Genomic DNA, 110,659 nt, shown 5'->3' with positions numbered 1-110,659 from the left:
CTGCATTAACGATCGCGCACGGCTCCATTATTAATCCACCGCTGAATGAGGGCCTCCAGTCACCGTGAAGGTAGTGGGCAATTGTTTTTTTTTACCATACTTTACCACGCCCGTCAGTGCGGGTTGGTGATGGCGGGGAGCACAGAGGTACAGCCCAAGGAATTTTTCAGCACTGCCCTCTGCTGTCCACCGTACTGCTCCATAAACTGTAAGCTCTGGCAGTGGTGATAAATCCAGCTGTGCCATAAACAGGAGCTCGGAGAGAACTTACAAAACCGTGCTACATGTGCAAAACAACTCAACACATTCATCAATAATACTGCCTTAAAATAAATATATAACAGGCCCTCTTTGGCGAATGTGTTCATTTGTTATTTGTGCTTTGTGCGTCGCTTAGCACTCTGTCGTGTGGGAGGTCTTAATATTTAATAATCTCATTAGTCTCATTGTCTAGGGGTATGTTCTTTTTTCATATCAAATATAGGACCTTTTCACATGCCAAAGGTCACAAGGTCTCGCCAGCAGCATGCAAACCCAGAATTGAGGAGCATACTGCGTTGATGAATAAAACCACACGAGACCGAAGCCGCATTTTAATATTTTAATAACATTTAAATATCAATCGGCACCAGCGGGGAGGCGTGCGCCACCAGGTTCCAGCGACCGACCGCCACGCACCATCGCGAGACCCGCATCCATCGCCGGCGTGAAGCCATGCATCCACAGAGGTGCAAGTGTCACGAGCACTTAAGAGATATGAAGTCTGATAAAAAAAAAACATTAAGGAATATTTTTTTGTAAAATCTCCAGACTAGAACAAACCGATCACTGTTGCCTCCCAGCGTGACATCTCAAGCCGGTTGAATCTGATTTAAATGAAATGTGGTGTGAAGCTGGGGAAGGGGGGGGGGGAGTAGTGGTTTCCAGGCACACTGGGTTAGTGGACTGGAAGTGACACCGCGCTCTCTTACCCACGCGTCGGCCGAGGTTGACGAAGCCCGAGCACACGAGCGCATTAATATCCAGCGCGACTAACCAAAAGCGACGCTTTGTGCACGAGTGTCCATCAGGTGGCATTTAAAGCGCAGCCACAGCGCGCACGTGCAGGGGAAAAATCAGGCCACCCACAAATCCAAACGAGACATGTTTGGGGACGAAAAAATTAATAATGTAGTCGTAGTTACGTAAGGATTGTTATTTTTTTAAAGGTTGTTCGTCGTTTCAACTACATGGGTTTAACGATGTTCATACCTGCCAAGCCCTTATCAGTGCCTCCCTTATTACAGACCAATTCAGACCTTATTGGTCACCCCGTGGCGTTATAAATCTCAACGTTTATCCTACAAAGTCCCATCACAAGGAAAAAAATAGACACACAAAAACATATGCCTGTTTTGAAACGGTTGTACGCCGTATGGACCTGAAAACTTAATTGCCCCGCACAGAAATACGGTGTAAACCCAACGGGTTGACAGCTATGGATTTGTACATGGCGGGCGGTCGGCGTCTGCAACTTATATCGGCGTTTGATAACCATTTCACGTGAGACGACGGACGTCGATAAGTGACGACGAATATCGCGAAGTATTAACGTGAATGCAATTACTATTGTAATGAATGAAACTTAAAAAGAATTGAACCTGTAAACTCTGTGCAAACTGGCTCAGTGGGTGAGTGTGCTGATGACTCTCATATCCGGTTACTCAGTAACTCGTATTGCACGGTAATGATTACATTTGTACACTCACGCGTCAAATCGTGCGCAAAGTGGTACATCGGTTAACGTAAACATAAAGTACTTGCAGGATACATGCTCCAACTAAATTTCGTATGACAATGGAGTGACCAAAACTGTACGAATGAGACGTGTAAATACGAATGAGATAAAACTATTCTAAGTGACTTTACCGAAAGAACCAAAGAGTAGTTTTTTTCAGTTTATTTATTTTGGTATAGCCCTGTGAGCCATTCGGCTCTTGAATCGGGTGCAACCGCAACAAACAAAAAAACAAAAACACGAACAAGAAAAACGTCTTAAAGTGACTATGTGACTGTGCAAACAGAAAATCCCGGAACAAAACATACAAATATTCATGAAATAGCACCGTACACCAACACTGTGTGCAAAAAAATCCCAGTGGAATGCAAGTCAAACAACAACAACAACAACCACAAGAAAACTTAGATTAAGGCCATCAGTCTAACTCCGTACTACAACAAAATAAACATGTCCAAACCAAAAAACGTTTCGAAATCACCAAAAAATAAAGCCATAATTGCAACGTAACAGTGATCATAGGGACTGTGACCGAATTTTTACAATAAACTACATAAATAACATGTAACACCAAATTGTAGAGCCATAGCTGGCTGCATGAGTTACTCCATACCAACAGAAGCATCAGTCGGAGTATCACATTTTTCAATGCACCTTTAAGATCAGCACACTAAATCAAAATACAGATAATAGTTTGCAGCCTCATCCGGTGTGAAACATTTTATTTAATTTTACGCCAATGAATACCAGTGGCAGCTAGGGGTGTACAACACCTCTAGAGCAGTTTTGAGAGAAGATCTCATTGGTAGCGATTCAAGTTGCAGTTTATTGGCAATAGCATTCCAGACCCTGGGGGCATTAATAGCAAAGGCCCTCCCTCCAGTTTTTGTACGGCAATAGGGAATGTGAAGCTGGTAAATGAGCGAAGACCTGAGGTCAAATTTGTTCTTTGAAACAGAGAGGAGATTCAGCAGGTAGTCTGCGGATTTTTTTGTAAGTACATCGTGAATAATTAAGATCTGGTGCACAAGCCGTCGAACATTAAGAGATGTTAAGTTTGACCAAATGTAGAGATCACAGTGGTGAGTCCTATATGGGCAGTTCACTGTAAATCTTAAGGCCGAGTGATAGATGGAATCAAGCTTCTTCAGTACAGTACTTGGGGCTGATTTATACACGATGTCAAAGTTGTCAAGTAGAGGCAGTATGGTCGCTTTTATCAATTCCAAACGGGACATTGGGGGGAAGCAGTGCTTGTGTCGATACAGAAAACCAATTTTTATTTTTGTCTTTTTACCAATAGAATCAATGTGATCTTCAAAATTCAGTTTTGAATCCAGGATGACCCCAAGATACTTATAGATCTAGACTTGCCCTATTTGATAATTATTTAAGGAATGCAATTGGGGGAAAATAACTTCCTGCTTTAGTCCTGGTGAGAAGCATAGCACCTTGGTTTTGGAGGTATTCAGGACTAGTTTAAGAACAACTAGCTGATGTTGTAGTTTGTTTAAATCACCCTGTAGCTTGGCAATTACGTCATCCGGAGAGCGGCCAGCTGTAATCAGTATCGTGTAATCTGCAAAAAGATTTACCCTGGAATGATCCAGGTCAGTGCCCAAGTCATTGACATAAAGACAGAACAAAAGGGGGCCAAGGATGGAACCCTGTGGAACCCCTTTTGTTATCTTAACACTGTTTGACCTCCAACCATCTGTGAATACAGTTTGGGTGCGAGTAAATAGGTAATTTCGTAACCATTTTACTGCGTTTTCGGAAAAAACCGAGGCAACTTAGTTTACTCAGCAGGGTGTTGTGGTCTACTGTATCAAAAGCTTTGGACAGGTCTAGAAAAAGACAGGCACATTTCTGATTATTATCAAGGCTACTGTAAATGTGATTCAGAGAGTCTAATGCAGAGATGTGGTGCTGTATTTATTTCGGAACCCAGATTGTTTTAGATGTAGTAGATTGTTGGTGGACAGGAAACTGCTAATTTGGTAGGTCAATAATTTTTCAAAAAATTTCATCAACGAGGCCAAAATTGAGATAGGTCAGTAGTTATTTGGATCATCTTTAGGGCCCCCTTTGTGAAGTGGACAGACATAGGAATGTTTCCATTCTAGAGGAACTGATGCTTCTTTGATGGACAGGTTGAAAATATGGGCTATAGGTTTGTATATTAGGTGACCAACAGTAGAGCAAAGACGGAAATACTATCTTCTCCGGTAAAGGAGGACCCTTTGAGGTAGGACAGTTGTTTCAGAACATTACTTTCGTGGATTGGCTGGAAACAATTCATTTAATGTTTGGACAGGGGTGTAGGAATTTGCATGAGCAGGAGTGACTCCCAATACATTATCAAAAAGATTACCAGCTTCAGAAAAATGAAGGTTAAAATTGTCAACTATTTTTTGGGGGGATCTGAAAAACTATTCCCCATTTCGGGTAAGCTCAACGGGCAGATTGTCTGTTTTGGATGCCTTTTTCGATACATTTGATTGTTTTCCAGAAAATCCTGGCATTTCCATGTGATCCCAGGAGAGTGGAGGAAAAGTAGGCATTTTTGCATGCCGTATTTTTTTTGACGCATCTATTCCTTAAAATCCTGTATTCTAGCCAGTCAAATGAGATGGTAAAAAAAAGATCCAAAATACGTTTGGCCGACGTGGAGGCGGCGCTTCCGCCAGCGGAACGTTGCAGTGGACTGCACCGTTACGTTTTGCGCGTTCGCTACAGCCACCTTGCGTACGGGAGCGTCATCACAAGAATGTCCGGCTGGAGAAACGCGAGCGGTTCATCGCTGTGCGGCTGCTCACAGTGGGGGTGGCGGGGGGGGGGGCGTCACGGCAATCGTTCCGCGGTGGAGCGCAGCATCGAGCGGCTCCCTCGGGCGACGGCAGCGTCGGTCGGAGAACCCCCGGGGGCTGCGCGGGACAGCGGCCGCACGCGCCGAGCGAGCACACGTCGCAAACTTTTGCCCACTGCGACCCCCTCCACCAAAGCCAACTTCCACCTCGTAGAGTTTGGTGACCCCCTAAATTGTGGAGAAGGTGGAGAGTGGTCGGAGAGGGGGGGGGGGGGTGATACGGTGGTGGGGAGGCAAAGCCACCAGGGCTGGAGATGTTCCATTTACCACTGGTTGAAAATCTGGCATTACTGTCACAATGATTAGATACGAGCTCTTGGTGGCTCAGAGGGCTAAAACTACGACGTCAAAGCAATGAGCTGGTTGCGCTGAGATCCTGGATTTGAATCTCGGAAAGCCACCGATGATGAATCGCGGCTCTCAAGAGTAGAAAGTTAATGGTCTCAGCTATGTCCCCAAAGGCTGCGCAAACAAAAACAACATTCATTTTGGATTTTCACTTTGGCATATTCCGGCTATGAGAATTAAACATTGATTTGACGTGCGACAAAGGCGTATAACAACTCTATACCCTTCGTATGCAGGACAGGCCTATCGGAAGTGCGCTCGAGGTGACTCGTCTCCTGGGGTTTTTCTCCAACACAAGGTGGTGCACTGCTGACTGCAGAAGTTCTGAAATAGAAGTCTGATTCGTCTCGCGATGTAAACGTATTCGTCGAGTGGGAATGCGTATGGCCCAAAAAATAATACACCAAAGAAATTCATAACAGAGGTTTGATTTGTAGTTTTTTGGGTTAGAGCGCGTAAATATATAAATGTGTCGTTAAAACCCGCCACCACCCGACACAGCCAACTAGTACGGGTTGTCACGTAAACAGAACGTGGCCAATTCATCACTAGCACAGCACACCGGTGTGTTGGAGAGCCAAGCCACGACATTTACAATCTGAGTACGACGTTTCACCAGTAATTGCAACTAGCTTCATCATATAGAGGCGGAGATGATATATATATTGAAACGAAACAGGTGGAGTTCTCCACAAATATGGTTGTCGCCTGATGAAGCTATTACTGGCGAAACGTCGTACTCAGATTGTAAATGTTGTGGCTCGGCTCTCCAACACACCGGTGTGCTGTGCTAGTGATGAATCGGCCACGTTCTGTTTACGTTACAACCCTTACTAGTTGGCTGTGTCGGGTGGTGGCGGGTTTTAACGACACATTTATATATTTATGCGATTTAACCACCCCCCCCCCCCCCAAAAAAAAACCTCTATTATGAATGATATTGCTCGCGAAAGCCAACTACGTGTTAAACTGACCAAAGAAATTGTCACGCGGAGGGTTTTTTGTTGTTGTTCCCCACTGCGCGTGCCACTGGCGTGCAGCCGTCAGTCACCAAAGGGGCGTCTGGCACGGCGGCTCGACGGTAGAGCGAGCGGCCTAAACGCGGGTTCCTGCGTCTTACAGCACACGCGCTCCGCCGTCTCGTCTGTTCGGTAAACAGCTATTATACAACGGGAAACCGTCTACGCAAACACCATTTGCTCGTTTATCGCGGCGCAAAAAACAAATAAAAACAGTCATTTCCTGCTTAAATCAAGCATTGAGTGTGGTCCTCGTTTTCTGCTTACAGCTGCTTACAGAGTGGGAACTCTACGTTCCTATCGTGATGGCGAGTTTATCCATAGGACGACTGCTGTTGGCTTCTCTCCACAAACACAATTTTAACTCACAACCTTCCAATTGCGAGCTGCTCGCTCTACTGCTGAGCCACATCGCTGTTTGGTACAAGCTTTCATAATCATGGGGTGTCATCAAAGCAGTTGATAGCCCATAGATGTAGGGCCGAGCCAGATTTGGACGGCGCTAAGCTAGTCTCACAAGACATCTGAATCTGTCTCAGGGCCAAGCAGGGCCAGGGGCAGAGCTAGTGACTCATTCATTGCATGTGACGTCAGCGGGCACGGCTCGGCTTCTGCAGTGGAAATACAACCTGGTGCCTCCCGCGTCGCGGTGGGCTGGCTGGGCACCACTGTTGTGGGCCGGCTACTCCTCGTCGCACGCACAGCCACGTCCACACCTTCGAGACAGCGTCAGCGAGTCGCCGCAAGGAGGGAACACCCCCCCCCACACACCGCTCATCCTGGCCACTCTGCAGGCGTCACACACCGGGCCTCACTCGCCGCATGTAGTCGCCCCTCTCTCCCACTACGAGCCGGGGCTGCAGGCTTGCCAACTCCAAGCAAGAAGTCACCGGATAAAGCTCAAAATGTCGCTAGATTGTCGCTATTTTGACGTTCGAAGGTCGTCGAAATAAAGTCTCCAGAATACTTACGGAGTAATCCAGAGAGTAAATCTCTATAAATTGCTAGACGTCACGATTCGAAGTACTTTAGACGAAGGCGAGTGCAGGCGTTGAAGTGGCATCCGTGACGACTTTGTAACAAGTGCAGTGAGCCCATAAGAGTGCTGGACGGTGGTGAGGTGGTGCTGGAATCGGGTAGGATTGAAGGCAGTGCGTTGGATGGGCACTGATGAAACGCGGAGTAGCTGAGTGTGAGCATGTGGTTTATAATGCGATAAGGGAGGGGGGGGGAGCGTAGTTACGAGGTGGGGACGAGCCCTCGGTGCGTGTCGTCACATCGCCTTCGAACGCAGGAGGGCTTCCATTTAAATCTCAAAATCGGAGCTCCCTGCACAGCAGCGCTCGGCGGTGACCCTCGCAATGAATAGCCATCATGTTGGCGTCTTCGATGTCACTTTATCGCCGCTGTCCGCATTAAAAAGGTCCCCGAGAATTGTCGCTGGTCGCTATCATGCTTCTTTTTGCCTTCTTCCTCGCAAGAAACACGCAAAAGCCGACAGATCTGGCGATAAATTCGTTAAGTGGGCGACACTGCAGGGGGCTAAACCAGTGACGTGGGGCTCTGCTGGCTGGTGGTAGGCATGTGAGCAGGACACGGGTTCCGGAGTAGTTCTGGCAAACGTGTCGATTGTTTAAAAGTAACCGGACTGCCGAAGCCATTCTGTCACCCAAGTGACCGCCGACGATCGCAAAAAAAGGAATAATTTTTAAAAAGCATCAACGACTATGAAAAATCCGGTGCGAGTCTTGTACCGTGTCGACTGGGAGCAGCGTTCTAGCACGTGACCCTGCGAAGGAGCATGCGGTGGCAGTGGTGACAACGTGTGCGTCTCTTTCTGCACGTCTGCCTGTGCTGTTCCCGCGTCTATGTTTTATCATTAATTCTTACCTGATGATGGTTGCTTGTGTTGCAACCGAAACGTCGTATTCTATTATTACGACATATCATTTTCTACGTGACTTTACCGAAAGAACCAAAGAGTTTTACAAACTAGACTTTTTTTTTATCTGCCAGCGCAATCTGACCCAACCGCCACCACTCCCATTTAACAAACGTGTTTGGCAGCGATAGGTTTTGTGAATGACTCATGTTGAGAACAAACGAACGAGTGTCACCCGCAGCTGCACCGGTGCCCCCACTGCTTTGCATTTCAGTTACAATTATTTACACGAGAACATTTCACGGAGCGACTTTTCATTTAACAAAAAAATGCAGCATAAAAGTGCACAGAGGCCGTCCATAAATAACGTCACGCACCTGGGGGGGGGGGGGGTCAGACATTTGTGACGATGTGTGACGAGGGGGAGGGGGGCTTTGAAAAATGTGACGTCACATCAAAATGCGCAAATTTAAATAAATATAGAATTGTTATAACAACACTAATTGTTATAACACTCCTACAACATCAGAGTGCAGCGCCACATTAAATACACACTACAATGACAATACATTTTTATTTAAAGCTTTCGTGACTGCAGTAATTCATATTTTCAGCTCTTTCGGTAAAGTCACGTTGAAGGGAAACAATAAAATAATAAAATATATAAAACAATTAAAAATTCTCACGACGTTTCGACCATAACGCAAACGGTCATCAATGACAATAGTTTAAAGCGATTCGAAGCATGTTTTATTTTCAAAATGGAAATATGGTTTTGGGGGGGGTCAAAAATCGTGTGACGAGGGGGGGGTCAAAAATCGTCCAAAATCGCGTGACATCATTTATGGACGGCCCCACACACCAATTGTAACTTGCATCCCCATTGTTTTGTCAAACCCCACGCCAAGATATCGAACCGATCCAGTGCGCTAACCATTCTCCTGTACCCACGGCAGCATGTGCCGGGCATTGGAGATACAGCAGCGCTTGCAAGGAGCAGCGCCCACAGCGGGCGCGATATCATGGGTACGGCTCCTGCGGCAGCCGCTGGGCTGCTGGGCTACTCCTTGTTGTATTGGTGTTGATGTGTTGCGTTTATGTGTGGTTGTTGGTGTGTTGTTCTTGTGTTGTTTGTGGTTGTGTTGGAGCACACGCGCCGGCTGCATCCTGCATCACAGGATGCAAAAAAAAACCCATCCAGCTCCTTCACACGAGCCGTCCATCACTCCGTCTCAAATATCAACGAAACCATCATTATGGGTCATGGTCCGTCCACTGTTGGATGAAGACCTCCCCTTTCCAGTCGCCATTTTGCATGTGCTCATGATGTCACTATGACCCATGGTGATGTTTTTTTTAGTTGGAGTCAAAAGATAAGTTGTGCAGGTCAGCTTCACAGATCTAAATGGGTTAATTGTATCTACGGTAAAACCCTGGATAGCTGGTTTGGCTATTTGAGGTTTTACTGTAAAATAAAGGATACAGACTCCACATTCCTCCACTTGCTTGTGGAATTCGCCAAACATCCCAACGTAGCAGGACCCTCCTGAAGCAAATAATCGAGTCTCAGCGAGGCTCTCCTGGGTAAATAATTGACATTACAGGTATGCCTTGCTTTACGAAGGTTTGGTTTATAACATTTCGCGTGATCACAATTGACAATTTCCGCGTAGACGGCTGTGATGGCGGGAGGTGTAATCTCCCGACAGCAGTTGAAACAAAACACAATAAAAGACTGTCGGCTTGTCCAAGGAGATGCTATGATCCTCTGGAAAGTAAGACACATCTCCATATATTTTTTTGAAATAGTGGAAAAAAGCATTATTTTAATGTGGAGAATACAGCATAAAATATGTGGCGGTGTTTGCCAACTGCTCGCGAGCACTGATGTAACACAGAAATATAACACGTGGATTCAGTTAGGTATTGGAAAAGCGTTTAATTGCAAGGTCGTAATAAATGCCACAAAACAATCTTCCAAGTATATTAAGTGTAAGCACTTGCAAATAACAATATTTCCAATACAACACAATTTCACTGTATCATTTTTTTGGAATGCAATTTCCAGTTTGATATTTATTACAATAAGCCAATGTGGCACAATACCCGAATCAACTGTGTTTTTTTGTATACAGCATTTAAGTGTCAAATAATACGAATCAATGGCCGTGAAGACCCCCCCCCCCCCTCCAAGCCGTCACCATTCCGCACGACCACCACAATCATTGAGAACACTGCGTCCGATCCGATCTCATTGCTCTGTCTCCTTTGTGGATCTCCTCTCGAGTAAGTTTCCCCTCCTTTGGCAGCTACTCCGCGATCATCCGTGGTCACCTGCCATCATCACCTCTGGCAACGTGTCCCCTGCTCAAGTCAAAACCATGTCTCCAACTGGGCATATGTTCTGTCTGTAAATGTAATTACAAGCATGTGCCCCCTGATGCTGCTTTGCACTCTTCAGATTTTTGCTCCATGTTCTTTGCCAACGTCCACGATTCTGATACAAGTCATAGCAGGAAATTTGCGCTGATTGACAACTTTCTTCTCAAGCCACATTGGTATGCTGCCTTTCAACCTGCTCATGTCCAACTTATGTCCTCACTTTAATCCAGGTCCCTCTTAAATAACTCGCACGGGTATTCATACTCTCGTTGCTCTAAAGGTGCGTCCCTTCGAAATCAGTTTGCTTCACTGTTGAGTTTTAGATAGTTTTTCCAGTTCGTAAAAAGATAAATGTGACTCTCACATGAAGCAATTTCAAACACAGATTCCAATCGTGCGAACGCTCCATGTGCTTGAACACAATATTGTTGCATAAAAAAGGCGTTTCGAAATCATAGTTGTTTCTTAAGACGACCAACATTTGAACATGCCAGCCTTTAAAAAATGTTTGATTATTATGATCAGGACATAGTATAACACATATTAAAAAAAAACCCTTCATAGATATTCAGCATTCAGCCATGAGTGTACATGTTTATAATGTTGTGCACAATGTTCTTGGCTTCCCTGCATATCCAGGCTCTTACTGTTATAGCAAAATATACACATCAATCTCCAGTTAACAAACGTATACCGAGGGATTGCGCAATCAAAGTAAAATAACATACCATAAAGAAACGTCATCTTCAGTCGCGAGTTGTTTTTACAAAAGGGTAACTTAAGAGGTGCACACTTGCCATGTTTAATTCTTCCATTTTATTTGCTGAAAAGAGAAAAAAAAAACAATGTAATGTATTACACCTGATGAGCAATGTTTACATTTCTGGCACATGTATGTATGTAGAACTTCTTTCACACTGCATGTAGCCAACCGTGCTAATCGGAGGTGTGGGGAAAGGACAACACAATAAAAGCAAAAGGCAATTCTAAAGAAATAGTTTTCAATCTAGATTTAAAACCAGAATTCCAAGTCTTGCTCAATGTGATACACTCCAAACCCAAGCTGTAATATAAAGTACATAACCAGTCCCATTGTACATAATATAATTAAACAGATTATCATTATTCATGGTCAATCCACTGCTGGATGAAATGCTCCCCAAGCCACTACCGCCCCTCGCAATCCTTTGATGTAACACGCCGCGTAGCACCTGCACACCAACTGATTTAATCGCTCTATCGCTCCGTGGACTGCTATACCTCATACTTATTACAGATAGTTAACAGCACTTTGCCATGTATTACATTACGATTGCCATGGTTATGATGATGATGATTGAGGTGGGAGTGGCGCCATTGGGGTTTGCGCGCTGTGCTACGAGCCCATAAACCACTTCGATCAGCAGCCACGACTCACGTTATTTAATGTCATGCCTCATGAATGACACCTGGCTATGACGGCGCCATTTACACAAAATAGTAAATATGGCAAAGCGAAAAATAAACATCTCACTGGGTTATGCAGGACTTCAACAATCCTTTGTTCCACCTGGGAGCCAGGCTCCACTTCCTTCTTGTACTGAAGCAGTTGCTGACGATCCCTCATTTGGCACAGCATCTACGGTGCCCGGCAAGAGAGCAGCAGAACGACGACATCACCCGCACCGCTCCGTCAAGCCCCTCTCTCACCGGCGCACAACGTTCACAATGGCGTGACCGTGCATCAATTAAAAGGATTAAATGGAAATAACACAATTTCAGCAAAACACGGCGTGTTCCAAACACCCACGGCGCCACCATCTGTGTGTACTCCAGGTACCCCACGATGCATGCAGATGAATTGGGGGTTGAGATACAAGATGGAAAAAAATCTTCACAACCACCACCATCTTAGTTTTTTCGGTAAAGTCACGTTGGTCGAAACGTCGTGAGAATTTTTTATTGTTTTATATATTTTGTTATTTTGTTGTTTCTCTTCAACGTGACTTTACCGAAAAAACTAAGAATATGAATTACTGCAGTCACGAAAGCTTTAAATCAAAATTTAACCACCACCATCGTCAAACACTGCTTATTGACTAGCTATTACCCTTCTACACTGCTGCCAATGCAGTCTTTGGAAAATGAGTGATGTTGTGCTGGGTATAGAGGCAAAATGTGTATTAATCTGCATGACCCATGGTTAATCTACTGCCGGATTAAAGCCTCCCCCAATCCACCACTACCTCTATTTTTGTATAATTATGGACAAATCCCGCAAACATTTATTACTTTTTTTAAATATAAAGGTATTACTGTGCGCACGTAACTTCGATGTATTATTTTTGATACCCATGGTATTATTACGTTCTGTTAATATGAAAAATGAATACGCTTTCTGCAATTTAACTTTCAATGCATTTTAAAAAAAGCCTTAAGCACGTCAGGGGCTCACAACACACAAGTATGTTAATGCGTTGTTGGAGATTGTGCCTTGGAACAACCCGTGTTGTAAATTGCGCATTATAAATGAACGCAATGATAAACGATGTCTTACATCCACAACGATGGCATGACACTTGTGCTTGATGGCAAGATTCAGCTTCAGCTCTTCATCCGCCACCAGCATAATGTATTCATGCAGAACCTGAGACCCAACACAGTTATCATTCATGATACATCCTTGCTGCATTCATACAGAACTTGTATGTATGTTGAACTTCTTTCGCACCGTACGTAGCCAACCGTGATAACCGGAGGTGCGGATCTTAAGATACAAGCACAGTTAACATGATGTATTCATACAGAATCTATGCCACAATCGCCATGAGTATTTGTGAGCAATGTGTACATCAACAAGCATTAAGCTATAACCACTGAAAACACATTCACAATAATGACATTGCTTCAGTTTGCAATGTGTATGTAATAATTAAAGATGTTATTTAAGCATTTCAATATCGTGAGTTGGCAGTTACGTAGATTATAATTAGTAGTTATTTTTTTAAATGCTTGACCTGGAAAATCCCTTGAGATGGAAAATCTCGTTTGCAACAGTGTACCCGGGAGTCGATTGGGATACATAGCAGCAAAAACAACAACCGCCATTCACCAATAAATGGTATTGATATCACCACGGCACTTGTGCGAGGCCACGTAAAGTGTCGAACGCCTGCTGACAGTTCACGGGACAGACCGAGGTGCTCTGGATTGACTGAGATGACTCGCTGATGCACCACTTGTGCCCCCTATTGTGCTAATTTGCTGTGTCTTAGCCACCCGGCACTCCGCTCGTTGTTGTGAGCATCGCTCCTCTGCCCCCTGTTGTTACTGGAGGGTGATTGCCTCCATCTGCCCAGTAGTGTCCTTCACGAGCCTCCTCCATAGGCTGATGTTGACACCGCTGATACCAGTCTTTGGCAAGTCCACTCAGCTCTACATCCTCTTGCACCACACCACTCCATCCCTTCTCTAGCCCGTGGAAACGTAGCAAACACGTAATGACATGCTTATACGAACAATTGAAATGCATAAAGATGCTATGCCTTCCAGATGGGTCTCCTCAACACAGTTTTGATGTTTAACTTTTTAAATATCTGCTTATGTGATATGTCCCAAACAACACAGTTTTGATGTTTAACTTTTTAAATATCTGCTTATGTGATATGTCCCAAACAATATTTTTTAAGGATACATCACTTTTAAGTACAACCACTGTTTTGCAAGATCTTTGTCCACATTTGTTCAACTCAAAAGGTGGGGACTAACGATAACGCGCGTGGAGAACGTCAACTCACGTTTGGCGGTGCGTTGTTTTTGCTGACAATGTCCACCACCCTGTGAAACCCTATTGGGGCCGTCTTCTTGAGTGTTCCAAACCATCGCTGTGAAAGAGTAATCCAGCAGACTTAGTCTTCACAACAGTATGATGCAGACATCGTGTCATTACCACTGCTTTACAAAGCTCACATTTAGCCATGGTCAGAATCTTGCTGCTGCACCCAGGTCCTACCTCACCATACTTGACAGAATTCAACATAAAGAAGTAAAGTTTATTGATGATCCAACACTCATTGGTTCACTCCAGTCACTCAGTTACCCGGTAGTCAGTCGTTTCCTTTTCACTCTTCTATTGTTACCAGTAGTATTCTAGATTTGAAGTTTTCGTGACTGCAGCGATCCATACTGTTTGTTGCTTTCGGTAAAGTCACGTAGGTATAAAATAAAAAATAACGCTGTGGGCTCTCATGACATTGTTTTTTTTCCGAGACCAAGTTACTCCGCAAACCTTAGGGCTACTATCAAAGGTTTGTTCATAAAGCCATCCAGATATATGAACATAGACATAACTTCAACCCAGAAGATGGATACAAATTGAGCAATCATTGGAAGGATGTAATTAACCAGGTAAAACCTTAACTGCTTTATGGTGTTGCCTTCATATCCGCATCTCCTGTTGCTTCAGCTCCCCACTCCCAGCCCTGCTCACTTCCCCCCCCCCCCAGCATTTTGCCGTGCTCGCCCTTTTCCTAATCCTCCCTACCCCACACCCCCCTCTCTATCTCTCCTCCCTGGCTCCTCCCCCCCTCTCTTACCTATATAGCCTCTTGTTACAGCAGCCTTTTTGCCCACTTCAGCAATTGTTTCTTGCTGTGGTTGTCCCACCTGATGACGGACGCTTGTGTTGCGCCCAAAATGTCGTGATTTAATTTTATTTTATACCTACGTGACTTTACCGAAAGAACCAAAGAGTACCAGTAGTATTGTTTCTGGAAACTCCAGTCATTGATTACCCCCACCCATGTTTGGGACTTAGTCTACCAGACTGTTTCATCTCATCCATGTGTAGTGACATCGCGGATGTCACTGTGTGGTGCCGGCCTTAGAGGGGCACGGCGTGCGATGTACTCACATCGTGGACATCAGGTACGTAACGACATCGTGAATGTCACCGAGTAATGCCGGCTCTAGCGAGGCATGGCGTGCAATGCATTGTCATTGCGGACACCCCGTAGGTGGGTGTAGTACCAGCCCTAGAGGGGGCTCGGTGAGCGCTGGGTCATAGCGCTCAGTGGCACCACACGTAGCGTGCAGTACTGACTCCTACAGGAGGGAGTGTGAGAGTGTCAGCCATGGGATGAAGTTACCCCAGGCCATGGCACTCTGGTTGACCCTGGAAGGCACGTGACGAGTAAGATCTACACAAGGGCCCCAGGTGGGGGCTTGGGGGTGGTTACGTGTCAGGGTGAGATCCTATGGGAAGCGTCGAGAAACGACAAGAGGTTTCTCGAAGGTGGTCGTGGCCAAGGGCGGGGCCAGCCACGACCCGGGGGTATATAAACCGGGTCCCCACAGGGACCGGGGCTCTCGGCGTTGCTGTTGTCATCTGAAGATCTATGACCTACGTTCTAGGTCCAAGAAGAAGTCACCAACACGTGGACGAGGACCCAAGCCAGGGTCCTGTCCGTTGTAGCTATTCCCAGTAACTAGCGTAGTTAGCCTGGTGGTCCACCACCATAAGTTATCTGGTAAAGGGGCATTAACCCCTTTGTGTTAATGTGTTGGTGTTAATAAATGTGTTGCCTCCAAGAAGTACGTCTGCAACTCAGTTGAATCCACGATACATGCAACCGCGAGGCCTTGCCACTGTCCCAAATATAAAGATATTGGAATGGTGAGATAAGAGATGGGAGTACCTTGGTGGTCAGAAGACTGTCCACATCTGTCCACTCCTTAAGCTTGGACCTTGCTGCCAGCGCCGTCCACAAAAACTGCTTGTCCGTGATCTGCGTCACACGCCAGATGAGAACGTAATTTAGATTTGTAGCACTGGCAGCATTTACATACACGGCTTAAGTAGTGAAACGATTTAAAGCTTTCGTGACTGCAAGGATTCATCTTCTTTGATTCTTTCGGTAAAGTCACGTAGAATAAAACGTCGTGAGAATTTTATTGTTTTATTTTATTATTTTATTCTCATTCTACGTGACTTTACCGAAAGAACCAAGGAAGTAGTGTAACGATGAAAACACTGAAAGAGATCATTACTTACGCTGAAATTCTTTCGCAAATTGAGAGGGCAACTCAGTGACCCCTACGAGAAAGAAGAAGAAACACAACACATAAAACACAATGAAAATCGCCCGAGCAAGTAGATAACAAACTTTTCTTAAATACAGTTTGTCCTACTAAATACACATGTTTGTGTCAAGAGGGAGAATCCAAGCCTATTTGTATGTGTGTGTTGAACTTATTTTGCACCGTACGTAGCAATCCGTGCTAATTGTAGGTGCGGGGGAAGGACAACAAACACAAAAAGCAGTTCTAAAGCAATTAATTTTCAATCAATATTTAAAAGTGTATAGCTCCATTGGCTTCCTAACATCAGAAGAGTGTTCTAGATGGCCTCAAAAGCGCATCTGAAAGTGCGGGATAGAGTGATCGTCTTTGTTCGATGGCTAGGCAAAAGCCACTGCGTTGATGACTGGAAAATTTCATCGAGCAATGCCAAGAGCGGCTAAATTAGACTTGGGGAAGCTGGACAAGGCTGACTTGAGATGGTGACTCGATAAAGGCTTGGGAGTGATGGCAGTGACTGGCCTCCTGCTCCGCGTAGTGGTAGAAGCAGCAGTAGTAGAAGGTGGTCACGAGAGGCATGAACAGGATGGACGCCTTGCGTGGGTACTTCTTGAAGATCTCCAGTGTCCCTGCCGCCTCCACCTTCTTGTCGTTGGCCTGCGAGGCCACAGCAACGCAGTTTTGTCATGTTGTGATGATTATGGTCATTTGAATGTGCAAACATACCTCATCCGTTTTTACACGTGAAATAATACTGACATACAAAAATAGCCCAAATATACAACTTTGGAAACCTTTACAAATGTACTCCAACGTCAACACAATGGGGTACAATGGGGTACAATGGTGGCATAATGGTGGTGCGCTGCACTGTGAACCCAGCGACGCAAGTTCGATTCCCGACCAGGGCTAGTGAGATCTGAACCGGTACTGGGCCCCCTTTTGTCAACCTGCACTGACAAGTGTGGTGAAGTATGATCACCAAATTCCTATGACTGACACAGCATGCATGGGTAGGGATGTGAATTACCGTTAATAACACATTGCACATGTAGTTGCATTACGCTGCTGTCAATATTCTGCTTGATCTTGACCCATGGTATATATGTATGTACGTTGAACTTCTTTCGTACCGTACGTAGCCAACCGTGCTAATCAGAGGTGCGGGGAAAGGAAAACAAACTAAACACAAAAAGCAGTTTAATTAAAGGAGTTTTCAAGCTAAATTTAAAAGTGCATAGCTCCAGTGACTTCCTAATATTGGAAGAGCGTTCTAGATGGCCACAGAAGTGCATCTGAAAGCACGCAATGTAGTGACCATCTTTGTTTGATGGGTAGCCAGAAGCCTCTGCTGCGAGTATGACTGGAGTTTGCGTGATGGATTATGCTTTTGACGAGATCAGCAAGGTATTGTGCTTCATTTGTGGCAAGCACTTTGTGTGTAATGAGTGCGAGCTTCTAATGTATCAGTTCAGTAACCGGAAGCCAATGCAACTTGGCGAGCACTGAACGGGCACGGTCGGATCTTGCAGTACCCGTCATGACATCTGCCAAAGAATGTTGTAACGCTGGAGCTTGGTAATGTTTTTGCCAGATGTCCCGTAGAGTAGTGAGTTGCCATAATCGAGCCTTGTCAATATTTTGCTACAGTATACTATGGTGACACTACCTCAATGATGATCTGTCGTTCCAGGAGGGTGTATTGATCACGAATGTGCCCCGAGTCCTCCATGCTGAACGGCAGGCTGTCGCGCACAGGCCAAGTCCATAACCAACCCCAGACAATAAATAGATGCAAGAGACATTTACAACAGCCATAACATATTGGCATGCAACACATTTACTTTAAGACTCAATTAACATTATGTATAGTATGGGAATGACCACCATAAAGACATGAAACCAAGTAAAAGCAATAACATTAAAAACACAAATATGAATAATATACAGAACAAAACAACCGATGAATTTTGAATTACCTGAAACATCTCTTTAAGAAAGCAACTCTTTTATCAGGGTCCCGCATTGTTTGATGAGTCTTGTATTCCATGAGCTTGAACAACAGGAAACACGCATCAGCATAAACAGTACAGATATGCTTCACGGTACTTAAACACTGGCTGTATATTGTAAGGACTGAAAAATGCTATATTTTTAAAAGACGCACTTACTGCAGCTTCGTCTGCCTTTCCCATTGACCTGGAATGAAAAATGCAAATATAATTCATGATTTTCATCAACACTATATTCACATTACAATCCTCTGTATCACCATAATTTCTCCCCCAAAATAATGCACATGCCGTATTCTCCGTTGAAGACACACTTCCTTTCCCTGTATTCTAAAGCAAAAGTTAGGGGTGTGTTTTATAATCCTGTATGTGTGCGACCAGATTATCTAACTTGATTGACATCAGGCAGTTAACTCTGCATTCAATAACTTTATACTTTGCACAATTATTTCCTGCATTCCCTGAATGTCAAATTTTCTGATTTTTTATTTTATTTGGGGTGCATTTTGCTTAGCCAGAGGATCTTATAAGCTATAGGATAACACATGGGTATGCATAGTTTCGTACCTTATTCTCCAGATTATAAAGTTAAAACCAATTGAATATAGCGGCTTCTGTGGCCATTAGATTAGGTACGTAAAGTGATGCTTTGCGCACCCACCCCAAGGGTGAAGCGGGGCGCAAGGGGATGGGGGAGGGGATGTGTGGCCTCACGTGAGCAGCTCCACAAGCATCTTCCAGTCCCTGCTCCGCTTGAGCAGGTGCACCAGGTGATTAGCGGCCACCGTCCGAGTTATGAGCTCGCCAAACAGCACCTCTGTGGGAAAGAAGCACAGCCCGCGCGTCACTGCGAGCTCGCTGGACATTCGGATGAGCCGCAAGGCCAAGCAGCCGTTGTCTTATAATCAACTGCCATTTGCTTCGTGTGGTAACATGCTTTGTAAAAAAATCAACATCGTTCGTAACAGAATAACAACACATATATAGGTCAATCAACCCACAAGAGCAGGTTGCTTTCATAAAACATTTTATAACATTAACTGGACACGTAATATGAATCTATATCGGACAGATATCATATAACAATAGGTTTTACCCTTTCTGGCAATAATGTGCAGTTCACCTTTTGGCGTTCTCTGGTTTAACACCGTTTGAGACGAGGTTTAAAAGAAAGCTGTCTCTGGTGTGGACCAATCCGTTTCAAAGACAATGCATATATTATCAGAGTATGTTTTTTGTGTGCATGTTCACTACAAGTACGTGCAGTTGATGCAGACAGGATTCCTTTAAAAAGGTTTCAGTTTGGTGTTTTTAACATCTTAACACCTGCTTTATTGACAGAAATTGGAAAAACTATTGTTATATTTTGATACTGCCAAGAAAGGTCCCATATTATGAGATATCATAAACAATTTTTCCTGTTTTTTGCAGACTATGAATAGGCGTTTAATTCAATGTAAACTAATGCAGTCATCCAAACGCTCACAAAACGAGGGTAATAAAAAAAGGTAAATAAGTAGTCATGCGTTGCAAAATCAAGTGCATGTGTTTGCTGTGATAATCATTTAATGGCCGTATCATATTTACCTTTTCTCAGAGTAGACTTTAGAAAAATCAGTATCTGCACAAAAATAACTTGGTTATTGATATCCTTCTTCAAAAGTTATTATGTGATATAACATGTCTGACTGCATAACAATACAAATGATTTTGCACCTTCGAAGTTTTGGCCTTACAAAGAGAAAAAAAACCATGTATATGCATGGATTATGTAACTCTTTCCAACATGTCTGTCTCTGGAAATAATCTCAATAATAATGTCATGCGCCATGTGATATCACATGTCGTCGGGAGGGGGAGGCGATTCTCACTAAGTATGACGCCACGAGATAACAGCACTTGTGTTGACGACATCTGGAAATGTCATGCGTAATTAAATCGCGTTGGCCGAAAAGGCAAATACTTTTAGCGCTTATGTTTTCCACCAAGTTTTAGGTGACCTTTTGATAAATCTTCATGGTTTTCTACCGTGCAAGCCCCTAAAAGCAACAATAAATATACGATCATTTTTTATTTACGTTTGATCAAGATAATTAACGTGAATCCACATTACAGACACGCGGACAGATGGACTGAGATAAAACATTCAAACTTTTCACTTTAGTTAAGACAGTGTAAAAATCACACTCACAGCTGTGATGACATTGCCATCATGAAACTGAACTGCACGGTCCAGAAGTTCCAGCTTTTCCTTCAGTGACCTGTATTGTTCCAGACTGTAGGGCTACACAAGAGGGACAACGTTTTACATTTCAGGAGAAATGTTTATTGCAGTGTCCTGTTCATGTCTATGTCATGGTCATATGTATACAAATTGCGAGCATGCCATAATAAAGCACTGTGACCATCTCTTTGCTCTGGATTATTTAAGATTTTTTAACAGTGTACATGAGTACACATACAGCACTTTTTCACCCACGACATGGGGAGGCCATGTCGTGTAGGTCATGAGGGTTATTTGACTATACTTCACCATGCTGACTGATCAGTGCAGATTTGTGAAAGTGAAATGCATAAACATGGGAGCATAGAAGTACAGTACACCAATGGATCTTTCTGCACTGCCCTCTGCTGCCCATCACACAGCCCAGAAGGTTATAACACCTGTTACGAATGGTGGTGGACCACTCAGGCACTATCCAGGCGATACTGTTCAACATTAGTGAGGTGTAATCATGTTAGTAGTGTGTCATTATATTACTAAGATAATAACATAAAATGTAGGTTACCCACATTGCCCTTCAACATCTTCCAGATTGTCTCCTCTGGCGACAAATGTTCAGTTTTCCCAGTCTGCAGATTCATGAAAAAGCATACCACGCACAAGTGAATTCAAAGTGTATGTGGCAGAGCTACACATAACCACAATGTGAGCCTGGTCTGTATTTCAAAGGAGTTTGAATAATTAAGCTTTGGGCTTTTAGCGAGATATGCAAAATGTGATAGCCTGCAACTATACTTGGAACCAACAAAGCCAAACCAATACCAAATGGCTTTGAAAAAATTATTCTGCTTTTCAATCTAATATCGTTTGGCTTAAGCAGCTTGTGGCACCTACCTGCAAGCTAAACCAAAATGCGTAGGCTGAGATATTTGCAAGCAAGATGTGTGAGCTTTACACACACATCTTGCTTGCAATATTTACTCTTGGGGGGGGGGGTGGGGGGCGCAGATGACTGATACTCTTGACAACGATTCCCTTCTGAGTGGGCACCAGCTGTGCTATCCATTGTGCCTCTACCCACTGGGTCACTTTTGAAAACCAGATCACTCTTGAAAATTTGACTATTCGGGTCTGTTGAGCTCTTAACCATTTTAAACAAATACATTAGACTTGACAATAAAGCTCCACATGTGTCGAGGTTTTTAGTATACATCGACATCTCTATTTTTTTGGTCAATCCACTGCTGGATGAAGGCCTCCCCGAGGTCATGCAGCTCATGGGGGTTCTTAGATCATACTTCATCAGGCTAGTTCGTGTGGGTTAAAGGGGGAGAAGCACAGAAGTACAGAAAAATAATGACTTTTTCTGCATTGCCCTCTGCTGCCGTACCTGTAGCCAAGTGTTGGCACTAGACATGGTGCGCCAGTACCTGCTGCAGACGGCGGAGTCGCTGATTATCGCTGGAGGGTCGAGGCAACGCACTCTCCACAACTATGTGCGCAACAAACACAAGACACTAATGCTAAAACAATGGCAACAGGCAACCCAAATGATAATTAATGGTATTGATGCGTAATGAGAGAACATACACCACACATGTTTTTCTAATAATATGATTATCCTGTACAACTACTGTGGTAGAAAGTTAAATTGAATAAAATACTCAAAATAAAACACTCACCTTCAGAAATCGACAGGGAGCTACCAAAGTGACCTCCTGCAGAAGTGTCTTGTCCAAAGCTTGGCACTGCAAAATAACGTTACGTCACAAATTTAACTTGAGAACAAATACATTTTTGAATACAGCTCACTCTGGATTGACTATGCTTCAGTCACACACACGAGCCAAGCCCCAGCAGGTGTTGGTCATGAGCTGCGAGGCACCTTTAGCCGGCATGCCCAGCGAGGTGAGCGAGTGACCGGAAGACAAGCTGCGCATGGAGGAAGACAAAGCCGGCCGGGAGGGGCGGCTGTCCCTCATGCCACCCAGGAAGCGCTGTGCTGACCCCAAGACTCCGGATCCTCGGCCGCTTGGAGCCCCAGCAGAGCCCTCCAGGGTTAACGGTGGCCGAACTGGTCTTGCCTCTACACGTCAGGCAGCCAGGAGGTAATGTAACAACAGCTGAGTGATGTTTGAAAATATAATTCGTTACAATTTTAATTTACGTAATGTCTAAATGCAACTGCATCTAAAGACACAATAAGGAAACAATGGGAATATTTAACTCAACATTTTACGTTTTAGATAGATGTACATAACTGAATTTTTCTTCAAATTACCGGTTAGCCGAAACAATAATACTTGGCGTGTTGTTAAAAAGTGTGGAAACAGCGTGACAATTTTATTTGTTTGGCTGTGCCGGGTGGTGGAGTATCCTGGGACAGATATTTGGTTAGATCATAACGTTGTGGCCTCACCCAAATATTCTGAATCAGTGGGTATATTTTATGTGGAGAATGAGACAAATAGAGGGAAAATGGTCTTGGACATTAATATTTAAATAGAGGCAGGGAGTCCACAGCATGTATGAATATGTAATGGGTGTTCTAGACAATGCGGGCAGCAGAATAGAGCGAGCAACCTCACTCCAAAAATATTAGTGCCAGAGGACATTTAATTTATAATTGATGCAACTTCTTTAAAATCAATTATAATGTAGTACACGTGTTTAGGATTATTTTCAATCGCAATAAAAAATAACTCCAACCTTTAACGGTGGCCTCACTCCAGCTGATGCTTTCAAAAGAATCGTCCTCATCGTCGTTGTCCAAGGCGCTGAAGCTTTTCATACTGCGCACCGTTTTCTTCGACTCCGAGAGCTGCACACAGTGAGCAGTGGTCAAAAGCCGATTGCTCAGTGCGGCGCACACACCGCGGGGACACACACGAAACGTATTGCTCACCGACACGCGGTTAACACTGTGCTAGCTGTAACACCACCACCACGTGTGCTTACCTGACCCATGTCATCGTCAAAGTCGAAACCCTTACACTTGGACCCATTCCAGTATTCGTTGTCATCTTCCAAACTCTGCTTGGTCGACTGCAAACAAATCGCAAAATTAGGAACTTAGACTTCACATTAGTATTTACACAACATTCGTACACTCACACATTCGTATTTACACAACATTCGTACACTCACACATTCGTATTTACACAACATTCGTACACTCACACATTCGTATTTACACAACATTCGTAAACTCACACATTAGTACTTACACTCACACATCAGTATTTACACAATATTCGTACACTCACACATTCGTACTTACATATTAGTATTTACAAAACATTAGTACTTACACTCACATAGTACTTACACAAACACAATTCCACCATTAATGATTCACGAATCAGTGCTGTCAAACGTTTCATTACCATCATCATTGGCCATCGCCAATCCACCTGCCATCTATCACAATGTTGCAAATGTAAACACCGCAGCACATAAACCAATTTCATCGCTCCATCTCCTCGGCCGTTAACTTTTCTGGGACGCTTTCCATTCGTCGACGACTGGAAGGAGGACTGAATAGTTTCGCCACGAAGGGGCGATGACATTCTCCCCGCCGGAAGCGATCAAGCAGATGAATGAAAACCCAGAGTGCGCCATGCAGGGCACAAAACAGCTCAACGCGAGACAAATGGACATATCGGATGTGGTACGCGAATGCATGGCAACAGCAAACTAATTGGAGGTGGGGTTGGTGGATGACGCAAAGATTGCGTCTGCCATGCCGCACCAAAGTGCTGAGCAACGAGGTCACTGTCACAGTACAACAAGAAGATATTCAACCCATCTGTGCGTCGTATCCGTGGTTTCTCCACTTCACTTGCAATCGGTCAGACGCTGTTAACACCCAAATTAGAACAGTTTAACTTCCGCACAGTGGCCCTCTGCATATACAAACACTACACGTAAATTTTACGTACGTTCATGTAGTCTTGCAAATAATGTCATAAACGTACAGTATATTTAGCAGGGCTACGTTGTAGGGTGCAGAGGGCAGTGCAGAAACATCAATTGTACTATACTAATACAACACGCCTATGCTGTCCCGTATGTACTACCAGAGTTCGATTCCCGACCACGGCTATCACCAGTGACGAATTATATCTGAACCAGACCTGGGCCTCCCCCTTCATCAGCATGATGAAGTATGGTTACACAACCGCTAGGACTCGTACGGAACCCTTAATCCAGCAGTTGATTGACAAACGACTGCACCATTACAAGTGGAATTGACCAACGTCTGACTGCATGGCCCTCCCGCGCCTTGACATTCAGCGAAGTTTAGCTTGACAAATTAGTGACAATATGTACCGTCACCATTGTCACGAACAGTATAATATTTCCAAACAGATATCGCCTTACCAATGACATCGCATTCACGTCACAGTGCAACGCGCCGCCGCCGCCGCTGTGGTCGAGGGACCGCTCGGCTGCGCCTCCACTACCGCCTTCCCCTCGCCGCCCCCGGCAGGCTAACTAGGCGAGGAGCGGTCGTGCGGGGCCCTTCAGGTTGGCGCACCGCCACGGAGAACACCGTCGCCGCTCGATCGACGCAGACGCCGGCCCGAGCACCACCACCCCACCGGCCCCACCACAGGCGGCGAGTGCGGCCGCCTCTCAGGCGAAGCCGCAGTCGAGGAACGAAGCGGTGGGCATCGCCAGCAAGGGAGGAGCGAGTCGGCAACTCCCTTGCGGGATCACGTGAGCGATCGGCCGTGTGATCGCGGTCACGTGAGTGATCAGCAGTACATATTTAAAAGGCGACGTTTCGAGCAATGTGGCGTTCTAGGATAAATTTGTTTGCCGTGAAAAAAAACGCCGTTGGCCGAAAACGTCGACTGTTCGCGAAGCCGCGGCGTCATTGACGAATGTGTTGAGTTTCCAGCAATGTCTACTGGGACACCTGTGAAACTACTGGGGCACCTGTGAAATTACCGGGACACCTGTGAAAAAAATCCGGACATCTGTAAGGGGGGGGGGGGGGCAAGAGCTTTATAGCTCATCGGATTCCTCCAGTGTCAATACATTTTGTAGGGTCGCTGTCCTTTCGAATGCGCGCACGTGATTGTCACGTGACACGGAGCCAGTGGCCCGGATTGCCAGCGGCCATCTTGGGTGAGGGAACCGAGAAAGATTCTGAGGAGCGGGGGGGGGGTGGAGGCCCGGGCGGAGACGTCCGCTGTAGAAGTGGACGGAGTTCTCTTCTCTCCCCACCCCCCTTGTCTTACCCAGCGTGGCCGCCGTGTGGCGAGTCGCGGTTAAACTCACCGGACGACGAGGCAGCGACCCGGAGGTTCCCCGCCGCTTCGCCGCGTTAAAGAGACCGCCGCTCGTGAGCGACAACTTCCCACACGGCCCGGGGCCTCCTCCTCCTCCATCGTCGCCGCCGCCGCCACCGCCCAGCCATGTCCTGCGAAAACTTCGAGACTCTTCAAGAGGAGTACCTGAGCATTTACCAGAGTCTCAAGGCGAAGCTGGACAGCACGCTGCCGCGATGCCACGGGGGTGAGACGGGCGGGCGGGCGGGCGAGCACCGGCCCACTAGCTCGGAGTTCAGCCTGTGCTCCCCCACCCCCTCCCCGTAATGTTTATTTCGTTTAGTTAGAATGTTGTTGTTTCCACAACACAAAGGGGGCAAGAATACGTTGAGATTAAACTCGCGGTGTGTGTGTGTGACAGACTCCGTGCGAGGTGTTCAACGTTAAACGTAATTAAAATAAACTCCCCGTTGCACTGTCAACAAGTTGGGACCGTTTTTAATTCCTTAAAATCCTGGTTGGAGGTTGACTCGACCCATCATCTTTCTGGGATCGATACAATGAGGTTCCCCATTTCGCCATCGCCATAAGAATTAGGAATTTCCACCACGGACTTAGGGCTGTAAACAGGATATGACCACTGCCTCAATGCTTGTTTTTGGCAGGAAATCAATTCTGCCTTTACTATATTATTTAGCAATTGTACATAATATAGTCACAGATGGGTTGTGCCTCTTCTTGTTAACATTCATTCGAACAACTTGTTTAAATTGGACCAGGAATGAACGTGCTGCATTGGCCCAATGTTTAGTCTTGTCACCGACAACGGCGCAGTTCTTAGATTGGGTTACAATTTGCTGCACAGGACAGTCCGTGACCACGGTGCTTGCAGCGATGTTGGTCACAGGTGGCATTTGAGTGATTGTTCGTTATTGGCCCAGAGCAGCCTATTCGCCGAAACGGAATGGCAGCAAGTGAATTAATTCACTAACGTCTCGTTATTTGCTCTGCAGAGGAGAAGAAGCGGGTGACCAGGGAAATTGAAAGGAGTTCGGAAGAAGCTTACCTGCTGGTACCTCTTTCACCTCAACTCCAGTCTCTGCGAACTTCCGGCGTCACATCACTGGGGTGCCACGGTGTCGAGATGTTAACTACCTCGCGTGGTATACAGGATGGTCGTGGGTTCGATCCCGACCCTGACGCCTGCTGCTGTATATTTAGAGTTTGCGTAGCTCCCCGTGGTCGCGTGGATTTTTATCCAGATCTTCCGGTTTTTTTTCCCTCCACATTTAGAAGCATGCATGTAGAGTATTTGGTTGCTATAAATGTCCACATGATAAGCCACTTTGTTAAGCTATCAGTTGTGGCCAAGTAGCTTCTGACAACATGCGTCTGTCTCTGTAAATATAGGTCAGTGAGCCTTATACGTGGTGAAATAAAGATAGTAAAGGTAGTCTTCTCCAACATTATGCTCTGTGCAATGTACATTATCAGCCATTTTGTTAATCCACTGCTGGATGAGAGCCTTCCCATGCCTTCCGAGTCGTTTTTACTATACTTCGCTTCGTTGGTTAGTGCAGTTAGTTAAGGTGGGGATCACACGTGGGAGCATAGTAAATCACAGCAATGGGCTTTACTGCACTACCCTTAATGCAGCCCCATAGCCTTTAACACCAGTTTTATAACGTGATGGTCACCCATCTAAGCACTATTCATTCTCAAACTTTACTGAGATTTGAAGAGACTGGTTGCATTGATTTGATCATAAGGCCCCCTGGAAAATCTGCACATGGAATGCGGGCACTGTCTGCTGCAAATAGCTGGCCTTTTGAACTCCAAAAGGCAGTCACGACATGTCTCCTTAGCATCAAGGAAATGCCACAGCTACAGCTACTGATAGCATCAGTGAGCCCAGAGGCATTTGAAAGAATAGTGTTATACCTCTAATAAGCATTGTTGCCTATGTACTGTGTGAAATATTTTATACACCTTTCAATAAATGATAATTGGTCATGAATGAAGAGGCATATTGCCGAGAAGACTATAACAAATGGCTCTTCAATTAAAGTAATGCAGAGTGTTGGCCAATATCTTTCAACTACAGATCTTGCGACCAACACCCCTCAGTCTACCTTTTTGTGATACCTATCTTTACATTTTCATGTAACTAAAGCCACCGCACACTGCACACACCTCAGTTCATCATCAATGAAAAACTGTACCACGGTGCATGGGTCGCGAAGACTGAAGTTGAGAGACAACTGCCCTACATCGTGCAGTACAAAGAAATGAGAACTGTTTTTTTCAACATGACCATCCGTAAGTCTGTCTTGCGCATCGCACGTTGACGTCTGTGGCTTCTCCCGCTGCCCACAGCTGCAAGAGATGGAGGAGGAGTTGAAGGGGGCCCCGGCGCCGTTCCGCATGCAGATGGTGTCGCGCATGCGTGACTACCGACGGGACCTGGAGCGCATCACGCGAGAGACCCGGCGTGCCACGGACCCAGCTCTCTCCGCCCGCTCCGACCTGCTGAGCGGAGGCTTGTTTGCAGCTCAGAACAAGGAAAGCGTAAGTCGCCAGCTCCATTACCTAGGAACATCTAACCCTTTTTTTTTCAGAAGAGTTTTCAAAGAGGAATGAAAAGCATTGCACATGTTTTTAATCTAAGTTTGAAAGTGTTAAAGCATTAGTTCTTGTCCGTCTGCGTGTAACCGTGGGATACGATGACTCGTAACAATCCTACGAATATAAAAAAAAACTCGGCACATTTGTTCCAAACACTGCGGTCTTCAAAGGAGATGTATTTAATCGCTGACGTTTCTCGCAATGACTCTTCTTCATAGCACATCTATGAAGATGAAAATTTCTAGCGTAAAGTTGTGTTCCTATTCGGGACTTACAGAATATTGGCCACCTTGATCCAAAGGGTTGCCAGCACCGTCCCTGGCAGAGCTGCTTTCTACGCCTGATCTCACCATGGTCTGCGCCTGCTGTGATTGCTCCTGTTACTTGTAAATTAAACTTGCCCAAGGATCAAAGCATACTGAAAGCATTACAAAATTCATTCACGTGCATGATTTTTCTTACTGGTGTATATTTTTTTTGGGCTGGCTATGACAGCGTTTTCAGGTAATATGCAGAGGAGTCCGCTATTTACACTGAGGAATGTTTTCCACCTGCTCTTTGCGTGTGTGTGTGCACCCATGCGGGTCTCCCTGATGCGAGGTAGGCCCAGGTGGCCTCGGACCGCGCACGACTGCTACAGGGCACCGAAAGCCTGGGCCGCGCTTCGGCCAGCGTTGAGCGTTCGCATCGCGTTGCTGTTGAGACGGAGCAGATTGGGAATGAGATCATCGACGAGTTGGGAACACAGCGCGAACAGCTGGACAGGACGCGTGACCGGGTACGCAGTCAGTGGAGACACTGTCACCACAAGACAGGATTTCCCAAATACAAATTGAACCCCATAACGCCCATAAAAACAGGTCCCTGCAGGGTGGGCTGGTAGGACAAGTCTCTGCACTGTCTATTGCTGATTTTACACCCAACAGCACGAGATTTCACTTTGTTAAAGTATTTAAAGGGGACGGACGGACGGACACACTAATCTATTGCAGGCTGGTACGCTCAGTTTACAACTTCGTTCCTACCAGTACAAGACCACATCACATTAGACGCTCCGTAAATTCACATTGTATTTGAGATGTATTTTTCGATTTAAAGCTTTCGTGACTGCAATGATTCATCTTCTTTGGTTCTTTCGGTAAAGTCACGTAGAATGAGAATAAAATAATAAATTGATAAAATAAAATAACACAATAATATTCTCACGACGTTTCGGCCACAACACAAGCGGCCTTCATCAGGTGAAGGGACGAGACTGTCTGGTAGGACAGCGCTGGAGTGAAAGAGCCACGTTCAGATCACGGCCTTTAAGCTGTGAGAGGAACAAAGCGCCCTTTGTTTATGTTGAAGGCCGCTTGTGTTGTGGCCGAAACGTCGTGAGAATATTGTTATTTTATTTGAGATGTGTTTTCAGTTGAGTTAAGTAATTGAATTATGCCATTGTTATATGTTGAATTTTATTTTCTTTCAGCTTACAAATACAGGACAAAACCTATCAAAAAGCAGGAAAATACTGACTACAATGTCACGCAAGTAAGTCCTACAATTCGCCACGATTTCTCCTGGTATTTAAAACGCGCTTTGTATCATGGAGAAGTTTATGATCGTGGTGACACATTCATACTTGCATTGTAGGAAGAGAATTAACGATCTATTTCTGCTGGTGGTTTTTCAGGCTTGTGACCAATAAACTCCTACTTGGCTTCATCATCATCCTCGAACTTGGCATTCTGGGTGCTGCTGTATACTTGAAATTTTTCAAGAAATGAGCATGTTATATTCCAGTGTTTAAAAAATGTGAAACTTATAAAGCTAAAACATATATTGTAAATACCACACTATCCTTTGATATTGGCATGTGTAGATTCAGTATGCTCTAACTTTGCATCACAATGAATAAGTGATGTTGCTTTATAAGATGTGCCACATGAGGTGGAGCAAGTGGCAAGGTGGTTAACGCCCTGCACTTTTAACTGTGTGAGTTTGATTCTGGGGCATGGCTAACATCTGTGGTGAGTGATATCTGAATCGGACCTGGGACCTCCCTTCACCACCTGCACTGACCAGTGTGGTGAAGTATGGTCAAGCAACCCTCATGACTGACATGGCATCGTAAGTGGATTAACAAAGATCTGTATATTACCATACCACAAATTAAAATGTGTATGATTTAGAGCACAAGTAACTTCGTTATTTGTATTATCACATGTTTGTCATGTAAAACTTGTAAATACAATTTGCTGTTTTGCCATGGATGCACTTGGAGGAGAAATGTTTAGAATATTTTGAAAGATGTAAATGTTGAAAGTGGAAACAAATATGCCCAATAAAATAAAACTGTGCTGCTTGAATTTAGGTTGTATACTTTTGATCAAATAAAAATTACATGAAGACGATTTTTGTCTTATCTGTTATCTTTTGAGAATACACGTGAGAAGCTGTCATACCAACTGGAAGTATAGTGGTCCGTGGAACCGGTATAATAGGACCCAAATGCGTTGTCTTAATTGTCATGAAAATACCTCAAGAATCTAAAACAGCAAAATGTTCATCCAGCCGTTTCGTATGGTGCTCTACTGTTCCTCTGTTCCTGCCATTGTTGCGAGGCCATGTGGACATCAGCCAATACAATCCACTGCTGGATGAAGACTTCACCAAACAGTTGCCATCTCAAGTCATACATCACGGTGCCCTAATAGCCCAAGCTGGACGTGAGCGGTGCCTGGGAGCCCTGGAGGGCACAATCACACCAAGCCCTCCATGGGCGTCCCACAATAAAACAAACTCTGGGATGTGGGGTGGCCGATTTCTCGTGCTCCTTTACACATGGTAGCCGCCCTGACGCTCTGCTTTTCGAAGGCTCATAAGTGAAATCTGACACGAAATAAGTGTCACAAAATCACGTGTCGGCTCTGCTCCTCTCATTGGTAGTGCAGTGCTGATGCATGCTCTGTGGGTGGAGCTGTTGGTCTACACTGCAAGTCTGGATATTGCAAGTCTGGAGTTGTTGACAACTCCATTATAAACGTGGCCCCTTGGTTGTTAAAGTCCGTTAAAGATGTAAAGTGTGGGGTTTATTGCCACGCTTAAATGCGAACAAAGTATTTAATTTCTCTAAATTGTATCGCCATTTTATTTTGTCTTGTTAAGAGTTTAAAAATGCAAACACGTGCTGAAAGTTGATAACCGAGTGACAGTCCCTTGTGATACTATTTTTTTAAACAGGAGACCTGCACCGTAAATGGTGACCACCCTTCAAACAACGTGGTACAAGTACATCTGGAGATGTGTATTAGTATTTGGGCTCGTGGAAGAGGCATGTGTCAAAGTAAATGCCTGGATATAAAATAAAACCTGCACCTCGCTTCACCACTGAACAGCCCAGGAGTCAGCGCCACATTTCCCAGCCGTGAAGACAATTCCTCCAGGCTCGAGAGCCTGGTTGAGACTGTATACCTGTCAAACCCTTGGTGCCTACCTGAATACATACCAATTCAGGTCTTATTGGTCACCCCGTGCCCTTAAAATATCCAACGTTCATCCTACAAAGTCTCATGACAAGAGAGAACACAAACAAATAGACATTTTATTGTCCGGATTGAAACGGCTGTATGTCGCGTGGACCTGAAAACTAAATTTCTCTATTCAAAAATACGGGCAGACCGTATGAGTTGACACGGTGTGAAACCACGTGAGATGGCTCTGGAAGCCGGGATGTTTTGGTTAGTGGGGCCTAACTGAGGCCCCGTAGGATATTCCTAGAAGTGAAATGTCTGAGCTGGAATGTCTGGCTGAGGACCCATTCCAACTCCAATCCGGTAAAGTAAAAGCCAACTCTGCAGAGCTTCCAAAAAGAGAGAAAACCGTACACAGTTGCAATCTGGAATACTAAAAAAACCCTCGTCCTACATCTGACCAAATCAACCGGAATATGCCCAAATCTTGGATTGTAAGTGAGATTGAGCCTGGATAGTACTTACGGTGGGCGACCGCCGCGAATAACACAGACATCGTCAGGCTACTGTGAGGCTACGATGTCAGCAGAGGGCGCTGCAACAGAGTCAATTACTGTGCTGCTGTGCTTCTCCGCTGCCGCCTTCGCCAACCCGTAACTGTCGAGCGTGGTCAAGCCACATGGTGAACAACTCCGAAACGATCGCCACGACTCGCAGCACCTGCCCGGGGACACTCGCATTCCGGCAGTGGATTGACAAAGGTTGGGGGGGGGGGCTTTACAAGTGCGCGTTGTTATTGTGGGGGATTTGTTGTTGTCTATGCTAATTTAGAACGCACGTGGGACGAAGAACAATCGAAACGCCAAAGGAGTCCCGAAATGAGCGAGAGATCGGTTTGGCGGATCACAAAAAACTTCGTGCGCGCGTCTCGCCGGGACACCTCCAGTGAGCTCGCCCATCCCCGCTCCTCAAAGCGGCTATTTTGGACTCAGGAATGCGCACAGCTGCTCCTTGTTAGTGGCCGTGTGCGTGCCATTAGGCAGTCAGCCGCCCGAACACACGGCAAACACACAGCAGAGTCGCCCCACTCTGCCGAAACACACGCGTCGTTTGCAGGGTTTACGCGCGGTCCCTTTAGACCTCGGGTGAGGCTGATGGGTACGAGCGGCAGGTGATTTGCGGTCCAACGGAGACTAAGTGCTCGTATTCCTGTAGCTCCGGAATTGAACCTTGATTGCATGCATGTTGAACTTCTTTCGCACCGTACGTACCCAACCGTCCTCGCGGAGGTGATTACGGGCATGTCACGGTAAGAAGTGTTCATACCGGTCTCTCGCAGAGCAGGGCAACCCTTCGTGTTGGAGAATGATCCAAGCGGATATAACGGAGCTACTTCTAAGATCCCTTTAAGTGACGTGATACACTCAGTAAGGGGGCATCACTTTCCCACCCACTCTGCCATAAGAGAGTAATATCAACTCAAATGTAATGTGGTGTTCGATTTCAGCAAGTAATCCGTGACCGGACTGAGACGACACTGGATTTGAACCCCAGGACCTCAGCAGTGCCCGATCAGCGCTCTGACCTCTTAGCCACCCAACCACCTTTTTTCTTTCTTGTGTTTAAGCATTTGAGAGGCATCGATTGGTGAGAATAGTGGCCTAATGTAAGGGTGCCAATGTAGGGAGTCCTCATCCGGTTTCCACAGAGCTCTTCTTTATGAAGGCAGATGCTACTTAGGTATGAAAAAAACTGGATTTGCCAATGAACTTGATCAAGTAAACCAATGTGGCTCAAGGAGAATACCGCATTTCAATCATTGCATATGAACTGTAATGGCGTGGATCAAATACATGGAGACAGGTAACGAAATTGAAACAAAAGTATAAACATGTGCCAAGAAACGTGAAGATGTGCGTGCTGACAATTACACAAAGAGACAGAGGAGTAAATGAATAATTAAGCAAAGGCCAGTTGGAGACATCGCTACTATGATTCAGCGCCGCTTATGTGCAGGTCGAGGTTGGCGAGTGAGCCAGTGGACGGCTTCACGAGTGTCCTGGTGAACATCTGAAACGCTTCAGATGTTCACCAGGGCAAGAAGGCACTACGATGGCTGTGTGCTTTTTGAAACACATTTTGTCTTGTTTGAAAGTTATGGTGTTGCTGCATGCACTATGTTTCTGTTATAAATGGCTTTTCCCGTCTCTTTCATATTTTACAGATTTCAAATATATTCTGTATTTTAATGCGTGGCCAAACCGATCTGGAGTTTTTCTCGTCTTGAATGAACGCTGCTGAATTTGTGATCTCCTAAAGGCCGTTGTGAAATAAATACTTTTATTTTTGTATGTGCAGAGACGGATATGTGAAGGGGGCATATTGTCTGTTCGTTTATTGTGCTAACGTGGCAGGGCTGGTAAGCCTAGCAGGGTTGGTAAGTCTTACCTAATGTGTGTTTACCGAGGCGATATTTAAATTCCCCATCTCACAGGAATTCACTTGGCTAAATTGCATTCTTCAAGGGACGGCGTTTACGTGCGAACTTCTCTCTAGTCTCCTACAAGCGTCTGCTCCACATTACCGAAACGCCTTGCCCCCCCCCCCCCCCCGGCTTTAGCGCAAAAAAAAAACGCGATGAGATCAGAACGGCGCGGCTCTCATGGAGAGGGGGAGCGCTGTAAACGCAAAGCGGCCACCAGGGAAAACAATCGCCGCCCCTTTCATCCCGCCGCGGTGAGAGGCACAGAGAGCGTCTTCCCACGACGTTCCAGGCGCAGACTCGTCACCAAGACCCGGGCCCGACACGGGCGCACTCGGAGATCCGCGGCGGCACGAAGGCCACGCCGCGGTGGCATTTGCTCGGCTCGCTCTCCCCCTTGCGAGGTTTTTGGTTGTTGTTGTTGTTGTTTGCCGGTCGTTGCCAAGAGCGACGCGCATGCTCAGTGTTTTAGATACGTCCCGGCAGCGAGAGAACGTTGGTTTCCGTTGTCTGCGAAGGTTCAAAAGGACTCGTGGAAGAGATGGATGGTCACGTCCAGCGGATGGGTGCTTGTTGGTTTCAGCAGAACACATTGGCTCAGATTGACATCATTGGTTTTGTAATATCTGCTTCTGCAGACAGTTCTCTGTCATGTGTGTGCTATGAAGAATGGCAAATTTTCCTGAAACGTCACGTTATATTTTCAAATTTTAAAGGCCAAATTGTTACGAAGGTCGTGTTCAGTTTTTTTTTTATAAAAGCGTTTGTCACCCCAATGCATGTCTATTCACTAGTCTGAAGCTACCATTCTTTTACATTGCATCTCATTTTTTTCAACAGTTCGTTTTCTGGGGATATAGCCAAACATGAAGTATTATCCACAACTGCCATTGTAATACTGTCATTGACCCAGACGCCACCCTCACACGATCCTCTGCCGGGTTCCCACGCCATGTGATCGGCTGGACAAAAAAAAACCCTCCGTCAAAATATCTAAACTCGGTCGAATTTGCTAAACCGCCGATGGGCAGTTCTTGGTGGCAAAAGTGTACACAACTGGCACCGTGCCGAGATACACAAGTACGTTCCATTGAGCACCGTGTGATTGTGGACTGTGATGAGAGCGCACCACCACGTGTGAACGATCCATTCCGATTGCTGCGACGGAGTGGAAACATTCTTAAAAATAATACAAGGCGCCCCCATCCAGACGCACGAAGCGCTCCACCCACGGCCACGCGAGGCGCTGCCACCCACAGCTTCGCGTGGGAGTCAAGCCGAAAACTTTGCGAGAAACCAAAAAAAACCCGGAGGGCACACGTTCAACAGTGCCGATTTGCCCGGCTACCTCCCAGCCCGCGCCTGCTGTGGACAATGGAAAACGTTTGATTTGACAGTCGTGGGCGAACATTTTGCAGTCCCGAGACGGCGATTGTGAAAGATTGCGCCGATGAAGTGTATTTAGCATTCACAACTAGCAGTGCTGGCCTTGATTCTAACTTGCTCCTTTACTCAAATAAACACGGCAGAAACAGGATAGGAAAAGGTAATTGCGTGCCCATTGTTCAACTACAACTGCGATGGCATCCAAGAGTATGGTAACAATTTTCACGGTATTCAAGTGAACGTTCCTGTAATGTTAATGACATTTCAAGGGAAGCGAAGTCGGACGTCGCAGAAAACAAATGACTGGAGATTCCTGTGGAAATTAACGTTTCGTTTTATTTGTGCTGTTCGCAGCAATTTACAGTGCTCTACAGAAGCGACGCTTTTACAGGCCCCCTGCCGAGCGCGCGGTCGTCGCGCGCAAGTGTCGCGCGCGGTCGTCACGCTCGAGTGTCACGCGCAAGTGTCACGCGCAAGTGACACGCTCTCGGCCCGCGTCCACGCCGAAGTATCACGCTCTCCACGCGGGCGGCCCACAGCTCGCGCCAGCACGGACACCCAGGGGAGTGGCAGAGCGGCGTGGGGGGGGGGGGGGGCCTCCCTCCCCCTCATCGCGTGGAGCAAAAGCGGCGAAAAGGAGACCTCACATCAGGCCTTGATCGTTGACACCATCCCTCGTTGGATTTTTTTTTAATATAATTGGATTTTTTTCTTCTTTTCAAAACGGGACTTAAACGGTATGCTTTCAATGTAGGATGGCAATAAATCTCTGTACAAGATATTTAATTTATTTTTAATAGCTTCATGTTGCCCCCCACCCACTCCTCCTCCGACGCACACGCGATTTCCTCTCCACTGCCCCCTATCGACATCGGGTGATGAGACCAAGAATCCGTCAACTGTTGTTGAAGAGCAGTGAGACACCGCATGATAGAGCATGCCCCCGCCCCCCCCCCCCCCCGTGGAAGTGGATATCAGATAACTACAGAAATCCCTGTTTATCCATAGGAGGAGACAACACTTTTCCACCTGCCCTGCTACAGCAATGTTTGTCAGTGAAACCAATGTTTCGCATTGTCAGACTTGCAATTCAGTCAGATTAAGGTGGCCCATGCGTACAGGATCACTGCCAAAACCTACCACAGTTGCTCCCCAAATTCAGTGCAAACCCAGTTAATGTGATCGTTCGTTCGTGCAGTCATTGGTGACCAGGCTGAGGCCATCAACTCGCCGCGAGACCCGAGAAGCCGGTTCCATCACAGGTCGGCTGCCCAGATTCCGACTGGGGATCTCCAGCGGTGCCAGCTCAGAGTTCCAACCTCTGACCCACCCGGCTGCCCCCGCACGGACCCTTTTTATAAACACACACACACAGAATGGAGCGAATGACACGCGACCCAATGTTGACTCGCTGCCGTCAGGGAGCCCGCTGCTACACAACGCCCACAGCCCATCCTTCCAGAGTAATCGACATGGAAGGTTCATTGAGCTGTAATGTTTTAGACCCTGCTACCACAAACCCCAGAGACAACATTCCACCCGACGTAACTGAGCGAGTATTGTAGTTTCAGTTCCCTTAGAAAAGAAACACGGTGATACATCATCCTTAAAATGCATCGTGCCCTCTAAGTTTTAACTCATTTTCTTCGCTGCCTTGAAGACGTTGATTGTTGAATACATCTGTGCCGAGTGTTCACCGTTACCTCCTGGTATGTCCAGAATGGACTCTGCTCGGTTGGTTACCTCCCATACGAAGCCAAAGTCTCATTCACGGAAATGGCCAAACATCTCAATGTAGAAGGACCCTCCTGAAAGAGCACCTTGAGACTCGGCAAGTCCTTCCTGGGTAAACTATGGGCATCACTATTATTGTTTCTTATTTAAGTTAATAACCCATCCCTGTGGCCCACTGCACAAAAATCGATCTCCGGTCTGGCCGTGCTTGGTTGAAGACTCAGAAAATCATTGGCTGATGTTGTCTAACTTGAGCAGACAGTCGTAGCTACAAAAGCAGGGCTTCATTTCTCATGGAATGCTTTCTGGGGGACTCGAACCCAAAAATTCCAGGAGCCTGAAATATTATCTGGAGCTCTGCCCTGGACAGCTCCGGCTGAAACGAAACCGTTCGTAACAAGGAACAGCAGCAGCAGACTGTGGCTATGCCGGCTTTGGGGAATTCTGAACACAAGCAACACCAGAGGAAACCTCCCAGTTGTTTCCAACCTAATCGCCACGACCATGAGATTAATAAATTACTATTTAGATTTAATGTTTAATATATAAATTAGGGCTTATTCAGAGAGTTGAGGTACCCAACAGCAACTTGTAGAGCGAGCATCCGTCCACGCTGACGCTCGAGACAGCCTCCCCTGGCGGGCACCCTCGCGAGTTGCGTCGAGTTGGAACGCGGGCAGTGGCGCACTGCTCTGCCACGCGGAACACGGGCAGTGGCGTGCCGCTCTGCCACCCGGAACGCGGGCAGTTGTGCTCCACTCTGCCGGTGGGACCGCGGGCAGTGGCGCGCCGCTCTGCCACTCGAAACGCGTGAACAAAAGTGCCAGCGTATCGCTTCGTTTCTGTCTCGTTCATATTCAGCCCCAAACAAGGTTTCTCCATGATCGCCTTGCGGAATTCAAGGCAAGATGTTCCAGCCAATAAAAAATATATATAAAAACAAAATACACTTTCATTATCTGTATTCCGAGCGATCAAAAACAACTAAATAAGTCAGCAACTAGCTCCAGTTATACTTAATTACATTAAAGTTTAGTTCTTTAGTACATTAGCTTTATAATTATTCTGTTATTAAAAATATAGAAATAACATTGCCAAAGCATTAACAAACAGCGCGACACACACGAGCCGACAAAAATACACCTGTACAGAAACAGAGAGCACAAGCCACATGGAATGCCTGAACGGATACTTTGGGAGAGAGATAACTCAGAAAGGCAGATACATTCATTCATGACAATTCTTTCTTTCCCCGTCTGACATTATCTCCTTTTGCATCTTGTACGTCGAGTGGTGATACTTGATTGCGACTGATGACACCAGAGCCTAATCAATTTTAACACAGAGTAAGCTGTGTGTGTATGTGTCAGAATGTAAAAACTGGATTTATAAAATAAAACATTACTTTAAAATAAAATAATAAATTAAAAAGTTAGTCAATTTTCTTCCGACTGGCCTCATCAGGCTGTGATGAGGCTCGTCAGCCTACACATTGACGAACTTGTGGCTTCACCTCACTGTGTACTCATCAGCATGGGTTCTAACGAGCGACGTGGCAATAACTTATAGGAAGTCGACCGCCGTTTGAGTTAACGAGAAGATCTAAGCTACGGGCGGCACTTGGGGTTCTGGAATGGCCCAACATTAAACCTGCGAGCAGTGCAAGTACCTTTCATGAAAAACAAAATTATAACTTGGATATAAACAACACCGTGTTTGCGACAATGCAGCAATAGTATTAGATCTCTGAATTGGTACGGCCCGCCCAAGAACACCACGTGTACTGACATCATGAGAACTCTGCTTGATCTCAACAAAAAACGAAGTCAAAAAGACATTGCTATGAACGTCAGATATTTACATTATCACATCCTATATAGTGCTTTTTTAAAAATAAAATATGAAGAGTAAGCAAGACAAAACAAATCTATAAGCTAAATTGAAAAAGGTGCTATTAAGGCTTTCTCGACGGCTGTAACGAATTTCGAACAAATCGATCTCCTTGTCCGTCTTCTCTGTGACGTCGCCACCCATCGTCCATGCTGCCCACTCTCCGACGGCCCAAGGTCCCAACGCTCCAGCTGCCCAACACAGCCATCAGCTGAGCAACACAGGCATGAGCCGTCCAACACAGCCATCAGCTGAGCAACACAGCCATGAGCCGCACAACACAGCCATCAGCTGAGCAACACAGGCATGAGCTGTCCCAACAGTCTCGCCTGAGGTCGCCCAAGCTGGCTGACAAAATCGGCATTCATTTTCCCGATGATGAGAATATTTTTTTTTTATCTTCTTGAAAATGTGGACGAGAGTGACTGCGATGACGCAGTTCTAGGAAATCATACGGGGTTGACCGTTATATATAAAAAAAACGTTATATAATTTTGTTTCCATGTCGATCGTTTTTATTTTTGTTTGAACCTTGCAGAATTATCTACAAAGCGCTATCGGGGGAAGAGGGGCTTCGAGGGCAGCAGAAAGTGCACATTGCAGAAGAGTCAAGCACTGGGAAGAGCAAGAGACGGCAGGGCACCCTCCGCCGGCCGGCAGGAGGCCTGGAGGGCGAAGTCCGTGGCTCCGGTGGGGGGGTGCGTGGGGTCGCGGGGTCGCCGGGATGCGCGGCTGTGTCACACGCTGGCGCCGCTGGGGCTGATCATGCTGTAGTAGCCGCTGTAGCGAGGGTCCGGCTCTGCCAGGCGCTGGACCTTGGCCGCGTTGTTCAGCGGCGGCTTTACCACTGCTGCCGCTGCCGCTGTGGTGGCGGTGGCGGCCGTGTTCTTGTCCAGGTCGTTGTTCAGGTAGACCGTCTGCGGACACGGAAAAAGACGATAAACGAGTAAGGGGATACTGTAATATGAATTGAGATATCAAACAGAAACGTGGACATCAAGATGGAATTGGAACAAAAGCTTACAATAGGTGTCTATAGTTGGTACCGGCAAAAAAGGTCCCATAGATCGAAGCTGATGAGTGCGCATGGAGAGAAGCATGCTTGCAATTAGACTCAGAGACAGGAGGTGGAAAGCATGGATTCGAGAACACCCGCTTCGCATGTGTTTCCTTCCACGTGTTATGTGAACAGTCCAAGTTTCAAGTTAATTTTGTTTAACCCAGTGAGAACTCGAGAGACCAGGAGAGAGTCTCATTTGCAAGAGTAACCCGCAGAATTAATTTGCCAGTAGGGGGCAACAATTGCTGCTGCCTGTATAATCCCGATTGAGTAATTTGCAGGTAAATTTCGATTCTGGGCATGTGGACCCCGACGCGAGCACGCAATGATGGCCAACCCTTGCGAGTGACATCACAGGATCTTTAACGTCCGATGCGAAACAGACGGCGCGTAGTGTTACCATGGCTGAATTCGAGCCGTGAACGTCCGCTAGGTGTGCTGCCGCTGTGCCACGGCCTCACCGCCATCGCGCGAGCTACGCGCGCGTCCTGCATACGAGAGGAGTGTCTCTCGCTCGCTGGCGGCCCCTGGCCAATGCTCCGCACACCACTGGGTGCTCCGCAAGGCCCTGGAAAGCGGTCCGCGATACCCGCCGCAGACGCGGCCATTTGGGGTCGCTTCAAACTCGAGAAATTGCCGTTGGTGCGCGGCGGTCCACCAATTTTGTTCGGGGTCGACGGAGAGAGGGCAGCGGGCCCAACAACTTTGGGAACCATCGGACGCCGCGCGCGTCACATGGACCACCGTGGCGCGCGCGCGAGGCGCGAGGCGCGTCCCGTGTGCGCCGCGCGCGTGTGGAGGGGCGCCGTGCCTTGACGGGCGGCTTGTAGAGCTGCAGGGGAATCCACTGGCGCCGCCGCGAGTGCAGGAGCAGCACGAGCACGACCAGCAGACCCAGCGCCAGCGCGCCGATCACCACCCAGAGCGGCCACACGTCCGCACCACCGGCACCGCCGCCGCGCCGGTCTACGCTTGCCCCGTCCACGGCACGCTCGCACCCCAACTCGTCTGGAGTGGCGTGTACACGTAAAACAGACAGACGGACGCACACGTCGGGGACGCGTCGGGACACGTGCATGGACACACGATAATAAACAAGAGTTCCCCTGCAGAGCTGCACCAGTAGCGCGCCGCTAGCGAGCACACGTCGTCACGGTGACGGAACGCGGCTGGGAACGTGAACAGCCCTGCCGGATGAAGGCCTTCCAAAGACCATGTGGGGTTGTGGGGGTTATCTGACCCCATACTTGACCATGCTGGTCAGTGCTGTTTAGAGTTCAATGAAGGTGGGGAGCATAGGCACGGGAGCAAAGGTGTATTTTTGTACTGCCCTCTGCTGCTCACAGCCACAAAGCCACACAGCCACACAGTACCACAGCCACACAGTATCACAGCCACACAGCCACACAGTACCACAGCCCCACAGCCACACAGTACCACAGCCCCACAGCCACACAGTACCACAGCCACACAGCCACACAGTACCACAGCATCACAGCCCCACAGCCACACAGTACCACAGCATCACAGCATCACAGCTGCACAGCACTACAGCCACACAGCCCCACAGCCTCACAGCCACACAGTACCACAGCCCCACAGCCCCACAGCCACACAGCCCCACAGCCACACAGCCCCACAGCCACACAGCCCCACAGCCCCACAGCCTCACAGCCACACAGCCGCACAGTACCACAGCATCACAGCCGCACAGCCACACAGCCCCACAACATCTGTTAGGGTGGTCGCCCATACACTCACTTTCCAGATCAAACTCATTCCAGGCGATTTGAATTAAGAACATTAGTCCTGCACCAAACAAGATGTGGGCTCTTACTGGAATCCTCCGACAGCGGCCCCATGACGCAAGCGACGGGAACGTCCTCTGTGATGGCCTCGACTTCGTTGGACCTCTCAGCGGGCACGCTCGCGGGCTCCGAAGGCAGCTCGTCATCTGAAATGAGACGCCCCGCGCTCCACATTAAGCTTTTCAGAGACACATTCTGCGAGCGGCGTGCGGCCGTACGTCAACAATCGCCCCGTTCGCCTGCCCACAAACGGGAAAACTCAAAAGAGCACGAGAGATGCGGGGCAGCTCGACTCTCAGCTTCTGCAATAATGTCCTGCGCATTCGTGACACTACCGCCACCACCACCACTACGGCCACCACCTCCACCACAGCTATCGCCACCACTTTCGTCACCACCACAACTACCGGAACTCCTGCCACCACTGACATTATTGCCATCGCCACCAACACTACCGCCACCAACCCCGCCACCACCACCACCACCACCACACCGACGCAGCATACCTGGGCACGCGAGGCAGCAGGATCCGTCAAGGCGGACGGGGCGGCTGCAGGAGGGCCGCAGGCAGTCCTCAACGATGCACACGGCCTCGCCGTTGCGACAGTGGCAGTGCGTGCACTGGTCGGGGCTCCAGCGCTCGCCCTCCCCGTAGATCTGGTCCCCGTAGTAGCAAACCTTGAGCGGCACGATCACTTCTGCAACGGCGAGAGGACACGCGCCGTCGCGGGACGGTGAGCGGCGGCGCTGGACTTGCGACCCAGAGGCCGGTGGTTCCATTGCAACTCCCCGGGCGCGGCGGTCGAAACAACGGCGCAAGTTTCTTAAATCCGACCAAGCCGCTACCCACCCCGGCGGCACGGAGAAGTACACCGCAGTTAGTCTATCGGGGCAGGTCGCGTATGGTGAGGTCAAGTGTGGGTACTCCCACCTCTCCCAAGACATCTGTGGAAGGGTAGACCAAAAAGTCTCTCGTGGAGGCCCTTCTGCCACGGGTAGCATGAGCGAGCAATTACAGCGCTGCGCCTTTGCCTTCATTTCCCAATCGTATTGCATTTGAGATGTTTGGGGTGGGTGGAGGGTGTTGGTGGGTGGAGGGTGGTGGGTGGAGGGTGGTGGGTGGAGGGTGGTGGTGGGTGGAAGGTGGTGGGTGGAGGGTGGTGCGTGGATGGTGGTGTTGGGTGGAGGGTGGTGGGTGTAGGGTGCTGGTGGGTGGAGGGTGGTGCATGAGGGTGATGGTGGGTGGTGCGTGGAGGGTGGTGATGGGTGGTGGTGGGTGGAGGGAGGGTGGTGGTTGGTGAAGGGTGGTGGTGGTTTCAGTTTCGGTTTTCGGTTTTATTTATTAGGTATAGCCCTGTGAGCCATTCGGCTCTTGAATCGAGTGCAACCGCAACAAACAAAAAACTCACTACCTCGCCTGGAATGCAGGAGGTCGTGGGTTCGATCCCGACCCCGACGCCTGCTGGTGTATATCTGGAATCTGCGTGTGTCTCTCTCCCCATGGTCGCGTGGATTTTTCTCTGGGTCCTCCTGTTTTTCCCTTAAGCACATTATCGGATGACACGTTGCTACTGCTTTCCTTCAGTTTCAGTGGTGGGTGGAGGGTGGAGGTGGGTGGAGGGTGGGTGGAGGGTGGTGGCGGGCGCTCACCCAGGCAGTACGGGCAGCATTGTCCCTTGCGCAGGACGGGCCGGCGGCAACTGACGGGCGGGCAGCGCTCCGCGAAGCGCACGATGCGACCCTCGCGGCACACACGGCTCTCGCACGCGTTCGGCTTCCACACCTCGCCCTCCAGGAAGATGTCTCCGTCCTCCGACACGCAGTACTGCGGCGCGACGCCGCCGACGCCGCCGCTACTCCCGTTGCCGTTCGGCGCCGGCGTCTCCGAGGCGCCCGCTGGCGTGAAAGACGTAAAAACAAGATGTAATTCAAGGAAGACAAAAAGTCACGCACGCGATTTGGATTCCGCGGGCGGCGTGGGGAAACGCTGCATCGCAATCGAGCCCGGGTGGCTACCGCTCGACCCACGTGCTCGACGCGCAGCTTCACATGCCCCGTAGCGACACCTGCCGCCCCGGCCCTCTGCCCATCAACCCCCGCCCCCCCCCCCCACCCCACACACCCACACACTCAATACGGCTGTCCCGTACGGCACCGCGCAATTGAGCCCGGAGAGCGAGCGCACGCACCCGGCAGCTCGCTCGCTCTCTCCGCGCCGCCCACGCGACCCGTTTACGTGAGCGGCGTGGGTATGGGGCGCTCGGTGTGGGCGCATTGCGAGTGCACGGGCGGCGGACTTCATGGCGGGCCGCGCTGCCTGCAGGTGGAGCGCCAGCTGGCACGCGGCGCGGGGAAGCTCTGCGGTGCGCGCGCCCATCTGGGCACCACCACCCCCCGCCCTCCCCCCCTGCCGCCCCGTTCCATCCCATTTCCGCGCTCGGCTGGAAGAGTCAACTTCACCGCCGAGGGAAATCGCCGCGCCGTTCCCGCCGTTGCCGGCTGTCGGCGGCGCGCTCGCGATAAACAGTTCGGAATGGGGGGAAAATCGTTTTGCAAATTTCACGCGCTGAAGAAAAACAAAACCGACTGCATAAAATGCACCTGAAATTAAATGCCCATCAGAAACGTGTCCATTATTTTTCTGCCAATTTGCACTAACGATAAATATCCGTGATACACCCCGGGGAGGAGGTCGGGGGGGGGGGGGGGGGTTGGGGTGGGTGGGTGGGCGACCGACCAGCGGCTCGCACAGTGGGGCCGTCCCACGGCGAACAAACTCCGCATGGCCCGGAGGATCGGCATGCCCACGAGCGAGCGGGCGGGCGGGCGTACCTGGGCAGGAGAGGCAGCAGGATCCCTTGGCACGCACGGGGTCGTGGCACAGCAGCGGCGGGCACACCTCGGTGTCGCAGAGCACGCGTCCCGCGTGGCACGTGCACTGGGTGCACGAGTCGGCGCTCCAGCTCTGTCCCTCCACGTAGTACTCCCCGCCGAACGCCTGGCACACAGCGTGCGGTGCCTGCTCGGGCCGCTCGGCCAGCGAGTCGTCTGCGAGGGCCACGCAAAAAGCAGCAGCAGCAGCAGCTAAGCGACGGAGGCAACGCTCGTGCCAGGCTAGGTGCGCGTTGAGGCCACGCGCAGAGCGGAGGGAATCGTTTCGCCGATGCTTCTGCCGCGTTCGCGGTGGCGCACGAGTGCAATTGGCAACGGCGCGACACGTTCGTCGCTAACACTTGAAATGAAATATATACGAACGGTGACGTTTGGGGGTAATGGCTGTTCTTCATGGCCCAACAATACATTTTGTTTTATGAAGGAGGGTCATTTGCCTGAAACGTCGCCGATTGTATATTTTTCACTTTAAGGCAGTGTTATTGACGATCGTGTTGAGTGTTTTTTGGTGACGTATGGAAGGCCCGCTTGCTGGCAGGAGAAAGTTACGGAAAAGACCCAAGGTGTTTCAGCTTGACCGAGATGACTGGAAGATGCACCCCCTGTGCTCCCCAATGTGCAGCAAGGGAACCGTGCGCACGCACAAAGACAAAGATCCCCCGCATAGCCCGTGACAGACTGTTGGGGCAAGTGCTGTTAGCGAGCACCTATGAAGGCCGGCACAGCACACGAGGGGGGTGGGCGGCCAACACCACGCCCGTCCGCCTTTGTCTCCCTCGTGGCAATGTTTACACACTGCACCAGGTGCTCATTTGAGGCTGACTCGACGTAGGGGAGGCCCAGGACCGGTTCAGATAATCGTCACTGGTGTTGGCCATGAGCGGCAAACGAACCCAGGTCACCAGGTTGGTAGCACAGCGCACTAACCACCACACTACCGCTGCCCCTATGTGCACACGCACACGTGCACGACCAGACGCTCGCACACACACACGCGTGCGTGCATGCGTACTGTGACGCACGGAATTCCCTAACTTGCGTGCGTTGGAATAGGGGATCAATATTTGCGCACGCATTCCGTCGGCGATTTTGAAAATAACAAAATATTGGATGCGAAACGCTCCTGTTTATTTTGTTTTCAAAGGGTTTTTAGAGCCGGGAGTAATGAATACTGCAGCAATAAACACCGCCGGGGGATGAGGGAGGGGGGGGGGGGTGGTGATGACGCGTGTTGGTGCGAGCGTCGCCCGTGGCTCGACCTGCCAGGCCAACGCGGCGGCTCGCGCTAGTTAAAACCAAACACAGGGCCATCGATTCAGGATTTTTTAGATTGCGCTCGTTTCCACAGGGCGCACAAACGGCCGGGGACTTGCGTTGCTCCTTCTAGCGGTTGAACACATAAAGGGGGCCTGTGTCCCGCAGCCAAGGAAATGTCAGGGCCTTAGCAAAATGTTTTAAGAGGCGAGCCAGCATGCTGCGCACAAAGCGAGAAAAAAAAAAACCCCAGCCCTAATGAATGGCTTCCCCTGTTATCCGCTCAAAGAGACGGCAGAAACGGCGCTGACCACAAAGGGACGGAATTCCCCGTACGATTTGTACTAAATTTAAACACTGTAGAAGTTTGGGAACAGAAAAATTTCAGCACGGCTGACTTTTAACCTCTTTTGTTTACCAGAACGTTCTGTGGAACATTTTGATGGGGTTTTTTTTTTTGCCATGCGCGCACAAAATCACAGTCACGGTGCCTTTCTTCTGAATTGTAAACGTGGAGTCAAATGAGCCCCGACTAAATTGATATCCGGAGTTTGAGATTTCCTCCATTATATCAGGCACATGCCACGATTTACCGCGAAACAAAGCGGCCATTGTTACCTTCATACAAAATAATTCCCATTCAGCTGCGATGAATATTCAAAGGTTACTTGCCCAGGGTTGCAAAAGAGACACGGGTGTGTGTAGGCTCATGTAACAGGCCCATCAGAATCCATTCAAGTCACTCTGAAATCTACTTTGTGATGACCTCTCACGAGAGGCTTACGTGCGAGAGCTGTCATTGTGTGGTGGCGGGGGGGGGGGGGGTCGCGCAAAGGGGGTACCGGGCCGGGGGGGCCTGGGCGTGCGACCTTCCCAACGCAGCCGCTATAGCCAGACACGTTTCAAACTGCGGCCCCCCCAAAAAAGAAACAAGCTTCTCGCCTTGCTTGAGGTTTCCGAGGGCAGTCCCCGACCTTGACACTGAGCAGACTCTTTAAAACCCACGGTCAGGATACGTGAACCACTCGGACCGACGCCGCTTTGGTCGTGGCATCACAAGGGTGTTTTTTTAAAAGTTCAATTCCTCTCCTCTCTGCGTGTGCGCGGTCGCGGTTGGCACCTCCGGGGAAAAAGCGGCATCTTGTCCCTGTGCTGTGCCTCGGGACGACGAGGAGGCCGCCGGGCGGCCCAGGAGCCAGACCGCCGAGCTCGCGTCGCCGAGGGCGCGGGTTCAAATCCAGGCAGCTGCCAGTCGCTAGCCTGACCTCTCTGAATTTGTGCTGTAAAGAAGCGGTGGCCCATTGTCCCCGACTGTTGCCTATTTAATATATTTTCATATTTAGGCCGCAGTGTTATTGACGGATGTGTTGTATTTATTCGTCCGTAAACTGGTTTCTCCAGCGTAGCGAGTTGATGGTCGCAGCTCAGTTACCAATGATGTAAAAAAAAAAACCCACCATGACACTCAATTAGGTCACAACATTCCAACTCCGAAAATTTTTAATCATCGGATTGACTGCCATGCGATGATCATTGCTCTCAATCGGCCTGGGAATGTGATGCCCACCTACAGTGTGGATCAGAGGTCACTCAAAGGGATCTCACGAGTAGCTCTGCAATGTCCACTTCCGCAGTCCGTTCTCGAACGCGAAGCGTGCGGCGCACTCGCTCTGTGAGAGTCTTGAACAGTCTGTTCATTGTGGAACTGTTCTTTGTTTTAAAGGCCTGGCAATAGGCTCCTCCTGCCTGGCCTCGTCCTTGCTCCCAGGACCATTGGCTTCACTATTGGTGGCCACTATGCCTCCCTCCTTCTGGAGCTCCCTTCCCAAGGCAATGCAATCCACCACCCTCTCCTGCTTTTCAAGCCTTCCTCTACAATCCCCGCGTTTCCGTTACCACCTCTTCTCTCGCTCCGTCCATCCCCCGTTCCCCCACCGCCCTTCCCTCGTATTTCTGTGCCGAGAGACGTCCGACACGTCGTCGCAATAACGACGACGTGTCCCGCGGCGCCGCCGGCCACGGGGGCGCACGACCAAAGTGAGCGTTACCGGAATTCGGCGACCGTACCGGCGCAAGCTGGGCAGCAGTGTCCTTGGCGCAACTCCGGCGTGGGGCACCTTGGCACAGGACAGGCGATGAGCGCGCACATCTCGCGCCCGCCCTGGCAGTAGCAGTCGCGGCAGCCGTCGTGCCAGCTCTCCCCGTCGGCGTAGCGCCGCCCGTCCATCGACGTGCACGAGCCGGTGGCGACCGGCGGCGCCGGCGGCCCTGGCGCGACTGGAAAAAAAAAAAGAATTCGGAGGTTACCGGGGATCGAGGCCGTAGACTGGCTACATCTTGAGAGACCTTGTTTGGTCACGGGCGGCTGCCCCAATTCGAACCCGGCATCGTGCTCTCGCCTTCGCCGACCCGCGCCGACCAGCGTGGCGCGGTATGGTCAAAAAACCTCCACAACCCACGTGGCGCGGAGGGTCCAGTGGGTCGCAGACCCCGGGGCGTCGACCGATGATGCGTCGCAACCTGGCGCCGCGGCGTCTCCCATCGGAGACGCGAGGGATTTCGTCACGGTCGTCACACGGCACTGCAAAATCCGCGTCGTCCCCTCGTGGTGAAATCCACGTCGTACCTTTGCACCTGCAGAGCAGGCAGCCCTTGCCGTTCTCCGCGTAGCCGTGGAGGCAGAACTTGTCACACACCAAGTCGGGGCACTTGACGCAGCGGCAGCTGTCGCAGCCGTGCTTGTTCTTGCTGCGGATCGCAAACGCACCACGCACGCCGTGGAGGTCAAGGGGCAGCCGCGTGGCTCGCTGGGCATCGATGCGCAGTCAACAGCCACGCCAGCCCAGGCACCGCGGAGATCCGGGGTTTAAATCCGAGGTTTGGCCGTCCGTGATTACATCGGGTTTTACGGTCGTGTGGTGAGCCCATTATCTCAGCCCAGTCATCAACAGATACCAATGTTATCATTAACCTTGGTTTTTGTCACTTCACTTGGATTTTTCCACGTACGAGAATGCAACGTTTTGCTTCATTCGAACAACGCGCGGCAGGTGCGGCCAGTTGCTTCGTGAAACGGAAGCGTCGCCCGACCGTGAAATGTGGTGAAGTGCTATCTGTCGATAGCGTAACCGACCAATGCGCACTACGCGTTCACACCTCGCATGGGAGCGACGGCCGCTACACATCGTGCGACTCCCGATGCCGTGGAATCAATTACGCGGTGATAACGTTTTGAAAAATTGCCTTTCGAATGCCCTATGAGAGGACTCCTAACAGATGGCACAACTGTAATATAATTTTGGGAGAGGAAAGCGACAATAAAAAATACCGGCCCTCGCGTGGACCTGCACCAGCAGGCGCCCAGTCACCTCGACAGGACATGACAGACACGGGCACCCGGCCAATGTGCAACGTTGGCCGAACGTTTCCCCGACGTTCCCCGCTAACTGGGCGGACGGCCGGAGGGACGGCCGGCACGGGGTGGTTCGGGGCGGTTCGGGGCGGTTCGGCGCGCTCACATGTATCCGTTGGGGCAGCGCTTAGCGCAGGCGACGTGGCGACACTTCTTGGGTTGCGGGCGGCACTGGCACACCTCGCAGCCGTGCCGGTCGGTGGCCATGCCGTGGGGGCAGTCGAGTCGGCAGCCCGAGATGACGCTGCGGCAGTGCTCCGCTTCTGTGGGACGGGGGGGGGGCGGGGGGACAGGGGGTGCGTGAGTCGCGTCATCGGCACCGTGGGCACGCGGCGGCGGCGGCGTCTGAGCGGCCGGCCGTAGCCGGGTGCGGCGCGCGCGCGACTCACTCGTCTTGCAGCGACAGGTTCGGCACCCGTCTGAGTCGAGCCAGAAGCCGTACGGGCAGCTGTCGTCCGTGAGCGAGCAGCCGAGCAGCGGGGAGCAGAGCGGCGGGCGGATGGTGATGAACGTCGGCTCTGGAAAATGAAATAAAACACGTCACGAGCGGCAATAACCCCAAAGTCTCGCGTTCGTTCCATTGCACAGGAGACACAAGTGAAGGCGCGCACATTTTCGTTGCTAATTACTTATTCCACATGCAAATCTCATCGTGGCATTACATTAATGTTGCCAGCCTAGCAGGCACGTCATGAAAGTTATATTTACTAAGCGTGGATTTAATATTACTAAATAAAATCCACTCACATGGCCTGAGATTCTTTTAAAGAATCAATTACTTTTTTTACCTGTGAGGTGGCAATGTAGCACTTCACACGGCTGCAGGGGTCAGATGAACTAATTAAGTGCGATTTGGACAACGAAAGAAATGATAAAAATGGAAAATAGAATCAACGAGCATTAGAACCGCATCTTGTTGGCGGGTCGACACATCACTGCGACGCTCGGCGTGCACGCTGGGCGTGCACGCGAATAAACCCAAGGAATCGTCCCAGAAGGTCGGCACGTCATCATCAGGGGCTCTGAGAAGAACGACCCCCGGTCCGGCAGGCGTGGACTCGCTGTGCGCAGCCCCCCACGTGGATGCGCTGTGTGTGTGTGTGTGTGCAGGCACGCGGCACAGCTTAGCCCTGCTGCTGCTGCTGCTGTGTGGCTGGGCCAAAGCCAAGCACAAGCACACAAACGCGCACGTACATACACACGCACACACGCACACACGCACACACGCGCGCGCCCACAGAAAACACACCCGCGCTTGTACGCCGCTCTCCAAATAAAGCGCGTCCAATTACTCTCTACCCCCCCCCCCCCCCCAACGCTAACGCTGGTATTTGGGCGCGGGTTATAAATGCAAAAAAAAAACGGGACCTGTTTGTGTTGTGCAGTTGCTGTTGGTTATGAGAATGTGGTTTGAGACCGAGGCTCGGCCACTTAAAACTTCCTGCGCGGAAATAGGCGGAGGACTGCGGAGCACATTCGTTCTGCTCCCCCCCCCCCACACCGCTGGACACAAACGACGGGAACCTTCGAGATCCAGAGCCACTCGCACTCCGCGGTGAGCGGACGGAGCCTCCGCCGCGCCCCCCCGCCACTGCCCCCACCGCCAACACGAGGCCAACCCGAGTTCACACCGGAGCGAATTAATAGTGCAAGTGACTGGCCACTTTATGAGTTAAGAGAGCCCCAAGAATGTAATATCGTCCACGGGATTACGTCCTGTGATGGGTAGGTTTTCAATAAGCTCTCGAGCCTTTTGGCATTTCATTAAAATCCACCAGTTGAAATTGGCCGCGGGATTGGCCGAAAGAGTTACACACTTTCAAAAATACCTTCATATCCCTTTCAATCAATCCGAGCCCATGGCAGCGCCAAAATTAACAGCACTGAAATAGCGTACGCGCTATTCTATTCGGTAGGGAAAACCAAAAGCGCCGCTACCGCGACCACTACCGCCGCTGCCGCCACCGCACATCTCTCAACAATTCCCCCGAGCGTGGCAACTCGGTACATCTTGTATTCCGGGAGCTGATGCGCGCGGTGCCAGCACAGAACGTCAACAGCGGCTCGGCCGCCCCACGGCCCCCCTGAGCAATGTCACCGGACAGTACGCATCGACACATTTTTATTCAGTGGCATCACGGAGAGCGACGGAGAGCGAGCACAAGGAGCAAAAGGCCGCTCTCGTGCCGTGGCTGTTTACCATCGGAAACTTTGCTGGATCATCGGATAAGAAAAAGGCACCAGCGATGGCTACAAATATTCGGGAAGCGAGGGTACAAGCATCGTCCTGATGTCTCGTGCCTTCTGCTGCGGTTGTTCCTCTCTGCTCTGACTCACAAGATACCACCGTACGTGCTCTCCGCCCAGCACTTCCGATGGGCGTGTGAGTGACTGTGCGAGTGAGCGTGTGCGAGAGTGAGCTTGTGTGTATGTGTTTGTGAGTGTGTGTGTGCACACAATTTTTTTTCTCTCGCAAAAAAATGTTTCCACTCGTGCTGCCAATAAAAACCTCCCCAGCTGTGAAATCTGGGTCAGAACTCGGCAAGATCCTGCTGGAAACATTTTCGGACTGACGGGCGGGTGTGGGGGCGGGGACCCGATGGCCTTTTTAAAAAATCCTGCCCCATCGAGGGACTCTTGAGGGTCAGTGCAACCGGCGACGCGAAGAGAGCGGCAACGCCGAGACAGTCGCGCGTACGCGCGCGCTCTTTGGAAACTATTGCGAATGCTCCGGTGAATCCCAAGCCAGTGGCTTCATCCAGAATTAGCCAGGCAATGTTTTGTGCCCAAAACAAAAGGGCTAATTTAGCTTCCATCTAATTTGGCTCCAGCCTGGCTATAAATAATACAATCTATTTTATTCAGGAGCCTATCCCGAGAAGCCAAAGTACAACCAGAAAAACCTTGATGAACTACGTGCGAGCTCTGCGCTTGAGTTACTCTCATTCACTCATGCATTGATTCGTTCACTTGCTCACTCACCCACCTGCTCATTCTCCCACTCGCTCATCCATTACCTCACTCGTTAATCCAATCTATTGCTCATTCATTCACCGATTCACTCACTCACTGATTCATTCATTCTATCACTGTCACTCAGCCTATCATCCATTAACTTATCCACGATCACTCATTCAGTCAATATAACTCAATCACTCACATTTTACCACACAATTACTCACACATCCACCCTAATACTTTCATTCACACTGTCACTCATTCACCCTGTCATTGACTCACTCATTTAATGGCTCACTCAACTATCAAATCACTCACTCATGAAATCATCAACAAAATCACCCATTTGTACACACACCGCATCACTCGCCATTCACTCTCCGGCTTATTGACCTGTTGACGGTGGTGCTAGCAGTGGTAGTGGTAGCGGTGATAGTGATGGGGGTGGCAGTAGGGGTGGCAATGGGGGTGGCGTTGGTGGTAGCGGTGGGGGCGGCAGTGGTAGCGGTGGTAGTGGTAGCGGTGGCAATGGGGGTTTGCCATGGTGGTAGCGCTAGCGGGGGGTTGGTAGCGGTGATGGTAGCGGTATGGGTGGCAGTGGCAGCGGTGGAGGTGGTCGTGGCGGCAGTGACGGTAGCGGTGGTGGCAGCGAAAGCGGTGGCGGTGGCGATGGCAGCGGCAGCCGCGGCGGCGGTGACGGCAATGGCGGCGGCGGGGGTGGCGATGGCGGTGCCGTACCCTCGCAGACGGGACAGCACTCCCCCGGCACGCGGATCGGGTTGAGGCAGCTCTGGCCGCACGCCGTCGCGGTGCAGTGGTGCTCGCCGTTCACGCACTGGCAGAACGTGCAGTCGTCCTCGCGCCACCGGTCTCCGTGCGCACGGATCTGCCCCTTGGCAAAGCAGCCCGCGGGGTTGCTCACGGGGAAGACGGGATCTGTGCGGGAGGGGCGACGTGGAGAGAGGAGCGAGGGGGTGTCAAGAAGGATGATGAAAAAGTGGGAAGTTAGGTAGGACGTAGGAGGAGTGAGTAGGAGCGAGAGAGGCAATGCAGGGACTCGGTCAGCCCCGCGTGCTAACCGAGAGGATCACCAACGCAGTCAGCGAGGGGGCCGCACACGAGCAGGCCGACTCTCAAAGCGCACGACGCAGGCTCTGCCAACGGCGTCCCGTCTCCTGAACATCGGCGCCACAGAAATCGGCCACACCACGGCTTGTGGAAACCAACGGCTGATCCCAAACGACTAGTGATGGCCTCTCAACAGGGGTTCATTCCCCTCCCCCCAAGACACCAGATGAGCGGGGGGGGGGGGGATGGCAGGGGAAGAATTTTCCGGATCTCAGCCTCACACAGCTCCGGCCGACTGAGATGCGGTGCCGGCAATCGCCCTCACACACAGGGCAGCACTCACCCTCACACACGGGGCAGCACTCACCCTCACACACGGGGCAGCACTCACCCTCACACACGGGGCAGCACTCACCCTCACACACAGGGCAGCACTCACCCTCACACACAGGGCAGCACTCACCCTCGCACACAGGGCAGCACACTCACCCTCACACACGGGGCAGCACTCACCCTCACACACGGGGCAGCACTCACCCTCACACACGGGGCAGCACTCACCCTCACACACGGGGCAGCACTCACCCTCACACACTGGGCAGCACTCACCCTCACACACGGGGCAGCACTCACCCTCGCACACAGGGCAGCACTCACCCTCACACACGGGGCAGCACTCACCCTCACACACGGGGCAGCACTCACCCTCACACACGGGGCAGCACTCACCCTCACACACTGGGCAGCACTCACCCTCACACACTGGGCAGCACTCGCCCTCACACACGGGGCAGCACTCACCCTCACACACGGGGCAGCACTCACCCTCACACACGGGGCAGCACTCACCCTCACACACGGGGCAGCACTCGCCCTCACACACGGGGCAGCACTCACCCTCACACACGGGGCAGCACTCACCCTCACACACAGGGCAGCACTCACCCTCACACACGGGGCAGCACTCACCCTCACACACAGGGCAGCACTCACCCTCACACACGGGGCAGCACTCACCCTCACACACGGGGCAGCACTCACCCTCACACACGGGGCAGCACTCACCCTCACACACTGGGCAGCACTCGCCCTCACACACGGGGCAGCACTCACCCTCACACACGGGGCAGCACTCACCCTCACACACGGGGCAGCACTCACCCTCACACACGGGGCAGCACTCACCCTCACACACGGGGCAGCACTCGCCCTCGGGCACGTAGTAGCGCTGGCACGCGAGCGCGCCGCACTGCGCCGAGAAGCAGAAGGAGACGCCGTTGTGGCAGCGGCAGAAGCGGCACGCGTCCATGCGGTACATCTCCCCGTCCGCGTGCTCCATCCCGTTAAACGTGCACGACGACCTCGTGTCTGCAGGGGGCGGCGGGTGGGTGGGTGGGTTAGTGGTGGGGTTGGTGGGTTGGTTGGTGTGTGGGTGAGTCAGCGATGGGGTTTGGTGGGTCGGTCGGCGGAGGAAGTTGGTGGGTGCGTGAGTTAGTGTTGGGGTTGATGATGGGTAAGTCAGCGATGGGGTTAGTGGGTGGGGTTGGTCGGTGCGGTCGGTGGTAGGGTTGTTGATGGGTAAGTCAGCAATGGGGTTGGTGGGTGCGTTGGTGCATCAGTTGGCGGTGGGATCAGTGAGTGGGGTCGGTAGTGGGTGGGGTTGGCGGGACGGGTGTGGGATGGGGAAACAGGGGAACATGTGCTAAGCAAGAGATGCGGTCGATGCTGGCAGCCCGCCTGGGGTAAATGGGGCGGGGGGGGGGGGTTAATGGCCGCACTGCAAGGATTTAGCCGGCGCCGGTGTGCAGCCAAGTGAAGCGTGCACCGCTCACGCAGGCGACCGAGGTGTGTTATAAAAGTGAACCGAGAGCCACGGGGTACGAAGTGATCGGGGGGGGGGGGGGGCCGTCAAGTCCCAACGGGATGTCCAGAGCAAAACAGCGGGGACTCATCGCCACGCCCCCTAACGGGTCGCACCCAACCTATACCCCCCCCCCCCACCCCCACCCCGGAGTCACGGTCACTCACTTGAGAAGCGAGGCCCCTAAAGAGCACCGGCCACCCCCTCTCCCCGCAAAAGCCACGAAGACATTATCCATTCCGCACGTGTCACGAGGAGGAGACGCACGTGAGGAGGGGGGAGGGGGAGAGGGGGGTGAAGTGACGTTGACACCTCTCGGCGCGATCGAGGCCGCTCGACCCCTCCGCGGGTTCGAGCGGCCGCAGCGTGGCACCGCTCGACGTTTCCGGCCCGTGAGCCGACACGGAGTGAACACACGTCTCTGGTTTGCCACCCTGCTGCAACATTCCTCGGCGCCGCCTATTTTCCGAGGCTCGTCTGTTGACGAGGCTTATATTTGGCGTGGCCGATGCACTTTATTCCTCCACTATATATTTTTGCTTCCCGCGCGTGCGGCTGCCTGCGATTAGAAAGCGCACTCTTGTGCGTTCTCGGCACGCCACCCACTTGCCGTAGCCTTACCAAATCTCGACCACTCGCCGTAGCCTTACCAAATCGCGACCGTCACACGCGAGCCCCCCCCCCTTCTCGGGGGAGACGGCCACAAACCGACCCAGTGCTACGAGCGCGCATGGGGCGCAAAGCCACCAATGTGCGACATATTTTGTGCACGGTACTTTCTTATTGAAAATTCACAACTGGCACTGTACTGCACAGGAGGGGTGGGAATCGTGCATCGTCCATGTGTCACCGCATCTCAGAAGACCACCTGGGAGAGCTGTGTGGCTCAAAATAATTTGATCGAGATCTTATATGAATAAAGAGGCAGTCTGTCACGGACAGAGGAAACGGAAACTCTTAAGCCTTGGGTTAAACAGGAGCAAGGAGTTGATCGCTTGGACGACTGGGGGAGGGAGGTGGAGGCTAAAAAGGCCGCAGAGAAGAATGAGCGACCTCCCACCTAGCGAAGGCTGTAGAGCACGATTTCTTCGTAAATACGCCCCAATGTAAGTGTGTGTAAAATCGCATCAGGGTGGAGAATTCCATTTACAAAAACAGCTCTTCCTCAATTGATCCATCACTCACGTCGAGGCCCTCTACCCAGAGCCAAGCCACCCACGAATTGCAACAAAAATGTCTCTGATGTTCAATTGCTGCCCAAGCGGCATGGGGCGTAAGCATCTCCGATCTACCGGAGCAGATGTGAATGATCGCCGAGATTTACACGAATCCACGAAACAGGGCCTAAAGTGAACGCTTCCCTTGGCAGGGGGCCACCCGCTAACGCTGAGCGGCTGATGACATCATTATTTTTATTGAAACATCTTTCCGCTATATTTTTTTGTTCTGATTTTAAATGTGCCAATAAAACCCTTTTAAAAAAATGTGCAGGAAGGAAAGTGGAAGTGTGCCAATGAACAGAAAAAAAATTGGCCCTGGAGATTTAGGGTCCGTGAACTAAAAATAAATAATAAAATAATCCCTTAAGCAAACCTCCGATGTGTTACACGGCTGAGCTAATAACAGTGCGTGCGCGGCTATCCCGTTACGGTTTTTGTTATTTCAATAACGAAAGTAAAACGGGATATTTCGTTAAATGATTTAAACGAAAGATCTGTGCAGCTCAACATCGCTGCCAATGTCCTGGACGCGCTCGGGGACAAAGCGTTGCATCAGAGAGGCAGAGCAGAGGCTCCGGCGGGGACCGGTGCCACCACCTCCACAAAGCACACCCAGCTGCCAGCCCCCCATCCCCCCGCCCCCGCGTCGGTGCATGCCAGCGACCCGGTGCCTCGTCGGCGGGGCCAGCGGTTCGCTCGACACCCCCTCCGCCGACTCGGCTACGACGCGATCGGTCAATGGTGGCGCCAGCGAGCGTCTCGCTGTCCTGGCTGCGTGGATATACAAGCGCTATCCCCGTCGTGCGGGCGGTGGCTTTTCCCCGGGTTCTCCGGTCTCGCCGCACACAAAGCCAAACGAATCAAACCTCGCCCCACCCCCCCCCCCCCGACGTAGCGGGACCCCGTCCCTGGAAGGGAACCTCACAATGCCGCTACCGCCACCACCGTTATTGTTGTTGTTGTTGACGTACGGGGAGGAAATACGTGCGCACAACTGGCAGCTGGACATGGGGCGCTCAAAAAAAGAAAACAAAAACCCCCCCAGCAGCTGCAAGTCACAGCTTGGGCCGAGCGTGTGGACGCCGAGCGGAGGGAGAGTGCGCCCCGGGGAGCGGCCCCGGGGCCCCCCCCTGCACGCCCACCGGATTTTAGCAGCATCCTGTGCAAACACGTCCAAGCACCACGGCGGCCTGCCGGAACCGTGCGGCCTTTTATTTTTGGTTGCGCGTCTCTCTTAAAATTTCGCGTTGTGCCTGGGCGCCGTGCCAAGCGGTGATCCCAACACGACTCCGTGCTCGGTCGCTCGCCCTCTACTCCCTGGCCCAGGCCAGTTCGTCGCCGGCGGGGACGGCTTGTATCCGCGCGGGTTGGCGTCGTGGTTATTTTCGCACGGGTCGTCAAACCGTGGCCGCTGGTCCACCAATGTGAGAAATCGTAATGACGCCGACGTCACCGGGCAGCGAGTGCCCAGCTGTGTAACGCTCCTCAAGCGAAGCGTCCCCGTGCGTCACGCAACGCGAGGGGAAAATATCACCCCGGGACGTTTCATGTAACAGACCCAAGGTTCCCGAACGATGCCCCAACTAAGAAAAATAGACAGGCAACGAACCCAAGCCCGACCTTTGACCTTTGGACTCACCTTCGAACTAGCCTCAACAATAACTTTAGAGTGCGCTTAAGAGTATCTACATCGATACTCTCGTGAAATAATTAACAAACGAATTTTATCGTAGCAGCAATTAGTCATGAAGAGTGGAAGGTATGGGACGCTCATTTGCCGGATGATGTCAAAGTCACCCGGAATGCGCCCCCCCCCCCATCTCATCAAATCTCAGAAGCCGAGCAGTGTTGAGCATGACTTGTGCTAGGGTGGGGCTTACCATCGTGCATAACAGCTGTTATAGGCTGCTGCGAGACTAAGTAGTCAGCAGAGGGTAGTGCGTAAAAATCCATCGTTGCACTGTGCTTTGCTCCAATGTCTATGCTCGCCACCTTCACGAACCCACACTGACCAGCCTGGTAAAAGTACGATTGCGTAATCCCCATGACCCACACAGCATGGGAAGGTGCTCATCCAGCAGTGGATTAGCACAGGGGCTGTGCATGTGTCCACTGCGTCACATCACCACTAAAGTCCCATCAGAACCGTTCTGTGGGAAATAAGCAGGACTTGCCCTACGAATAGATTGGCCCCCACTATCAGGACGTGGAATTTCCAGAGCTGAGTTTCAGGCCAGAAGATTTTTCAAAGATCTGCACGCGTACAGTTTCCCGTCGCCGCAGACAGCATGGCTCCGTTGCCGAGTGTTGCCGAGCGTTGCCGTACGTTGCTGTGCGTTGCCCGCCCAGCGGCGGCCCCTTACCGTTGGCGCACTCGTACTCGTCGCAGCAGCTCTCCACGCTGCCGTTGCCGTGGGCGACGAGTCGCAGCACCATCCCGGCGTCGCACGTCGGCTTCTCGCACAGCACGGGACACTCACACCTAGAGGAGGCACGTGGGGGAGCGGGGGGGGGGACGGGCGTCACGGCACAATAAGGTCACCACCGTACAGCGACATGCGCGCCCGGGAACAGGGCCGCCGAGCGAACGGTGGCCTGGGTGGCTCACGAATTGCGGAACTGAGCCACCCGGATTGGGTTCCAGGTTTCAGCCACCAAAAATGGGTCATCGAATGCTTTATTTAACCAGGGGAAATGACGTCAAGCCACGTGCGAAACATGAACCACTACAGCCTCTTTTGCAACAGGTTACGTGAAAGACATCAGCCCATTTCGCTGATCACCGGCATGTAAAATACATTTAATCCGAAAGCCTAGCGTAGGCCCGAGCTCGTTGCTCTCGGGAGCCGAGAGACGGGCCGCGGACGCGGAACTCACCGCGCGGGAAGCAGGCAGCAGCCATCATGGCTCTCGGTGCCCAACGCCACGAAGCTGCCGGGGGGACACGTCACCTCGGGCACCGGGGGGCAATCCTCAGGGATGCACGTCCGTCCTCGCGCTACAGAGACAAAGATCCCCCCATGTAGCCGACACGGACTGTTGGGGGCGAGGGCTCACGTGAGGCGGTGCTGTGGCCAACACCGCCACCCCCCAGGGCCGCCCTTTTCTCTTCCAGTGCCGATGTTTAAACACCACGCCCGGGATGAGAACTCAAGAGCCCAGAATAGTTTGTATTTGCTTGCGTGGCCGGGGTCATTAAAATGACAAAGAGCAATAACGTACAAAAAAAGTATGACAATGAAGCGACGAGAAATCAGAGCAAAAACAATTTGAGAGATCACTCGCCATGGTTGGGAATTTAATTCTGATCGCTAGCTTCAGAGCGCAGTGCACTAATCACTGTGTCGCTGCTCCACCTTCGTGCTATGCGCACGCCAAACACACACACACAGCCGTGTGGGTAATTCCAAGTGTGACAGCCGCTAGATTCGACCTCTCGGCGTGGCAGTTGAAACAACGGGGCAAGTTTCTCAAATCCCCGTCAAGCAACGTAAAGGGGCTCACCGCATACACAGTCGATCGGAAGGTTCGCATACAGTGGGGTAAAGTGTGGGTAAATTCCACGACTTCCGAGACATCTGGCCAGCGCGGAATAGAGGGCCAAAATACTCCCTGGTAGGGTGGAGGTGGGGGGGGTGGTCTCTGACTTGGGCCTGGCCCTTCTGTCAGCAGTGGCGGGAGCGAGACACTGCAGGGCTGCGCCTTTTCCATTTCACCTTTGACCCAGCGATGAGTAAACACAGTTGTACGGGACGGCGCGTGTGGGCGTTTGTTTAATGTGCGAGCTTGCGTCCGCGCGAGCGGTTCTCTGAGAGCCATGTGGGGTCCTGTCGGGTGCTGGTGTGGGGTGGGTGGTGGTGGTGGTGGTTATGAGGATGGGGGCCGGTTAGGAGGTTTGGGGTGTAGGATGAAGTGCACCTCCTCAATCTATTAAAATCCATCCCCCCGATTAGCGGCGGCCATGAATGTGAAACGGGAATCAACATGCGCATGCCGAGAGCGCGCTGCTTCCTCTGTGGGAGAAGATGAAATTAGACAAGGAATCTTTGTGCGCTGTTTTTTTGGCTTTTCCTGCCACAGTCCGGCATTGGCAGTTTTGAAAGGGTGGCCTCTGTTTATCCCTGGCTGCCAAGAAACCCATCGTATACACATTGGCGCTTGATCTCATTTTCTACAACTGCCCAAAACATTTTAAGTACTGGAAGTAAAAAAAAAAGGACTGAGGAGGTCTCTGTGTTTCTTTCGTACACTTCGGGTTGCGCTCCTTCACAGCGTTTAACCTCCTAAAATAACTATGTGACAGCTCCGTCATGTGATTGCAACAAAGCGTGGAGAACTTTCAATAAGCATAGGACAACCTCCCACTCAGAAACAAACTCAACGACGTTCGTCAATAACACTTGTGCGGGCTTAAAATAAAGACAGACACTCTACGTAGTAATTGGTGAAGTTTTAGACAACGACCGTTCTTCATCGCGCACGATCGCGCACCCAGAACGACCAACCAAGGCATCACAAACACGTCCACGGGAGCTCCACCTGTGAACTCCGCTCCCTCTTCGTGCTGACCACGAAGCCTCACCAGAGTGAAGGGTTCCAACGGGGGGAGGGGGGGGGGAGGACGAGTGCGTTGGGAGCAGGATTGACAATTGTCGCGCGAGTCCCCATGGGTCAGTGTCCCCGCGGTGCGTAAACGAACGTCCGTGATAGCCAATCACCTTCGGGCACCTGCCGCGACCACTGGGCTTCATTTGCGCACGTTTATCAAGGACTCGTCATTGCGTAGAGGTGGAGCGTGGAGACGGTGGGGGTCGCGAGGGTCGCGAGCGGACAATGCACCGCGTCGAACTACTCCCCAAGAGTTAGAGTGTCCGCCCCCCCCCCCCCCCCCCACACAGTCAGAGCGACCACCAAAAGCCAACATGTCATACGATGGCCCGATCACCCGCAGCAGAGGGATCGGCACTCGTGGCAGGGGTGCAACATCCCGGCGGGAACCGCCGCGCCGCAGGCCCGCCGCTCCCGGCTCACCGTCGGACCGCGGAGCGCAGACGTGGAGGTCGCAGCAGCGGCCGGGCGTGCGCTGGGCCTCTGCCACGAGCACTCGCACGCCCCCGCGGGGGCAGTCGGGCAGCGTGCAGCGGGCCGGGTCGCACTCGCAGCGCGAGGGCAGCGCGCAGCACTCGCCGAGCGGGACGTGGCCCAGGCGCAGCGCCGAGTCGATGGGGCACACGGGCGGCGGCGGCTGGTCCTCGCACACCACGTCCAGGCAGCCGGGCGGAACCTCTGCGCGAGCGTGGAGGGATGGAGAGAGAGGGGCGGACGCTCAGGCGGTGCCGCCGCGTCGCCGTCGCCTCCCGGGAATCTCGGCAACGCCGTCGACCAACTATGCCAACTATATCATCACCATCGTTATCTGCTGAACATTATCGTGATCGTGGTCATTTCCTATGCATCAGTTTAATATGGCTATCATCATCATCAACTCCTTACATCATCATTTTTATATCATTATCATCATCACCTCCTTACATCATCTTAATATTATCATCAGTTACTAGTTACCAAGCATCAACTTACTATCAATCTCATCATATTGTAAGCTTCTTCAACAGCCATGATTACTCCACTGCTGGATGAAGCCCTCCCCAAACAGTAGCCGCTTGCGCATCACGGGGAACACACCGAGCGGGTTTCATTCTGAAGAGGCGAGGCCATCACGGGCACAGGAAGAAAAAGGACACACCTGTGCTGCTGTCTGTGGGCGTCGGGAAACACGAGAGACCACATTAAAGTGCGATCAGAATGGTGGTGGGATGGGTGGTTGGTGGTGGTGGCTTTGTGGGGTAATCGCTGTGTTGACATTTGGAGCTCTCTTGGCTGCATCAGCTGGACGTGACGTCCCGTGCCAGTGAAGGGCCCCCACAACACGACACCACACGACTACTTCTGGAATCACTCGACCCGGAGGTTGTTATTTTTTTTGCGCCCAAATTATAAAGTGACATCTGAACCGGTCGCGGGACAACTTCATAAACCCGCGCCGATCAGTGCGGTGAAGTACGGTCAAGTAAGCCCCATGACCGACACGGTGTGTGGCACAGGCAAAGTGCAATCGTGTCATAAAATATGGTATGCATGTCCCTAACAGGAAGATTCTCAAAACATGCCCCACAGAACCTCCTGCTACTGTCCATGTCATGTGATGAATGGCCTTCTGCAAACAAAGCATGTCTGGAAAAATGTAATCGATCAACAAACATGAGACGCAACACCCAGGGAGACCTGGGTATTTTTGAAAGTGAAATTTTTGGTTCGATTAATGAAGTCGCGGCCATCAGACGACGGAGCGATTGGCAAGCGAACGTGGGAGAGGATGATGCAGCAGCGTTTATGCCGCGAGGGCCTAAACGGGAGGCTCAGGTGCGGAGTCCAAAGGTGAGCCCCGTCTCAGGCGAGTGACCTCACGACCCGGGGAGTACCGCGTGTCAGCATCAACAACAATAGCAACAACAATGGTAACGACAACAATGGCAACAACAGTAGCAACAATAACAAGAGCAAAAACAGTTGCAAGCCCACCAAGTCAGCACACGCGGGACTTAATTTCTCACTGAACTGTATTTGTGGGTCAGTGGTAGACTGGAGTAGGTGGTGCAGAGCTGAAGGTATACTGGATGTGGTGGGCAACAGATGAGAATTGGCGCTTTGGCAATTTCACCTTCACCGAGTGAGCAAAAATCTCGAACGTCGTGAGAATTGTTATTGTTATATATATTTTATTATTTTATTGTTTCCCTTCAACGTGACTTTACCGAAAGAACTAAGAATATGAATTTAAATTTAAAGGAATTAAGAAAAGGGTTGTCTTCATCCAGCAGTGGACAAAACGTGGCCCGTGATGATTATGGCATTGGTTGTTCTAAATATAAGGCAGCTGAAATGATGCAATGTGTTTACTGAATGGAGCGTAGGAAGAGGGCTAAGCTCCACCAACTGGGCCAACCGCGATCCCACACCAGACCACACTCACCTGGCCTAATCACTCACCTGGGGTGACTGTACTCACCTGGGAAAGTACTCACCCTGGCGAACAACACCCACACAAGCTAACCGCAATTAGTTCCGCGGGAGCAACTTTAAGGGTGTGGCCAGAGTGAAACGTTGTGACAGCAAAACTAATCACGTTACAATAATAATCATTTACCGAGCCTTGTCAAATCCACTTCTGGATGAGGGCCTCCTCAATGCCATTTCAGTAACGGGTGTTGTTTGGCTGGTCAGTGCGGTGGTTAGGTGGATCGACCAGGCCCAAGTCAGATATCAACTCGGGTTACAAGGTTCATGGCGCAGTGCCACCCTAACCATGACCAACCCGCGCACAACAAGCTTAACTCGCACGGAACTCTCGAACATAACCGACCATGCAGCTGCTGCGGCCTGGAAAATTCCTGGCAAATTTTGCGCGCGATTTCGTAAACCATTTTCAGAAAGCTACCGCCATAAACCTAACTGCTGTGAATTGGCACCTAGCGAGGTGTGGACTCGCGCCGTTGCGACATCTCCTGGGCGTTCTCCCACCGCCGACGCCTGCGAGCCACTGGCAGTCCGTGGACCATGGCCGTGTCTCCTGGGGGTTTCAGGCGCAGCCACAGCCAGACCCCCACATCTGCAATCGCATGGCGAATCGGAGCTCGTGACGAGGACGCCCGCACGGAATGCACGCGATGGAGGGAAACAGCCGTGCTAAGAGACGGAATCCAGCAATTTGTTTTTATTACAACAGAGTGTCCCACATTCGCGTGCCCGTCTCTGCACAAGCACATCCCGCTCATGGTGACCTTTCTTGCGTGGTGATAAAACAATGAATCGATGAACGGTCACAAACCTACGCGAGGTGATGTCAGCAATTCCTTTCACCCCCAGCCTAAGGGGCTTTGGGAGGGCCTTGCAAACATTGGGAAGTTTGGACCATTTCACGAACGAGATTTTGGCATCGTGTCGTGGTGAACCCTGGAGAAATCCCCCATGCGTACAAGGCTGGATTCTGTACTGTCATCTATTGGTCACCCAGCGGTCCATCGCAACTGACGCGTGCCCTGACGGCACCGGCGGACGACTGCAGCGTGCAACGGACACCGCTAGCGAGGAACCGGCCATGCTGAGCGACGAGGGGGCGATAGCGTGACGGCGCCAGCGCACTCCTACGCGCGGGACGCGGTCGCTTTAGGACTTCAAACAGTCACCAACTACAGCCGCCTGGCTTTTAAAAGTAAAAAATTCAAAATAGATCGGGAAACACGACCTACGAATGCGTCCAGCTGGGCGCAGCGAAGGACACACCGCGGCGCGTCGATGCGCTCTCCGTAGCGGCTGTGTTTACGCGACGGGAGGTTCCATTGGCGTCACCGCCATGAGCGTTGCACTCCCACGCTGCCAGGCAAGTCGCCGTGTGCCCTGCCATGACCCCGCGACTCAGTAGAAATGTCACGGTCGCGGGTTCACGGGTTCCATCGAGAATCGGTTAAATTTTTGGCTACCCGCGGTGCCGTACTGACGACCTCGTGTTTTTTCTGCAGTCTCGTTCGCAAGTTTTTGGGCCGAAGACGCCGATCACCGAGGACAATCACCGGAGGGGCCCGAACAGCTAGGCAGGATCGATGTTTGTCCGACGGAGGGGCGACATTCCACGCAGCAGAAGTCGCTCTTGCCAAGCTGCTGCGGTTCTTGTCTCCGGCGCCGACATCAGCCAAATCAAGAAGCTCAAGAAATGTTGAAGGCAAGAAGGAAGGCCCGGGAAAACCGCACGCGGACGTCCAAGGCTGAGAGATCTCTGTCTATGCTCGGTTTCTTCCGAATCCTTCTGCTTGAACGTACCCGCGGGACGTCACACCGCGCTCAAGGATACTCTTTGCTTGACCCCGCAATCTCTCCGCACCCCCCCTCCCCCGTTTGTAGAGAGGATTTTTAATGAAATAAGAAGGAAGTAAAGCTGGGGCACAACATTCACGAGCGGCCGGCCCGAAGCCTCCCGAGGCTACTGCGCTCCGACCAATGGGGAACTCGCCCGCTGCAGGGGCTGCATTGCCCGCGGCGTCGAGAGGGGGAACTCGCCAGTAACGACACCCGACTCTGCTGATGGGACCCGGAAGGTCGAAACCAATCCAGAGGTTGGCATTGCATTTGAGTGTGGGCACCTACGTCTTGTAAGGCCAATGCACTTGATTGGCACATCTTACCGGGATAGTCCCTTAAAACGGGAACAACCCGTTTGCAAGAGCGTCTAGGGTAAGACTGAAGAAAAAGGAAGCCGCTTACTTGCCCGTGGAAGACAGCAGAGAAGTCGGTTTTACTCACAACATTTGATTCCCCACAATGTTCCGTAGCACCACACCACCCGGCAAGCTGAAGACTCCCCGCATCCGAGAGGTTCCCCCAAAGCCCCCCCCCCCCGCCTCCTACGTCGCCCCCCCCCCCCTTCCTCCTCAACTCCTCCAACTCCCCCAACCCCAGGCCACAAATTAGAAGCGAGCAAGTTCTAAATAGCCAGAGGGTAGGGTGGCGAGCCGTGCTGGTGGGGGTGGGTGGGGAGGCGGGGGGTGAGACGTGGGGGCGGTGGGGGCTAAGGTGGAGGGGGTGAGTGTCGTGGTGAGTGCTGGGGCGAGACTCGGGGTGCGAGCAAGAAGGAGGTCCAAACCCACGACCACAGGCATTTCTACCGTTGCCTCCGCCACTTAAAACAAACAGTTGGACGAGACATTTTTTTTTCGTGTCGCTGGTATGTTAGACACAACAACGCCCTCCTCCCTCCACTCCCCCAGAAATGCAAGCACGCACGCACACGCGCGCCCCGCCCGGCACCTCCCCATCCAAAGGTTCCTCCTCCACCCCCGTGTAGCCTCAACAGACTGTTGGGGCAAGTAGCAGCACCTATGAAGGCCGTGAAGGCGCACGAGAGGGTGGGTGGGTAGCACCACGCCCGACCGCCTTTGTCTCCCGAGTGGTGACGGTTACACACCGCGCCAGGTACTTCACTGGACATCTGTGGAAAGGAGCTTTATAGCTCATCGGACTCCTCCGGTATGAGATTCTGATCCTGACTCATTTGAGACTGAGTCGACCTAGGGGGGGTCCGGGACCGGTTCAGATAATCGTCACCGGAGTTGGCCCTGAGTGGGAGCCGAACTCGGGTGGCCGGGCTTCGTAACGCAGCAAAATAACCGCTCCGCGTATCTACACACAGACACACGTACACACGCACCACCCTGCCGCCCACTCCGAACAACACCCCCCGCCCCACACGCGGACGCACGCACTGGCCTGCCCGCTGCCCGCTTGTTTTTCCCGTTTCCCGTGAGCGTGCGAACGAACGAACGGCGACGACGATGATGATGCGGTGGTGGCGTGTAGCGGTCGGTCGCCTCGTCTGGCCTCGCGGATTCCTCCGGCGGTCTTGTTTACTCATCGCTTTGGCGTCGTCCTTTTTCCCCCTCGCTCGCTCGGGCAACGCTCCTCTCATCTGCGCGAGTTCCAGACATTCCTTTCTGCCACTCGGCCGAACACACCCCGCTCGCTCGCCCTCGCTCGCCCTCTCGCCCACAATGCTGCACTTGAGGCCCATAGATACGCGGCACGGATAGAGTAATTACTCAGCTCCCGTGTGCCCCCCCCCCCCATCAACCACCCCCCCTCCTCTACCCCCGACGAATCGACAAACACGCGGGGCTCACCTCGGCCGTGATGACCTCGTGGTAACTCTTCCCAAAACCACGGGGGCTCCGCGCACGACCGCGGATACCCGCGCCCCACTGTTGCAGCACGCGCCCGACCATCGCTCGTGTTCGACCCCACTGCTTGACGAGGACCCCCCCCCCCCCCGTGCCCCCGCCGTGGCGTGGCTATTTGACCGCACCAGGTTGGTGAAGGAGCGTAGACACAGAAGTAGGGTGCGAGACATTAAAAAATAAAATTCTGAAATCTTCTCCGCTATCCATCACGTAACGGCGACGCCGCGCTAATGCCGACCTGCGGCGCGTGTTGCGTGGCGGTCACGCCCGCGAGGACAATGCGGGCTCAGCCCCGAGCTGAGCGTTCCAAGTGGTGATGGAGAATCGGGCGCAGTCCGATTCATTGGTCAAATGCCACCGCTCCAAGTCAAGGTGGTATCTTGCTCTCACGAGCCATGGAGTTAGAGCCCTGCAACTAGCAAGCGGTGGAAATTCCGCATTCCCATGGAGGTGGAGGGGGGAGTTTGGGCGGGTGGAGGAGGGGGGGGTCTATCCACAGGGCCACGATACTTTTGTACAAAAAGTAACTTTGGTGTAACACGGGCATTTCCTCTCCTCTCTTGAAATGGCGCGTGTGCCTGCTACACGCTGTCACGTGTGCTCACGGAGCGCCACGCCGGCACCGTGGACGATTCCTCAGGCACCCCGGAGCAGATGTTTCCTCTCCTGCGCTGTCGCGGCTTAAACCGGTGACCTTAACCAAACTTCCAACAGAAACTTTCGCTCTGACTAATCGACCTGAAAACGGCGATCAAGGAAACACCGCCTGCCGCCTTCTCTTCTGAGATTTTGACTCCCCACGTTCCTCAATTCCCAGACGGGCGTTGCGATAGCGTGGAAAATACCAACAACTCCCACACCGCCGAAGGGTAAGGCCACTCAATCCCACGGTTAAATTGATTTTTTTCTGAAAATCCATGACTTCCGTATTCGTGGAAATGACAAGCGAGAAGCAGCCCCTTGTGATCAACTACCGACGCCCTTCCCATGAATAGAGTTGAACAGAATAATCGAGTTTATAGCATCATCGAGTTTATTGAACAATCGTGAACCCATCCCCCAGTCACCTTCTACGAACGACCACTGCCGGCAGACTTTTTTTGCGTGGCGCAGCGCAGCGCGGTAAAAATGCCACCCCCGCCTTATATAACCTGCTACGGGTTCGCACTTCAAGCACGCAACACACGTAACACGCATGTAACACGCATGTGACACGCGCCCCAGGCTCCAGTGTAAGCGTGCGCATCGAATGTTAAACGCCCCCCGCCCCTCCACCAATAAAACTCTGACGTTGTTTTCAGGATGGAACGAGCGCTGGGCTGGTTGGTACGTCACAACGTTTGCTTGTTCAGGAAACTGCCAGCATGCGGTGCGAAACGTCGGGCATCAAAACGCGGTTCAACCCGAAACCACACTGTAGAGCCCAACCCTCTGCTACGCACACGGTGGTCACAACAACAACAACTCGGGGCAGCCCCGGGGCAGCCCGCCTGAGCTGCGGGGTTGACAGGGGGACCGTGACGGCTGCTCCTTCCCCGGCCATCGCTGGATTTTGTTCCAACACGTGGCCTCAAGTAACCCCGGGTGGAGACAATGGCCGTGGAAAACCCCCACAACCCCCACCCCAACCTCCGCATATCGGCATCCTCGGCATATTTCGTGGAATCTATGGACACTAAAGCTCTCCGCCGTGGTTTGTTATTTGTCGGTTACTTCACCATGAAAAGAGACGAGGCTCCTTTCCGGTTGTTTACCTTCAAAGTGAGGGGCCAAGGTCCCCGCCTGACACGCACACACGCACGCACGCACACACACGCACACACCCGCACCCACACACGCAATGCCTTCCTGTTTGTCTGGACAGGATCTGTGGTGTCCGGATTTCTCGGCCTTTTTGGCGACAAGCCGCTGCGGTTTCGAGCGCGGCTCTCTGCTCGACGAGCGCCCTCCGGAGAGGCGCGACCGCTCGTTGTTATTATTTTTCGCGTTGCGCCAGCGAGCTGACTCGACGCACGCGCGCGCACCCACGCGCGCACACCCACGCGCGCACACCCACGCGCGTTTGCACGAATGCTCCCGCGACGCGCCACCGCAGGCGAGCCCACCAGACCCCGCGCGTAGGACCGAGCCACCTCGTCCATGCGGCCCGTCGAGCGGCAAAGCGTGCACCGCCAGGAAGGCGCCCCTCGAGGCTTCAAGAAAACCAACGCAGTGCCAAACTGTGATGTCATTAAAAGAATTACGGAAAAAAAAAGAATCCGCTGCCAAACTTTATAACAATTATTTACGTCCCCTTTTTTTACAGGGAGTCCTTGGCAACTAAAATTCCATCCGTCGAGGTGCAGAGCGGATTGATCCCGGCGATTTTCTCTTTTCTTAACAATTCTTCGTGAGCTCCCCGCACGCGCCTGCTGCTCTCTCTCCGAACGACGCGAGACCTCGCGCGCGACAACAAAACAAATCGCGCGGCTTGCGCAAAGGTTTTGTTGTCGCGGTGAGGGCGCGCCGAGCCGAGCCGAGGAAGTGCCGTGGCGAGGAGAGGCGACGCGAGGACAAGTCGCGTCCCGCACACTGGCGGCGCTCCCGAGCACAACACCGCCGGCAGATTCCAGCCCCGGCACTCTCGCTCCGAGCGAGCAAGCCTGCACGGGGGCTTTTTTCCTTTCTCTTTTTGACGGCTACCGAATTGAACCGGCGCATCGCTGCCGCGACCGCCACGCGCTGGAAGCGAGCAGCTTAGCACTAATGTGCAGTGGCGTGCACGCGCTCACTTTACAGCTTACTGCGAGGCGGGGATTAACGAGGCTAAAAACAACCCCCGTTCGACAAATTCGTCAATTTGTCGCAGGGAATTTTCGTTTTCTGCGTTCGGATTCTTGCGGGGTTTGTTGCATGCATCGCACTGCGACACGAGACAGGCACTTGTATTTTCTGAAGATGCTGCAAAGAGCGAGTTGTGGTTATCGTGGCACGGTGACCGGCACGGTTCAAACCGAGTGTGCTTGGTGCGTGTAAATGCGTCTTGCAGGGCAGGAAAATGCACAAGGTCTCTTTATGGTCATCACGAGGGCTGCTTGAAATGTCTTAAGCGTAGTAATTCGGAGTTGCTATGCGCGGCATTTTTTCACGGTTAATAAATATAGACCATTCCGTTTATTATTTTATTGTTTCCCTTCTACGTGACTTTACCGAAAGAACCAAGAATATGACATTCCTTTCCTGTTTGTCGGTCTTGGAGGAGCGCGAATGCATTCTTGCAGAGGGACCTTGACGAGTGCAATCGCAATCAGGGCTCCCAGACGCCAGCCCAAAGCTGACTCGAACCAGAGCCAAAAAACCCGAGCCCGAGACAGGTCGGGCCCCTTTAATAAGCACGATGGAACCGCCTCTTCCGACACATCGGACACATGTGGAAGAGTAGACCAAAGACCCTCCGGAGCTCTCCTCCAGCGGATGCCCTTCCGCCAGCAGTGGCACGGGCAAGCAATTGCGGGGGCTGCGCCTTCACCCGGAGGCTTGAAATGCACGAGCCCGCGGTGACGGCACTCGGCTCCGCTCACGGCACACCTCGGACGCGTGCAGCGCGCCGTCGTCACCGGCGGCGCCGATAACGTCTCCCCGATGTGCCGCCAGCCGTGCCGAACCCGTGCCGTGCGCCCTCCCGCCAGCCCTCCCTGCGAGCCACGGTTCGGTCACCGGGCCTACGCGTGGGCAGACTCCGGCATGCAGCGCTGCCAAAAGCAATTGCCAGCGACGTGAAATGAGCAAAATGCGAGTTTTCTGTCTCACTGACAGACCCTTATATGGCCAAGAGGAATACTTGAGCAGTGTGTTCAGGCAGGAAATAGTGAAGTCACATTGGAACATGTTGCCCGAAATGTTATTTTTCAGTTCCGTTCGCATCTGAGAACCCACGCAACATGCCTTGCTTTTTTTGGTTTGGGTGGCCGTGATTATTGCACCACCGCCCGCCCTCAACCTCCTCCTCACAAATAAAAAAAGGGGACCTTCGCTTAAAAGCGAATCCATACATTCATCTTTGGCTTTGCGGCTCCCAAAGGACAGCCGCTAACAAAGGCACCATTATTGCAGCGCGACAAAAGCGGCGCCGACCGCTCATCACCTCCTGCACAGCGGCAGTGGCGACGCTCTGCACCCCCCCTGCCCCCCCCCCCTCCCCGAGCTGCCGGTTGCTTGCATCGCGGGTCCAGGAGGCTCCGCTCGGTTTCCGCAAAACTCTTGCAACCTCCAGGGAGTCCGTGAGTTTGGCTCGTGCCGAACGCGTTTGTCGGGACTTTGCCGGTCGCGAACCTGAATCGAAGCGCCTGCCGCCGCCGCCGTCACCGCCGTGCTCATCTTCGCTCGGTGGCCATCGCCACCGATTCTGCGCCAAAGTCCCGGTCGCGGATGCAATCTGAGGTCCGATGCCAGGAGTGCCATTTCCCTAGGCCCGGTATGGTGCGTGTGCGTGCGTGTGCGTGCGTGCGCGTGTGTAAACTCGGCCTCAAATGGGTACCTGGTGTCGAGGGTGTAAACATCGCCACTCGGGTGACAAAGGCGGCCGGGCGTGGATCTGGTCACCCGCCCCCTCGTGTGCCGTGACGACCTTGATTAGGCGTTCGCCAACAGCACTTTCTCTCCTACAGTCTGGCGAGGATTATATAGGGGAACTTTGTGTCTATTGCGCGTACGCCTGCATGCACGCGCGTGCGTGCGCGTATGTGTGCATAATCTGCATTGCTTCCAATGCGGTCCAAGGGATGGCCGCAGACCACATGAAACCCCGCCGCAACAAAAACACCGCGTGGACCACGTGCAGGCCAAGATACTGAACCGGCGGAACGGCTGCCATAGTTGCCACGGCTACGGGAGCGAGCGGGCGAGCGGGCGGGCGGGGAGGGGGTGGAAAAACTTCACCTAAACAAAAGCCCGGGGAAGCTCAAGCGCATTGACCTTTGCTCGGACGGGGTCACCCGCCTGCCCCCCCCATCCCTTATCTGCATGTCGTGCTGCAATACGGCCTCCGCCAAATGGGGATTTTAGCCTCGCCTCCGTCACTCGAGCGCGATAGCGCCGTGGTCAAAGGTGACGCAGCCACCGCATGAGCCACGATTGACTTTTAATTGGTAATCAAGTGCAGCACTGTGTCCACGAAAGTCGGAAGCTTTTCACCAATGGGAGAGAGAGGATGTGCTGTGGCTGGGTTTCCTCCCCAACAAAAAGCTTTGCTCCAATGCAATCTCTTTGGTTATGTTTGGGGGATGCAAGCCCACAGAATGTAATGACCCTCTGGCAAACGCTGCAAGGCGTGGAGCGGCGGAAGCAGTGGTTAACAGACTGCGCGAAGAACCCGACGATCCGAGTTCGACTCTCAGCGGCGAGCGACACATGAACTGCTCCTGGGCCACCCCCGCCACCCCCCTTACGCCAAACAGAATCAAGAATCGAGAAGGGAAATCCCACGGGCTAAACGGCGTATGGTGGCCTTCATCCAGCAGTGGATTGACCAAGGGCAGCACAGTATCGATGAAGGCTTGAACACCGAGAACGGCCGAGAATGTGCTGGGGGCAGAGAGGACAAAGACAAAATCCCCCGTATAGCCTTAACAAACCGTAGGGGCAAGTGCTGTTCAGGAGTCGCGCCTATGAAGGCCGGCACGGCACGCGATGGGTTGGGTGGCCAACACCACACCCGGCCGCCTTTGTCTCCCATAGTGGCGATGTTTACACATCGCACCAGGTACTCAATCGAGGCTGAGTCGACCTAGGGGAGGCCCAGGACCGGTTCAAATAAACGTCACTGGCGTTGACCGCGAGCGGGAGTCGAACACGGGTCGCCGGGATCGCGTTTGCGTCACGCACGCACGCGTCTGCCCAACCGCCTCGCATGGCGAGACGTCGTTGGCAGTGCCAGGCTAACAGACGTCCTTCAGTCCCCTGCGCCGTGCGTATATAATTACATATATTGCATATCCGTGCCCGGTGCCCTTTTAGCTCCTGTGAAGCGTCGCTGGAAAACAGTGTCGCGTTACCCCCGCCACGGTGTCACGTGGCACGCCCGTAGGGAACTGGGCAAACGCCGAGCACAACATTGAAGCTTTACGTGCTTTCACCTCCACCCCCCCCCCCCCCCCCCCCGAAACCAAACACCCTCCGCACCAGCCCTTTCGCGGCCACCTGCGAGCAAAGTTGACGGAATCTTCGCCGCGGATCGGCAGCGCTTCTCGCGGCCGCTGGGAAGGTCCCAGGTAGGCGCCACAGGGATTCCTCCAGCGGAGTTGCGCAAAGCGGCCCTGGCGGCGAGAGTTCAATGAGTGCGCCGAGGCGCTTGCCTTCGAGCGCCTCTGCGTTCGAGCTTCGAGAGGAAGGAATATTTGGGGGCGGCCGCGAGGAGCTTGCTTTGCGAGGCCACCACCTTCGACGGGTCTCAAGGATTATCGCCGCGGTGGTTCCAGGCATGGTGCCGTCATCGTGGCGTATTCGACGCCCGTCCGTTTTGTGTTCAAGCATCCGCGCCTCTTAAGTGGCCTCCGTGAAAGGTGTGGGGCCAAACATCCCAGAGAGCAGGAACCTCTTGGGGTTCGGCCAGGAGAGGGCAGTGCAGAGTGTCGCCCCCCTTCGTACCCGGGGGGGGGATGGTGGGAGGGGGGGATGGTGGGAGGGGGGGGGTCTCGAGGATCGTTCTCGTGTACCTCCCCCACACGATGCCAAACACGCGCTCGCGGAGTTGGCCAAATATCCCAATGTGTAAGCAGCACCCGACTTAAAACTAGTCTTGAGACTCGTGGGAGGGGGGGAGGGGAGCGGATGATTTGGCATTAGTTGGAAACAAGCCAACATTGGTCCATTGATAAAATAATTCCTAAGCAGTTTTTTCAGAGAACAACTTTTTGTCCAAGAAGCCATTGCCCTGAATTTCAAAAATAAATTCCTCTCTCTTTTCCCCTTGGCTAGGAAACCAAAAGGCCAATTCCCTCCCCCACCCCCCCGTACTTTGGCGTGTCGTAATTTATCCTTTAAAACACAGTCGATGTATTAAGACGGCGGCTTTCCGGCGAACACAGCGTCAAGAGGTGGTGGTGGGGGGGGGGGTTTCAAAGTGCGCAATGGCAGGAGAGAGCGAGAGTGGACTCGAGGCTCCATTAATACCAAAGGAATGCACCTCGGAGCGTCGGGTGACACTGTGCCCCTAATGGGAACGCGCGCACTTTTCACAACAAAAATGACGCCAATGATTTACCCGAGAAAGCCTCGCCGGGCCCGAGGACTCTCTTCCAGGAGGGCTTCTGCTACGTTGGGATGTTTGGTCAATGATGTTCATTAACGAGCGCTGGGCTTCGTGCGAGAGGAAAACGGAGAACGTGGAGCAAAGGCAACACCACACCGTTGCTGTGTCCGAGAGGATTTTCGGGGGCGGTAACTCTCGGCACTGCCATCTTCTGGCCACACGACGTAGTCCACGCCTACGACACCTGCCAAGGCCAGATACTGGTCACCCATCCATGTACTGAACAGGTTAAAAATCCCTGCTTAGCTTCCGAGATCCAACAGGGTCGGGAGAATTCTGGAAGATTTCTGGGCCCGGCGCACTACTCTTACGTTCAGTTCACGACTGTGCGCAGTCAATAGCTCCGTGTGTGTCTGTGCAGTCATGGGGAGCGGTAGCGTAGCGGTTAGCGCGCCACGCGACGAACACGGGTTCGATTCCCGAACACGGCCAACACCAGCGACGATTATCTGAACCGGTTCTGGGCCTCCCCTAGGTCGACTCAGCCTCGTGCGACTTGTAAAAACATCGCCACTGGGTGAGAGAAGGGCAGCCGGGCCTGGTGCTGGCCACCCACCCCTCGTGTGCCGTGCCGGCCTTCATAGGCGCTCGCAAATAGCCCTTGCCCCGACAGGTCTGTTAAGGCTACGCGGGGATCTTTGTCTTTGTAGTCATCCCGAGACTCGCCCGACTCTCGTCTCCAGCCGCGCACCGAGCGCCAAAGGTCTCGGCAGCGCTCTGCGCGAGACATCGGCGCGACGGTCTTAAAGGCTCTCGCCGGGCATGCTTCGACTGGAGGCACATGCCGACGACGTCGACACCGTGACGATGCAACAAGCCGGGGCTCCTTTCTCGCGTCACGGACGCCAAAGGACGCCGAGCTGTGCACGGAAGATGCTGCTACTGCCTGGACTGGGTTTAACCCCCGACCACGAATTAATTGGGGATCATATCTAAGCGGGTTTAGCCTGCCCAATGACCGGACGCGCTCAGGCTAGAGGGTGCGTTTAATTTAAAAGAGCTCCCAATCCTTTGTCGATCCACTGCTGGGCAAAGGCCGTGTTGGCCATGGGGGCCGTTTGACCAGATTTCACCACACTGGTCAGTGCAGGTTGGGGAAGCGAGGTGACTCAGATGTTACTCGCCACTGATGTTAGCCATGGCCGGGCATCGAACTTGGGTGACGAGGCTCAAAAGCCCAGTGCGTGAATCACTCCAGAGTTTGTTTTAGGATACCCCGTTAAAACACAACCCCCCCCCCCCACCCCGTGACTCCCACGCAGATGTGATGGTCGGGGATTACACGCGCAGACCTAAAAACAAAGAGAGGAACGCGCGGATCGCGGAACAAATGGAGGGAAACACACACAGACAGCAACTGTGGCTGTTGAGGAGGGCACGCGGACTTGGAACGCATCGGTGAGCAGGGACGGTGGGCGATGGACGAGCCCGGTGACGGAGTGGGAGCCAAAGGGAAAGGAGAGAACGCGCCCGAGGGGACGCCAGGGGCGAGCTGGAATGTGCAACCCCAGGAGGGATGGCGATGACGAGGCCGACCTTCATCCAGCAGTGGATAGACAATGGATGCTGCTGCTGATGATGATGATGGAAGGGAGACCATCGAGCTGATCATGACTCGCGATGATGATTGTGGTGGTTGACTTGGGGATGTTACGCATCCAGTGATGGAAATAATGAAGAAGTATAACCAAGGTTAACACGACAACTCAGCGATGATGGTAATGATGCCCAAGGTCCACGAAGATCAGGGTGACAATGTGGACGTCTCCGTGCAGCATTGGAGATGATGATATACAGACAACCTAACAGCCCACCTGAGCTCAAATTGCTGCTGCTGATGACCACCACCACCGCCACCGCCACAGAGCGCCCATCGACCCCCATTGCGCCCCAGCATCACAACGAGACAGAAAGCGAGCGAGCGAGCGAGAGAAATCCGTCACCGCCGTTGGGACTCACCCTCGCAGTGTCCCGGCGTCATGCTGAACCCGAATCGCGCGGCGAGTGGCTGCGCGCACCGCAGGCCCCGGTCGCACGTGCCCAGCATGTCGTACATGCCGCCGCACGCCTCGCCCACCTGCTTGGCGCACGCGTGGCAGCAGTGGCACACGTCAGGCACCGTGCCACCCGCGCAGCCACGCGGCGCCTCGCAGCGCGCGCGGTCGCAGAGGCACGAGAGGGCAGACGCCGAGGAGACGAGGAGGGCGCCCAGGAGGGCGCCGAGGAGGAGGCTGAGGAGGAGCGGGCGAGCGGGGCGCGCTCCGCGGCGCAGCGGAGCAGCCATGGCACGGACTTGTTCACTCGCTGCCGCTGGTGACGCTGCTGCTCGTGTCGACCGACAACGCAGCCTCCACTGCCTCTCGCCTCGCCTCTAGTCACTCGCGTATCCTGCTGGCTGACGCCCCAATGCTACCCACCGCTTGCAGTCAATCCCACTCCTCGCTTCACCGCTCCTGCCTCCAGACACGAACACGGCGAACTAACTGCTACAGTAACTCCGCTCCCTTTCCCCACCCCCCCTCTCTCTCTCCTCGTGGCTGACACTCGAGAAGACAACTCGCTTGCCACGCGTTCGCGCCCCCTATCACCACTCTGTGTGTGTGTGCAGGCAGATAAGACTCCGAGCGAATCTGTGCGTCTCTTGTGGGTTAGCTCCGCTTGCGTTGGAATAATTCGCGATGTCGGTTTTGTCGATCTCTCTGGGTTTACGCGTGGTGCGTGTGTGTGTAAGGTCTAACACTACCTGCAGTGTGAGAGAAGTGTACGTAAGCGCACGCACGCACACGCGTGTTTGTGTGCGTGCGTGGTGTTCCCGGGACTCCCCGCCCTGAGTGGCGCCCTAGACCGCACGCGTCTCGCTCGATGTTCCGAGATTCTCTCCCTCTCTCTCTCCTCTCCCCCAACTCTCTCGCTCTCCGAAGAGTAACGACGACAAGTCCCTCCAACTCAACGGTATGAATTATTCATACAGCTGGCTCGACAGCAACTTCCCTCCCCCAAAAATGTATCCTACCCTTCCTTACCTTCCTACCCTTATCCCGCCATGCGCAGCAGAAAAACAACGAACGGCAACAAGACCCCAACTTGTCTACGTCACACTGCCATTAGCAGCAGCAGCTGCAGCAGCTACAATCACCTCCAACTACACGTAACAGCTACGGAGTAGGAGACCGCGACTCGCCCTGGCTGTGTTATATATATCGCCTCTCAACCTCTAGCTTCGCACAAGTCTGGCTCTACGCTTCCCTTGCCCCCCGCTCTCTCTCTCTCTGCTTCCTCGAGTGCTGGCTCGGCTATGATGATGGAGACGCGGGCGGAGCAGAGCAACCGAGACGCCACCGCCCTCCGCCTTCTCTCCTCCCTCCCCCCCTTTCTGGGTCTCGCGCTGCGTGGGCTGTGCCGTGCGTTCCCTCCAACCCACGGTACTTTGAGTCGCTCAGCGCTCTCTCCCTCCCTCCCTCTCTCCACCCCACTACTTGGCTCGTTCAGTGCTGTCAATCACAGTCGCGCCTCCCTCTCTCATCCCCTCCTCGCTCGCCCTCCTCCCCCTGCCTCTCCGTAAGAGTTCAGCAGCGGCAGTAGTCGCGCGAATGCAAAGACAAAGATGCCCCCCGCGTAGCCTCTCGCTGACTTTTGGCGACAAGTGAACCTTACGGCGGGAACCCCGGGGTCCCGAATAAACGGACGGTCAAAATCATAATTAATTTATTTTTGGCGACTCGCAACATGAACGCCGCTTCCCACCAGCAATCAATCCTCTCCTCGTTCTTCACCAAGCACCCGACGTTGCCAAAGTTGCCGTAGTCATAAACAAAACTTTGGAACTTTGATTAGCGCATCGTGTAGTGTTCGTCAAGATAAATAATTTTGTCGTGTCGTTCGTTCGCGACACAGTTCATGCGAGAGCCGGGGGCTTATGGGACCCCGTGGTCCCTCCGTAAGGTTCAAGTGCTGTTGGCCAGCACCCTATGAAGGTCAGCCACGCCCACGAGGAGCCTGGCCTGGCCAGCACCACGCCCGGCCGCCTTTGTATCCCCTCAATGCCGACGCTTGCACACCGCACCTGGTGGTGCTCATTGAAGGCCGAGTCTGCCTCCAAGGGGGTGCAAGAGCCGCTTCAGAAATCACTCCGCCACTGATGTGAGCCGTGGCCGGCAATCGAACCCAGGTGGGGATGCTGATCACCCTTGCAGCCTGTGCATCGATCTCTTACCCGCTATGATACAGTATACACACGTGCGTGTGTGTGTGTGTACTGTAGAACTACCTGAAGGTTGTGGACCGACAGTGGGGGAAACAAAGGCGGTCTGGCGAGACATCGTGCTGCGAGCGAACACCTACCTACCGGCCTTAATAGGTGCTGGCTAACAGCGATCACAGCGGGGGGGGAGGGGGGGTGTAACGGGGCGGTGGCACGGCGATTCGCGCCCTGCGCCGTGTACCTGGCAGCCTGAGTTATCGGCTAACATCAGTGGCTCGTGGAGTCTGAATCCGGCCCTGGGCCTCCTTCCCCTTCACTAACCCGCACGAACCAGCATGGTGATGTATGGTCAAACAAGTTCGCATCAAACCGTTGTGATAGCAGTAGAGTGACTTTGGGGGGGGGGGAGGGGGGTTGAGTGTGAGTAGGGGGGGTGTGAGTTGGGGGGGGGTGTGAGTTGGGGGGGGGGGGCAGCCTCTGCGCTGTTCACTGTTTGTTCGGTACCGACTCCCGTGTGGTGCCGAGGAGGGGATGTGAGCGTTGTCGCCATCGGATGGAGGGGAGGGTTTTCCGCATTCCTCCCCGGTGGAATGTGACCCCCACCACCTCCTCCTCCTCCAGCATCACCACGCCAACATCACCACCATCACCACGCCAACATCACCACCATCACCACGCCAATATCACCACCATAACCACGCCAACATCACCACCATAACCACGCCAACATCACCACCATCACCACGCCAATATCACCACCATCACCACGCCAATATCACCACCATCACCCCGCCAACATCACCACCATCGCCACGCCAACATCACCACCATCACCACGCCAATATCACCACCATCACCACGCCAACATCATCACCATCACCACGCCAACATCACCACCATCACCACGCCAACACCACCCCCTGTGGGCAGGACCTCCTGGGCCCCTCCCTTCCCGGCCTGCGCTGGGGGTTGAGTGCCACCAGCCACCACCACCACCACCAACCACCACCACCAACCACCACCATCAACCACCACCACGCTCCTCACGTTGAGTCATCGAGCAGAGTCCGGCGGGACACCCTGACCCAGAGCCCTAGCCTGAGCAGAGACACGGGACACGGAGACAGAGACACGTGAGACAGAGACACGGAGACAGACGGCGGAGACAGAGACACGGGAGACAGCGACATGGAGACAGAGACACGGAGACAGAGACACGGGAGACAGAGACACGGAGACAGAGACACGGAGACAGAGACACGGGAGACAGCGACACGGAGACAGAGACACGGAGACAGAGACACGAAGACAGAGACACGAGAGACAGAGACACTGAGACAGAGACACGTGAGACAGAGACACTGAGACAGAGGCACGGGAGACAGAGACACGGGAGACAAAGACCCCCCCCCCCCGTATAGCCTTAACAGACTGTAGGGGCAAGAGCTATTAGCGAGCACCTATGAAGGCTGGCACGGCACACGAGGGGGTGGGTGGCCAGCACCACGCCCGGCCGCCTTTGTCTCACACTGAGAGAGCGTCAGCGAGTGCCACTGCCAGGAGGGTTTGCTGCTCCACTGGGAAACTTTGGCCGAGTCCATGAATGAGCGCGGTGATGGGCACCGCGCGGACCTCTCGGCTCGTCGCGGGACAGTGGCTGATTATTCGGCATGCAGGACGAGCGTGCATCATCAAGATGTCAACTCACGACCCAGCGAAGGCGGAGATTCTGCAACACGGCAAGGGCGAGGGATGAGGGGTGGGGGGACGTACTGGGGGGGTTGTGTTTCCAGACCCCCACCCCCCACCGCACCTCCCCCCTCGATGGATCAGAATAATATCGCAGTCGCAGACAAGGAATGGAACGCGTTTTGAGAGTGCGAACCCATCGAGGAGATGGACTCGATGAAATAAAAAAAAATGTTTGCGCGGGCGCTGGTCGGGTTACTACATCGCAGGATCGTGACAGGTGGCGGCGGCCCCGGTAGGCAGTCATCCAGCAGTGGATTGACCGTTCGCGCGATTGCGCTGACGATGCTCCAGGTGTTGGGACGCTCGATGTGAAAAAAAAAGTTTTTTTGGAATGAAACTAAAAGGGCAGACAAAATGTTGGTGGCCGGGTGTCGAATGTTCACCTGTTGCCGGATCAGAGGTGTGCTCACTTCAGAATCAGAATATTTATTTATACCGGAGGAGGAATCCGATGAGCTATGAAGCTCTTTTTCACAGACGTCCAGTCGGGGCACGGGGTAAGAACGTAACACAACAACACACGGTGCAACAACGTGATCGTCGTGAATAGTACAAGAAAGGTAAACTAAATTTTGATTTAAAGCTTTCGCGACTGCAGGGATGCATATTCTTGGTTCTTTCGGTAAAGTCACGTAGAAGGGAAACAATAAAATAATAAAAATATAAAACAATAAAAAAAATCTCACGACGTTTCGACTGCAACACAAGCAATCATCATCAGGTGTGATGATCAGGTGTGATGATGATTGCTTGTGTTGCAGTCGAAACGTCGTGAGAATTTTCTTGTTTTATATTTTTATTATTTTATTGTTTCCCTTCTACGTGACTTTACTGAAAGAACCAAGAATATAACGTGATCGTCGTGAATTTTTCAAGAAAGGTAAACTAATCACCGAAACGCACACAAATACAACAACTAAACCATCCCCATCCTATCAGGCAAAGCCCACTGAGGTGCTAACTTATTTTTTCAGAAGCGACCTGACCACAAAAAAGCTCAACAAAGTGGTTTATACTTTGGACATTTATGGCATAAAAATCATCTAAACGAGTGGTTTCTTAACCTGGGGTGCACGCTGCACCCCCTGGGGGTGCGAGATGCCCTTTCTGGGGGTGCGAGACGTGGCCAGATTTTTCTCGAAGATAAATAATCGACAACACAAATTAAGCACGGGCACGTTAAGTACAACGTACTTCGTTTCATGAAACCTGCGTCTGTATTAACATTATAATTTAGTTTTACGATGGAGAACCGAAAGAGGTTGCAAGGCTGCGCTAAAAGGTTTAAGAGACACCGCTCTAAACGATCTCAATGCCGGCTCGTGTTGCACGGCTGCGCATCGGGGCCCTCCCGTTCCGAGCGAGGCGTTGCCGGAGGGCCACCACCCCGCTCACCCTCCCGCCCGTGATCGCCCTGAGCGACGTGCACTGCTCCGGCAAGAGGGCGCTCGTGAGCGCGTAGTCATCGAGAGATTGGGCACCTTGTCAATGCAACGCCACCCGGCCCCTCCCCCTTGTCCTACGTGAGGTAACGTTGTAACAAAGACACCTCTCCCGAGTTCACGACGGCGTATTCAGTATGCGTTGTTGCTGCTGCTGCTGTTGTTATCAATCCACTTGTTTATCCAGGAAAGCCTCGCTGAGTCCTCACGACTCTTTTTGTTCGGACGGGTCCTGCCCAAATTGTTTTGCGGTAACGGGGCGACGATTGCCATGTGGATTCCAAATGAGCACTTTGCGGTGCAATTTTATCAAAGTCTGCAAACTTTCAAGCCGGAACACAAACGAGCCCCACTCCTGCGAATGCCGTCACGACATCTGTGACGTCGGCTGTGCGGAAGATGGCCCGAAGTGGCTGTACGGTGAGCAACACCCGCGGTATTAATCAGGGCGGCCACTCAATGTCGAACCGCGAACCCCCCCCCCCCCCTTGCAACGAAGCGGTTGACGCCCCTCCCCCCAGCTCGGCTGCGTCACGGCTTGGTAGTGGGCGACCTCAGCTCCCACGCCAGGGTCCTGACAAGAGGCGCTGGAGGATCGCGCTGGAGGGGCGTTTGGGCGGTGGTCGGGAGGTAAAGAGAGAGGGGTGGGGGGTGGGGTTCGGGTCTCTCCCCAATTAGTGTCAATTAATCACGAGAGAGGCGGCGATGCAATCCCGAATTACCATTGCCGACCGCAGCTCCATGGCGACACGAGGCATCGTGTTCACGCGCGCCTCGCCGATTGACGGCAATTTGCGGATTCCCATCGCTGGAATGAATGGCGAGCGTTCGACTCGTGTCGCTCCCCCCCCCCCGAACCCATCACATCATTCCTCGCTGACCCGCATTGACGAGCGCGGTGAAGTATGGTCAAATAACCCCACGTTTGATTGGAGGCCTACGTACAGCGGTGGATTGACACAAGGGAGGAGTCCCTGCACGCGCACGAGGCTGTGTGCACGGCGTACTGTGACAGCGTAAAGTTGTAGCCGCGAAATTGCATTCCGCAAAGTAATGCAATTGATTTAATTGAGCGTAAAGAATACACGGGGCAGACGAGACAATCCGCTATGTGAAGCCCGTCCCGCGCGCGGGTTCCGTGGTGCGAGCTGCAGATGTATTTGATCTCAACGTTAACGCGACGTGCCGAATCCGTTGCGCGTATTTTAACTCTCAAGGGCGATGCCACCGTGACCCGAGAACCGAGCAAACGGCTCGGCCGAAGCGACTTCTTTTTACTCAATGTCCAACCCAAGCTGCAGTCGCCGAAATGCCAGCAAAGTACACGCACTTCAGTGAAACCGTGTCACACGTTGCTGCGCGTGAAATTATATTGTCACTCTGGGCGACGATTCAGTCGCTCCAGAAAGATACATTTACGACTGCGGGATGGATTGTGGCTGCCACTCCTTCTTTCGTCTTGACCACGAGTCACCATCTCTACCAAGGAGCGCCGTGCCCTGTCCCAACCCGCTCCTATAACCAACACGACTCTCTGGTACTGCGCTGCCAAGTGTTGCACGATCACAAACAACAACAACAACAACACTCAACACGTTCGTCAATAGCACTGCCTTGAAATATGTAATGGATGATGATTCTCTGCTCTTCCGCCAACTTGCTTGTGTTCTCTATTGTAATAGTCAGCGTGATTTCGCTAACTTGCGTGTGCTTTCTATATAAATAGTGAGCATGATTCTGCAAACTTACTTGTGTTCTATATAGTAATAGTGAGTGTGATTCCGCTAACTTGCGTGCGTTCTCTATAGTAATAGTGAGCGTGATTCCGCTAACTTGCGTGTGTTCTCTATAGTAATAGTGAGCGTGATTCCGCTAACTTGCGTGTGTTTTCTATAGTAACAGTGAGCGTGATTCCGCTAACTTGCGTGTGTTTTCTATAGTAATAGTGAGCGTGATTCCGCTAACTTGCGTGTGTTCTCTATAGTAATAGTGAGCGTGATTCCGCTAACTTGCGTGTGTTCTCTATAGTAATAGTGAGCGTGATTCCGCTAACTTGCGTGTGTTCTCTATAGTAATAGTGAGCGTGATTCCGCTAACTTGCGTGTGTTCTCTATAGTAATAGTGAGCGTGATTCCGCTAACTTGCGTGTGTTCTCTATAGTAATAGTGAGCGTGATTCCGCTAACTTGCGTGTGTTCTCTATAGTAATAGTGAGCGTGATTCCGCTAACTTGCGTGTGTTCTCTATAGTAACAGTGAGCGTGATTCCGCTAACTTGCGTGTGTTCTCTATAGTAATAGTGAGCGTGATTCCGCTAACTTGCGTGTGTTCTCTATAGTAATAGTGAGCGTGATTCCGCTAACTTGCGTGTATTCTCTATAGTAACAGTGAGCGTGATTCCGCTAACTTGCGTGTGTTCTCTATAGTAATAGTGAGCGTGATTCCGCTAACTTGCGTGTGTTCTCTATAGTAATAGTGAGTGTGATTCCGCTAACTTGCGTGTGTTCTCTCTAGTAATAGTGAGCGTGATTCCGCTAACTTGCGTGTGTTCTCTATAGTAATAGTGAGCGTGATTCCGCTAACTTGCGTGTGTTCTCTATAGTAAGAGTGAGCGTGATTCCGCTAACTTGCGTGTGTTCTCTCTAGTAATAGTGAGCGTGATTCCGCTAACTTGCGTGTGTTCTCTATAGTAACAGTGAGCGGGATTCCGCTAACTTGCGTGTGTTCTCTATAGTAACAGTGAGCGTGATTCCGCTAACTTGCGTGTGTTTTCTATAGTAATAGTGAGTGTGATTCCGCTAACTTGCGTGTGTTCTCTATAGTAACAGTGAGCGTGATTCCGTTAACTTGCGTGCGTTCCCTTTTCCACGTCATGTTCCTCTTTCCGTCTCTAACTCTGCGTGGTTCAAGCCGCGTGGGAAGAAAAAAACACGGAACCTTTCGACTTTCGCGCTCTTCCGTATTTTATAAATCCGACAGAATAACTTCACTTCCTTGTAAATATCGTGGACGCTTCATTACAACACCACGAGTTATTTTGAGTATATAAATGTTATTATTACTATTCTTTGGTCTTTCGGTAACAAAGCCTCAACAGCTTTCCCGCTAGGTTTTCTCCTGATGACGATTGCTTGTGTTGCGATCGAAACGTCGTAGGTTTTTTTTGTTATTTTTTGTTATTTTCCTTGAACCTATCTACGTCACTTTACTGAAAGACCCAAAAATATGAATTCCTGCAGTCACAAAAACTTTAAGTCAAAATGTTAGTATTAAATTACAGATTTATCAAATGTCCACACAAGTAGAATGGCAAAGGTGCAGGCCTTTAGTTGGTCGCTGACGCCACTGCTGAAGGAAGGGCCTCGATGACACGATAGTTTGTAGAGGGTATTTGGCCTCCTTTTCCAACTTCAATGGGGTGAGCGTACCCCAAACTTGACCCTACCACACACGACCTGCCAATCGACCGAACCCATGGGCACTGCTGCAGGGTGGACGGAGGCGGTTGGTGGGACGGATTTGAGAGACTTAAGCCCATTGTTTAAACTGCCACGCAGGAAGATACGTTCAAATGAATTAGGTTGCTCGTGTCTTCTTTTTTTTATTTAATCGCACTGTGACTGGTTTAAACGATTCGCCGAGCAAATGCGACGTGCAGTGTGCGCTATTAAGGCGCACATTCGTAGACGCCTACATAAATGTGTACGATTCGTTATATAACGTCGCTCCACCAATAGACATCACGCCACGCTGTTGGTGGCAGCGGGGACAATTTTAATTATAATGAATGCAGTTTGGATGCGGTGTCCCGACGGTAATTAAAACCCCAAGATACAAATCACGATTACGAAACAAGCGGCGCATTGTGGCGCGCGCTGCGTGCGGGGCTCTCAGTCTTGGCATTGAGAGGTCGCATAAAGTCCCCCCCCCCTCTCTCTCTCTTCCCCCGCCGTGCAACGCCACGTACGCGCGATTTCCCAAGGCCCAGGCGGGCAGAGTGGCCCACGTTTCATCGGGCACAGGGACAGAAAGCGCGTTCACCAAACGCGACGCCGACACTGGGAAGGGAAGAAAAAAAGCAAACAACAAAAAAACCGCTGAAACATTTTGACTGATTTGTCAGTGATGCACGAGCACAAACTGTAGAAGGGTCATTGCCCGAATTGTCGTCGTAGTGTACATAGTTAATGTTGCGGAGCAGGTGGCCACGCGACGGGAGGCAGAGCACGGGGCAGCAACACGAATCGTTGCGCTGTACGTCTATGCTCCCCGCGTTCACCAACCCGCACCGACTATCGTGAAGAACCTTGGGTCAACTAAACTCCACGACCCGCACGGCATGGGGAGGCCCTCATCCAGCAGTGGATCGACAGGATGTGGGCAATCACGAGTGTGGCGAGCGTGTACACGAGGAGAGGATGTCATGGAGCGAGTCTGAATCTCGCAACTTGCACCCGTGTCTAGAGGTGTTCCCATCTCTATACGTGTAGCTGTGGGGCCGTCCATAAATGACGTCACGCACCTGGGGGGGGGAGGGGGTCAGACATTTGTGACGATGTGTGACGAGGGGGAGGGGGGGGTTTGAGAAATGTGACGTCACATCAAAATGCGCAACTTTAAATAAATATAGACAACACGTTCTACTTAATTAAATAGACTTTTTAATAAATGTTTTCTCCTACAACATCAGAGTGCAGCGCCAGATTAAATACGCACTACAATGACAATAGTTTAAAGCGTTTTGAAACATGTTTTATTTTGGGGGGGGGAGGGGGACAGAGCTTTGTGACGTCATATTTGAGGGGGGCTCTGACTTTTTGTGACGTCGGGTGACGAAGGGAGGGGGTCAAAAATCGTCCAAAATCGCGTGACGTCATGACCCCTGTACCAGTGGCGGAGGGTGGTTGGCATGGGCCCTGGCGCAAGGATTAAGGTGGGGTTGGGGGAGGGTGGGGGGGGTTTGGGGGGGGGCCCTCCCCACTGTCTCTTCCTACCCCGGCGCCTGGGCCCCTATTGCCCGTTAGCCCCGGTGCAGTTGCACCGCCTGCACGCTCAACAGATAGGCCGCATCTAAGCGAGTCGTCAAAGCGCCATCGCGAACGCGACACGAGAGGCGACGGCACGGGGAGGTCGAGCGGGGACCGACGCGGACTCTGGGTTCCGTCGGCACCTCCGATTGGCACGGTTGGCTACGTGCGGTGCGAAAGAAGTTGGACAAGTAATACACACAGTACGACATTCGCATAAAAAAAAACTCCGCTTCGTTCTCGCCGAGCAGTTCCTCACTTTGCCCCCTTTCTGTGTCTTTGTGCGCGAGAGGACGCAAGGAATTCCTGGAATTTACGCAACGGTCCGGCCCTAGTTATTAAAGAATCCCAGGACCCATGTAAACCCCCCTTCCCCCTCCCACCGTCGCCCAACCCCCCTGAATCCCCGTGTACCCTGCTACCCCCGCAGGGGGGTGAGGAGGGCTGGCCTCGTGGATTCGTGGCCTCTGTTGTTTTGTCTTGATCCCAAGAAAGAGGTCACGGACTCGGTCGCGTGCCTGCCGACGCTGTCGGGGTTTGGAGGGAACAGCTCAGAGCGTCACGCGTGACCGGTGCTGAGGTGGGTGGCCCCGTTCACCGCAGCCGAATGATGCCGCGCATTCGCCTCCGCGACCTCGGCTTCATCGTCAGCCGTGGTCAATCCACTGCTGGATGAGGGCCTCCCAAAGCCGCCGCGACCTCTCGCGTGCTTGTTTTGGTGTTTGGTTTGTTGTTGCTCTTCCCCCACACCTCCGATTAGGACGGTTGGCTACGCGCGGTGCGAAATAAGTTCAGCATGCGTCCTTGCGATGCAACAACTCACCCAGCACCCGCGCACAAAACGGATTTCATCGCTCCATCTCTCCCCGACAGACGCCCTCTCGGATCCACTTCCATTCTTTGGCTACCACTTCCTTCTTACTCTTGACTCTCGACCATCGCCCCAATCTCGTGCTGTGTCCTGGCTGGCAAAGCCCACTTCAATTTCTATCTCACCTCGATACCAGCGCTGGCGGCGCGATGGACTCTCCAACACCGCAGGGCCGTTGCGAGTTGTCCCTTCTCGTGAGTCGTCCCATACAGAGCCCTGTCCACTTACTTTTCATTGTGGTTTGGATGTTTTATTTTATTTTCATTTCTACCCACGTGACTTTACCGAAAGAACCAAAGAGTATGGATTCCTGCGGTCACGAAAGCTTCAAATCAATATTGGATGACATCATTAAGCCGCGTATGTTCTGTAATACGTGGGTTCCAATCTGTATTTCAATGTAATTCCAAGCATTGATCTCGATTGGCTTCACATCCGCCTCTGAATTGCCCTGACAGGTGTGTTTTCCGCGTGGCAGGTTTATCAGATATTGTGCTGCCCCATTCGCGGTTCCTGCTTGGCCCAGCGTGACTCCGGACCATGCCCAACTCTCGGTGCCTGCTTGTGCACAATCTTGATTAGAAGCTTTCGTGACTGCAGGATTTCATACTCTTGGGTTCTTTCGGTAAAGTAACGTAGATAGGAAAATTAATAAATAATAAGGCACGATGTTTAGATCGCAACAACCAGGGATCGTCCTCAGGTGAAAGAGAGAAACATGCCTCTGTCACGAGGCATCAAATAGAGGGGGAGGGGGGGGGGCCGTAAAGGGGCGAGAGGGTGGGGATACAATTCAAAGAGGGGTTGGCTGAGAGAGAGAAAAGACATGTGACAAGGAAGCCCAGATATCAAACTTAACAACATTTAGAAATGTAATGCAACTCAGGGAGTCGGCTAACACAACAGTTAACACTTTACCTGGTTGATCAACGTCCTTCCAAAGATTGCAAAATTTTGCATCCATCTTCGAGATTGAAATGATGTCTGAGTTGTGTGGCTTGGGTGAGAGATAGAGAGAAAAGAAAGGACGTTGATCAACCAGGTAAAGTGTTAACTGTTGCGTTAGCCGACTTTCCGAGTTGCATTACATTTCTAAATGTTGTTAAGTTTGATATCTCAGCTTCCTTGTCACATTTCTTTTCTCTCTCTCAGCCAACCCCTCTTTTAAGTGTATCCCCTCTCCCCCTCTATATAATGCAACTCGTCACAGAGGCATGTTTCTCTCTTTCACCTGAGGACGATCGCTGGTTTGTTGCGATCGAAACGTCGTGATGTATTATTTTTTTATTTTCCTATCTACGTGACTTTACCGAAATAGCCTAAGTGTATGCTTGTGCGCTCTTCAACGTTTGTTCCATTCCAATGGCAGTCTCCGTGTTTCCCATCCATTCCGAGCGCCAACCCCGGGCTGTCGACGAGACCCAAAACATGTCGAAACCTGTTCAGAGTTCAAACTAGATGCGAAGCTGGTCGTGACTGCAGGAATTACTCTTTGGTTCTTTCGGTAAAGTCACGTAGAAATCAATTAATTTAAATAATAATAAAATACGACGTTTCGATTGCAACACAAGCAACCATCATCAGGTACAAATCAATGAGAAAACAAACCTAGTAAACTTGGAAATGTAATGCAATACAACACAGAGAGTCGGGCAACACAAGAGTCAACACCCCACCTGGTTGATTACGTTCTTCCAAAGATTGCTAAATTTGAGAGAGAGACAAAACATAGACACGGAGACAGACACACAGGCAGAGAGAGAGAGACAACACAGAGACACAGAAAGAGAGACACACAGAGACACACAGACAGACACATAGGCAGAGAGAGAGACAATACAGAGACACACAGACAGACACACAAGCAGAGAGAGACTCACACAGAGACAAACAGAGAGAGACAGACAGACAGACACACAAGCAGAGAGAGACAACACAGAGACACACAGAGAGAGACACACAACATAGACACAGACAGACACACAAGCAGAGAGAGACAACACAGAGACACACAGAGAGAGACACACCGAGAGAACCAAAGAGCTGTCAGAGTTTGTTTAACGAATTGCTGTTTGGTGATGTTGGTGGGGAAAGCCCGTGGAATGACTGTGGATTATAACGCAGTTTATTTCTACGTGACTATGAAACGGCGACGATATTGGAATTCCACGCAGGCAATCATGATCGGTGGCGACGGCTTGGGGGAAGTTTTCATCCAGCAGTGGATTGCCCACGGCTGATGGTGGTGACACCTTGGCTACTGCTCGCTCTGCGCTCTTTGCAATTTTGTTAAATGCATTTTAATTCTGGGTTGATTGTTGTGTTGCTAGTTGTCGTTCTTTTGCTCTTTAACAACTGTCTGATCATCCTCGTCATTTCAAAAGTGGACCTGTAGACCTCTGGCTTTCGGGATGTCCGGTAATTGCCTGTCTGCCCTTCTCTCTGCAGGGTTCATTGCTTCTCGCTGGGTGGCTCGGCTGCTGGAGCTGCTTCCATTGCTGCCCATTAGTGGTAGAACACAGGGCTTCGTTTCTCACGAAATATTTTCCAGACATCCCCCCCCCAACTCCTGCCCCCCACCCCCTCCCAAAAAAAAGTTTAGGGTGGATGGCTGATAAATATTTTCTGGAGCTCAGCCCCGGACAGCTCCGGCTGAAATTCAGCATTTGGTTGTACAGACACAGAACTCGTGCATCACGAATGACCTTTCGCCCCAATGTTGAGCGTTCGCAATTTTGACAAGAAGCATACGTGCCGACAGAACAATGCTTTCCTTGAAGACAATGAGAACGATTCACTCTGTAAGAAAAACAGCAACCACAATCAGTGCCGCCGTACGCGAGCCAAAATTGGGAGCGCCACGTCCGCGCGGCGGTGATTTGTGAGGCCACTTTCCCCCAGTCGCTGCCCAGGATCGCATTTCTGTTATTTGTATCCTACCGCTCCAAGCGCCCGCGCGGGATCATCCCTCCAGGGCCCCTCGCTATCGCCACCATCGCCCCAATGATCGAGGAAGGGGGGAAGTGAGGAAGCGGCGAGTTTATCTGGCGAGAGAGCGAGAGTCGGAGCCAGAGCGAGGGTCAGAGCGAGGGTCAGAGCGAGAGTCAGAGCGAGAGCGAGAATCAGAGCGAGAGTCAGAGCGAGAATCAGAGCGAGAGTCAGAGCGAGAGTCAGAGCGAGAATCAGAGCGAGAGTCAGAGCGAGAATCAGAGCGAGAGTCAGAGCGAGAGTCAGAGCGAGAGTCAGAGCGAGAGTCAGAGCGAGAATCAGAGCGAGAGTCAGAGCGAGAGTCAGAGCGAGAATCAGAGCGAGCGCCAGAGCGAGAGCCAGAGCGAGAGTCAGAGCGAGAGTCAGAGCCAGAGCGAGAGCCAGAGCGAGAGTCAGAGCGAGAGTCAGAGCGAGAGTCAGAGCGAGAGTCAGAGCGAGAGCCAGAGCGAGAGTCAGAGCCAGAGCGAGAGTCAGAGCGAGAGTCAGAGCCAGAGCGAGAGCCAGAGCGAGAGTCAGAGCGAGAGTCACAGCGAGAGCCAGAGCGAGAGTCAGAGCGAGAGCCAGAGCGAGAGTCAGAGCCAGAGCGAGAGTCAGAGCGAGAGTCAGAGCCAGAGCGAGAGTCAGAGCGAGAGTCAGAGCGAGAGTCAAAGCGAGAGCCAGAGCGAGAGTCAGAGCGAGAGCCAGAGCGAGAGTCAGAGCCAGAGCCAGAGCGAGAGTCAGAGCGAGAGCCAGAGCCAGAGCGAGAGTCAGAGCGAGAGCCAGAGCGAGAGTCAGAGCGAGAGTCACAGCGAGAGTCAGAGCGAGAGCCAGAGCGAGAGTCAGAGCGAGAGCCAGAGCGAGAGTCAGAGCGAGAGCCAGAGCGAGAGTCAGAGCGAGAGTCACAGCGAGAGTCAGAGCGAGAGCGAGGGTCAGAGCGAGGGTCAGAGCGAGAGCCAGTGCGAGAGTCAGAGCGAGAGCCAGAGCGAGGGGTCCCCGCCGTCGGCCCACGCAGGCAGGATACTCCTCGAGGGAAGAATGCCAATTAGTGACTTCCTTCCAACTTTCAAACATCCCCAGGCCTTCTTCGCCAGGGCTTCCTGCGCCCTCCCACCCCTTCCCTGCTATCCACCTTCCAGCACGTCGCGTTGGGGACGATTGCCTTGCCAGTGTGGTCATTCCCCGGCTATTTTTGGGAGCAGCGGTGGTGGGGGGGGGGGGGCTACACTGAGGAGGACCGACACAAAATAGTTTATTTAGCACGTGACTCGGCACGCGTCGTCGCTGGCGAGGGCTGCACGATCGAGAGGTTCGAAAGCAGCGAGAGTGTGAAAATCGTTCGCGGCGAGGGACACTCGTGAGGCTGAGCTCACGAGCGCGGCGAGTGCAGCCCCACGAGCAACGCAGACGCTGGCTGGAGCAAGCGGCCTCTGCAAAGAGGGATAGAAGTGCGAGACGGTGCCCCAGGACGTTGCTCTTGTGACGTTAGCGCGTCGGTCACTGGGTTGCATACTCAACCTGTACGCGGCTCTGCTCGGGCGATATCACATGCTGGTCCCGTGCTCAGTTGCTTCAATACAGCTCCACGTGGGAAGGGCTTGGAGAACCCGGGGGTAACCCATGCAGAACAGAGGGAGAAATGACGGACAAATTTCACACACAGAGGCGCCCGAGCTTCGGGATCGCATCCAGGCTATTGTTGCTGTGAGGCACCAGTGTGGGCACTGCAAGATCACCCTGCCACCCCCGTGCATCACCTTGAGACGTGGTTGTAATGAAGTCGCCGCGATACCGATCCACGTTGTGTCGTATTCCCGTGGCTATCGTCAGAGGGAGACTGGAAGGGAGGATTGGGAAGGGCAAGGACGTGTTTTCTTGTGGACTTTAGTGGCGTGGGCGAGTTTGTTTTGAAAGTGAGTCCTTCGCAGGAGAATGGGTGAGGGGGGGGGGGGGTGCCCTTGGATCGCCGTGCATGAATCACTCGTGAGCTTGAGTCAGAGGATTCCCTCTGGGAACATTTCTGAGAGTAATTCCTCTCTCTCTCTCCTCTAGCCCACACACTGCCCGCCCACCTACTCACGGCCCCTGTTCGCTCATAGCATGGCCACCGCAGAAACCGCACGGAAAGGAAGCCTACAGAGGCGGCACGCAGCACCATCGCCGCTTCCGTGCGCCACCGTCCACGGAATGCCCAAAATTTAACAACGCAACCCAAGCCACTCTCTCCCCTAGGCCCCACCACCCCCTTCACCATCCTCCGCCCCAGCCCCAGCCAAATCGCGTAACGGGCCTCGGGCCCAGAATTCCCCTTGAACGTGCTTGGTTATTTGGGACAAAATGTGGAATTTCCCTGTGTGCTCTAACTTGACGAAACGCCTTTTCACAGCGTAGGTCTCTGGACAGGGATCGCACCGAAAACACTTACGTGGACTCCGGAACTCGCTGTTCCCAACACGCCACCTCGCGCGCGCAACTCAGTTCCCTTCGCTCCTCGTTGTGCCGTCCTCATTAGCGCCGTTCTCCTGTTTCTCCGGAAACACCTCGCTCGCCATAATTAATCACGCGTGTTCGCCGAACTGCGTCCCGAATGTTGTATTGGTGCCATCCTCTGAGATGACGAATGCGGCTGGGGCTCCGGCAGAGCCGTGCAATTAGTTGCGTTTGAGAATGGCACACAGAAGCAGACATCACGGAACAACTGCCCTCGAACAGAGTACTGTAATGTTCTTCTTACGACAGACAAACTAACGTTGTAATTTAACCAAATTATGTGCAGAACCATATCTGGTTTCACACTGTTTGTTCCAATCCCCTAAAGCAGGGGTCCCCAACCCCCGGGCCAAGGACCGGTACCGGCCCGTGGCCTGTTAGGAACCGGGCCGCACAGCAGCAGGAGGTGAGAGCGGTGAGTCCGCGCGTGGCCCGTCCCCATTATTTTATTATTTACCACTTCTGTCCGCGCCTCTTTCCCGCACTGCACACTTGTCTCAGTCACGTGGTGTTGGTAAGCCCACAAGCTCTAACCCCTAGTAGCCAAAATGAGTAAAAAAAACAAACGTCGCTGGAGAGCTTCTTTTAAAAGGGGGGAAGTCCCAATGATGAATTCCCCCCCCCCCCCCCACCGGTCCGTGAAAAAATTGTCTTCCACGAAACCGGTCCCTGGTGCCAAAAAGGTTGGGGACCGCTGTCCTAAAGGGGACATGTGTAGCGTAAGTTGTGAAAAATCTAAACAATATATGCTCACGAGCACAACTTTCATCTTGCATCAATGAGCAACGTAAATAAAGGCTTTGAATGACACAATTGATGAATCGTTACTTGGTCAATAATTAACAACTATAATGTCTGCACCAACGCATTTTTAGAATGGTAACAACGTCTCCTTATAATAATTATTACTCCGCTCGCTAACCCAAGAACGGCTCGCTGAGTCTCGACACTATTTAGTTTCAGCGCTGGGAAGTTTGGCCAAATACTGGTTACATTGCACGACTTGTTTTCATTTTCTATGGGGGGAGAACATACGAACTCCACACAGGAAGGCTCCTGGGTCAGGTATCGAACCCAGGTGCTTCTTGCTGCGAGACACGAGTGTTACCACTGCGCTGCCATCCAAAGACTCTGTGTCCCTGTGCATACATTTGAAGGGAATATCAAAACTCTTGCAAGCATCCCAGGTGAAGTTTCCCTTCTGTGGTGTGTGTTTGCATAATTACAACGTGTGTGTGTGTGTCGGTCTCTGTGTGTGTAGACAACAGCTGGGCCGATCTCCCACAAATAACCGGGAATCGCTATGACAGCATGAACATGTATTCTCTTAACTGTCTATGCAATATTTAACGTTTAAAGAAATCAATTCACTCTGGGCATTCATGAGTTTTCAGTGAGTGATAGAGGATACATTTCTAATGAAAAATGCTTGAACCTCACACTTTGCCTTCCAGCGTTCAGTAACATGCCTGCTTTGTGTTCAAGTCAAGTCGATTTTGTTTTACCGGGGTGCGAGCTCAAGAGACCAGGATAGAGTCTCATTTGCGAGAGTGACCACGGGGCATCAGTCCGCCAGCAGGGGGCGATTATTATCGCTGTGTGTGATCCCAATTGAGTTATTTGCGGGGTACATTTTGAATTTGACAAAAATTGTGGACTCTGACGGTGACACACAGTGGCTACACTATTGCAACTGACGTCAGGGGATTAGTTAACGTCCATCGTCGAGCAAACGACGCGTGATATGATCACGGTTCTTGCACACCGCAGTATTAACCAGGGCGGCTGCTGGTTTCGAACCATGAACCTCTACAACAAAGCGGTGAACGTGCTCCGCTGAGCCGCGCCACTGCCCAATGCATCATGGAATAATCTGTAAATGGAAGACTAAGCTGACCATTTCCTCACACCCGCCGAATAACATTCTGTACTGTACACACAGAGCAATAGACATTCTTTCCAAATATCCTGTTTACGCTGCTCACACAATAAGGTACGACTTGGGGGGGAGTTGGCAGGCACGCATTCTCGAAGCCTAATCGCAAAATGCAATCTCTGAAAACAAAAACAAAATGGAAAAATGCGTTGTTCTATGCAGGAACATTTAAAAAAAAAGCCACGGCGATTAGCGATTACATTAAAAAAAACTACTACCTCAATGGAAAGAGCAACAAACTTTAATTTTCGTTTGCCCCGGTTTGCAGTTCGCGACTCAAACGCTTGCGTGATGAAGAACGCCAAATCAGTTTGCCGCGTGCAGGACACCTTAATGCGCAGCTCGCACTTAGGTCCCGGGCACAAACCGAACGTTCCATCGGTGAATGCCACCAGGCCGTGACACCTGGTCCAGAAACACCGTGGGTCGTTCGTTTAAATAAATAAAAAAACACGGACCAAGAGCCGAGAGGCGCGCAAAGACACGTGGAGAGACGCATGCTCGGCGATACATAATGAGACATCGAGAGGAGCACCAAGTGGATCAGAGAACACACGCGGGTTCCTGGCATCACCCACCACTGTTAAGGAAGATCGAGGGGGGCTTGGGCTAGATGCGTCGCGGCTAGAAGGGGTTGACGGACGGCGGTCGAGAATAATAACGGAGTGGCAGCCAAGGGATGGAACGCGTCCGAGTGGACGTGCGCAGGGTGCATGGGTGGAGTATTACGTCGCGGGGTCATGCGTGGCGGCGGCTTAGGGAAGGCCTTCGTCCAGCAGTTGATTGACCACGGCTGATAATGATACATCTCAGATATTTATATATTTTTGAACAACAACAACAACAACAAATATTGCATTCCAAAGTCGGCTTCTCCGTGTATCCCTCTGCAGCTTGCGCTGCTGAAATTTCGATTCATTTATCTGTGGCCCTTGCCTAAAGGAGCTGTACGGTACTTTTTAATGTAACAAAGCTGTCATTGTGGTCCCCGTATTGCTGCTAATCTCCGCCTTGTCGCGTGACCTTGCTCACAAGAAAAGTGCTTCTTACACAACCCATCGGCGACTGAGTGCACGATTGCACCGAGACTATCAGCAGCAGCAGTGACAACACGTAGGCTTTCGCGACCAATATCATCCATGATAGGAGGCGGGTTTTACGCAATCTAACCCCCCAATAAACCCTCAATTATAGCAGCAGTGATGTCTCAAGAGAAGCAGAGCCTGCACTGATTCCGACATCGCAGTAACCCTCCGCCCTTCCTTCACGACGCAGGGGTCCAAGTTCATCGCTAAATTGTCGAATGCACAACTCAAGATGACAATGTGCGTCGTTGCTGAGAATATAAATGACAAAATAAAATCAGCGGACCGTACGTCTCCTGCGAATGCCCGTCTCTCCGCTTAAGATGTACATTGAAATTATCATTTATCTTACTCAATATATAATTTGCAGTATATCTAATTTTACATGTACATTTTTACTCAGTGCGTAAATTGTGGAGAGACGGACTTTACGTGAATGAGACACAGTGTGCTTCTTTTTACTATTCTCCACAACGACGCTAACAACTCTCATTGTTTAACACAAAGTTGGCTTTCGCGACCAATGTCATCCATGAAAGAGGTTTATTGGGTTAGATCGCGCAAATATATAAATGTGTCGTTAAAACCGGCCACCACCCGACACAGCCAACTAGTAAGGGTTGTCACGTAAACAGAACGTGGCCAATTCATCACTAGTACAGCACACCGGTGTGTTGGAGAGCCAAGCCACAACATTTACAATCTGAGTACGACGTTTCGCCAAGTAATTACAACTAGCTTCATCAGGCGACAGCCTACTCGATAAACTGACATTGTGTTACTTGACTCTGGAGGGAAACATTGGGGGGAGGGGGGCGCTGTTCAGTCGTCAGCTCCGGCGCCGGTTCCATCTGCTTGCGAGAGAGCACGGCGACGAGACTGCTTCCCATGAGAAGCGCCGAGATTGGCCCCTCTCCCTCCGGCTCGTTTCACGCAACACGCCGCGCGCGCAATAATCCTGCTCAGAGCGAGACTCACGTGCGACGACGCGCAGTCGCCGCCGGATAAAAGTGGAGAAGGGGCGAGTTTAACCCCGGCAGGAAATGTGAGCGCCGTCGTCCTAACGAGTGTCGACTCGGGGCATGGGAGGATGGCGGCGGAGGGGGTGGTGGGTGGGTGGGTGGGGGAGAAGATCGGAGCCCCGGGGCTGATCCCCCTGAGTCTTGCTCCGAGCCGCTCGTTCCCACCACCACCACCACCATCCCCCAAGAGAGCGCCTGGACCTGCCGAGCGCCGTGGGGTGAAGGTGGCGAATGGGACGACGCGACTCAACAAGATTCCTCCACTGCCATTTGTTCCACGTCCATTGAGAGAAGCCGCTTGGCAAAATTCCGCGTTGTGATGCGTGCATCGTCGTCGTCATCATCCTCAGCCATGGTCAATCCACAGCTGGATGAAGGCCTCCCAAAGCTGCTGCCACCTTTCACGATCCTGTGATGTAACAATCCACACAGCACCGGCATACGGACTGATTTAATCGCTCCATCTCCTCGGTGGACTGTTAATAGAGATTGAAGATACACTGTTTGTAATATTATGGTGGGAGGGGGCGTGGTGGAGCGGTGACGCAGCGGTTCGCGCACTTCGCCATGCACCTAGCTAACCCGAGTTCGATTCCCGACCAAGGCTATAATCAGTGCCTCGTGGTATGTGAACTAGTCCTGGGCCTTCCCCTCCCACCTTCGCCAACCTGCGCTGAAAAGTATGGTCCAGTATGGCCACGCAACCCCAATGACTGACACGGCCTGGGGAGGCCTTCATCCAGCAGTGGATTGACGCACGGCAGAATGGAATAAAGGGGGAACGATTGACGATAGCGACTACGGCAAAATCGTAACAACACAGCTGAAAAAAAAAACATTCGCATTGTTGCGCGATGTCGTAAAACAGAGCAATTATTAAATCGGTAACGTCTTTTCTAAAACTCGAAAAAACACAACAACAAACAACGCACTTTGTGTTTGGGCAATCACGTTCTTGCATTTGTCTTCAACTGCGTTCATGACGGCAGCGTCTCAGGAAGCAGGCACGAGGTCACTGACTCGCCGGTGACGTTGGCCACGCGAGCTGCTGCTGCTGCTGCCGTTTCATCGGTCGTGCAGCGCACAGCCACGCAAACCCGCAGGACTGATGCAAATGGTCAAGAATGTGCCTGCAGTGAGTCTAACTTATCCCTCCCCAGCGGCGGGGTCTGGCCTCTGGAGGAGCGCGGCGAGGGGAAGCTGGCTCGTGCTGGCGGATCCCGTGGAGGCTGCGCGCAGCTCGCATCTGCCCAAACGCTCAGACACGATTAAGCGTTTAAGGGGGGTCCACTCGCCACCCACTCTCCAACCCCCCCCCCCCCAACTTACTCCACCATACCCCATTTGCCCCCCACCCCACTCCCACTTTACCCCCACAATTTAACCTCCACCCCCCCCCCCCTCCCAACGTATTTCTCTATTCCGTTCTCGAACATTGTCACATTTCGTGACATGTCTGGCGTGCAGTATGGCCGCCGGGCGCTGCCAATGTGCGCCACTATCGACTCTGGCGAAGGTGGTGGGAGCGCGTGGTTTACCCGGGCTGTGTTCACGCGCGCTCTGCATATTCCTACGCAGTATAGTAGTAGACCGTAAATTATCGTCAGCAGCGGCGGCGGCGGCGGTCATGGTCAATCCACGCCAGGATGAAGGCCTCCCACCAAGTCTCCGCCACCGTTCACAAAGTGGCGATGTACAAACACAACTTAATAATTCGTGATAAAGTGGTGGGACGTGGTGGGAGGGTGAAACGCTCATGGTCCCAGCAGGGCCGGATTAAGATTTTGTAGGCCCCTGGGCTACAGGTACTTTGAGGCCCCCAGTAATATTTTCAAAAGGAAAACAAAGCTAGAGCAAAAATAAAATACATTTTTTTTACCAGACTAATAACAAATACAATTCAGCATTCACAAGTGAAATAACTTTTCACTTCATCTCTGGAGGCCCTCCAGCTGGCAAAGGCCCCTGGACTGCAGCCCCTAAAGCCCCGTGCCTTGATCCGGCCCTGGGTGCCAGTGGGTAATGTCACTACGCTGTGAACCTAGCGGCCTGAGTTCGATTCCCGGCCACGGCTAACACCAGCTGGGAGTCACATTCCAAGCATATGCGGTGGCATTTTAGCGCGAGGATGACGATGGCACATCGACACATTCAGGGCACAGTACTCAGGCCACCGTTGTCGTATTATCAAGGCGGTGTTGTTGACTAGCGTGAAGAGTTGTTGTTAAGTGTGTTTGTGCAACATTGACAATGCAGCAGCAACATCATCAGCACCGAAGAGAGTGATTAATTTAGTCGAAGGCATGACCACCGTGTGTGTGTGTGTGTCTGTTTTGTGGGGAGCGGTCGTGTAGCGGTTAGCGCGCTGCGCTATGAACCCGGCGATCCGGGTTCGATTCCCGCTCACGGCCAACACCCCCAGCTCGACTCAGCCTCAAATGGGTACCTGGTGCGGTGTGTAAACATCGCCACTGGGGAGACAAAGGCGGTCGGGCGTGGTGCTGGTCCACCCACCCCCTCGTGTGCCGTGCCGGAACTTGCCTCAACAGTCTGTTAAGGCTACACGGGGGATCTTTGTCTTTGTCCTGGCCGCACGGGTCTCCTCCCTCCTGTGGCGCTGGGGACGGGGAGAATTGCGCCCGCATGGAGTCATGGATCATGAGTGGCGTCACGAATCGGGTGGCACGGACAATCTTTTCGTGCCCCCCCTCTCACCCCCCTCCTACCCCAGTACCCCCCCCCCAAAAAAAAAACTGTCGTTCCATTCACACAAACACCCCCCCCACCACCACCACCGCCCATCCACTTCTCCAAGGGGCGGTGCGAAATATTTATTCATGCGGTTTATTTATTCGTGTGCTCGGATCGCGCCACCACCGCTCGCCTGGGTCAACAGCGGCCGCAGAGAGCCGTAAAAAAATCGGATTAACTTGAAACGTAAATTTATAATTATTCTATATAACGTGGACATTCCAGGCGCTCCGTTTTCTCGGCTATTAACCGCAGCCGGCTACGACCCAAGTGTCGCGGCCAGCCATGGGGGAATGCGGACCGCCTCATGCTGCTGCTGCTGCTCATGATGATGATTCACATCTTTGCGTGGGGTAGAGGTTAGGGGGGGGGTCTGTGCGTGTGGAATGTCGCTACAGGCACTCGCGAGTGAATGAGTAAACCGAACCCCCCGGCACGTTGTGGCTCGTAACTAGGCTGCTGGGAGGAGGAGGGGGGGGGTCCTGCGTGCTCGTGACAGAATAGAGTTTGTCGCAAAAGAACATGCTTGGTAAAAAAAAGCTCAATTAATTGTAAAACAAGATTCTGCTAGCGCGGCTGCAGCCAGGTATACCGTGCCGTCTTTATTCGGATGCTAAGACGGCACGGTATACCTCTGTGAGACAGCAAAGGGATGGGGGCGAATCTTATGATCCAGTTGGTCATGGTGTGTGTGTGTGATTGACAGAGAGAGAGAGAGACCAGATTTGCATGACTTTATGGAAACCAGGCACACGTGTGGGTTGGGTCTCACTCTCCGGAGCGTCTTACAATCCAGAGACCACTCGGTGACATCGCTGGAGTCGGGACGCTGCTCTCTCTCTCTCTGTTATAAAAACCTTCCCGGCAACACATTGGGTGGGGGGGGGGGTACTTGTGACTTCCTTAACACGCAGTGCCTCGGGGTAACTCGGTGTTGCACTGTAAGGCACCCCGTGTACAGTGCAGTCACCTGGAACCGTGTCCTGCTCAATTGAACTCGAGGTGGCGGTCATCTCTTATCTACAGCCCTGAGCCAGAGGTGGAAATTCCACATTCCTATGGCGGGGTTCAGTCTATTCAAAGGGCACCTTCTGCTGAGCTTCCACGGAGGGGTTCGCGTGGCACACAGATCCCGATGGGCGATGCGCGCCCACAGCTCCCCCCCCTGTTTGCCAATCCACTGCTGGATGAGCACTTCGCCGCACCGCGTCAGTCATGGGGGGGTGAGGAGGGATATTTGGGCGGAGTACAATACAACAACGGGGTTGTTATGCACTCGCCCTGCAGCCCACAACATCTGCTTCATAGACGGTGGCGGCCCATCCAAGAGCTCTCCAGTCTCACTCAACCCCTTTGCTAAGCATCTGAGATCTGACGAGATCGGGCGTATACCCGGCTGCCTTCTGTTTTGTTCTCGTCATGGGCACGCAACGTATTGTTCTCTGGATATATATATCATCCAGCGTACACTTTTGGGGAAGGAGATCCAGGTGACATACAGGGTGCATCAAAAATATGTTAACGCTTCGGAGAATTTGCGACAACACCACGAGAAATGCGCTGCCTCCGGGCTCTGGGAGACTACCTGGAGGAGATGAGCAGATGCCAGGCGTAGCGTTGGCGACGATGGCGAACGAGTGGGGGGGGGACTCTTTGACTTTTTGAAGCTATTAACATTACATTTGTTTTTATTCTTAGTTTTTTCGGTAAAGTCACGTTGAAGAGAAACAACAAAATAATAAAATATATATAAAACAATAAAAAAATTCTCACGACGTTTCGACCATAACTCAAACGATCGTCTTCAGGTGTGTTGGTTCGCATAAATTTATTTTTAAACGGGGCATTTATTTATTTATAAAAAACGTTAGCGCCACGCGCAGCGATTTGGCAGTTTACCCAGGACTAGTCCATCTATATTCTGAAAAGAGGAGGGGGGAGACGAAATTTTTTATACTGTATGCTGTCTGAAAGCCACTGTAAGCGTGAACAATCAATTAAGAACTGAAATGGTTTATCAAATCTTTCCAATGATTGCTAAGATAGAATCCATCTTCTCGGTTGAAATTGTCTCTGTGCTTGTATATGTGAAGATGGGAAAAAAAGTATTTGATCCCCTGATGATTTTGTACGTTTGCCCACTGACGAAGAAATTATCAGTCTATAATTTAGATAGTAGGTTTATTTGAACAGTGAGAGAATAACAACAAAAAATCCAGAAAAACGCATGTCAAAAATGTTATAAATTGATTTGCATTTTAATTAGGGAAATAAGTATTTGACCCCTCTGCAAAACATGACTTAGTACTTGGTGGCAAATCCCTTGTAGGCAATCACAGAGGTCAGACGTTTCTTGTAGTTGAGCACCAGGTTTGCACACATCTCAGGAGGGATTTTGTCCCACTCCTCTTTGCAGATCTTCTCCACGTCATTAAGGTTTCGAGGCTGACGTTTGGCAACTCGAACCTTCAGCTCCATCCACAGATTTTCTATGGGATTAAGGTCTGGAGACTGGCTAGGCCACTCCAGGACCTTAATGTGCTTCTTCTTGAGCCACTCCTTTGTTGCCTTGGCCGTGTGTTTTGGGTCATTGTCATGCTGGAATATCCATCCACGACCTATTTTCAATGCCCTGGCTGAGGGAAGGAGGTTCTCACCCAAGATTTGATGGTCCATGGCTCCGTCCATCGTTCCTTTGACACGGTGAAGTTGTCCTGTCCCCTGAGCAGAAAAACACCCCCAAAGCAGAATGTTTCCACCTCCATGTTTGACGGTGGGGATGGTGTTCTTGGGGTCATAGGCAGCATTCCTCCTCCTCCTCCTCCTCCAAACACAGCGAGTTGAGTTGATGCCAAAGAGCTCCATTTTGGTCTCATCTGACCACAACACTTTCACCCAGTTGTCCTCTGAATAATTCAGATGTTCATTGGCAAACTTTAGACGGGCATGTATATGTGCTTTCTTGAGCAGGGGGACCTTGCGGGCGCTACAGGATTTCAGTCCTTCACGGCATAGTGTGTTACCAATTGTTTTCTTGGTGACTATGGTCCCAGCTGCCTTGAGATCATTAACTAGATCCTCCCGTGTAGTTCTGGGCTGATTCCTCACCGTTCTCATGATCATTGGAACTCCACGAGGTGAGATCTTGCATGGAGCCCCAGGCCGAGGGAGATTGACAGTTCTTTTATGTTTCTTCCATTTGCGAATAATCGCATCAACTGTTGTCACCTTCTCACCAAGCTGCTTGGCAATGGTCTTGTAGACCATTCCAGCCTTGTGTAGGTCTACAATCTTGTCCTTGACATCCTTGGAGAGCTCTTTGGTCTTGGCCATGGTGGAGAGTTTGGAATCTGATTGATTGATTGCTTCTGTGGACAGGTGTCTTTTATACAGGTAACAAGCTGAGATTAGGAGCACACTCTTAAAGGGAGTGCTCCTAATCTCAGCTCGTTACCTGTATAGACACCTGGGAGCCAGAAATCTTTCTGATTGAGAGGGGGTCAAATACTTATTTCCCTCATTAAAATGCAAATCAATTTATAACATTTTTGACATGCGTTTTTCTGGATTTTGCTGTTGTTATTCTGTCTCTCACTGTTCAAATAAACCTACCATTAAAATTATAGACTGATGATTTCTTTGTCAGTGGGCAAACGTACAAAATCAGCAGGTGATCAAATACGTTTTTCCCTCACTGTAGCTGCGGCTCAGATCTGGTACCCGGATAGCCGTGGAAGCGGCCGCACGCGCCCGGCTCAGCGGGAGAAGTCCTCCGTGATTTGTGTCCGCTCGCCGTAAACGTATCCGTTACATATTCCTTAATGAGCAACAGGGGAACTGGGCTGTCATCCACCAGACTCTCTCTCTCTCACACACACACACAGGAGAAAATAATAATAAGAAGAAAAACACATCGCTGGAGAACGCGGTGTTTTTGGGATATTTCCGGCAGCCAGAACAACCCCCCCCTCCCCTCTTGTGCAAGATCGGAAAAATGGTGGGTGATCCATTCATAGACACCCCACTAAAATAAGTCGCGTCAACAGTGATGCCGTGGTCGAATGAGCATTCGCGACTCTGCTCGTCTCTCGTGTTACAGCCCTAAGCCAGCGGCCAGAATATTCCACATTCTTATGGCGAGGGTCGAATTCATCGACGGGGCAAACCAATGTTGACTTCCCCCGCAGTGTGCACGAATGGTATCGACCCTATGAGGGACGGTGAGCTGAGTGGACCAGCAACCAGGATGGGTAACTCGCGACCTTCCCATTGACAGCCGCCAACTCTCTTCTGTCGAGCCAACCTGGGCCGGCTATTAAGACAATTGGGGGGGGGGGTGGTTGGTTTATATAAATCAACGAGTGTGATTGTGGTCCTGTTAAGCAGGGAATCCGATACACGAGGCACATTTAAAGTTTGAAATCGATCTTTTGTCACAGAATATGCGATGCCATTTGTGAATCAATGTTCCTCTGCGGTAGCGCGTGCCCATGTAGCTCGTGGAATAGGCGCTGTGTATGTATGTGTATGTATGTGTGTGTATGTGTTTTTTACTTCCTCGGCACACCGCGCGGAGCCGACCGTGCCAATCGAAGGCACGGGGGGTTGTGGGCGGGTGGGTGTCTGCTGCACGTGCCATAGGAATGTGGAATTCCCAAACGCTGGCTCAGGGTTGTGAACGGGAGATTAGCCCCTCCTCGTTTCTCATTGGAGCCGGAAGCCGCTTTGACTTTGGTTGAGAGCAAAGCACACGGCGGTGCTTAGACATCTCCCGCGTGTCTACAGATGGATCACCGGGGCGGCGTACAGAGGACGCGTGTTTTTTTTTTGGGTTACAGAAGCCATTTCATTCTGTGCCTCGCACTTTGGTATCACTGGTCGTTGATGGACGTCGCCCAATTACATTCTCCGTCTCCTTCCTGTCTTGCCACACGCTCGCGTTGAAATGACAGAAATATGATAACTTTATAACCCCTGTGCGCGGCTGTTAGAAAAAAAAGAATCGGAGTGGGGGGGAAAAGGTCTTGCAATGCCGTGCGAGTGAAGGTAGTGTGTGTCCACTGCGCACGCACTACGCTGAGCTTGATGGGTCGTGGTTGTCCACTGGGGACGTTTGGCCATGTAGAGAGTTGTTTGGGGATGGTGGCGGAGCTTGCCAGGATCTCTCTATCATGGCAACAGTTCCGCAAAGGGAGAGCAGCCCTTCAATTTCTCGCTCGCACCGCTGCCTGCCACAGGGCCTCTCGTAGAGAGACACTTTAGAGCAGTGGTCCTTCTCATCCTGGGCTGTACGCGCCCCCTGGGGCTGCGAGATGCCCTTTCTGCGGGTGAGAGACGTGGCCAGATTATTTTAGAAGGTCAATCATCAAAAGAGAAATTAAGCACGGGCACATAAGTACAACCACTGTGTTTAATCAAACCTATGTTTTTGTTAACATTTCCATTTGGTTTACAATTGAGAAACCAAATGGGTGCAAGGCTGAAGTAAAGGTCAAGAACCACTGCTCTAGAGGGTAACACGGCCGACTCTTTCACGTTGGCTAACGTCTTGGAAGAGGTGGGAGTACACACACGTTATCCCACCTCACACGACCTTCCAGTCGACTAACTGTGGTTGAACCTATTATTAGTGCCACTGGGTGGACAGAGGAGGGGGCGGCAATGGGGATCGGGGGGGGGGGGGCTTTTAATTAATTTTCGCATTTGTTTCAATTGCCGTACCAGGAGATCGAATCAACCCGCCGACTTCTGGATTGCGGCCCAGGGCCGCTGACCATCTTTTCCAACAGCTCCCCCGGGTTGAATCTGAGCACAGCCGTTGGCACGTGCCAGTGAGGGGCTGGCCTCAGAGAGTGGCACCCTCGAAGGAGGGCCGCCGCACGGAGCACGCTCGGCGTTCCGTGCAGATTCTTGTTTTTTTTGTTGCCCCCAGCTACTTTCTTTCCTTCCACCTGCCCGGGAGCCCGCTCGCAGCACGGACGCTCTGTTCTATACTCGGCTGCCCACTGTTTCAAAAAAATTCTGTAAGTGAAAAAAAAGGTCCGCGGGTGCGTTTTTTTTTGGGAGGGGGGGAGCGGGGGGGGGGGGTTACACGCCGTATGAGCGGCAATGGCAAGCGACGCGAGATTTTTCTGGGTTTAGAAAAAAAACAGGAAAAAAAAACCGCTTTGCAGGCATTCCTTGAGCTTGCATGATGAGGAGGGGGGGGGGGGGGGCGGTGGCTCTCGTTGACCTGAACCGGGTGCGCACATTCCTCTGTGGTTTAAGCCCCACGGTGACCTCTAACCCCTCGAAACTCAACCGTATACCTCCGCCACTGTGAAGGTGAATTTCGAAACATTCCTCTGGCGCTGGCTTACAGCATCGAACTGTTACGCAAAAAGAGAAGGGGGTTAACTTTCCAGCGGAGCTGCTTTTTGCTGATGGCTAATTCTGGTCTCCGCTCAGCTCCTCCTATACGGACTACGAAGATCGCAGGGAGACACGGAGTCATTTCCCACCCCACGCCCCTCCCCCCCCCCCCCCAGACCAACCGAGATGTGCCGCCGGTCTCAGCTTATTGAAATTTTACAACATTTACAACGGTCGCAGCTCGCGTTGGACCACGGAGTAAACCGCTGCAGTTCTGCGCTCCTTCAAAGGATGAACAGCCAATAATGTACACGAACTCTCCACTGAAACCCCTCTCGTCGAGGCCAGGTGTAATGTTTGAATCGTGGAACAAAAACAAATTACTCGCGTCGGCGTCCGCGTTTACACCTCGCCCCTCCACCCAAACTCAATTCGGCAACAACAATGGCAACAGCACTCAACGCATTCATCGTGACCACTCTCACGTGCTATGAAGTGCAATTGACGAATGCGTGCTTGTATACTAGTGCCAATGGCAGCATCGCCAGGCAATCTGTTGAATCTCAATTAGCACCACGGAGCGAACCTCACCCACTTTAACAACAACCTCCATCGCCGCCGTGGAAATCCCGGGATGCGCCTCTCGGTGCGCGCGCGCGCTACAGGGCGAGATGGGGACCATGGCCCAACGAACGGAACGTGAAACCCCCGCCGTGTTGGGGTCGCGTGCAGCATCGGGAGCAGCATCAGTAGCAGCAGCAGCAGAATCAGCTGCATCAGCTGCTGCGACTGACGCATCAGCTGCTGCTGCTGCTACTGATGCTGCTGCTGCTGCTGATGCGGTTGCTGCTGCTGCTGCGAATGAGGACCAGACACGACCCAGTGAAGGCAGCGCTCGGCTCAGCCACTGCGATTGTGCACTTGATAATAATGTTAATACTACTGCGAATGTGTTCATTGTATAGAGCGCACTGTCTATCCACTACTGGTTGAAGATCTTCACCCACCCCCCAGCCCACCGTCCCCCACGCCGTGTCGGTCATGGGGGTTTGTTTGGCCATACTTCACCCCACGCTGGTCGGTTGCGAGTTGGTGAAATGTGGGGAAGCATAGGTGTGGGAGCATAGAAGTACAGTACACCACTTGATTTGTCTACACTGTCGTCAACAGCCCACCACACGTAGGTTAGGATCAGGAGGGTTAGGGGTTATGATTAGGGTTTAGGGTTTGGGTTAGGGGTAAGGGTTTAGGGTTATGGGTTCTGGTTTAGGGTTAGTTAGTTTGGGGATAGGGTTAGGGTTTTGGTCAGGGTTATGGTTGAAGGGTTAGGTGTTAGGGGTTAGGGTTAGAGGTTTAGGGTTAGAGAGTTAGGGGTCAGGGTTAACGGTTAGGGATTATGGTTACGGGTTAGGGATTATGGGTTAACGGTTAAGGGTTAGGGGTTCAGATTAGGAGTTATGGTTAGTGGTTAGGGTTAGGTGTTAGGTTTAGGGGTTAAGGTTAAGAGTTAGGGTTAATGTCTTTTGGGGTAGGGTCAGGGGTTATGGTTTAAGGTAAAGGTTAAAGGGTTTAGGGTTAGGTTTAGGGGTTAGGGTTAAGCTTCACAGATCGGCGTGTGACTGCCTGCCCCTCTCTAACGAAGAACACTCTCTCACTGTCTGCACCACGCCTTGAGATGCGGTCGCAATTAGACGCTCTCTCTACAGATCCACATTGTGTTGTGGTTGGCAAAGCGAGGTCACGTTACTTGCCAGTAAATTCTCGCGCGGCACAGACACGCAACGGTGCCGAACTCCACGACAATTATCACGTTGACAGATGCGGTGCCGCAGACACGACTGCCTGTACAATGTGCGCAGCTCATTATCCAGTCCCATCAGTCACGCCAGAAGCTCCCGCGTATCCTTGACACGTGCACTCCACCCGTCTAATTGGCCAAACCACAGATTTGGTTGGAGGGGGGGGGGGAGGTTAGGGTCCACGAGTTATGAGCGGCAATAATTTCACCTCGCACTCCACTCTCAGACGCTCGCAATTACCCTCAACTCCAGTCACGCTCCAGCTACGTTATGTGCAATGTGGCATTTCTTGAGTGTCAAGAGAGAGAGTGGATAATGCAGAGCGACTTGGAGGTTCGTTTCTCAGGAGGTAGTCAGGAGGTAGTCAGGAGGTAGTCAGGTGGTAGTCAGGAGGTAGTCAGGTGGTAGTCAGGTGGTAGTCAGGAGGTAGTCAGGTGGTAGTCAGGAGGCAGTCAGGTGGTAGTCAGGAGGTAGTAAGGAGGTAGTAAACAGGTAGTCAGGTGGTAGTCAGGTGGTAGTCAGGAGGTAGTCAGGAGGGAGTCAGGAGGTAGTCAGGAGGTAGTCAGGAGGTAGTCAGGAGGTAGTCAGGAGGTAGTCAGGAGGTAGTCAGGAGGGAGTCAGGTGGTAGTCAGGAGGCAGTCAGGAGGTAGTCAGGAGGTAGTCAGGAGGGAGTCAGGTGGTAGTCAGGAGGCAGTCAGGAGGTAGTCAGGAGGGAGTCAGGAGGTAGTCAGGTGGTAGTCAGGAGGTAGTCAGGTGGTAGTCAGGTGGTAGTCAGGAGGTAGTCAGGAGGTAGTCAGGAGGGAGTCAGGTGGTAGTCAGGAGGCAGTCAGGAGGTAGTCAGGAGGGAGTCAGGAGGTAGTCAGGAGGGAGTCAGGTGGTAGTCAGGAGGTAGTCAGGAGGTAGTCAGGAGGGAGTCAGGTGGTAGTCAGGTGGTAGTCAGGAGGTAGTCAGGAGGGAGTCAGGTGGTAGTCAGGAGGGAGTCAGGTGGTAGTCAGGAGGTAGTCAGGAGGTAGTCAGGAGGGAGTCAGGTGGTAGTCAGGAGGCAGTCAGGAGGTAGTCAGGAGGTAGTCAGGTGGTAGTCAGGAGGTAGTCAGGAGGGAGTCAGGAGGTAGTCAGGAGGGAGTCAGGTGGTAGTCAGGAGGCAGTCAGGAGGTAGTCAGGAGGTAGTCAGGTGGTAGTCAGGAGGTAGTCAGGAGGTAGTCAGGTGGTAGTCAGGTGGTAGTCAGGAGGTAGTCAGGTGGTAGTCAGGAGGGAGTCAGGAGGTAGTCAGGTGGTAGTCAGGAGGTAGTCAGGAGGGAGTCAGGAGGTAGTCAGGAGGGAGTCAGGAGGTAGTCAGGAGGGAGTCAGGAGGTAGTCAGGTGGTAGTCAGGAGGTAGTCAGGAGGTAGTCAGGTGGTAGTCAGGAGGCAGTCAGGAGGTAGTCAGGAGGTAGTCAGGTGGTAGTCAGGAGGTAGTCAGGAGGTAGTCAGGAGGGAGTCAGGAGGTAGTCAGGTGGTAGTCAGGAGGTAGTCAGGACGTAGTCAGGAGGTAGTCAGGTGGTAGCCAGGAGGGAGTCAGGAGGTAGTCAGGAGGTAGTCAGGAGGTAGTCAGGTGGTAGTCAGGAGGTAGTCAGGAGGTAGTCAGGTGGTAGTCAGGAGGGAGTCAGGAGGTAGTCAGGTGGTAGTCAGGAGGTAGTCAGGAGGGAGTCAGGAGGTAGTCAGGAGGGAGTCAGGAGGTAGTCAGGAGGGAGTCAGGAGGTAGTCAGGAGGTAGTCAGGTGGTAGTCAGGAGGTAGTCAGGAGGTAGTCAGGTGGTAGTCAGGAGGCAGTCAGGAGGTAGTCAGGAGGTAGTCAGGTGGTAGTCAGGTGTTAGTCAGGAGGTAGTCAGGAGGTAGTCAGGAGGGAGTCAGGAGGTAGTCAGGAGGTAGTCAGGTGGTAGTCAGGAGGTAGTCAGGACGTAGTCAG

General features: G+C 51.9%; 4 protein-coding genes across 6 annotated transcripts; 2 read left to right on the top strand and 2 right to left on the bottom strand.

Moving 5' to 3' along the window:
- Positions 1-9,814: 9,814 nt before the first annotated feature.
- Positions 9,815-25,093, bottom strand: VIPAS39 (VPS33B interacting protein, apical-basolateral polarity regulator, spe-39 homolog). 2 transcript variants are annotated; one of them, XM_032965130.2, is made up of 20 exons: positions 24,954-25,093; positions 23,529-23,615; positions 23,280-23,391; positions 22,456-22,656; positions 22,253-22,318; positions 22,001-22,062; positions 21,140-21,199; positions 20,538-20,630; positions 19,934-19,967; positions 19,061-19,163; positions 18,506-18,533; positions 18,314-18,387; positions 18,004-18,079; positions 16,857-16,991; positions 16,309-16,350; positions 15,953-16,042; positions 14,054-14,140; positions 12,814-12,903; positions 11,791-11,895; positions 9,815-11,100 (listed from the first exon to the last, which is right to left on the bottom strand). In XM_032965130.2, exons 1-20 carry the CDS (start codon positions 24,960-24,962, stop codon positions 11,080-11,082), a joined length of 1,575 nt encoding a protein of 524 aa, XP_032821021.1. In that variant the 5' UTR covers positions 24,963-25,093; the 3' UTR covers positions 9,815-11,079. The 2 variants fall into 2 exon arrangements, with proteins under 2 accessions (XP_032821021.1, XP_032821022.1); XM_032965131.2 differs by lacking the exon at positions 21,140-21,199.
- Positions 25,094-25,748: 655 nt separating this feature from the next.
- On the top strand, positions 25,749-30,870 carry VTI1B (vesicle transport through interaction with t-SNAREs 1B). The gene is made up of 6 exons (XM_032965132.2): positions 25,749-26,096; positions 26,863-26,921; positions 28,226-28,417; positions 29,079-29,252; positions 29,946-30,007; positions 30,150-30,870. The coding sequence occupies exons 1-6, from the start codon at positions 25,997-25,999 to the stop codon at positions 30,241-30,243; spliced, it is 681 nt and encodes a 226-aa protein (XP_032821023.1). The 5' UTR covers positions 25,749-25,996; the 3' UTR covers positions 30,244-30,870.
- A 5,243-nt stretch (positions 30,871-36,113) lies between these two features.
- Positions 36,114-78,411, bottom strand: LOC116948447 (cysteine-rich motor neuron 1 protein-like). Of its 2 annotated transcripts, XM_032965128.2 has the most exons (16): positions 76,989-78,410; positions 61,986-62,240; positions 59,832-59,952; positions 59,318-59,436; positions 55,059-55,241; positions 53,544-53,741; positions 50,237-50,365; positions 49,954-50,110; positions 49,062-49,183; positions 48,503-48,712; positions 45,122-45,337; positions 43,940-44,185; positions 42,796-42,987; positions 42,319-42,435; positions 41,293-41,489; positions 36,114-40,338 (listed from the first exon to the last, which is right to left on the bottom strand). In XM_032965128.2, exons 1-16 carry the CDS (start codon positions 77,311-77,313, stop codon positions 40,159-40,161), a joined length of 2,967 nt encoding a protein of 988 aa, XP_032821019.2. In that variant the 5' UTR covers positions 77,314-78,410; the 3' UTR covers positions 36,114-40,158. The 2 variants fall into 2 exon arrangements, with proteins under 2 accessions (XP_032821019.2, XP_032821020.2); XM_032965129.2 differs by lacking the exon at positions 55,059-55,241 and having other exon boundaries at positions 76,989-78,411.
- A 3,883-nt stretch (positions 78,412-82,294) lies between these two features.
- LOC142929690 (uncharacterized) lies at positions 82,295-95,992 on the top strand. Its single transcript, XM_076071395.1, has 2 exons — positions 82,295-82,432; positions 91,375-95,992. Exons 1-2 carry the CDS (start codon positions 82,295-82,297, stop codon positions 92,533-92,535), a joined length of 1,299 nt encoding a protein of 432 aa, XP_075927510.1. The 3' UTR covers positions 92,536-95,992.
- Positions 95,993-110,659: the final 14,667 nt, after the last annotated feature.

Source organism: Petromyzon marinus, chromosome 33, assembly GCF_048934315.1.
Source record: "Petromyzon marinus isolate PM22_M1 ecotype Great Lakes invasive population chromosome 33, UKy_Petmar_22M1.pri1.0, whole genome shotgun sequence".
Lineage (NCBI taxonomy): Eukaryota > Metazoa > Chordata > Hyperoartia > Petromyzontiformes > Petromyzontidae > Petromyzon > Petromyzon marinus.
The sequence above is the reverse complement of the archived record's forward strand: the minus strand, read 5'-3'. Positions and strand labels throughout refer to the sequence as shown.

Bases quoted from the DNA above. Each gene is read 5' to 3' on its own strand.
- LOC142929690 (XM_076071395.1), top strand. From the start codon at position 82,295: ATGCCGGCTCGTGTTGCACGGCTGCGCATCGGGGCCCTCCCGTTCCGA. The intron at 82,433-91,374 runs GTGAGCGCGTAG...ATCTGGCGAGAG, and splicing joins GCTCCGGCAAGAGGGCGCTC to AGCGAGAGTCGGAGCCAGAG.
- VTI1B (XM_032965132.2), top strand. From the start codon at position 25,997: ATGTCCTGCGAAAACTTCGAGACTCTTCAAGAGGAGTACCTGAGCATT. The intron at 29,253-29,945 runs GTACGCAGTCAG...ATTTTCTTTCAG, and splicing joins TGGACAGGACGCGTGACCGG to CTTACAAATACAGGACAAAA. The intron at 30,008-30,149 runs GTAAGTCCTACA...GTGGTTTTTCAG, and splicing joins CTGACTACAATGTCACGCAA to GCTTGTGACCAATAAACTCC.
- LOC116948447 (XM_032965128.2), bottom strand. From the start codon at position 77,313: ATGGCTGCTCCGCTGCGCCGCGGAGCGCGCCCCGCTCGCCCGCTCCTC. The intron at 55,242-59,317 runs GTAAGGGGCCGC...CGCCCCCTGCAG, and splicing joins CGAGTACGAGTGCGCCAACG to ACACGAGGTCGTCGTGCACG. The intron at 42,988-43,939 runs GTGAGCGCCCGC...TCGCCGTTGCAG, and splicing joins ATGCTGCCCGTACTGCCTGG to AAGTGATCGTGCCGCTCAAG.
- VIPAS39 (XM_032965130.2), bottom strand. The intron at 16,043-16,308 runs GTAAGTAATGAT...CGTGTGACGCAG, and splicing joins ATTTGCGAAAGAATTTCAGC to ATCACGGACAAGCAGTTTTT. The intron at 11,896-12,813 runs GTAAGACATCGT...CGGGCACCGTAG, and splicing joins GTCATGCCATCGTTGTGGAT to ATGCTGTGCCAAATGAGGGA.